This window comes from Pomacea canaliculata, linkage group LG8 (genome assembly GCF_003073045.1).
Source record: "Pomacea canaliculata isolate SZHN2017 linkage group LG8, ASM307304v1, whole genome shotgun sequence".
NCBI lineage: Eukaryota > Metazoa > Mollusca > Gastropoda > Architaenioglossa > Ampullariidae > Pomacea > Pomacea canaliculata.
Window position 1 is genome coordinate 22,147,819 of NC_037597.1, and position 144,179 is coordinate 22,291,997.

At 44.1% G+C, this 144,179-nt stretch overlaps 3 protein-coding genes and 1 long non-coding RNA gene across 7 annotated transcripts; 2 read left to right on the forward strand and 2 right to left on the reverse strand.

Annotated features, from left to right (window-relative positions):
- Positions 1–33,330: 33,330 nt before the first annotated feature.
- LOC112570484 lies at positions 33,331–38,482 on the reverse strand. 4 transcript variants are annotated; one of them, XM_025248917.1, is made up of 5 exons: positions 38,243–38,453; positions 36,388–37,159; positions 35,929–36,071; positions 35,517–35,622; positions 33,331–35,270 (listed from the first exon to the last, which is right to left on the reverse strand). In XM_025248917.1, the coding sequence occupies exons 2-5, from the start codon at positions 36,436–36,438 to the stop codon at positions 35,130–35,132; spliced, it is 441 nt and encodes a 146-aa protein (XP_025104702.1). In that variant the 5' UTR covers positions 36,439–37,159; positions 38,243–38,453; the 3' UTR covers positions 33,331–35,129. The 4 variants fall into 4 exon arrangements, 2 of the variants coding, with proteins under 2 accessions (XP_025104702.1, XP_025104703.1); XR_003100632.1 differs by lacking the exon at positions 35,517–35,622 and having other exon boundaries at positions 38,243–38,441; XR_003100633.1 differs by lacking the exon at positions 35,517–35,622 and having other exon boundaries at positions 38,324–38,413.
- Positions 38,483–39,628: 1,146 nt separating this feature from the next.
- Positions 39,629–79,747, forward strand: LOC112570485. The gene is made up of 6 exons (XR_003100634.1): positions 39,629–39,709; positions 42,509–42,696; positions 43,280–44,165; positions 72,249–72,344; positions 74,817–74,893; positions 78,251–79,747. It is a non-coding gene; the product is annotated as an uncharacterized LOC112570485 (long non-coding RNA).
- LOC112570480 (fos-related antigen 1-like) lies at positions 56,824–66,816 on the reverse strand. Its single transcript, XM_025248913.1, is given in 5 exon segments — positions 56,824–61,967; positions 61,969–62,367; positions 62,613–62,720; positions 64,694–65,053; positions 66,536–66,816. Coding segments are annotated over 5 exon segments (1,044 nt in total). The 5' UTR covers positions 66,632–66,816; the 3' UTR covers positions 56,824–61,886.
- A 15,226-nt stretch (positions 79,748–94,973) lies between the features above and the next one.
- Positions 94,974–133,901, forward strand: LOC112570481 (calmodulin-beta-like). The gene is given in 6 exon segments (XM_025248914.1): positions 94,974–95,467; positions 113,256–113,286; positions 126,504–126,647; positions 127,318–127,490; positions 127,492–127,558; positions 128,088–133,901. Coding segments are annotated over 6 exon segments (492 nt in total). The 5' UTR covers positions 94,974–95,449; the 3' UTR covers positions 128,147–133,901.
- The last annotated feature ends 10,278 nt before the right edge of the window (positions 133,902–144,179 follow it).

The window sequence follows — 144,179 nt, forward strand, 5'->3', positions numbered from 1 at the left end:
AGAGGAGACGGTCATCACCGTCACAAAAGCGGGCCCTGAGGCAAGTGGAGGCTCTAACACCTCTGACGATCAGATCGGGGACAGTCCGCTGGTATTGTTCGCCATGCTAATTGCAGGCTGTGTTGAAGCCTGAGCGAAGAAAGCAGCCGGACAGTACATCGGTACATCGAGTGTGGTCTCCCTGCCCCCTCCCCCATAATGCGACGCCTTTTCTTTGGCGGTTTTCGTTTGACCAACTTAAAACATCCCCCACCCACTCGCTGTCACCCTAAAATTATCTGCTATCGCTTACAACCATAGGGGCCGCACTGGCCATCGGGAACACAGAAAGCCAGTAACGAATTAGTTGCATACCAATACCCCAGTCTTGCCGATCAGACAGGAACCCTTACACTTTGTAAAAAGCTAGCGAAGCACGAGGACTTCCATCTTACTAGACACCAACGGTTTAGTGCGAATTGACGGCTTTGACTTCACCTAAGTAAGGCAAAGACTCTGAGTCCCTATATTGGTAGTTTTCTTTAGAGACAGAGAGACTGGTATTATTGCTATCTACGACTCAGGGGGAAGTGCATAAGTAACATTTCTAAAACTACACAAGGGCACTCTTTTATCATCAACGACTGTGGCTGGTACTCAACATAAGTTATCTGTGTTATACTGTTTGGTTTGTATATAATTATATGTGTCCGTGTTTTGGTAGATGGCCACAGAACGTGTCGCATCGCATCGCTGGTTCAGCACCGTCGGGTAGCGGAGCGATGAAGGGGTGGCCCTGAGGCCATTCCCACCCTAGTTTCGTCCCCTGGCCACGGTGGTCTGGCCAGTTTATGGCTCTTAATTATAGGGTAGCCTTGCGTCCCTTCCTCTCTGGTCTCTTTGATTCTCTTTGGGGTGGATGGGGCTATTTTCCCAGGTTGTGCGGACACCAAGTTCAGGTATAGGGCTGTGTCTCTTTGTAACGTGGATTATCTCGCGGACGCTGGTCCCTGTGGGTAGGGAAAGGTTCTGGAGGTTTCTCGAAGCCTATAGAAACCTGCCACACAGGCATATGTGGACTGGGAAGACGGCGGGGCGGAAGAGGAGTTTTTGCGGTGGTGGAGAGACCTGTGCCCGTCTCTGGGAGTAGTCGGGGGTTTGCCACGTGCTGTGTGTACTGTCGCTGGAACTGGCGTGGTGTCTAGAAGAGGGTTCCAGCAACCAGCGTATTTTCCCCGCGTTTGTTGTGAGATAGAACAAAGCGTGTCACGAGCCGTTGGGTGAGTAGGCTTAATTAATCTTTACCTTTGTTTTTCCACGCAGTTTTTCTTCCTTAAAACAAACAAAAACATACCTGAGAAGTTCCATGACACAAACGCGCTTGAATAACTGTCTCATTATGCATGTATTTAAAGAGAGGGTTGATCTGCTTAATCTGTACGAGATTGCAATGGAGTTCATTAATAGAAATCACCGAAGACGCAGTTTTTTTGGACACTGACTTGCCAACCTTGATTAATATGATTTATATGATTATAACGTTTATCACATTTCTTGTGAATGCGTTAGCCGGGGAGTCATTCTTTAATTTGTTTTTTCTTATTTAATGCTGCTTTGCTTTTAACAATAAAGCAGCGTGTTGTGATGCTACCACTGTGTACGTGCGTGCGTGCAGTACCCCCCCCCCCATCCTTTTTTACATAAATGTGCGAGTGCGAACGCCGTTCACTGTCAGCAGGGAGTTTGCCCCCCCAACGCCGAACATCTTCCTACGCCACTGTGTTTACTTTCTTCCATTCTGTTTGTATTTCTGCCCTCTGGATTGCGCTCGTGTGTGTGAGTGTGCACGCGTGCGTGCGTGTATCTGTGCAGAAGCGTACTTACGCACGTGCGGTGTGAACACAAACAGTCATGCGCACATACACACCGGCCTCAAAGGGAGGCAACTGTTCACTCACCATCACGCCATTACCTGATGCCACCCTCAAGGTCGCAGTGCGAAGGAAACACATTTTGCGTAGTTCGACTGCCGGTTGAGCAGGCAGGTAAAGCCAGGTAAACCCAGGTGTTTGCGAGAAATTTCTCCCCTACGGTCCGTAGTAAACTTCATATAACTGTCCGCTAAACTTGTTGTACCACGTGATGAGCCCCGCCACGAACACAGTCGTAGCTCAGGTCACTCTACACAAACCCCACCAATACCAGGAATTTATATGAAAATATTTTTTATTTCGCATTTATTATATCTTTCTATGCAGGAGAGTCGCAACAATGGACTTGGGTATGCTGTAAATATCTTTCCAAGAAAACTAGTGGGTGGCACCACAGATGTGTACGGGTGGACGGCTGTCTGTCTGCCGAGACCAGCGCTTAGCCTCTTGGAAAGTTCTCCGCTGTTAGTCTCGGCGAACCTATTCAATGAAAGTGACTGAACCGGAAGTTTTGTATACACCAGCCTCGTTATAGTAGTTAACTGGGAAAAAAATCATCTGCAAGCAGTCTAGTCATACAAATTGGTGGTTGTACGAGGGTGAAGGGCAGCCATGGATCAGTGACCTTCCCTCTCTACCGCTGCCGAAAGAACACGCTCGCACCAATCAATCAATCAACAAACCAGTTAATCAATCAATCAAAATGTTCAGTTCAATTTGGAGATCAAGGCTTGCAATCTATGTAAATAAAGAATTAACAAGTTAGTTTTGCTCGTTTTGTCTTGGCAGCCATCGCCAGCCTTTCGTTGGACTCTGTGGGCAGAGATGCGGTGAGCAGCATTGTCCTCAAACAAACAAACCACTGCACCACTCACTTTCGTACACGATGTGCAGCATACAACAGGACGGAATGGTGGGAGGCTTTGGTCACACCACACGACAGGATGGAGCTGTAGAAACTGTTGGTCTATAGATGCTGAAAGACCAGAAGCACCGCAGCACGCACGATCATCATCAATCACCAATCATCATCATCATTTAGCCTCCAGCAGTAACTCCGATGCTGTGCTCAGCATCTATCCCAACTCTCTTTTTTTCCTTCTTCGTGTTTCAGCTTTCTTTTCTCAGGTCTAAATTAATAAGGATATTATTAACTTTCAATATATGTTTTAATTGCAGAACATAACAAATATTCTGCCAAGTCTCTGATTTAACTGAAGAAGACAAGCAGCGAGTGTAGTGTGGTGAATACAGATCCTTGTTGACACTACATGGAGGAAAACGAAAGTCGTGAACAAGGTTTTTTGAGACACACCCACCCACACATAACTCACCGACTTTATTGAAATCGACAGGAAGGAAGACACAGTAACCAGTAACACGAGGCCATGTTTCCCTCAGTGACGTACTAGGACGTAACAGTCGTACTCCATCCAACGTCACGTTATGATACGTCGATTAACTGACCTCTAAAGGTCAAATTTAAAGGTGTCCTAGAGGAAAAGATTTCGCTTTTAAAAACCCCTGTGACTGGGGTGGACGGTGGACGAATACTACTTCCCCAGATATGAGGGAACAACCCTCCTTCCTGTCCTCGAGGTAGAAGCTTCAAAGCAGACATTAGAACATCATAAAGGTGATAGCCACGGGCAGGGCCTGACGGAAGTGTTCTTTGGTTCGTTTTTGTTTGTAGTTTTTATATATATATAACTCATTCTGCGTATGGTCAAAAAAATATTCAATCAAACTTGTAGAGTAAACCCAGTCCTGTCATTGGCGACATGGTAGATCTTTAACTTCTACGCGTACACTAGCAAGAGGAAAAACTGACTTGCTGTCTACCCACAATTCTACAGCAGGGTGCTGAATGTTGTCCGATGTCACTGTGACCTCCACAGCTTTGCTCATCTAACCCTGCCTTCTGGTGCATTTAATGTTGACAGGAGTCTCGCCTTTAACAAGTGGAGAAGACCTCCAGATAAGGATTGTGTTGATGCCACTGTCACCCTCCACACCAGCTGCGTCCTGGTTTTTGCACTGAGATTATGATAGCCACACAGCCTCCATCCTGAGCATCCACAGCTGTTCCCAGCCATCAAGAGACAGGTCACCGATGAGGTGGTACACATTGAAGAAGTGGTCAACCTGAAGTAACGGCGGTTCACATTCAGCTTCAACTTGTTAGCCCAAAGTCGTGAATCTGATTATTTAGGGTTTGTTGGGCCATGGTTTGAAGCACCTTGGCACAGGGATGAAGTGGACTTGGCATGGACCAAATTTATCTAGAGGGCAGTCCTGGACTCCTTGTGGGGCTAAAGGCTAAACTGACTATTCAAGCTCTAGGAGTTTTAGACCCCTATCGTTGGTTTTAGACCCCTATCGTTGGTTTCACCTATGTAAAGATTTACCTACTGTTACCACCCTTCTTTGGCAGATCTTTGGGTCACCAATTACAATGAAATACCTTTATAATGAAGAAAGTGAAGAGGGAATAATTGTTGTGGTGCATTACCACGGGACTCTCTCTCTCTCCGCCCCCCCCCCCAACCCCCACACACACGCCCCTTACACACCGACACACACATATAAACACACAGACACACACAAACGCACTTTGCAACATTCTTTTTTATTTATGATTGAAAGGACCAGATAAATAGTCACACCTTGTTTGTTAAACAGTGAGAGCGACTCATGCAACTGGCAGAACTTTGTCACCAAGTCCTTGTCCTGTAAAGTAAGACTGTCTTGGTGCGCATTGAATCCTGACATATTTCAACACCAGCAAAAGTCAGTAGAAGCCCTGACAATATCACCATCATGCTAACATTCTGTCAAGATTGATGTAAAAACATTTTCCTTTGTACACGAGTGGCTGTGTGGTGAGTACAGCCAGCGCCACATCCTCTCGCCATGTGACTTCACAATGTTTCGAACTGCAACGACTGCAAACTTTTCCTCTTTCCTCGTCCTCTGACCTTTAATGTAAAAAAAAAAAGCAATAATAAATCGGTCGCCTATCTTTGCTGCTTCATTTTCTGATGCGTCAGGCAACGACAGGTCACGTGGTGTACCGTCTTGGGTTTAAAGGTCTACCCGAGACTGAGGAAAAAAACCCAGAACTTTCTTAATAATCTAAGGTTGGTGGGAGGAGAAGGAATGAAACACAAAAATCCACCCCCACCGAAAAAAAAAGTGCAGCGACGAGAAATATCAAGTTTGATTCCAAGTTTTAACAGAAATAAAGAAAGATAAGAAAGATAAGAAAGATAAGAAAGAAAAGTGTAAATTCCCAGCAGTGGTCCTCGCAGTTTGAAAATGTAGTTCAAGTAAGATTTCTGATCAGCAGGAACTTTAACTATTGAAGCACAAGAAGAACCAGGTGCCCTCGTTCAATCGCAGCTGTTAGGATAGCGAGGAGGAGGGGGGAGGCAAGGGACATAATAAGCCGAATTCCGCCATCAATATCAAGGGATGAGGCCAAAAATTGTGCTTACATTCACCTTATCTGACAGTAATAGTAGTGTTGACACACTTAATATCTCGCTATTGATCGCCATCATGGCTCGCCCAGTGCAGGGGCGTTAATAAGAAAAGGCCAAAGGGAGGAAACACGTGCTGTGCTTGTTTTACTGAGAAGCCATTGATGACAAGTAGAGCTTGGTCTTGCCGATGGTTGTCTCCTCTTCAGCTTGTTTGTGTGTGTGCGTTTGCAGATGTGTGTGTGAGAGAGAGAGTGTGTGAATGGTTGTAAGTGCTTTAGTTAAAAACTAACAGCTGGCTGCACGATTGATTTATTGATTAATTGATTACCTGATTGATTGATTGATTGGCGGGGAAACAGAAAGGTCGATAAGAGCAAGACAGTAGGTGTGCAACTGAGGAAATGAACCCTCCGCTGTCGTACGAACCATAAAACTTTTTTCCAGTTCTGCATTGCTTCGATTTCAACAATACATAATTTTTCGCACGTGACAAAGTGGTCTTACTGCGCATGCGTCTGAAGTATCGGAGACAGAGGTCAAGTGAAGGGCAGATCAGAGTCAGGTTTGTGGAGCAAAGGTCATTACCCTTGACACCCTGCTTACCACCCAGTTGATGAAATACCCGGAAGTCATTTCGTCAGACGGGTGGCGCTGGGTAATGTGCGCTCTGTCACCGGCTCGTGCAATCCTCAGTTGGATGACGTGTCGTCAGCAGAGCGTCATACGTCACGCCCTCTAACTGTGACAGGGTCGGTCGCTTTCGTCAGCCAGCAGACAGGAAGACTGTTCTCGTGAGGATGGACGGGGCTGATGGGACCATTGGTGTTCTTACATTTCTCGTCTTGTGTGTTCGTGTGTGTGTCCAAATAAAGTCACAAAACACTTTTAAAAATACACGTGACTGTAAAGCTATTTCTAAACAGGTAATATATCACCTGGCCTTTACACCTACTCGAGTATATAATATCATATTATGATAATGTGATGTCGGCCAGGCGGATCGAACTCCCTGTGTAACTGTATATCGCGACATCGATTCTGTGTCAGTGTAGCAACATCGTCACGAGCTTTAGCAGACGACTGTCAGTCACTGTAGCACTGCCATGATAAACCTTTTACACAGAACAGTGTCACCGAGAGTGTAGCTGAGGATATATATATACACATCATGACAATCCACTCGTTAAATTAATTATCTTATTATCTAGCTGGCAGGTTAACTAATGTCACGGTCCACCTATTATGATCAATGAATCAGGATGTTGTTACAGTCTACCATACAGTGTCACTAAGTTAGGCTGTAACAGTGTAACACCTTGACAGGTAAGTAAACATACTGTTGCAATCTTCCTGTGACGTCACCATCACTGACAGTGTCTGGTTAAATTTCTTCCTCGATGTTGTCTGGAACTTGCACAAGCCGTAAGCCACACCACAGCTCCCCTGCTGACCCCTGCAAAGATTTTATCTTGACCTTTCCCTTACTGAAAGACCTAGAATGTTCTTCGGAAATGTTCCAGCAAAATGACGCCCTCGCTAATTTTATCTACAGTCTCCGACTTGCGTCAGCTGTCCAAGTTAGGTGACCTTTGCACTATGGTCCCAGCCTGTTCGCGGAGAATTCGAAATGCACGGAATTCATTTCATCAGCCAGTGTCGTGCTGGGCAAGGTAATGACTGTGTGACTGTAAAAAGCTTGTTTCCCTTTCACCTTCTTGCACTTCTACTCTCCACAGAAGTAGCCGTCGGCAGCCATTATGGCCACAAGAAGTCGTACAGTTATTCATGTCTGTAAGTAGTTCCACCAGTCCCCAAACACTCGTGGGTACATAAGCAAACAATTCCAGAAGGATAATTCCAGAACCTTTCATGGTGAAACTGAAAAGAAACTGGAGGTCCATCCAAACATGCGAGTGGCCACACATCGAGAAGGTTCTCGAGAAAATCTGGTCCACATTTCACACATTTTTTTCTCTCAAACAAAAATAAAAAGTATTAACATTCCTGACCCGGGATGCAGCCAGTCGGATTCTTCACATCAAGTTATAATTATAGCCGAGATCTGCACATTATCCCTTGTCATTACCACCTACCCACCACCACCTCCTCAGAATACAATGTTATCAGCCCGCCAGCAGTTGGACATGTTGACATACAGTGACATGTTGGAAATGTATTATATATTGTGAAATGGTGTACATCGCCATCTCTAAAGTAAAAAGAAGATAATAAAAAAATACAGTTATGAACGTGGATTAAATGATTGCATGAGAGAGACTGACAGACAGTCGTAGATGATCACGTGGTGTTACAAGCACGACGGAGTCTGGTGAGCTCGTGGCTTCATTCAGTGGATGGCGAGGGCGCGGAGCCAGAGGTTGTGGCTGTGTAATGATGGCTATATCTAGCCCACAATTAGTGTCAACATTCCTCTCTCGTCTGCTAAAGCCAGGTGGTTTGTGGCACTGACTTTTCTCGTTGTTGACTTAAAATGTCCAGAGCCTGGATTGCCCAGACAGGAACTGGCTTCTGGCTGATTAATGGGCGTCAAGAGCAATTTACGATTATAAAATTGAATATTTTGTTCGAAAACAGCAAAAGTTGTACTGGTCTTATTTAATTGAAGATATATATATTGTAGTTAATCAGTGTGTGTGTTTACTTTCGTCCATCTTTCGTGCAATCTCGTGTGTGTGGTGTAGGAACCAGGGGGCAAGGGGAGGTCAGCAGCCCCCTCAAAAAAAAAACTGAAAAGGAAAGAATGTGAATGTTGTTCACTGGTTTATACATTTGACAATGATATAATGACGGGAGGGTATGTTGCAAGGAGGGAGGAGGAGAAGCACTTGAATCTGCTCATCGTCGGAGGAGGAAACCGATGACTGGGAATCACCTCCCTTTATGTCCTGGTGTTAAGTTTTTAACAGTCGATATTGCTCGTCCCACTTCATGCTCTCGCACTCCAGCAAAGAATTAAAAAAATAAAACAAAGGAAAAAAAAATCCTTTATAAATTCTGGCCGCTGTGAGATAAAGGCCTCAACGCCACCAGATGGCGCGGGTCGATTCTCTCTTTGTGTGACATGGACCTTGGGGTACTTAAAATGGCGGTTGAGATATCGAACTGTTACGAAACCAGGGCAAGCAAGCAAGCACACACACACATGTGCACACCGACAATCAAAGCAACTAGATAGATAAACCTTGAATGTTGACGGTTGAATGATGATACTTTTGGGTTGTGGGCCGGGTAGTGGAGTGGGTTAAAAAAAACCAAACCCTCTCGACAAAGCAGAACACCATTAAAAAAAAAGTGTTTATCAGGGGCTGTAGTAGGGAAGCGAGACTAAGTTCTTACTCCAGGGTTAAATCGGGAACTCACAGATATGTCTCTTGTTTTCGGAATTACAATACGACCCCTTAGGGCGTCTTTGCCACCCGCTTTATAACTACCGACACAAGACTTTGTCCTCGTGTTACCTCAGGGCAACAACTTTACCCTCGCTTCATAACTACGGCCTCAGGTGTTGATGTACACTCGGATCTTCCATACCTGAGGACTTGTCTATGTGAGGATGCGCTGTACAAATCTTTCATTATCACCTACCCACCATTATTATTATATATTACCGCAGAGTAAGATAGCGAGAGAGAGAGAGGGGGGGATGGGGAACAGGGTGTGGTGGGCACCTCTGTCCTTGAAACCAACTGTCAGATTAGAGAGGGGATTAGATGCTAATTAGTTGTCTGTCACAACAAGCTCCTTGCACAGCCACTGCCATCGGAGCCGACAGGCGAGCGAAACACTCAGCGGCCTTGACATGTCACGAGCGGCATCTTGAATAAACAGCCGACACAGGGAGGAGAGAGAGGGGGAGGCAGGGAATGGGGAATGTCACAGCCGGTGACGCACAGAGTTCGAACGACGACGGATTACGTCGTCACGTGATGTGAAAGGAAGCTTCGCGAGGGTACTGTGCAGACACGCGCTCACAGACACGGTCGAGTGGAATCTTGTGTAACACTGCACCCGGGGTGTGCGCCACGTAATACTGGAGCTGTTGCATCATCGGGGTGGGTGGGTGAGGTAACGACCACGACCCAGGGCTTTATCGAGCTTTCAACTGAGCCTGCACACAGCCAATCAAAAGTTATCTACAGCTATCAACTCATTTTGCGCCCCTATGCTCCTCGAGGAATAACAAGGAATAAAATATCAACACATTTATCTATATTTATCTATTATCACATTCACCATTCACGATAATATCTACCGTGGTTAGTCATTCCATAAAATACCCACGGCATGTTACCTGTTGATATATAAATTGAGTAGTTTGGAAACTCCTCGTTTCTGAGAAATTGTCAGCTTTTCTCGCAAACTCTATCTTTGTGAGGGACTGATGGTGTGAGATAAATAACATGAGTTATGTAGGTGTATGACAGCGACTTCGGGACTGCTACATCATCATCGTCGTTGTCGTCGTCGTCATACTCATTATTATCACCACCAGCGGCAGCATCAGCAGCCCTTTTAACTTGCCCCTCATTTGGATGGCCAGAAGACCTGCCCCATCGCCACATCTCGCGAGTTTCTCCCACACCGTGGTCTCTGCTGAACGAACATCCAGTCACGCTGTTACTAACGATGACGTCACGGTCACGTGTCGCCTGTAAAGTACATCAGTGCTATCGTCGTTATCGTTGTTCTCCGTGTACATGTGGCTTTACAAAGACTATGGTCGCCCTCACACCCAGGGTAGCTCTAGTCTGGATTTGTGACATTTCAACACCTGCACACAGTGTGGATGGAGGGAAGCAGAATCCTTGTCATCATCTTCCCTGCTGACCTGACCGTGACCTGTGCGAGCTGCCGTGACGATGTGATCGTGGCTGCCGATGGCGTGTGCCAGGTGTTTGCTTGGTGTCACGTGCCAACCCTGGTGCCACGTCACCTGCTGTGCCCCACACATATTTTTGTGTGTGTGTTTGCCGGTCGCGCCTTTGTCCCTCAGTGCTGAGCCTCCAGCAACCCTCCTGCCTGTGTCGTCAGCATTAACTGCACAGGTCACCCGTGGGTGGCAGGGTCAGCCACTTTCATCAGCCATCTAAATATTTAATTATTTTTTTACGCTTCTTCGTTCTTTCAGCGTAGTAAGTATCGCACACCACGAAATATTTACTCATCTGAGCCACAGAACTGATTTTAAAAGCCTCTCTGAGTCTTCTTGGCCAAGTGCTTGAGAACACTGACGGACTTGTCCATTCTGGTTAAGGAAGGTTGTTTATTTTAATTAGTTTTTCATTACAACACAAGCAATATTACATCCATTTATTTCTCCCCTCCAATATCTCCCCCTCCACACACGTGACATAAGCAGTTTTCGGTGCCCGTACAGCCAAAGCCAAGGAGCTCTGCCGAGTGACTTCGTTTTTAAGAGACTTGCTTCATCAGAATGAAGACTTGCTCTACTGAGGAAGAAAACTTCCAAGGAGGGCGATGGAAGGGGCAGAGTGTTCACCCTTGCCTTGTAGTCTATAAAAGACATGGATTAGCTTCTTTTACTTAGCATGCTTTCGTCTCCATGACGACCTCAAACACAATAGAATTTTTTTTTTTCCATTGAACAAGACGTTAAGGAAAAGCAACGTAAGGGTACGAGAGTCTCGTGTGATGCGAGAAACGACGAGAAAGTTAATGTAGTAGTTGAATGGAGGCTTTCTTACGATAGTAATAATGTGGTATTGTCGCTATATTCCCTCACCCCACACCACCACCACATCACCACCACCACGACAACAACAACACCGACATCTTTGTCGTCGCCACTCTCCCCTCGGTGAGCCGCCATGCTGTCTGTGTGTCCTGTAACCAGCTCAGTGACAGCTGCTAAACAATGGCGACATGTCATCTGCCACACTACATTGACTTGCCATTTAGCAGACGATCATGGTGGCTTCAGACCTGCGTCTGCTGTATAACCGTCTGTTTACATGCTTGGCTGTACATCCATCGGCCTGTCTGTCGTTTTTTTTTTCTGTCTGCAAGGGCTTAAGTGAATTTGAAATTATTTGCCATGCATGCAGCCAGATGTGCATGTTTTCTTGCTACTTGTCCTTCCTGTGTCATAATGACTTCTGATATAATTACATTTTGTAGGAAGAAGGGCTTTGGTCGTTTGAGTTATTACTCCTGAATGTGAGCATTGCATTATGGGATAGATATGGCACAGCGGGTTAACAAGAGAGTGCAGCCATTGTGTATCTGCCTTTGGTTGTGCAAGTGATGCTTTGATTAGAAACTCTGTCTGAGAAAATTGTTTGAACCACTCAGTGATGCATTGAGAGACCGATCGGTTTTTAAGCAGTTAACACTCGTGTTACTTCTTATTTTTATTTATTTAATTTATTTTTAAGTATATACCGTTTAGTCATCTTGAGGTTTAATGAGTACAAGCCGTGGTTTGGACCACATAGTGAAACTAGCTCGCCTTTGCTTCTCCTAACTATATTTTTGTCTTATCTCTTCCCCCACACCCCCATCCTTTGCCAGGCTCTCGACAGTAGAGTGAGTGATGTGTCCGAGTACCATTCACCTTTGACCCAGGACAAAGCTGAAGACAAAAGTAAGTTGTTTGGGTTTAAGGCAACACTCTGTTCCAATAGTTTATTTTTTAAATAGACGATGTTCTGTTCGGACGATTGTTTTTCCTTCGAGTCGTACAGCTCTCAAGATGGAGAGGAAGAGTGCTCATGGGAAGTACAAGTGGTTGGCCGGTAATGGACGGTTTGGCGGCCAACTCTTTGAGGGAAAATGCTTCCATCTGTTGGTGATTTGTTTTTCCTTTGTGCCCCGTCTGGAGACTGGACATGTGTTTTATACCGAGTCAGCAGTAGAGGCTGTTTGGTGAGGAACTCAGTCGGATGCCAGTCGCACGACAGCTGCAGCGTGCAAACAGCAAACAGTTATCGTGCGTGACATGACACAACATCCTCGCTGTGACTCACAAAGCTGTCAAGTCTCTGGTGGACAATGAAGCAGCATGTTGCTAGGTGTCTGTGGAAATTATGTACATGGCAACAAGGGAGGTGGGGAGCGGAGGCTGAAACTATTCAAGATCGACCCTGACGGCGAGCTTTTACCGTGTCTCCCTCCGCCCTCCACCTCCCCGACTTCAGGTACTGGTGGTCTGTCCCAAGGCATGATGATGATGATGATGATGATGAGGATGAGGATAATGATCTATTTAATGATTATGGTAATAGCGCCAAAATCCCGAGCAGTGCACCCTAGACGGTTCGATTTCCGTTCGACGCAGCAAACGTTTCTCCAGTTCCCCCAACTGTAGAGTGGGTACCTGATTCTCTACAAGGATGGGAGAGACAAAGCAGGGAAGTAGAGAAGATGGGCACCACTCTCACACAAATCTTGCTCGGAGATAAGAGATCACTCTAACAACTCATTGTATGCGGATGTCCTGTGATGACACGAATCTCCAACATCAACATTAATCTGAAACAGTCTTTCTTTGTCTATCATCATTCTTCATTCAGTCTATTCCGGCTTTTCTCGCCCACACAGACCATACTCTACATACTTTACTCACCCACACAGACCATACTCTACACACTTTTCTCACCCACACAGGCCATACTCTACACCCAGACCACGCCAACCCCTGTCAGACAATATATTCATAAGACAACAATGAGTTAAAATGCAAGCTGGGTTCTTGGACTTCCATATTAATAAAAGATTACAGTTCAAATTACCTTTTGAAAATTCCTCTTGAAGTCAGGTGAGTCGGTCACCATGGTTCCATTCGACTAACAAAGAGGGTTTTGATGAAAACATAAGCAAAGCAAAGAATGAAACATTCATCTTTCAATGGATTCGCCATAATGTTTTATTCACACACACACAGAGTACAACCGCCCTCGTGGCAGCTGCACACGCCCAGCACTTACAAAAATGTGAGTAGAACAACAGGAAAAGCAACTGCCGACCTTCACCGTGAAGTGAGTGAAGATTGTAGAGACTAGTGTGTGGTGGGGCCAGTCCCTGTGGGGCTGGTGCTGTGCCCTGTAACAAGGCACCAGTTAGACACTTTTGTTCTTTGCTCATCTGTTGTCCAGATGTTCTTGGGTTGTTTTTTTTTCTAATGCGGTAAAACCATGGTGAATGCGGTTCGTCTCCTGCTGAAGTTTGATTTGACAGAAGTTACAATGAGTAACTTTTAAGGTTTGTTTTAAAAATTCTCGTTTGACAGATGAACTCGTTTTCACCTCAATAAACATTGTATGTACTTGTGTGTGGGTATGTGGGGGGCGGTGGTGGTGGGGTGGTAGGCGGATATTTTTGAAGATGTTTGCAGGTGAGACGAAGTTCGTTTCTGTGGTTACCGTGTTACAGTTTTCCGAGAAACAGGCGGGAATTCATGGTTGACTAATCTTACAACACAAAAGATACAAACCTCGTTACAAACGTGACATGGATACCAAGCCAACAGGATACAACACAAGGTATGGCATGCTAGGAATCACGTGTCTGTGTGTCTGTGTGTGTGCTCGCCGGTAGGTGTGCGCCTTTATCTACAGACATATCATTCGTTTCCATGAAAGTGTGGTTGTACTTATTCTTGTGGCTGACCTCTGACTTTGAGTGCGGGGTCAGCAGTGCAGTAAGATTAGTCCGCGTTCCGTCGAGGCGTTGATGACCTGAGGACTACATTGGCTACGTGAGCTTCAGTGCGTCTTCATGGATACCTGAACAGGTGTGCACTCTTTCACCTGAGCAGCCGACAGTGCAAACCCTGGTGACGTGGTACTATTTAACATCAAGAGTGGCATCCCCTTGAGCAGGGAAAAGCGAAGCTGGATCATGTTCCCCAACAAGTTGCGACTTCTGAAAACTCCCATCCTACCATCGCATCGAAAGCTTTGAATTAAGCAAACAAACGTTCGCTCCACCCGCCACTCGGCCACCCTGGTGCGGAAACAATCCCACGAGTCATTCTCGTGACTATCGGTAGTCGCCCTTTGTTTTGTTTGTCCACAGCATCCAGCAGCGCCAGGGTGGCGCTAGTGTCAGCAGCATGTCATGTGCTGCTCATAAAACAGTAACTGCCCTGACCCCTCCAGCTTTTGTTGTGACTGAGTCACAAATCTGTTGTCAGTCCGCAGTTTTCGCTTTGTTTTGTTTCCTGTTTTGTTGATGTTACCTCCCGCAGGGGAGACAAGCATCCCGGCGCGTGATTTTATAAATATTCGTGCGAGCACGATGGGAGTTTGGTTCTGCCAGTCGCTGGAGCAGACCGTTGGGCACTCGTGAAATGAAGGGTGGGAACCGGCTTCCGACACACATAGCCACAGAGTTACGTCAGCACTGGTATTTGACAGTTAAAACAGTTAAAACAAGACCTTTGCCCCCCATTGTTACTAATCTTATCAGGACCTGCAACTGGGTTGTCAACAACACGAAGGTTTGCATCACACTTGCCCCACAATGACCACGAACTTGTTACTGATGGTGGAGAGACGAGAGTGGGGACTGAAGAGGAAGGAGGGGGAGATGTTGAGGGATGTAGAGAAAATTCAAACGTCGTCAACAACAGTAAGAGGAACGAGGCTGGTAAGGAGTGAGTGGTGTTCACTTAAAGATAACATCAATGACACGGAGCTCAACCGCCCAGGGCCGTGTCCGCATATCAGGGCAACGTGCAGAATGACACATGAACACACATACACACACGCATACACATGCACACTCACACATGCAAACACATACACAGGCACACACACACACTCACGCACGTGCTCAGTTGTCATAATGTGCTGTGGTCTCATTGCCCTTTTGCTCTCATCCTCCCCCCACAACTACCCCATCTACTCTGTAGGTCTAGGGAAACCGGAATAAATATCTAACCTCTTCTTCACTCCTTCGTTCTATTTTCTTGTTAAAAACAAGCAAGTCCAAAGTCTTCTACCCTGAGCTTCATTCCGCTTGCATTCGTCCGTGACCTTCCCACCCCTTCCCCTAACCACCAGCTAACCCCTAACCCCTTCCCCTAACCACACATACACAGCTCCCGTCAAACGGGCACGAAGGACCTGTGCCATGCACTACATGAAATCATTAATCCTTGTTTTTTTTTTTTTTTAAAGTTGATGTCTGCTGTCAGTAACTAGAATATCACTTTATGTAAAACATCAGCATAACTCATAAAATAGCATAAAACATCAACAAGGATATCCGCGAACTTGTATTACTGGACTGCTCGCAGACGATTTTTTTCCAGTTAACTACTATAACGAGGCTGGTGTATACACAGCTTCCGGTTTAGTCACATTCATCGTTTAGGTTCGCAGAGACTAACAACGGAAACCTTAGAGGCTAACGGTTGGTCTCGGCGGACAGACAGCAGTCCACCTACACACATCTGTGGGGCTCTCCATCCTCATCCTCTACACGGACACGCCTACTCTCTCTGTCATGTACATATGTACTTATTTAAGCGCCACCCTTAGCATTGTCTATTGTACCAGAGACCTGTACTACAATACAACCCCCAACAGCTACACCAGCGACTACACTACAATCACAACCACACCGAGCATCGCTAGCCTCGCTTGTCTGATGCAGTCGGCCGTGTGCTTATCGTGGGGTCAGCTCGGTGCACTTACAGCGTGGGCGAGTTGGCATCTCTCAAGGCGGTAGTTGAAGTGTGGGCTTGTCTGCAATGCATGGTCACATGTCTCTCACGTGCTAAAGGACTCATTAACTTCAAGGGGTCAAAAGGTCACGTCAGCACTCAACAGATTAAAGAGGATGCATTATTGGACTCGTAGTACGAGTGCAGTGCGCGCGTTCTGGAAGTCCGCATCCACTGGTCCACGAGGAGAGAGCCCTCGTCTGAATGCCTGCAGACACGTAGCCTATAGAGTGTTGAAAAACACAGAATGCTCTATACTCTATAGAGTGTATGGACCTGTAGAGTACTCTATACAGTGTTGGACCGCACAGAATGCCTGAGAGTGAACACATAACCACACACGGGTATATATATATAAAGACAGACAGAGGCAGAAAGAAAGAGAGAAAGACTGAGAGTTTACACCCATTTAACTATAATTATTCTTTTTAAACGACCACGACCACCTGACACAAAAATCTCCATCTCTCCTCGCATGTGCACACCCACACCCGCACGGGATGTTAGGTCAGGAGGTTAAAGAATTCTGGTAAAGCTCCTGTAGAGACAGGTAAGGCGGACTCTGTGACAAAGGAAGGACCGTTATCATCTTCCTCCGAGCAGAGTACACCCTCCTAATTCAGTGCTTCGGCAGCTTAGTCTACACTTCAAAGAGAGCTCACACCGATAACAGATGTGGAGACAGGGAGTGGTGAAGCCAGAGACAGACGAGCCTGAGAATGAAGCACAGAGAAGCCGGAGAGAGAGAGCGGAGGAAGAAGAAAGCTGAATGTTTCGCCACGTCACTGGGTTCAGTTACCTGCACGCAGTCCCCTGTGAACCGCGCCACAGAAACAGTCAACCTCGCCGTGGCACCAGACTTGTGTCGTTAAACGGAAACCTATATTTTGTTGCTGACTGACATTTCAGGGGCGAAAACATCGCTGGCTTGCCAGACATCATCGCTTTTGTGTCACAACTTTTTTTTAAGGGGGTGAGGATGGGGAGCAGTGTGCACATGAGTGTAGTTCACCTGTTTAGGAGACACACGGAGCACCGGGTGCAAAACTCAACGGCGTACACATCTGATAAGTGATAACACACATACACTCTCTCACAAACACACACGCACACTGTCTCTCACCTACACGCATACACACTCGCTCACATACTTTCACTCTCACACACTCTCTCTCGTCACACGCACTCTTTACGTGTTTTTTATTTCTATTTTGAATTACAATTCAAAAGCTGCTGGTGGAAACCTCCACGTATGTGCTTTGTGATTAACCCCCACCAGCCTAGATTAATGCAAGGGTTGTTTAGCCTGGTAGCCGTGGAGACGGCGAACTGTAAGTGGTTCAACGTGTCTACCCCACAGCATGCCTCTACCTCCTGGCCTCAAGCACCCATCGCTCATGGCGAGTATTGTAGGGGCAAACCTTGACAGCCTTGTAGTGATTCTGTCTAGCGAACAAGGCTACAGTGCTTTCCTACATCAGCATTCTAAAAAATAAAATGTCTCAGACATGGCAGTTGCGAAATATGTGTCTGATGACACCAGCAGCGCCACCTGAACTGACGACGTCAGCACTGAAGGTAAGTCTGTTCACATCACCTGTGTATCTACGACTGATCTCTAACTGTTCACTTCAGTTCAGGCAGCAGATTCCGTTGAATGCTGTTTTCAGATATCATCTCAGGTGTCACGAGTATCCTTTAGTCCTGATTGTGTTGCCAGGAGGAGGGGAAGCCAGAGACGGCGATAACAATACAGAGAAGACAGAAGAATAGACGAACAGAAAGTGGGAAATGACCAGACATGATGTAACAGATTTCAAACATGAATCATTATTTATTTATTATTTAAGTACAGTTCTGAAAGGAGACTACATATTCTTCACAAAAAAAAAATGTTGCTATGACATCAGCGACAGAACAATTTAGAGAGGAAAAAGACAAACATAAATTATAATTTATGAGACAATTAATAGTTAGACTTCGGTCTTTTTCACTTCACGCTACCCAAACTTCCCCTCCCTAACTCCCCCTAACCCCAATCCCCGGTCATTCTTGGTCCATTCGGTTTCTTTCCTCCCTCCTTCGTCGTGCGCTATTTTTAACTGGTTTCCCCATTGCGACAGGATGAGTCACCGTCTATTTCTGGCCGCGGCGCAGCGCGCATGTCCGCGCAGCGAGGTCAGCGAGTGTGGAGCGTGGAGCAGACGACCGATCGCACAGTCAGCAGATCTACCGGCCACCCGGCCAGTGCCAACCAGTCGATCAGCGCGGCGCTGATTTTTTTTTTCTTCTTTTATTTCTTTTGCCAGAGATCAATCACAGCAGGCACCGGCCCTCGCCGCCGAGGGAACTGAACTACGAGCCGAGTCGACCCCAGAGGTCGCGTGACGCAATCACGGGGACTGTCATGGCGGACGCTGGCTCGCCAAAGCCAAGAAGCCGAACATCGTTGTGCAAGGCGAGAAAAAATGATTGACTGGGTAAGGTAAGCAAGGGTGTGTGTACGAGGATTTCGAAGGCTTCGAGTTGAATGAGTTACCGGCGGCTGAGCTGGAGTGTGTCACGTGAACGCTGGCGGTTAGAATGCACCCGGCCTGTGCAGCTGCAACGTCACGATGTTGATCGCCCAACCTTGACCTATAAACTGATACGAGTTGCATTGTCGGTGTGTGTGTGTGAAGGTGTCTACGTAATGTGCAGTGCTCACCTGCACGGGTAAGAATGATTCCTTTGCGGTAGCTGTGAGGTGGGGAGGAAGAGGGTGGTAAGACACGTCATTCGGGTGGATCGAAGATGAAGGTAGCTCGTAGCTCGGTGTGCTGGCAGTAGAGGTTGTGGTGCTGTTCTCACAGCTTTCTTGTTCGATGATGCCAGCAGACAATGAGGCCGGTACTTGCTTTCCTGCATCACGCACGCGCGTGCACCACACACACACACAGAGACACGTACATCACGTGCAGCGGATATGTATAGTTTATTAACTTATTTACTGTGATGTTATATGAAAGCTTTACCTTTCGGTGAGTGCAAACTCTGGAAAAATCTTTGTTGGCAGCTCTGTTTAAAAAACAAACAAAAACAAACTCCGTAACAGTCGTAAATCTTTCCTTTGTCGTCAGGTTCTCTGTATACCAGACAGCTGCTGGGTGGGTGTTTGAAGGGGGTATGGGTGGTGAGCGTTGTCGCAATGATTCACAGCCGATCGTAATTATCACTCGACTACAGAGCATAGGGAGGAAGGAAGGGGTGGCTATGGTGGATTGATGCTCGCACAAACAAAAACTGAGATGTCGTATAAGTCTGTCCATTACAGTAAATCGTTCTGACAGAAATGTGATCGACCTTTACAGCATCTCTCGCCGTCTTCATCATTGTCATCAGGCTATCTTGACCGTCTCCTGAGTTATTATAAGGCCAAGGAGCCTGCTGATGATGTGCTCGAGCGTACAGCTGCAGCTCTGACGAGGGCGTCGATAAGACCAAGACAGCTGCAAGCCTCATTGTCACACGCACTAGCCTGTCATCTCACATTGTGTCATCTTGTCTGCCAGTCACCTCGCACACGACCTGTCTGTCTGTCGTCTGACACTGTCCGACATTAAGGTTTTCATCGCTTGAAAACAATGGCACCAGGAATATTTGCCCCTCGTGCAATGGGCGTTGACATGTTTAGGTCACATACAACTTATTTTTGGTTAATTTTGTAAACTTATGTGACGACGAGCAAGACATGCAGTGTTTGTACTGCTGACATTACAGAAGCTAAAACTTCACAGCTTTCTAACACCAGACAACTAGCAACACCGTTGTCGTCGTTTTGTCGAACAAAGTGTGTCTACCCGGCCATTTTTGTGACCCAGTTACGCCTGCGGAGGAAGACGATTTGAACGAGGAAAAGAGGAAACAGTCTCGGGAGCTGTAGAACATGGCCTTGTCTGTAGATAGAAGGAAGGGTGGAGAGAACTGATCGAATAATCGTGCAGTTTCTTGATGAAGAACTGTTCACATGCAAGGAAAGTTGGAATGCAATCATTTTATGGGGTAGAGGGTCTTGGTACCTTGCTTATGTGAACACAAGACTGTGAGAAGGAGAGATATTGGGGAGGTGAGCTGTGTAACTAAGATGGTGAAGTAGAAATGCTGCTGTCAAGATGATTTAAGATAAAAACAACAGGTCCTGTAATCAGGGCTTGATGAATTGTCAAGGCGATGTGTGGTCAAAGTTCAGCACGCGCGGCGCACGGGAACACTGTTTGTCAGGTCACGTGCAGCATTTCCTTTACTTCTTGTTCCGGGGTGGTAGTGCCGTAGTGGTGGTCTTTTCCGAATTTGGGTGCAGATGGAGAATACAGTCCTTCTTCCATCCAGCAAATGATTTCAGAAAGCTGTGATCACTGTGTTCATTTTTCCCTCCAAATTGTCTTTAATGCGGTGACTGTTGTTGACTGCAAGCTTCCCCTCATTTCCTCTCTTCGCCCTACTCTCATTTTCCTTCACTCCATCACTTCCTCTTATCTCACCCACTCGCGCACACGTGCACCCACATTCACACTACAGATGACAGATTCACACATGCACTACACCCACATGTATGCACAACACATTATACACGTTTGCATACTCACATTCACACTCAGTAAAACAACAAATACAAACATACACCACACACATACATTATACATATTTACACACTTCACCCACATTTACACAAATACACTACACACATTCATTATACATATTTACACACTAGACCCACATTTGCACAAATACACTACACACACATGTGACATGTACTCACATTTACACACCACGCCTACATTAATGTAAACTTACACATACATATTCACACACACACGTCCCACATTTTATAGGCGCACTGCACCCATATTATATTAATTATCTACTCATTATACACTCCCCACACACACACAGCGGGTTACTATGGTGGGCGAGGTTATGCACCCAGGGGAGATAAGGCTGTGACAGGGGGAAAGCCCGGGGTGAGACGTGCCGCGGTGACCTCGCCACGCAGCAGCTGCATGGGTCCGCGTGCGCCGCGAGCGTCGCGCTGCCTCGCGTTACAGCATTTCTGGAAAACGCTGCACGACACGCAGTCGCTCACCTCAACGGCTCTCGGGCTTCCCAGGCAAGCAAGCTACCTAGTCATCTGACAGCCTAGTCTCGCAATTTCTGAGAGAGAGTGAGTGCGGTGTGTGTGTGACAGCACGCCGTGTGAGTGTGAGTGAGAAAGAAAGAATGAGTGTGTGAGTGAGAGAAAGACTGAGTGAGAGAGAATTTAGTGTCGTATGCGAGATGAGCTGCACTTAACCCCATAATAACACATAATGACTGCAATGTTGAGTGATATGATTTATTTCAGTAGTATTCCTATTAAACTCAATTCCTGAGAATCACGTGAACATCTGCACGTGGAGTTACGTCAGCTGGGAAGTACCGGATGCAGGTGGCGCTACATGCGGTGTTGACTAATTCCTGTTTGCCGTCTGCTTGTGTTAGTGAGTGAAAGACAGAGAGAGGAAGAGGAAGAGAAAAAAAAATGTGCATGTGTGTGGCTGTGTGTTTTATGGCTTATTACATATACATGAGTATATACACATATGTATGTCGGGTACAGCGCGTGTAACCTCTGCAGTGATAAAATCAGAAGCGGTTGGTTCAGATCTTGTCTTTCGTACTTTTTACTACACGTGACATGTTCACACAAGACTGAGGGTAGGCGAGTTCACCCTGGGAAGTCCGTTTCTTTTTCCCTTTTTGACTCTCCTGGAACATAACTGTCCCCTGTCGAAAACTACCCGTCACTAGTCGAACAACCTTTCTTGTCTCACCAGACACCTGGCTAACAACTTTCTGTTTGAACTTGTGAGTGTGAAAACACGCAGTCATGCTCAGAGTTCACCAACAGCCAATCAATCAATCAGTTGGCGGAAACACTTCTTTGTCTGTTCGATGTTTTCTCAGACTATATGTAAACTTTTGGACTCCCACAAGTGTCTGATTCATGTTGTTTTTTAAATTCAAACCGCGGCCAGCAAACACAAAGACCAGGAAGACATCTCGCCCACCACCGGACAACCCACGCCGCCATTAACCTCGCCAGAAACCTCGCCACAACATCAAAAGACGATCCGTTAACGTTCAGACTTCGTGTGGGCGGCCTGACTCGATCAGCCTTCCTGTCTCTCACCTGGGCCAGTTCGATTCATTGGCTGAGCAGGTGGCGTGAGACAAAAAAAAAAAAAAGTCGTCCGCATGTCACGTGACAAGCTGATCTTGTTCTTGTCGGGTTTGGAGCTGCTGACACGGGAAAGAATCCGGTCAGCGCCGGGAGACTTCATGACATTCCTGCGGCGGTCTCTCTCTCTCTTTGTTCTATTGAATCGCCGATTAATATAATTTCTCTTGCACATTCATGACATAATAATGGCGATGATACAGCGACGCACAATTTAATTTCGAGAAGCAAACTTTCATCGACTTTATCAGAAATCCCGCTTAAACCTGATTCGAACACTAGAAGCAGTGTCGAAAATAGTCTTCTGCAGTGTCACGCGTAACATTCAGCTCATATGCAAGTCATAAGAGCTGAGTAATAAGAGGTTAAAGGTCACAGGCATCCACGCCAGGCTTGAGGCGTACGTGAGTGTCTGAGGCGAGATGTGATGCGAGGTCGAGTGTAGAAGACCTTACACTCGAGTGTAAACAACTCTAAGGTCACTATTCTCGAAAGCTTTATCCCAGATCCTCGACTGAAAAATCCTCGTTTGCCGGTCTCTCGTCGAGCTCAGGGGCGGGTCGACCTTCACACTCCACGAGTTCATCGGTCACGTCCATCACCCACTCGCTTCCGCAGTGACGTGGCTCAGAAATCGGAAATTTCCCTAGAGGCCTTTCTGTCTTCCTCTTTTCTTTGTAGCAGAAGCAGCAGAAGAAAGAAGCAGGTTTTCTTGGGTTTGCAGCAGAAGTGAAAGCGATGGGGGGAGGAACAAGATAATCAAGGAATGGTTGATGACGTGTCTCGAACCCTGACGAGGTGCTGTCGTGAATAGCGGTCGTGGCTGTTCCATACCTGTTGGATTTACACTTTAAGCATCATTCATAACGGACATAAGTACTTGATTTTCTGAGGGTGTCAGTGTGTGTGTGTGGAATGGAGTTTTATGCCCAACCAGCAGCTAAGACAATAATATCATGGCGACACAGCCAGCCCTGTAAAAGACCAGCGTGCCCGAGACGAGATCCGAACCTAAGCGACAGCTTCGGAAGAAAACCTCCAACCCACAAAAAAGCTAGAGTGTATAGGGACACAAAAACTTTTATCTGTTTTTTTTTTTTCGTTCCACCTACACATGTAAATCTGCTTTACTTTTCCTTTTTTTTTCTATTTGCCTTGTCATACTTCACTCGATCACAAACACTCCAAGAGGATAAGAACTCTGTCGTCGTAAATCGAGAAACCGAGGCCACCGAGAGTCTTGCTATTTCGAATCATGTTCGTTCACCGCCAGAGTAAACACTTGTGTGTTCTGGGGTATATTAAGATCCCCTCGAGAAGAGGGCACGGAGGGTCATTGAGTAACTGCACTCCTGCAGACATCCTTGAACTGTTCTGCTGACGAAACGAGCTGCGTGCATCATGAGGGTCACGAAGGTCACCATCGTACACGACCTTGATAGTAATGTTTTCTTTTAAAGAGAAATATGATATTTCGTAACTTTCCAAGCACCAACGACTCCATCATTTTTTGATGACGTCACAGATACTGGTCACATCGTCTGCCCTCGTGTAGCATTTCTCGTGTAAGAGTAGTTTTAATCGCGTGTCATCCAGACTACAAAGATCGGGTCAAATCTTGCCTTCAGTTCACGGCATTTCCTTCAAGAGGTTAGGGCTTGATGAATTGATGAAATGTCTTACCAGTTCATCGTGCTAAGCTGCTGAATCAGCGTTAAACACAACCACGCCAACGAAGGGCGAAGGAGAATTTTGATTGGCCGTCAGATTTCAAACACAATGACGTGTTCAGTGACGTGTCACTGTCTAGAGTCCAAATCATCACAAGAGTTCCTCTTACAAATTCATGCGAAATCGGAAGTATAAACCGGATGAGAACCTTGCCAAGAGTTTCTGGACTAAAATGATGACGAGGTCTGATACACTCGCACTACTTCCGGTTGCAAATCCTCAGTCGATGGCGCATAATGCATCTTGGTCTTCCACCATCAGCAATCACATCAGTGAGAGACAACAGTCTCATCAGAGACTTTGTTTTCTTCCAAAAGGTTATCATCAACACAGATACAGGTACACGTCTCAAAGACCACACCCCCCAAAAAAAATGAAGCAAACAAAAAACACAAATGCAAACAAATGTTTTATTTATAACTTAGAACGGTAAACTACACCATTATGTTTTTAAAAAAATTCTTGTAGTAATAAAGTTAAACTGGAGATCGGGTCATCACAGTGCACGGGACACGATCACCTCCGTCGGTGGCTTTGAAGGTAAGTAATGCACAGGTGATACTCCAAACGGGACATAAATAAGGTGTAGTGTGACTGATTGCCTGTTGTGGTCGTCAGTCGTTAAAGTGTTTACCCTTTACCACACAGCTGATGCAAACTCCACTCAGCAAGGCTCGGGAATTCCGGGGACACCTACGTGCCGTGTGGCAAGCCCCTGACCGAGCTTTTAGCCCAGTTGTTAGTCATGGCAGGTGACTGCTGATTATAAATACTTTCCTGTGTGGGACGTGGCTATGGTGATGGTGTTGTAGTGTCAACATTTGGATTATTTTATTTTTAATATTGTTTATTTTGATGTTTTCTGCCCCCTTCCCATCTCTTTATTCCTGGGATACTTTTACCAAACCACAGCTTTTACAGATGAAGTGTTTCTAGCAGCATCTTAAAATATCACAACATCAATTTTAATTTTGTTTTTGAAGGTAGAAAGTCTTTCACCTGACTAGAGAATTAAAAATTTAGCTGAATTTCTCTATTTCTAGAATAGAATCACGGAGTCGGAAATTTGAGGGAAAGACCAAATAGAATAGACGATGTTTGAGGATGGACAGACCGTGTAGTACATTCATCCTCTTGAAGTCAGTGAAGGCAAAACATGTTAAAAATAGTTCGCAGAAAGCGGAAACACAACAGTGTGTTGTGAACTGGATCACAGACATGAGATGGCGACCTAAATATAAACTGCAGGACAACAACAGCTGTGTCTGTAATTACACACAGAGACAAACAACACACTCACACACACACCAACATCAATAACACCGAGCTTCAACATCCCATACTAAGCAATCCTCTTTAATGTTGTTGTTATCCAATTTTGGAACTCATAAAACAAACACAACATCTGTGGAAAAACCGTTTCAAGTCCTGCACCTTGGTGTACCCACCCTAACTGTGGGACGGGTAGTTGTGTATGTGTAGTTGTCTTGAGTGCCTCTCACACCCCATTTTCTTCAACATTTGGTACACCTGTTACTGAGGATATGTCTTCTTTATTTTCCTGCTTATTTATTATTCGCTATTTTTATGTTCACACCATAATATCCTCCGTATTTTTAGCAATTCTTTTGTTGCTTTATCTTTTTTTCCGCTTGACAAGCGATACCTGTGTTTTCACAGTACAAAGACACCCGACCTCTGTACAGGTACTGGCAGCATGGCTTATCAGCACACCTGTTGCTGCACTGCTGCCTTTGTTCTTTCTTTGTTTCTCCTGCACCTTTCTGTCTCTCTCTGTGCCATACTACACCGCCATCAAGTGTGTCATACATTTTATTGTTTCCTGTCCTGGCAAGAAACGACCCGCCCGAGTTTACAGAATCACTCCTCTCTCTCTCGCTCTTGTGTGGTTTATCGTGTCAAATGTTCCGGACCCACCTGTGACCTTGACCCGAGGTAGCCCCCGGGTGTCAGGGTGGAATGTAGAGCCCTCGAGCTTTGCCGTGTTACGCGATCTCATTGGACGGTTGCCGCCTTTGTCCGACGTGTAGTAGATATTTACCGTACACTCTGCAATAAACAAGTCTTCTGTTAGTATTTTTTTTCCTCTCTTGATCTCTGTTATTTTTGTGTAGATTCGTCGGCTAATTGTCGAATCGAACATTTTTAATACTTAGGCCATCGACCCCTAACAGGAGGTCTACATCAAAATATTGTTGTAACTGTGACTTACTACATATCGATATGATTTTTATTTTTATTTTATGATATTGATAATTTTATCTGTATTTTGATAGTTTCATTTTGTTATTTATCGATTTCATTTTTATCAAAGAAAAATAACTGACTTCCGAGAAGCAAAATACTTTGTAATTAAATATTTACATGGCATTGTAATATTCGGAAGACCAACTGTTAATACAGTAAATGCTTTTAAATAAATCTTTCTGCATTTCATCTTTTCTTTTTTTCAACTGCTACTTTTGTTTGTTTATATTGTTTTGTTTGGTGTATGTGTTAATAAAGTCAGTATGACGTGTGCAGAAGACTATTCTTGCCAAGACAGACAGACAGACAGACAGACAGACAGACAGACAGACAGACAGACAGACAGACAGACAGACAGACAGACAGACAGACAGACAGACAGACAGACAGACTATAAGTTACATCAGAAATAAAAAGCACTCAGATAAATTAATGCTTGTAAATAATGTTATGAAACTTAGAGCACTAGGTACTGTTTGTATCAAGCTCCCTTCTGAAATTTATTTTCACTTGACAGTCAAGCTTACAATTGAGTTACTGAAGACCCACTGTGTCTACCAGGGTTAAAAATAATCAAAAATACATATTTCCAACAAATACAAAATAAAAAGATCAGTGTGAACATTCATTGACAACCCATAGCCTGTCGTTTGCTAGCGTTTATGAAGAAGAAAAAAAACAAGACACAAGAAACAGTTCAGAGATAACAGGCACACAGGGGAAAACATAATGATGGAGGTCACATTGCTGGTCTGCGATTTACTTGACAACACAAAAGTTCTTCTTCGCTTGTATGTAATTATCTCCCCTGAATCAAGGCCGCTAGGGTCGCTGTGCGCAGTGTCATCGCTGTTGACATGGAGACCGCGTTATGTCCTGTCTTGTGGTATTCAGTGTCTGTGATGGAGGTCTGGGGATGGAAACGACCACCGGCTCCCCGCCGCGCGGACAGTTTAGCGACATCCCGTAGGAAGGGGAATTGATTCAACAGAAAAATTACCACGTGACCAGTAATCAAAGTCAACGTGCTAGCAGAAAACAAGATGCTATTGTGATTAATGAGTAGAATTCATAGAATGCACAGCTAGAGACCGGAACACGACAATTCGTTCATTTTCTCCGTCATATTTTCCATTTCCTGTCCTTCCTTTCCTGTCTTCATCTCCACAGTAGGCGGGGAAAGTCCCGGACATGCATGTACACGAGTTGTCTCCCCGATTCCCCATCACCTCCATGTAGGCGACACAAATGTCCCGGATGCTGTGGGTGCTGCATTGCACGATGTACGGTAAAGCAGGTTGCAAGGCAAACCTGCAAGGTATCAATTGGGGAGGAGGGGAACGAGGGTTTGGGAGAGGTGGTGGTGGTGGTGGGGTGCGGTAGGAGGGCCGAAGGAAGGGGAATGGTGTCAGTGTTCACGTGCGAGGTGCGTGGGCGCTTGCACGGCCCTCGTGCTGATGTGTAGCCTCCGTGTTGTTGACCTTGAGTGCAGCGAGTTTCTACGTCGCCACCAGCTGATGGCTGCCGGGCCCGTAACTCAACCACCCGCCGCCATCACGTGGCTGACGTCAGCTGTGACCAGCGTCAGCGCCTTGCAGCAAATGTCACGCGCGTCCCTCACAGACTATAGACATCTATACCTACATACTCGGTCAGTCCTCGTCATCATCAGTGCTAATTTCAAGTCTCCCTAAAAATCATTTTATTTTGGGTCAATTAACCTCATTTTCCGTTATCGAGGATCAGTTCAGATTAAGGGATTAAACGGATGTAGACGAGAAAAAAATGTGATTGAACAATTGATTGATTGAAACGAAGAAAAAACACTTGCCTGTGGGGCAGTTAGTCACCTCCATCTGTCTTCATGAACCTGCGGGCTGACAACAGATTGTCTTTAAAGGCAGAAAATAGGTCGACAGGAGGCTGTGCTATAAAAAAACACAATTAAACTACTGTAAACACAAACAATTATTAACACGTTCACAAGTAAACACATAGTGCAGATTGAAGTTTTCACAAGTAAACATAACAGCACAGACTTACACTATGTATGTATATGAAGGGCAGGTGGCAGCAGATGTAGGTTATCTGTTTTTTTAAAGGAAGGAAAGACAAAGGAAGGAACACTTGAAGTGCAGTGAGTGGCCGACAGGGGGACCTGCAGGGAGGGGCGAGGCACCATGCTGGCAGCAAACTCGCGGTTGCAGTCGTACAGTACTGTAACGGGTACCCAGCATCCTTGTACCCGGTGTGCACAGTCACGATACTGACGTCAGCAGCATTCACACCACAGCTGCAGTGTAGGTAACGGCGAGCGCATGCAGCGCGCGTGCACGCTCACACACACACAATACACACTAGCAGACAGAGGAAAGACTGGGCATGGAGTCAGTGAAGGTACACTGGTGTACACCATCGTATGCACGTGCACATACTTGCAGCTGGTGCATGCGGCTCTGTGTGGCGCCTCTGTCCTGTTTTTATTTTTTTTTCAGTGCTGCATACACTGGGCCGGTCGGCGAGGTATTAAAAACGCCCCAGCATGGCTTCCAAAGGATGCAACCTGTGTGAGTCGATTCTCCCTTCCACTCTATCGCGAATTTTGTCTGTACTCACACGAATAAAGGGAAGGAGGGTATGGGGCAAGGAGAGAGAGAGATCATGTATATGAATGGCAAGGAAACGGCTGTCAGAAGTGATGGAGAGAAGGTGTGTAGAGGGCGATGAGGGTCTATCATGCGAGTCTAGAATCAGACGGGTTTTTTTTTTTTAACAGCAAGAGCTGAGCTCATTTCACTGTAAACATCTGACAAGTACTGAAGATGGAGTGTTGTTATTGTTATTGACTCATTGATGCCGACATTAATAGTCACGTGGGCAGTATTACAACAATAATGAACGTGTGATTTATATGGCGCATACCACACTCGTGAAGGAGCATGCTCTCAGCGCATGACAAGTAAAAAAATATGGAAAGAATACAAACAACAGAAGGAGAAACAACTATGAAAACAAGTAATAAAGACAAACATAGAAGACACAAAAATGAATTAGGGAACAAACAATAAGAATGGCTAATGTCAGAATGTCAGAAAGACGAGCAGGTGGACTAGTCAAGTGACTATAATCACAGCTATTAAAAACTATGTTGATTGGAGTAAGGAATAAAAACATACAAATCGTCAAATATTAATTTAGATTACCCATACACCAAAAGAACAATTTTCCGCAAACTATTTTCCAAAAAAAAAAAATATAATAATAATAATATTAAAAAGAAAGAAAGAAAGTAACGGAATCAATTTAGTTTCATCGCTTGAACCTTCTCCTCAAACCCTGTAATGAAACATCCTCCACGGTACAAAACTAACGATACCGTAACTGCACTCACCCAAAATAACCTCCAGGTGTAAACACACCTGTCACCTGTCATACAAGGCTGCTATACCTGAGTGACCACTGACCAGGTACACCATCACACTGGGGGTAAGAAGCGCATCTTTCATTCACCACCCGTATCAATTACACATCCCAGTTCTTCTCTGCTCCCCCATCCACCCCGAACATTATGTCTTGTCTCTTATTTCACCATTCGCTTCAAATCCTGTCTTGATGATCGTTTAGATTGTTTATAAGTGGTTCAGGAAGTTTGGCCAAAAGGAAACTCCACTTCCTGCTGTATGAGGCTCATTTTCACAACTATTTTGCTGATGTAAACAGTATTGAGTTTCAGGCTTTTCGGGTAAAAAAAAATGTACAAAACAGGCCACAAAAAAAGGTCTTGCCATGAACTGCAAAACATTTCCTCTTTCGGGCAAAGTTCGTAGCCAAACAGGCGGCAGTGGTTGACCGCTCCACGGATCCAGTTGGTTACAGACTTTGGGTCCCCCACTCTCACTGTCCCTCCCCACCCACTGATACCCTCTCCATCAAGATATACCCTCTCCATCAAGAGCTACCCTCTCTATCAAGAGATAAGAGGTCTGTCCAAGTGGTTTATGTTTGCACAACTGCCTTTCAGTAAATGTGCGACTGTCGCAATTAATTTACGAGCTGTTTGTTCCATAAGGATTTATCGGCTTTTTCGACTACATTGTCGATTTATTTATTCAGTGGTCGGCCGAAAAAAAAAAATCTGGTTCTGGCTTTTCAGTGGACAGATTGTCAAAGTTCCAAAACAAACGAGACTAAAGAGCTTAGTTTTATTATCTCTTTTTGCACTGGTCGGGGCTGTTGTATTGCCGGTTGTTTTTCTGCTCCAAGCTGTTGCCCAAGGCAAATGTGGTTCCCTCAGACACCTGCAACATATTCTCCTGTTGCTGCACGAGATGTACACAGGTTTCTGTTGTTAGACAATACCAACACCTACTACTTTGTTTTGTGACCATCCCGGACTGTGTGGCACGAGCGCGCGCGCACGCACACTAACACACACGTGGCGGGCATCATACTCACAAGAGTATTACTCACACACACAATTGTCACAGTCCTCATTTTTATAACCGAGAATGTTCTTAAATCCCTATGAAAAAAAATTCTGAGAAGATGCTGCAAATTGTCATTGTCTCTGTGTAGCAGCACAAGGGTTAACTTTACATTCACCTTACAGCCACCAGGCCAAAGGACCTTTACCTTCACCGGGTGAAACTCGTTTAATTCCAACAGGGCCACACTTCGCAAAATTTAAGGAGGAAAAGAGCTCGTAAAATGGAAAGCACAACGCATGCGCAGCAATAAAAATGGAAAATAAGTTTGCTTGCACCCAGCATCAAGAACGGAGTTGGAATATATTTCTCTATTTTATTTATTTTTTCGATTAGACAGCTGAACTCTCTGGAAAGTATATTATAATTAATTAATTTTGACTGTTGCCACCAAATTGATACAAAAAGGATTTTAGCAAAGTTGTAATATGGGTCTTAGACTTTCACTTTGGAATTTTTTCTAGTCTTGACACATTTTACAAACACTCGCAAGGAGGTGAGGGAGTGAGAAGAGTGAAGCATAAATAAACATGTTGTGTCCAGTGTCTGAGACCTGTGCGAGTCTTTATCAGAGTGAGAGTAAGGTGTGAGATACATGTACATATGTATTTATAAAATTATAATAACCACACACACATGAGAAAGCGATGCTCCACAAATTCGAAATGTCAAGGGAAGCAATCCAAATTTCTGAATCGAAGACAGCAGCAGTTGTCTTCGCACAAACAGATTTGTGTCCCAGGCGCTGATCATCAGCAATGCTGTTGGCGAGACAGTTTGTTTCGGTCGAGAGTAGGCAGGGGTGGGAGGGGGGAGGGATGGGGCTGAGGAGGAGGAGGAGGAGGAGGGTGCTGCGCTTTCTTTAACAAATTTAAGCTGTGTCTTTTAGGTATGATACCAGCCACATTTTTTAAATAAACTTTATAGGCACCGACAGAAATAATTATTCTTGTACGAAAAACATCGATTCCTTGAAGAATACACACACAACTAACAGTCAACACTCTCATCCACACATTTATTTTTACAAAAACTGCTCTTTCTCTCTCACTTTCTCAGCAGACGACATTTATTGTCATTTAACAACTCTTTCTTTCCCGTGCACTTAAAAACCGGGCTAGTGATAAGGTTCGTGACAAAGACGACGAGAGGAGAACAAAGAGTTTTTGTTTTCTTCTTGCAGTTTGAATCCGCGGCGTTCATCTTTGTCACACAAGCTGAGTTGCCTCTGTCAGATGCCAGAAGTAGGTTTGGCACTGCCAGCGACATGGTCTGCTGGGTCGGTAAGCCTCTTGCATGCGAACTGCACTCTGCTCTGACCATTTTGAACCAAACCAATTCAAGAAAGACACATTACCTGTTGATATGGTATGCAGTTGCATTCGTCTTTCATGTATTCAGCTTTCCTCCAAAGGACGTTATAGCAAAAGGAGCACGTGAGCAGTGAACGGAAACGAAAAGTGACTGAAGGACTATTCTACCTTTTACTCTGTTCACATGTGTAGAAATGCTGATGCCGTGTATAACTGGTCACAGAGATAGATATTTGGGTCTGAGCGTTCAGATCACTAGTTTATTTCCCCTTTTTCTCTGACCATTTCCCCACCAGGCGCCCAGCCCACAACGCTGCCATGTCCACAAAATAAATAGTTTCTTCCCCAATAAGATTTATAGCGAGGGGCGAAAACTGTGAAATTATTTTACTGGTGTCGACACAGAAAACTGCTTGTTGATTATACGGTGGTGTCTTAGCAGTCGAACTTCTCCGACCAATATTTTCGAGAAAATTGTGTTTGGGCGCTCGACTACTTCTCGACACTCGACGATCGTGGTAAACCTTGTGTGGGACTCATCCCCTACCCATGATGATTCTGGGTGAAACAAAGGGGAAAATTTTACGAGCTAATTTCAAGCAGTAAAAACCTGTCCTGGGGCTGTATGATCTCGTGGGTTTTTCCTTACATGTAGATAGATATTTATATATCGTACGCTCATCATCACACCAACAAACTTTCTAGTGCTGAATGCTACACGAACCCTGAGCACAATAAACTTTTTGTTTTGCGACCGTTGTTAGCATTATTATTCTGTGTTTATTTTTTGTCAAGCGCTATGAGCTAGCCTTTGATGGTGGGATAAAAAGTTATTGTTATTATTAAAATAACCGGAGGCAAGCCCATCATATGTTTTAAAAATTCCATACTATAAAGGACTGAGGTGGTTAGCTATTGGTGCGTGTCGGAATTTACATTATATTTATGGTAGTAGGGTCGATTTAACACTGTACTTTTCTTTTATTAACATACCATTTTCATTGCAAATTTTCCAAACTGGGGTAAAGCTGCTGTGAGAGAGAAAGAGAGAGGTGAGAGAGCGGTTGAGCGCTGTGTTCACTTCAAATCTCTCGAAAATTCTCTTCTTTCATGCATATATATAATGAAACAAGCCTTCACACTAACTCACAGATGTCTAACAGGCACAAATCTTCAACTATCATACAATTGTATTTTATAATCACACACAAATTCACAACACTGTATAGTCCAGCATTTTCTATGTCTGCTTCCAGTAAAAACACAAATAATGTCATGTAGAACCCTTTATGTAACTCGAGTACAAAAAAAAAAACAACCCACCTTTCTTATCAATAACAATCAGTAACAATATTTGCACAATACAGTCTGTTTTGTTTTTTTTTTTTGTTATTTTTTTGTCACAGTACAAGTAAATAAGTAGACGCTTCAAAGCTATTATCTCCCTTTGTCCAGTCAACTTGTTTCCTGTTTCGTGCTGTCGTCTACGAGGCTAATATTTCTGTTTCATAATATCAACAAGTAAACAACGCGGCAGGCTCTTTTTCTCTTCATGTGTATGCTCGGCACAGCGATTTCCTCATCAGTGACAGAACAGCCATGGGAACAACAAAATTTCACGTAAACAAGAAACAAAACAAATATTTTTGGAAAGTTCAAGTGAAAGTGGGGAACCCTGTCTCCACGACAAAAGGTCGCAAACAGTGCTTCACCCAGGTCCACAAACCATCTTTCAAGCCTGAGTGTTTCTTCTGGTTAGTCAGTTTAGTGATGATGACACTTTCAAAACACACAGCATGTAATATTAGTCTTTCCACAAAAGGTTTTCAAAACACACCATTAACACATGTCCGACCCTGCACACGAAATGTTAGATGTACCTAACAGCGACGGGTATTTTGGGTGTAGACCTGAATTTGGGTACCTACATATATTCTGGTTATCTCACTGCTGTATACATGCCTGCCAGCAATGGGAAAGATTTGACTCACTCACCTTATATTTTGGTAGAAGCCTTAATGTTTGCTGAACCGAGTAGAATGATTCTGATATAATGGGTAGTAATGGTATGATTTTGATTGATTGTTGACCTGAGGATCTCGACATAAAAAGCAATAAAAAATTACTGATAAGCTCTGCTTGATGTCAGCTGACCAGTTGTCTTTGAGCAAGGGGAGAGGTGGGGAGAGTCGGTGCCGAGAGTTCAGAATGCTGAGAGCAGTTATCATCTCCATACCAGCCACCAACAACCTCTTCCACAAACTATTCTTCATTTTTTCTTTGCTGCAGTAAACACTAACCAACAAGGGGCAACATAACCACATTTGTACAGTTCTCGATGTGCATACAAGCTTCAAAGTCTTGAATTGTCACGCACGCACACACACGTCTGTTAAAGAAATGAAGAATCGTGATTAAAAATAGTTTGTGTTGATAACAAGCCACCTAGCCGAGTAAACAAACTAAAAAATGTTTTAAGATGGCTCAAGAGTTCAAAAGTCATTCAGTATTCGGCCTTACTTGGAAGCCACCCCATCATCTCATACTATCGCACTTTCTCGCTTTTTTCCCCGAGACAGTCCGTACACCGGGTCCACAACCGATCGTGGCTGTTCACTAAGGCACTCTTTAAAACATTGCATTTAAGTCGAGTGCTTCTCAGTCTCCATAAAATTGTTTTTTGTCACTCGGGTTTCAACAAATATTTGTACTTTTGCCAGCAGATGGTTTGTCACAGCCTTCTAGGCCCCCAGAACCTGTGGACAAAGTCCTGCCATCAACACCAGCCTTGCTGTCAACTGTCAGACCTCGGGAACTTCTCATTCCCAACATCAACAACAACTCCTTCTGTAAACAACTCAATCGTCTTCTGCGAGTAGTCTTGCTAAATAAACTGCACCAGACAAGGTTGATGCCGGCGCGTGCCGAGTCCTCACGTGACCTAAAGACATGGTTGGTGGTCAAGGGGAGGTCAGTGTGGCGAGGTCTTGCGCAGCTTGGGGCAGACCATCCCGTGCACCTGGATGATGTCCTCCAGCGTTTCGCACTCATCCTGCAGTCTCCTCACCTCCTCCTTCAGCCGGTCCTGCTTCTCCTCCAGCCTGGACACATCCTGCCAGGAACGAGAGAATGGGTCAAATAATTATTTAAAATTATCGACAGAGGAATGTAAAGACGGTTTACAGTGACCTGACCTATGGCCAGGACAAAGAATACACTCTATAAAGGTCTTGGTTTCTAGAACTTTAACAGCCAATCCATTCGTTTCAAAGCATTACAATACTTTTCTTTCAGGAAGTTTTACAACGTGGAGTAGCAAAACATATCTTGGAAAGAAATAAAAATGTCTCAGTCATACCTTGTGCACACCACGCCCACGAGTCTCCACAAGCCACACAGACCAACAACTACAGCCACACTCACAACTCATTGACAGGACCAAGGTAGATGTCATATAAAGGGAACTGCAGGAGGAACCAAAATATCAAGACTATTAAATGTCAGTTTATCGGGATCACAAACAGCAAACAAGAGATGTCGAGGGTTAGGATGTTGGACATGCGAGGTCTAGTGTTCAATCGTCTTTGGAAGTTTAAAAAAATGTTGTTAGGGAGGACGGCGAGCTTATGACGATGAAGATGGTAAAAAGTGATGTTAGTTATGATTGTTTGATGACTATAACTACCATTCTGGTTACTAAGAATGACTACATACGGGTATCAAACAGTTAAACACAAAGACAATACACAAAACCAGAAAGCAACTCCTACCTTTTGCAGGGCCTCTGCTCTGTCCCGCTTCTTGGTGCGACACTTCTGGGCGGCCAGCGGTTCTTCTCTCGCTTCTCGAGGATGAGTTTCTGCTGGTCACCGGCATCGTCATCATCATCATCAACAGCATCCTCATCGTCCAGCTGAGCGAGAAACAGTTACAGTTGGTGAGACTCGCACAACATTGAAAAACGAGTCATCTACAGTCGATGTCACACACAGGAAGACAGCAAAGACTTACAGGAGTAAAAGAACTTGGAGGAATTTTCTGGGTGATGGTTCTATCTTTGAATACCCGTGAAAGGTTTTCGTTCTGTAGGGAATACTAGCCGTTGTGGACTGGGGTTGCGGTAGGATTCCGTTAACACACTGATACCACCCACAGCTGTCCTGTCTATACCGACTATGCTATGCTAACATACCTACAGCTAGCTAAGGTACTGTAACCAGGCAACATACCGACTGAGCTAGAGAGGACGCTGATGATGACAGCAGCGACAGCCTCGACATGTCGCCGTCGTTGAGCCTGCCCACGATGTCAACCGTCTCGACGTTGATGTTGACGTCCCGGCGACTTCTTGACCCCCGTCTAGTGACCCCAACGGCTCAAAGGTCGCAGCACTTAAATCAAAATTCCAGAGCGAGCTGGGAAAATGTCCGGCGCCCATCACCTCCGTGTCGTCCAGTAACACACGTGGTGTCTCCTCCTCGAGCCCCGAGGGCGCTAACGTCAAAGCAGACACGGAAGCTTCTTCAGCCTCGGACATGGCAGGAACCAGAAGAGAAAAATCCATGGAGATATTTTCCCCCGAGGCAAAGTTTTGGACGGAGTCGAACGTGGCATTGTCGGACGCCAGGAGCGTGTGCAGGCCACCGTGACTGCTGCAGTCGTAGCGCGCGGCGGGCTGGCCGGGAGGGAAATGCTGACCACTACTCACGCTGGACGAGGATGGAACCGATGCTTGATCCCCCGAGGACACAAACTCTCCCGATGATGTCAGCTCGATGACGCTCTCCACCCAAGACTCCACCCCGTCTTGAACGTCGCCATCAACGTACAGGCCTTGGTTCAAGTCCAGAGATTCGACATCCAAGGGGTCGCAGAGGTCAAGGCCGAGGCGTGGGGCGTAGTGAGAGGAACTCTCGGGTACCTGCTGCTGCTGCTGCCAGCCATCGCCGTCCGACGCCATGAGGAGGGAGAGAATGTGCAAAGCCGCCGACCCTTTCATATCTGCAAGTAAGGTTCTCAAGTGTTTGAACTCTGTCGTCTGTTAAGAATCTGTCGTTAAATTCACGATGCAGGCTCGTCACAAGTCCGATAATGGCGTCTAACGGACATTTATCATGTGGATGTTTTACAAGGGGTTAAAACACATAAACATTTTTTACTATGGCTTCGTTATTTGTTTCCCTTTTAAAAACTAACGACCAGGAAGCCTTGACAAGGCCCCGCCTAAGAAGCATACACAGACATGATGGGAATGAATACATGGGATGGGCTTTACACGGGAACTACAGGCACGCGGCTTGTAGAACGGTCAAGGCCAAAGCTGGAAGTCAAAGGTCTATTGACATAATTCTGGCACGCGGCTAAGGTCAGTCACCCGTAACTGTGAGTCTTTGACAATGAAAATGAAAAAATTGCTGTCTTGGCCTTCAAAGGAATCAGAAAGTCGGCTGAGAAGGAATACTTCACTTCCGAGCTTTACATTTTTATACTAATATAGAATATATATTATATATCCTAATATACAAAAGAATATAGCATATATGTGTGACGATTCAGCATGAAGTGGGAGACACTCCTCGGTAGAATAAATACCGTAAACATTTATTTAAACAGTAACAGGCTAGTTATAGTCGTGTTAAATATTAAATTTATTATTCTAAATTTTACATTTATGAAACTTTAAATTAGCTTGATTTATAAGTATATGCAGCAAACACACACTATACATACAGCACACACATACACTAACGTACCAACCACACACACACATACAAACACATTGACATATACACCACAGACAGACACACATGGCAGTGCCGCGTGGAGGGCAAAAGGTACACTATCCTATACTGTGAAGAGGGTGTTTACAGGTTGTTTACATGCATACATGCGTGTGTATATCTATCTCATACATGTGTGTGACAGAGAGAACACACTTTTACAAGAGTAATCACCTGGTACCGTGAAAATTATGTACTGACAACACATACCAGAGCGAACCACACAACAGAGCGAACCACACAACTACACTATCATCGACAGAGAGGGCTACCCCAGTACAACTCAGTCTGCTGAGCCACTTACCTGATAGGTAAGGTGGTAATCTTGGAACATGACAACACAGTCTTAGTCCTGGAGTGTGGTCAGTGACACTTGGCCGCTCACCTGTCAATGAAGTCTCTCGTTGACAACTGTTCTCTGTCACCAGTCGACTGTCGTGTAGAGGAACGCGCTGGACGCGTGGTGTTGGTATTTATACTCGGCGGGGCAACACGCGGCTAAATTTAGAAATCGACTCATCACGTGATAAGCCGGCATACTATGACGTCACAATCTAGGTCGTGGATTCTCGTACGATGGAAGACAGAAAGTGAAAAACAGTAAAATTCTTATGGGAGATGTTGATGGTAAGTGGAAGTAAATTCAATGCAAGCGGTGTATGACATACACGAGTGTCACATCGAGGGTGTCAGTCAGTGTACACAGTGTATACAGTGGAGTGAGTCAGCCCACGTGGTCATGGCTCATGACATCACTAGGGACGCCGGCAAACAGTGCAATAAATAGTGTCAAGGTGAAGGCCAAATCGCGGTTAGCGCTTCGAAACTTCTTTCAAGAAAAGTTTCATTGATTTTGTCATCGTTTTGTTATTCAAGATGTGATATCGACCTCCCTTTGTTTGAAGTTTGAAAGAGATGAAGCAAATAGTTCCTAATATTTATGTGAGAAGAGACATTCGCACTTCAATCGACAGGTGGCAGCAGACCTGGGGTCGCGCAAACGACCTTGATCTTTACCAGGTCAGTGTTGTCGTCTGCTCGTTCAGTCGCTCGAGGAGTTGAGTGGCTCGGGAACAGTTAAAAAACTGATGGTACTTGACGCAGCTGATGACTAACACAGGAGATAGGTACATGTTCACTTTACTCAACGGCCTAACTGTTGTAAAACCACCAAATGGAAGCCACTGAATGAAAAAAAAAATGACAGCCCATACGTGGCGTGGTGTTTCGAATGGTCGACAGAGAAGCTGCAAAAAAAAAAAACCGTAAGAAGATTAATCTAAAAATTAATAATCACATCATCGCAACAGACAGCACGTGACCGCAGGACATCCAAAGACAGATTTTGAATGTTGACTTCTGGCCAGGTAAAGGTAAATCATAGTACTTATGTGTGTGTGTATAGTTACATCTGAAGAAATTATACATTCCTCTTGTACTGGATAAATTTTTATATCTTAGTTTAAACGGAAAATATTAATAATAAAGAAATACAAAGACTTTGAAAAGTAATTAGAAATGGAATGTCTTGGACTGTCAACGTGTTGCTTGCTCCACTCTGTCAGTACAATAGTTGTCAACATCCAATCATAACTAAAAAGTAAACAAGAGAGACAGAGACCAGATATGAGGAGTTGTAATCGTTTCCCAACATGAGTCATTGTGGTCACACCAACCATGTACCTATACAACCTTCACCCTGCAGATTGCCGGGTACAACACGGCCATGACGCAAACATCCGACGGTTCAACAGGAAATGTGACCGGACAGGTGAGATGAAACACCTGGTGAGGTGAGAAACATGTCGGTAGATGAGAAACAGCTAGTTAGGATGTCCTAGCTTGCTGTGCCATGCCAATCTGCGCTCAGTTTGACTGGACCTGGCTCTTACAGGTCCAACCACAGTGTTCATTCATTCATGTCTTCATTTATTTTATTTTTTTTTTGTGCTCCGTAAAAATTGCTTTGATTAGTTGATTTACAGCAAAAGAAAAAAAATCACACATCGAAAAAAGCCACAACTTGTTTAAACATGAGTAAAATAATATATATAAAGAGTTCAATATATATATATATAAACATTAACCTTGATTATTATATGCACACAGATATATTTGGAATGTAGTAATGGTCTTCCTTGATATCCTTATACCTCCGTTCCTTATTTACACAGTTGCGTCGGATTTTCATTCACTTGAACTCATGCTTGAGGTAAGGGATAGGAAGGAGATCGCAAAGACAGGAAATAAAGAAAGGCATGGGGGTAGTCACTGCTTTAACAGCCTTGTTAATCGAAAACAATCTTCAAATATGTGACAATGTTTTGCAGGTTAGGTGATCAGTCACGTGACACAGCTGCCACAGATGCTCGTTCATGTATCTTACAAAGAAGACATCACTCACTCGTTTCACTATGCCAGACTGCACCGAGCGATTGCATCTTATTCAGACTTTGGCAGAAACCTTGAACGCCCCTTTTTCTGGGGTTGGGGGAGGATTGTTCCCTCATCCGGTTCACAGTGAGCTTGTCTGTGGTCGCCCGAGCACAGACAGCACGCGCCACAGATACCTGGGGATGAGTGGCTGGTGTGCGTCAGTGTTGCGAAACTCACGTGAGGTGCGCGTGCAAGGTGTTTACATCCGCTCGTCACGCAAGGGGACAACAGTCTGCAGGTGTACTTTCTTACTAAAACGCAGGTGCGGCGGTCAAACACCTGTCAGAATCTTTTGTGTTCCGAGAAGGTATTGCGGAGGTCTCTGACCTCCCTTCACCCAGAACTTAACATGGGAGGCATGTGAGTGGAATAATAATATAAAGTAATATGTGAACTAGAAAGAAAAAGGATGGGTGGAGACGAAGGTGTGGAGAGTGGGTAAAATCGGTCCAAATGTCATCTCGCCCGGGAGTCTGTCCTCTTGCTTGAGTCATACCGGGTGTTGGGTGGGAGAAGGGATGAGTAGGGGGTGAGGCAAAATGACAACAGGCAGGGCCGCCGAAAGTCACCTCGGCCCCCTGTGCAGACGATCTTTTATTAATCATTAACTATAATTATTTATAATACCACTGGCAATATCTACGCTTCGTTTATAAACTTAAAATAGCAAATGTTAGAAAAAGTGTAGATACCTAGGATGTATAACACTGCACGAGATGAAAACAAGCTTTGTACATGTGATTTGTCAGTAAATGATGAAAAATGATACAATACAATACAAAATTTACATTCATCATCCTAATGAATGTGTGATGTCACAGTCATCACAGATGTGGGTAGCTATTGGAGGTAGCAGGAACTCTAGTAGTGGTCAAGCGTTGTTTGAAGTCTAGCTTTATTTCTTTTTTCGTGATGCCGTTTCTTTTCGTCTTTATTTATAAGAAAAAAAATACCCAACAAAAAATTACAAACAAAAGCCGGGACCCCTCCTCAGCCACAGTCCGGTGCACCACCCCTTCCATGACAACAGGAAACATATTCGTGTACCCTCCACGACTCTAAGTGTTTTGGCGGCCAGGACTCGACTAGTAGTCGATTCGACCACATCAGTTTCCATCTCACTTCTCTGCAATTCCTTCTCTCGCCATAGTAGGCTAAGCTAGATAGGATCTGGCATAGCCATAAGATAAGATTCACTTCCAAGTACAAGCTGTACAAATCCCCTGTAGCACCGATACTGTTCTGTGGATGTGACACGTGGACTCTGCTCGTTGAGACGGAAAGGAGAATCCAGGCATTCGAGAACAGGTGCCTGAGAAGGCTGCTCCTGATCTCATACAAAGAACATAGAACCAATGTTCGTAAGAAACACGCTTGCCACACTTATAGGACACCACGAACCTCTCAGGCGACGTTAGCTGATCCTCTTTGGTCATGTGACCAAGCACCACACCCTGTCGAAGACTATCCTTCAAGGCACCTTGGAGGGTAGTCGACACCGCGGTGGCCACAAGAAGAACTGGTTTACGAACACTAAAGACTGAAATGGTCGTCATGTACAGGACCTGCTGACTATCGCCCACAATAATCAAGAGTGGGGGGACCTGTCACCGTGTCCCTCCATGTGCTCCCCTTTCCCTCAACGACTGGTGCCGGTCAATGGACGACTGACTGCTTTTCCCCTCTTTACGACTTTAGATATCTCGAATTGAATTTCACTTGCCTATGTTATGTGAATTCTTAAAAATTGTACTGTGTTTATGTTTGAAAGCAAGTTCTTTAGATGAGTGAGTAGCCTGAAGAGTAGTCCGCTGCTGGTATGACTGGGTGTGAACCTCAGTTCAAAACAACCTCGACACGTCAGACTCGCGACACGTGTGCATGACCTGTGACCGTGCTGATAAATATAGACTTATGACAATCTCTTGACCTATTTCATGACCGTCCTGTACACTTTCACCCTCAGCAAGGACACAAATTTAAGTTCATTCATCAGAAAGATATTTACTTATTTATTTGTTCTCAGGTGAAAACTATTTGACAATTTGCTTTCGGGATACACAAAATGTTGGAGCATCTCTGTTTGAAACTCGTGGCTTGTTGTTTATTTAATGTAAATTTGTCACACATGCAGGTATCTATAGACTGCCTGAACAGCAGACATTGCTTACATCTGTGATATGAAAACAGACAACATGAGGCCACAGGTGACGTCAAGAGACAAGAACCGTTATCAGCAGCCGTTATGTCATCTCAAGGGAAGTAGAACACCATACTTCACATGCCACACTCGATCTTGACCTCGATCGGGAAGGCACACAGGTGTGACAGGTTTTAAATGCTTTTTTTTAATGTTGAGCTCATTAGGACAGTACATTATGTGTCATCAGTCTGCTGCACCAAACCTTCAACGCACAGCCTCAAACAATAACATTTGTGTCTCGGGTACTATAGTTTGGGTTAACAAACTTTAGTGTCAGATTCTAGTGATTCTTGGAACTTTTTTTTTCAAGATGTCTATAGCGTGAAAGTTGAAAGTTGTTAACAGCAAAGCTTTCCACAACTACATGCGAATACCCTAGTTATTTTGAACGTCCTAACGAGGAAATGGAAGACGAAATAGCTGGTCTGCCCATCCTATGCAAATCTTGTCCTCATGTATGCGAAATGTGTGCAAAGTTATGGCTGTAAAATGTCTACATATAATTTGTTCCACGTTCCAGACCACTTATCTTCCCTCATTCACTGCGCCCTCGCCATTCATGTGCAGTGCTACTGAAGCAGGGTGTCAATGTTTACAGAAAACAGCTTTGGCTCGGGTGTGTGTTTGATTTACTGTGACCGTGTGTCAGACTGAAGCCACGTGTAGATGATGTCATATGGGGTGATGTGCCCATGTCCACAGACGATGAGACGAGTGAAGCAATAACGGTGACTCAGGCCCCGCCACACACGTGCGGATCACTCACACCCGCTTTCCATACACCGCGCGCGGCCAGAGTGAACGAGTGCACGCTTACTCCAGGGGATTCCCCTTCCTTCATTCCGCAGTCACTTCAGGCCCTCGCCTGGCGGTTGTACCCAGTTACCTGCGCCGAGCTGTCGCAACTCTCAGGTGAGGATCATCGGCATCGTTTACACGAGATAAGTCGCTTTGTGACACGTGACAACTCCTCACTTTCCTTCTTCATTCGGTTTTGTTTGTTTATATATTGTTTGTTTTGTATGGGTGGATGAGAGGAGAAACCGAACAGTCTACATTCCATCTCTCCCCTACTCAAAAGGTATCTAGGTATCAACATTTTGCAATAATTAAAAAACATACAGAGGGTTTGGACTTTTTTGATTGCATAAGAATATAGAGTGTTTTGCATGTTAAATTATAAAATTTAACTCTAAGCAGGGCTGGTTTCACATACACAAAATGACAAAATGAAATGTATTGAAACTGAACACGTGACCTCAAGTAACTTTCATCACTGGATGTACAAACTCCCTTTTCTTTCCAACAGCCAGTGAGAAAAACAGATTCTAATGCCTGCGTGACGACTGAACAAGGCAAGGAACATTTTCCCCCAGCCGCTCATTTCTTACTGAGCCAGCAGTGTGCTTGCAGCAACTATAAGGATGTGGAGGGATTATTTCAGGGACTTCTTGTGACTATCACTGCTTATGTGATCTCATCATAATGAAAGACACAGTACAGACAGAAATGTCATCCATCTGCACGGACACACAGTAAACACACCGCACAATGAAGCACTTGTTTTCGAGAGATCTGCATGCTGAAGGTAAGTGTAGTTTTAAAAATTATTATTATTATTATTTCAATTCCTTGCATACTTGCATGTGTTGGCTGGTTTATTTCTGGTTGATAGTTCCTGTCATTTCTTCCTGTTGATATACATCTATCTGCTTTCGAAACTGCTCCTGTACCGTTTAACTCCATTTATTATCATCATCACCATAAATATCTTTCTTGGCTTATGTTACCGCAGCTTTGTACGAAGGTCCATACCCAGCTCCATCGGAGTTTAGACACTCGAAAATACGCTCGCGCCACACAGCTTAGGCAGACACATTTAGAAAAATATAAGTTTGTTGAGATGAAGGCCTTTTGCTTAGATTGGTATCCTACGGCAACACACTATCAGCGTTTAGTTTTCTTATATTCAAGCACACACAGGGAAGGGAAGGGTTGGGTTCGAACATATGAAGGCGGCTTGCAGCATTCGTTCACTGCTTTCTATGACCTAAGCGCTGTTTCAGCTTCCCTGACATGGATAAAGAGCGAGTTGACTCAAAGAGAAGTTTTGAGCCTGACAAATTATATGACACTTTCACATTTGTCTGTTCTTGCCGAAGTACTTGTCTCAGATAGCGGGTAGCAGAAACAAAGCAAACCGCGATTTAACCTGATTATTTGGGTGAATGACTCGGTCTGCCTGTGCCTGGCTCTTCCGCCATTGACTGTTGTCGGCTGCTACTATTGCAGCCACCTTTCTGGGAAGAGGAGTGGCAGAGCGTTTTCATTCATTTCAGCTGTAGATGTCCAGTTGAGCAAACTATTAATCAGCACAACCATAAGCATAATTTAGTAATTTTAAGGGATTTAAATAATAAATTTAAAACAGCAGACTCCTCTTAATGCTAGGAAAGTTATGTTTTCCCTTCTTGTGTGTGTGTGTGTGTGAGAGAGCTGGTCTTACAATTAAATTATTATCGTAGTTGTTGCTTTATATATATATGATCTGGCAAAAACATCAGGGTGATTAAAGGCAGCAGGCAAAATGTCACTCTGCACGTTTCCCTGTTTCTGCAAGGATTCGTTCCTGTAATACAAAATATCTATTGTTTGACACCTTTTATTAATTTGTGGATATTTATTAACATGCATCTTGCAACCGTGCTAATTTTCAAACTTATATGGTTCTCTCTGTCATCTCTTATTTTGGCATCAATTCCGACTGTGCATAAAACTCAAGACCATAACCAGAACTATAAAGAAAGCAGAAGGTATGGTAGACATTTGCAAGGGGAATAAATCTGTTCAGTGAGCAATGGTGAGTCAGATTTTCTACCAGCAGGGGCTGCTAAGTGGAATGTTTAATAATACCACTGAAACCAGTTTCAATAAGAGCTTTACTACAACAGTGGATTGCCAGTCAAAATGGTTTCAGTTAAGACTTATACATAAAGTATTACCCACCAACAGGTTTGTGGTTCTAAGGAAGATTATTAAATCTGCAAAAATGTTTATAGGTCTCATTAAGGAAGGGACAATCATCTTACTGCTTCCTCAGTAAAAAAAATATTCTCAGAGTACAAGAAGGATTTTTGTGTGAATCGTGATATAACTTTGCATACTGTTGTATTTAGACGGACATATTGACCACACCTTATCTGCTTACAGAAGCATGGGACGTAATTTGTGGCTTTGTGCAGCTTCTTACCGTACATAGGATTTACCTCCCTTGAAGTAAAGCGCGGCACAGCTTCAGTGATGTCCTTAAATTTTTGTTTTTGTTTTTGTTTTTCTCGCTCTTCCATTTTGTTGCCTCTTTGTCTCTTTAAAAAATGCAAGCCCACATACACCACAAAAAATATATAAAACAGGCACAAACACAAACATAATTTCATTTGAATAATTTATTTTAGCTCGTAATTTATTGTACTAAAGACTAGAAATGTGCAGTGAGTTAAGGCATTTCTTATTGTTATATTGCTTGAACTGAATAAGAATAGAGACCTTTGATATTTTCAAGTAATCTGGCTTAAGGCTAATTCTGGGAATAATTTGTTGATGCTGGCTTTCTCTTTCTCACTCTCCTTTGCATGTGTGTGCATTTCTGAGTGAGACAGAGATATTGTTAAGCCAATTGTTTTTGTCAGAGTGCATTGGGCTGCATTACTGCTTGCAGGGACATGCACTAGAGAAATTCTTTCATTGTTGTTATTGTTTTTATGATTTCTTACATTTTTATTTTATATCCATTGATAGCAAGTCTTTGCTTTAATTTTCTTGAGAAGTATGTCATCCCCCTTTAAAACACTCAGTTTCTCCCAGTTCATTCTGAAATATTCATTATATATAACAATCATTTTATTAGTCCAGGTTGTGTTGTTGTTTGTTTGACTTATACCCTTTTGATGTATTGCTACTTTCTCTCACGGTAATAGCCTTATAGATGCTGGCATAGCATAAAACTCGAACAACCAAACCTAACCTAATAATATGTCATAAATCTTTCTTGGCAGTCAGTTTTCTGATATGCAAAGGAAAAAAAAACCTTTTAATTAACTTTTTAGCTATTGATAAATAATTTTATGAGACTTGTGAAGTGCACTGATTCCATGAAAGCAGTTCAAAGTGCAGTAGACTGAGTAGAGTGATTGAAAATCATTTTAAAGAGATGAGCATTTAATAGCCACTTTGAGCCACATCGTTTAATTTTAGTCAGTTCCTCTGTGATACTACTCAGTAATATTTTTTTAAGTGTAAAATTTTTAATGTTTAGGATCTACTACATATTTTTGTGAAACTGCTACATATTTCTGTAAAAGGATTTGTTATATGTAAGCAGCATTATTAGGCATCACGCTGCATTGCTGTTGGCATTGTGGTAATCTTTGATCTGGTAATGGAAATACAATTAATTTTTTTTTCCTTTCACCATACCTTATTTTCCCGTCAGTGGCGATAACTCGTGTATGCTTTATCTAGTTTACTTGAGCAAAGGTACTTTCCCTTTGAACGCGGGCGTAATCTTCGACCGCAGTTCGAGTGTGCGTCGTACTCGTGCACTTGTTTCAAGGCAACAGGTGATCGGCCTACGGGGGAACCTGCTCTATCTTACCTCAAGAGACCTAAGGCAGATTGTGTGGCCACTCAAAGTTTCCCAAGTATTGAAGACATGGAATACAAATAGAAGTGGGGTGGAGTATTGAAGGGGGGTGTGTGAGAGAGAGAAAACTGATCGTGACGGTTAAACCTTTTTTCGTAATTCCTTGACAGATAATGCTGATATAAGAAAAGGTATACTTTTAAAAGTTTTCTTCTTCATTAAGCAGATACAGTCTCGTTAAATTTGAAGAATATTTTACTACTCACCAGACAGAATCGAAGTGCTTAGTAAAAAGAAGTGACTTCGTGAATACTCCCACACCCGTGCGCTCACGCAGTCACGTACGCATGCAGCAAAAATGATTTGTCACAATTTAAAAGCATTCAAACATTTGTCTTACTGCTTCTTGAAGGAAATACGTTTAACAACAGATTTGTATTCACGTGGTTACATATCAGTATCTATCAAAGTGCATTTATCAAATCAACGCCACAGACACTTATTTGAAAGAAAATCTTGGCCTAAGGGATTGAACAATTTAATGGCTATAAAAGTTTGTAATTAATAAAACTTTCACTGATCAGAACGTTATCAGCAGTCACATCTCGTATTAATTTTTCAGCTGGGCTTAGACATATCTTGGGGCCGTCTCCCAGCAGTACCTGAAATAAATTATTCATGAAGACAGTTTTGTAGGGGACGTCAGTGGAGTAGGAAGATGTTCGATTTTTTTTTTTTTTTTTTTTTGGAGGGGGGGCGCAAACTCCAACCTGACAGTGAACAGCGTTCATATTCTTTCCTCCTCAGTATCTTTATTGAGGGGGAGGCTGCCCCTCCCCCTTGCCTCCCTGGTTCCTACGCCACTGGACGTGGGGTGGAAATGTATGTGACCGCCACACCAACGGCAACACAAAAATTAAATCACTGCACAGAAAGTACTGGCTTGTAGACTTGTACAAAGTTTAGCAGCTAGACCAAGATGTGGTTAGCACTCTCTAACTTTTCTTTTATTACATTTACACGGTTTAGTACGGAGCAACGGTTGATAAAGTAAGCATACTCTCGTTTTAAACATGCAACTCATAGGACATTGACAGCACGGACATGGACTGGACATTGCCTACAACATGATTGGACAGAGAATAGTGGGACATGAAGGGGCATGGAGTGCAGCAAGACGAGCAGCAGACAACGTGTACAAACAAAGTAACTGTGGAAGTGTTGTGGGTACTGGCGGTAAAGGGCCGGATATCCTTCAGCTATCTCCCGCTGACAGTGAGCCATTCACACAGCCACCTTGACCCTTGTCGTCTCCGGCATTCGTTGTCGTGAGACCAAAGATGATGATTTGTTACCGTGTCCTGCAAGTAATTTAAACTAGTTTTAGAAGAAGCTTAGTAGGGAACATGTACCATACCAATCATTTGTATAAGAACATGGAATCTTAATCATTCAAGATGACGACTTGTGCTCCTTTTCTACAACACCCCCGAGCACCTTTACGCGATCTGCTGTTGTTTGGTGGGATACAGAAGTTAGTTCTGAGCAACCGTTAAAATGTGATGTACACCACAGCGTGTCTGCGACTTCTGGCCATTCCATTCAAACCGCTTTAACTTCCATTTTTTTTCGAGTTGTAGCAGGATAAATAAAGGCCCCCCTCCCAACCTGCACTGCTGGGTAGGAGGTTACATCTCCAACATGTCAGTCCTATCCAGAGACTATAAATGTTATTTAAAGTCTCTGTCATATCGCGTCACCTTTCTTACACGAATTCCGAGACTTGGCGAGTTTCGTCAAAACGCCGGGACAGCAGCTGTAACCTGGAAGTCTGAGTATACCGTATGTGCATTTGTGATGATAATAGGTGCAGAACAGTTGCTCCCTCCCGCAAATATTATTTTTTTGACTTTGATCACAGAAGCAAGATCCAGTTGTCTGTATTGCCTTCTTCCTTTTTATTCTTTCCTCCCTTCTCTGAGCGCTTATTATTTAAAAAAAAACGGTCCATCCTAAAAGCGAGCTATCAGTAACATGACATGTGTTGTTATTTTAACATTGGTGTGGAAGACAAAACAAGTGCCGTGTGTACTTTAGTACATTGCCAGTTACTAAAATCAGGACCCTTCTGTTGCTGGAAACGAGGCTGGGAGTGTGTGTGTGTGTGGGGTTGTTTGTTTGTACTTGACGCCGTGCCAGCAACTAAGACGAGTTGGGAAGTGGGGGAGGGCGAAGGGCAGGCTCAAACAGTAGTCAACAATAGCGCTGACAGGTAGTAAGTCAGTGTGCACGTGTTAACGGATGTATACCTCCATCCCCTGTGTTGTCAGATTAGGTTCACTGAGAGTGCACATAGCTGTGGTCGACGCGGAACCATCGCCGCAGTCGCCGTCGCGTGTGGTGATGGTGGTGGTTGTGAAGGGGTGTGGAGGCATGCCCGCTGTCGACGACAGCTGTTGATGGTGGGGCAAGGTAGCAGCTTGTGAGAGAATCACACCACCGAGGAGATCAGTCACCTCGTCGGACAGACGGCTGCAGCTTTTGCTGCTCTCTTCGTCTGCACGTGCGATGTTGCCGGTCATGTGACTTGAGTCAGTCTACTTCTGTTTGATTGTGGAGGCAAGGAGCTGTGTGTGGATGTTTATGTGTGTATCTATATTTATGGCCCGTGAGTCTGTCACAGTGTCTGTATTAATGTTTGGCCCTGATTGATTGTACCTCCATGTGGTTCATGGGTGTGCATGCTGTCAGAGAAAGTTGACCGTTAGACTAGTCTACAGGACTTCAGGCCTAACTCGTCTGACGAAAGTTCTAGTTCTAATTATCTGTTCCTCCTGTATAATTCAGTGCTTGTACACAACATAATGCTTACGACTGCTATATTTAGCCTTTAACAGAACAGTCAAACTATAAATCAGAAAAAGCTACCACGAGACTTACAACTTCAGCAGCGTAAACACACTACAACATCAGGACAACACAGTACAGAAAGGGGACTAATACGACAGACACTATTTACTGACACAAATCGAGACAGAGAGAGAGACGGGTGCGTGTGTGTGTGTGGGGGGGGGGGGGTACACGAAGTTAGTAAAATCCCGAAAAAGTTTTGTGTGGGAGCACATGAACACACAGTGGTCATTCTTTCTCTCTCTCTCACACACACAGAGCGAGCGCGCACACATACAATGAAAGCTATGAAACTATATTTAGTAAGTGATTTCAGTACAAAACTTCTCGGACTAGAAGCCTTGTCAACAACAGCGGAAAGCGGGTCACGAGCCAGTAAGGCGGTCGCTGACAGTCCTGTGTGAACTTCTGTTCTAACCCTCAGACTGAACGCTCGGTCTTCAGTGAGAAAACCTAGTGTGAACCTACTGAGGTAGTTGACACTGGTGGTGGTGGGGACTTCAACGACGACTGCCACGCAAGCACGCCCAGAGAGAGAGAAGAAGGATGTGACTACAGTGAAGCATAACTGTCTACTCACTCACAGTTCAAAGTACATGTTTACAGCTTTCTAATTAGGAAAATGAACTTGACTACCTGGTGAAATACCTGTATTCACCAATGCATGCAATCACGCATGCGAGATCCTGGCCCAGGTGCTGAACACACCGTGTACTCTCATCACCCAGGTATGCGCACATGCTTTTGACATGTGACCAAATAAATGAAGCACGAGCTGCCTAATTGCACAAATTGCCTCAGCGCACGATAAAATCACTTCTACACTAATAAAATTTTAACAGTGCGGATCCTTATTTGTGTGTCTATGGTACTGCAGTGTTCTGAAATTACAGCACAGGACTGTGAACCCAACAGCAGGCTGGTGATTCTCGCTCGATGGATGTGCATTGATACGAAAAATGCTGGTTGATCACCTGTTTGACTTTATTAAAACTCTAGACGACAATAAAAATAAAAATAGAAGTCAGTAGTTGGCTTTTACTGAAAATGTTTTCGCTACAGGTGACTAAAGATGTTCACAGGGTGGCGCTGGAGAAGACTTGTGGTCACTAGTTGTTACTGGACACCCGGACATGACACAAAGCTGGCGCTGGGTGGACTGGCACAAAGTAAAGGAAAATAGTGCGCCTCAGAATCAGTAACGGACATTTCTCGCAGTAACTGATTGACTGTCAATCAGAGCGATGCACCTGACAGGTAGAAATTTCTTGAAGCGTTTCACACAAAAGGACATTTGCGCACGAAGTTGACTACAGTAAACAACAATATCCGGTCCTACACGAGCTACTGAGCTACATTCACGACCCGTGCTAAAGTACAAGTCGTTTACAGATAACAGTCTGAGTTGAAAGTTCATCTTTCCAGTATCTTCAGCAACAACGAGAACACTGACCTCAGGGCAGAGGTCATGCTAGGAGCATGCGCAGTCGAAATAATGTGATGCACCTGAAATCGGATGAGAATAGAGCAAGTACGTGCCTTAGGTGATAAGACAAGGTTGCGAGGTACCTGCTGATGTCAAAAATCTCTCTCTGTCTCACACGCGCGCACACGCACACAGTAGCTGGTTAATGTTCTCGTGTCTTTCATCAACTGACATTTGTACAGGTGTTGCTTTTCATGTGTCGAAAGCACCTGCCAGCACAGGTCAGCCACACGCACAAGTGTTTTCTATGGCAGGATAAGTGCTGACAGAAAATAGTCTGACATTTCTTTATGGTCACGTGATAGGGGGGACCACACTGCTGCTCACTCGTTTGTTTTCTCTGCTGCAGGCTGTCACTGAACGCACGCGCAGTTCTTCATGCACACGAACACAAACAATGCACAACAAACAATCACAGTGGTAAAGAAAAATAAGAATATTGGCACATTGACAACAATAACCCGGGAACTGATCACAAGGCCAGACCCAGTTGACCGAGGCGCTTGACAAGTTCTAGATCGACCAACAGCCCGATGTTCACTGTTCACACCAGCCCCGTGTTTGCGTATCTTTATTTCGTACATGCGAGTTAGAGATGTTTTCATGTTTTCTGAACCGCTTTTTGGCTGATTTAGCCTGACCGACAAGCAGCATCAGCTGCTGGTAGTCTTGCTGCTGCTCTCTGTCAAGAAGGTAAAGGTACCTCCCTTAGTGACAGGTGTGAGTGGCTCACTGTGGCTTGGGTACGAGAAGCAGAACTCAGCCCTCTACTTTTTCCTTTTCTGATCCTCTGACAAATGAGGTATTGGTCACGGGTAGGTGCCACATGGTATGTAAGAGGTCAAGCTGAAAGTGAAGAAAAGCGGGCACACAAAGACATCACAGAGCGAGGGAAGAAAAGAAGATGAAGGGAGGTCAGGAGCTTTAGAATGACAAGTTATACAATGCCACTTTTCATAAAGTTTAATAGAACTGCACACACATGTTAATTGTGCTCACTACGACCACTTTCAGTATACAGTAGAGATGAGAATCTTGCATCAGCCTAGCACACGAGTGCACTTGCTAAACGGTTTATCAGGAACACCAAGCGGTTTTTACAGTTCCAGTCCATTAAAAAGCAGGTTCATAACTGGCCATACAACCGCCATTCAATGTTTGCACGTGTAGGATTTTCTCCAGGTGTGTCTGCCACAACTTTCTTCATTCATCTCGGCTTACAGGATCGTTCGCCCTGAAGCAAAGACTTCATTACCTGGTGCACCTGCTGATGAAAAGATGACAACTTCCTGAATATTCACAATTGCAACAGTTGCCATTCGCACTGCTTCGAACCCCATCGTTAATCCTATAGGGAAAAAATGGTTCCATATTATAATATTGCTAGAGGGCTGTGTTTCTAGGTGAAAGCTGAGGTGTTTGGTGGGGTAGGCTTAACGTGCAGGCCTCCACTTGTCTGACATGTAGCCACTGGTGTGCTGCTCAGCTCTCGGTGGTCGCCAAACGACGAGAATTTAAAGTACAACAGTTCTTTGTTTGAGTTTATGTTTGTCGGTTTGGCTGTTGTCACGTGTGTACACACAGGCACGCGCACAATACACAGAGAGAAAATCCCGCTCTCTCTCTCTTGTCTTTTCTCCTTTTTTATGTTGCATTCTCATTTAAAGCTCGACATTCGTCGCCCATGAGTCATGTGTACAATACATGTGCTGGCGCTGATATCCGTGTTTAAGCAATTCACCCGCCTTCTTGGGTTATAACTGGCAAATCACCCAGTCAGACATTACAACTCGTATTACAGACATTACAGTCGTAGTAATCTTTCACTGATCACCACTCAGTTGTGAGGAGTCCGTGGCTGTGTATTGTGATTAGTAAAGAAGGAACAGGACGAAGACCGACATGGCTCCACCCGTGATGCTCGCTGAATAAGGGTGAGCTGGTTGTATATGAGTCTATCGCAAGGGCGTTTTGTATTTTCGACTCCCTAGGGACTGTGCCTTCCAAAGTAATAATAAAAATATTAATAAATTTTAGCTAAACCATTGAAAGCACTGAAGCACTGACCTACAGCAAAGGTGGATGTGTCGAACTTGGGTGTCCTGGACACATTACTACTGATCGGAAATAATATTCTCCAACCCACCCGTACAATGGTCTAGTTGCCGCAGTTCGGTGTCGAGCAAACGAACTCGGCTTTTCTCTCTGTATCTTCTTCTTCCTCCCTTCCTTTCCCATCTCTCTCTCTTAACGAGATCTTTATTGAATAGGGACGGTTCCAAAACGGTTGATTTGTTCTGGAAAACACGTCAGTTGATAATAATTAAAGGCAGCGCCTCAAGGGATTTCTACTAAGTCGTCGTGATGATGATTACAATCAAAACAAAGAGCTCAGTCATCTAACCTGTGTCTCCTCACTGACAAAACATCCTTCTGAAGCCCCTGTGATGGAGGAAAAGAGAGGTTCGATACATTGCGACAGTCAAGTGAGGTTGTTCTTAGTTAATTAAGAACGAATCGACGATGTTCAGACCTGGAAGGATCGCCCAGTTAGGGATTCACCCATGTACTGCCCCAGACAGTCAAAGTCACTGGTCGTCCCGACTCCACGCCCTCACAGATGTCAGTGGGTTGGGTTTCTGAGTCGGTGAGTGAATGAGTCACAGTTTCCTTTGAAAGAAACAATCCAACAAGGAGGGCATATTGTTGTATGTCACTATCGTTTTCTCGCAAGAGATGGTTAGTGTCCGAGCATCAACTCCTTTTCATCCTCAGATTCTACTCAGTTTCCTGAACTAAGTAATATTTTATGATATTTTAAGAGGAACAAGGGTCGAATGGTAGAAGGGAGACTAAGCCTTTACACTCAATAGGCAGCACACTGGAGCTGTATGTGTATATAGTGTATATATATGTGTATAGGTCGCCTCATTCAGCAAGAAACTGAGTGTCGAGTGCACACCACAGACACACTCACATGTGGGTGAATAGGACTGTTGAACACTGCCGGCAGTGGGTGTCGTCCTCGGTCTCTGTTGAGGTTTTGCAACCGAGATGTAAATAGCTTCCTTCACTCCTTCCTCCCTCTCTGGAACTACCAAGATGGTGACGTCACCCGGGGAGAAGACATGTCTGTTGTTTTGTAAACATTCCCCTCACTAGCGAGGACCCGCCTCCATGTTCTTTTAGTCTTAGTTTTATTTCTGTCTCATACAAAGTCATGGCGCTCGATGTCATCGAGGGTACCTGACTTGTCCACTCATAAAACCTCCTTGAACTACGACCTTTTGGACGTGACCCGTCATGACGACCTTGTCGTTCATTGCCAGAAAAATCTCCTCAGAGCTCAGTGGTTACTACAATGACCCCTGCTTGTCTTTCTGTCCTTACCACCCCACCAACGACCACCTTACCCAGGACATAGGCTGAAGCACATGCTGAGTCGGCTTGCTTATACCTTTTCGTGTGTTAAACATAAAAAACAATTCTCCTTTCATGCTGTCAACCTTTCTGTGGTTGCTGGACGACGAGAATCCAAGGAGCAGTGTAGACTTAAGTGATGTACTCTTGTCTTAGTTCTTGAAAAACAAGGTGAACTGTCGGCAAGGCCTGATCGCTGTCACGTGGCTGTATGTTCACAATGGCAGTGAGGCAGGATAAGCACATATCACAATGAACAGAATACCTTCTGGTGTGTCATAGCTTGTGCCAGGCCTCCTAGGAGGCAGTTAGATGTAATTAGGGGTATGAGGGCAACCCACCTGCTGTTACTTATTGTCATTATGTATTTATACATAACGCGATAATCCAATGTCATTATCTTCATTTATTTTTGTCAGTGTGAGTTAAGATTTTCGTGTTTCAAAGAGTTTATTGTCAGTTTTCTCCACAGATTTTGGGATTTTGTCTAGAAAAGCACAAACTTTGAATACATTGTCTTTCTAAACATAAGTCAAGCATAGGCCCGCCGTCCACACAGACAGACAGACACACTTTTGTTCTTTTTTCTGAGGCTTTTATGTCCGCTTTTATGTACAATGAAAGAGTTGTGGGAGGCCAGTGAATAGACTGTGACTAGGCGACAGAAGTGGACATTTTACATTGACGACTTGGTGTCATTTACTGGCGATTGTCAGAAGGACTGAGTGTGTAGCTGGAGTGTGTGGTTCCGGCCATTGACGCCCTGCGAGTGTGGGCGACATGACAGTGACGTCAGTGCCGCGTGCCCTCCGCCCTCTGCTGCGGTTGGCTGTATGTGCCTCTCTGTCGACACGGACGACACCTCAATGTACTTTTAACTGTTTATTAACAGAGTAGGTATTGATGAACACACCACAGTTGTTCCAATCTTTGGCTATCTCACTGCGTCCTTCTTTCTCTCCCACAAGACCTTTCTCTTGCCCTCGGCCCCACTTTTCCTTACCATCCCCCATACTCGGTTTCATCTAATCGAATTCCATTATTTTTCTTCTTTTTTAAATACTGATTTCTCTTCTTAATGTGAAAGAACTTTGACAGGATTTGTTCAAATATCGTATAAACTACACAGTGTCCACCAAGTGAGACTTCTCTCTCTTTTCTTCCAGCGATCATTAAGCTCACCTGAGGTCAAAGCCCTCGGTCCTGTGTGTGTTTGTGCACGAGCACTAGCCTTCATTCATGCCTCTCCTAGTTGTACATTCTAGTAGGAGTCATTACATATTACCATCAGACACTTTTCTTCCACCGAGCTTTATTTTCCATTTCGTCCTCAAGATAGAATAAAGTGGATAGAGAGATAGGAGTGTCTGGTAGTACTTTACATTAAACTTGCACTTTTCATCTCCATTCACCCATAAACTGATGTTGTTGTGAGAAGTTTGTCACCACAGCCGCTCGTCCCCTTCACGCACTATTTCTCGCGGCAGGTTACAGTCGCACGCAGTCCTACTCTCATGCCCTTTATTCTAGTTGTACAATGTTTTGCTGGAAATATTGAGATGAGGTGTGCAAAGAGCTGACAGGTACATTAGTGGGTGGAGGTCAAGGAGTAACTGAATGATGCAACAACTATAAACCTCAGGCCAAAATATATAAAATTTTTATGAACCTTGGCTTAAACCTTTAGCAAACTGACATTCTCAGTTCATTCGTCACCTGCTGCTCTTCTTGCTTCACCTCTTTCACTGACACGCTCACATATATACACATATACTAGAAAACAATTTCTAAGCTGCGTGAATATTTATTGTGATGAGCATCAGATACAAAAAATGAAAATGATGATAACAACAGCAACGCTTGTTTCAGTAAACCAGCAAATTATGACTATTGTAAAAATATACTTCAAAAGCTGAAATATACAGTGGAAGATGTAGAGTGTCCTACTCCGACTCAAGAGCACCAGTGAAGGCAAGAATCATCAACACATTTCAATGACATTCCAGCTACACATGAATAACACACTAGTCAGAACACAGACACACAGACATTCGAGCCAGAAATTAGTTTCTAGCAGACTTCATTTCTGCATTTGAAACATTAAAATAGATGGTACCAGAACTAAAACAGCTTAGGACTTGACCGTTTAAGCTACAACCTGCTTTCAAATCTGTTGTACGAGCTACTGTAAAAAAAATAAATAAGTAAATAAAATAAAAATACGGGTAGCTGTGAACGTTCAGACAGACGGGTGGAGTGTGGGTGGATTGTGCAAAGAGTGAAGAGACTAGTATACTACTCATAAACTCTTGGTTGTGCCTCTGGCTGCTAAAGACAAGTCTTTCTCTTGCAGTTTAACCCCAGAGACCAGTTGCACAACACATTTCTAAATTTAGGATTCAATACAGTTAGGTAGTCACTTTCATAGAAACACAATCTTTTTTTTTTTTTTTATTATTTGAATAAAACCGCTTTTCGGAATTTCGGTCTATTTAGCATATTTATTGAAAGCACTTATGCAATGCATTTAAATGGTTCAGGAGAGACTTTTAAAAGAAAATGTTTCTAAATTACTGCTCAAGAACAGTTTGTACTTTTAGAAACACATTTATGCAACCAGCCCCCTGGGGCTTACATTTCTAGGCAAGTGTATGGTCAACAAAAGCCATTTCTCGCAGATAAGCCTGTGAAAAGTCAACGAGGAAAGCTTCTGAGATAAGATGGCAGTGTGCGGTTGACAACAGACAGACAAACAGCAGAACAAGTTGTCGTACGGATATTAACAGAAACCGATAACTACACGGTTTACAACAAAAGATTCGAGAACTTTTACCAGCAAACATGACTGACTACAGGCCAACACATGTCACTGCCATTATTGCATTATCTGCAGGTCATCAATCTTCCCTCCCAACCACCCAAAAAAGTTAAAATTAAAAAAAATATCAGTTCTGTGTCAGAAAGTTCACCTAACACCCAGACATGTAACCAAACAAACAAAAGGTCTACAAAATTAGAATTAATAACTGTGTTTCTATACATAATGTATAACATATAACGATACAGATATATATATATACAAGCAGAACTGAGTATTTATTGTTCCCCAGTCAGTTGCACGAGCCCATCGTAGTAAGCGCTTTCGTCGTAAAGATTATTCACAGCAGTTCCCCCTAAGTGCAAAGATAATGGAAAATAGCAAACAAACAACACAAAAGTATGAACACTTACAATACAATGTTCACTTTCATCAGATCTGTTACACATATTCCACCCCACATAACTGTCAATACTGACCCTAACATTATTGCCAAGAATCCAGATGCTCTTGATGATCATCTGACAGAACCTGAATGAACGCAGCGAGGGTGATATGGGGTGGAACCTTTTGGACTGCAATGGAATGCCCTTTTAAACTCAGAAACAAACCAGATCGACATCTTATCCAATAATTAATTGTATTACAGAAGAATACCGTAATTCATGTCACATGATCTGAAACTTTTGCCAGTCCACCAGCACAACCTCGAGCGTAAAATGCAATTCTCATTGCATGAAGATTAACCAATTTTTTTCTGCAGCAATGATGCACTTTTAATTTTATTTTAGATATTTTCTAGCAAATTTCCTCTCATATTTATTTAAAATACACCTATTTACATTGGTGGATACCTAATCGAACTTCACCATTCTATTGCACCTGACCTACTGTACCTACTTCTTTCCTGTACTTGTCTTTCAACATATAAATAAATAAAGCATAGGGCGTTTAGTGAACATCTGTGAACATTTCCATAATTTATTCATGCAAAAACATTTCCTAGGAATGGCGAAAAATACTAACAGACGGATATGCTTTCTCAGTTGTCTTCCTGAGTATTGCAGAGATGGCGCACACAATTATCATCGCAAAGTGAATCATGAGAGTACAGTCATCAACATCGCATACCCTCATCACTGACCAAAAAAACAGAAATACACCCCATAATACTCCTTCGTCAGTAGCATGGATACCGTGATGGAACCAACACAATGCAAACAACGACACATAGATACATTTTCGTAACAGCACGCAGGCTGCGCGCGCACAATATACAGGCATGTATGTCTTACTAGCTCTGTTGTCAAGTTTCAGAGTCGGCAGTGACTTCAGTAAAAAATAAATGCATCAAAGTGGTTCGCCTGGTTCAGCTCTTGATTTCTCTTCAGACCACGTGACGGTAAAGTGTCAACATTCTCGTACATTGCGCTCAGGTATACGTTCTGTAAAAATAGTATTTGTTGGACAGAGAAACGTCAAAGGCTTTTTCAATGTCTCGGGTAGTACCTGGACTGATAAGGCTCTTCATGGTGCAGTTCGTAAAAAAGAGATAAGAAAATGTTTGAGGACAATAAGCATAAAAAGGTAAATGCGCAAGCACACAAAGCCAAAATGTCATTTTGTTTCAGTTAACATCCATGAGCATATCAAATACTTTGTAAACAGTTATGCTGACCATTTGCTCATTAAAATAATTATACAGCACTACGTCACCAATAAGTTACTATTTGCGGTCTTTAAACTGCAATACTTGTAGGCAAAGATTGTATCCTTCACGCGGTATTCTCCAGCCTCTTGTAATTGTGTAAACCATTTTTTTTATGCGGAAGATATTTTGTTAACTATTTTTGTAAAAAATCTCCATGAAACATCAGCATAACAACAGCGGTTAACTTCACTGTATTGCAAATGTTGTCAGCAATTTGCCAGAATACTGGAAGGCAGGATTCTCAGAATATCCCATTCACACATGGTAGAACGGAGGTGCAAAGCATAAGGGTACCGCAGGGTTATTTCTAATCCATGCATTCAGACTCTGAATGCCAATGTGATTCCCTCAACAAGCACAAGCTGGTACAAAATGGCAGAGCTTGACAACAAGTCGAAAAAATTTCAGCAGCTGGATGGGGGACAGGGATTGTTTCGAGCCTAATCCCGTTTTGTAGTCACTTTATGCTTTAAAGAAAATCAGAGGTCAGGTCACAGAAAAAATATATCTCTCCCCTTTTAAATACAGTGTTTAATATAAAAACGCATAGATATGAAAGTATATGAAATATACTTGAAAATGTTTAACTTATCAGTGGAAATAAAAAATAGCTATTACTCCTTTTAGGCAACTGCCGGCAGACATACAGCTATCCAGTATGTGGATATAACATGAAGACCACAAAACACATAACATTGACAAGATTTCTATAGCAGCATTTCGAAAATTCGTATACAAAACCGTGTGCATCATCATCAGCTATTGCAATATAAATAGTTCAGGAAGAAGTACAGTCAGAAAGAACAAAGCCACAATTCCTTTCACGTTTTATTATGAAGAAAATTTGGAAGCAGTATTTTTGTAATAAAAATGTATAATAAATAGCAATGCAGAAAATGGTACAAAAATGTAGATGAAAGTATTCCAAAGAGTTTGTAAACTTCTGCTCGCTTGGAAGCAGTGGTTCGGATACAAGGCAGTTAACATGCGATCCCGTTAGACCATTCTTTCAAATATATTGTTGGATGTTTTACAAAAATGTTCTCAGTTTTGCAGACATGGCGCCGGTGTATTTCCACCAATACCGATGTAAAATTGCTGTTAACACAGTTGGAGAAAGACGGTTCGCCTTAGGCAGCCAATGAAATTTAGAGGAGGGCATCCACACATGCATAAATTAGCTCCACGCCTGATTAGTGTTGTTACGGGGTTTAGAGACAATTTTATTCTCCTTTGACCCCTACCCTTTTAATTAAATTAAAAAAAAATTATTTGTGCCCAATAACAACGGCCGTTAACTCCCGACTGAAGTCTGGATGTCACTCGGATTTACCTTTATCAGTCACCGGTCGTCAAGGGAATCAGTCAGGTGTGCACTGAAGACACCTGCGCACTCATGAACAGCTGTCAAAGCTGCGAGCATCCCACCAAAGGTATATAGGTCTCTAATCTACTTGTTTACCAATCTTTCAGTGACCATATCCACTTTCAAAAAACAAATTTTGCTCTCGGCTGTTTTGCTGTTATTTTTATTTTCTTATCCGGTCAAATCTTAGCCGGAATACGTGCTACTGTTGTTGTTATTTTTCTTTAACCACAGTAGTTTTAACACTAATTTACAATAATTTACAATGTTTACCAAATATTTATATCAAAAGACCGACGAATTTAAATTCAGTTTTAATGAATAGACACGGCCATTATTTCGATTAATTTACGATTGGTTCCTGGGTGTCACAGGAGCAAAATACAAAGTGTTGTGTGAAGGGCGCTTGGAGAAAAAAAATATTGTAGTTGAAACATGAATGAGTCTATGATCCACTTGTTGTCTCGTCGCTTGCATAAACAAAAGGCCTGGATGTGCCATTGTTTGTGTGTCCTCAGGAAGAAGCAGCAGAACATGGCACAGTCGTTATTGTCAGTCTCAGAGTCTGATTATCAAATGCGAATCGGTGTTCATGACAACACAGTTCTGGAAGGCTCTCTGTCTCCCCCACCCCCAAGACTTTACAAAAATTCGTGCGTTAGGCAACCAAGACACAAGCAAGCAAAACAAATTATGAGAAACCTCCTATCTGGCTTGCTTAGTGTATCTGGCGAGGCTGATCTAGATATGGCGAGGGTCGTGTAGGGCGCACGTGCATGTCAGCTTGAAGGAAAGGTCTTGCTGTTGACTTGACCAGTGAGGAAACGAGTGCTGCTTCATGTCCAGCGAGGGACGCATTTCTGATCTTATCGAATGTAAGTCACTGTTGTCACAATATTTAACGGACATCGTTTCCAGTGTGTTCTTCATGCACCGTGCGGTCCTGGCGAGCACAGTCAGAGGGAGATGAGTGTCGGCGACCCCACGGCCTCCGTGCCGCTCTCACTTTCGCTGCGGTGCACCTGGCTAGCGCACGAGACGCCGGGGTCCGGAGGTCAGCGGGGTCAGGCCCGTGGAGCCGTCCACCAAGCTGTCAAGACTGGAGTAAGTGAACAGTCCGGAGGACGGGGTGGATATGGGCACCCCGGTGGCGCAGGAGACCACAACCGGCAGTTCTCCATTCCGCGGCCGGTCCAAGGGGAGGCTGGTGGGGCGGGAGCTGCAGACGGACGGGACGGAGGAGGACGAGGTAGTCACGGGGGCGTTGTTGCTGCTGTCCGGCGGCTCGCGCTTGATCTTGAACACACCGGCGTTGGGGTCAACCTTGCAGATGGGCACGTGCGCTTGTAGGAGGAACTCCAGCTGGTCCTTCTGCTGCTGCAGCACCTGAATCTCGTGTTCCAGGTCGCTGCGCTCGGCCTCCAGCTTTTCCGTTTCCTGCAGCAACATCACAATAAATGTTTTGTTGTATTAAAACAAATAAAACCTTACAGTCTGGCTTCTAACTGTACCTTGTATTCAAAATTCAACCAATCATCAGCCAGTCCAAGGTAGACATGGTGATGGAGCTAATCTCGAAAAGTCTTGAGATATGAAATCAATTAAGAGTGAGAGGTAAGATGTAATGAAGAAGGCAGCTGGGAAGTTATGTAGGAGAGTGAGAGAAGGGGGATGGTACTGACCTCGACAAGCATGTTGGTGTGGTCCACCCTCCGCTGGCGACACTTGGCTGCTGCCAGCTTGTTTCTCTCTCGTCTCACTCGTCGCCTTTCTTCTTCTTCCGGGGACAACTGCAACCATAAGACAAAACAATGGCGGTTAGCTTGATGTCTTCGGTTCGCTACTAGTGTTCGACTTGCCCATCCTCCTTGGAGGATCCGGCTTCTACCTTTAATGGTCCGTCTTCTATCTTTAATTCATCCTTTCTCCAACCCACATTACTTGTGCTTGTGGAGGATACAGTTGGCATTCAGTTTATCCGACCAACTGAACACACTTATGTCGAAGTATAACCGTTTCCTGCGTCTAAAAACAGTTTCGACCAACGGCCCGAGTTAATAAAAGCGCACTACACACAGCATAAACTACATTTAGTGAAGCCAGGGATCATGATGGGTGTGTGGGTGGCAGGGAGCAGGGCTGGAGCAGCAGGATGGTGGTGCCTCGATGTCGAAAACAAACTCGGGTGACGCAGAAAAATAATGACAGTTGGCGCGCCATGCACCACCGTGTCCACCACACCTACAGGGGGCAGCACTGATCACTTCATCCAGCAAAATGTCACGCAGCTTGTTTGTGACCCGTAGTCGGACCCATATCGAGGCTGCCCGTCCCCGCCGGGGACATTTTGGGATGAGAGGGGGGAGCTGCCGGCCGAGGGGGGGCGAGGGGTACCGAGGGCGACGGGACGTGGCACCAGGCGGACCCCGGAGGCTTGTTACTTGGCGCTCGCGCCTGCTCTATAATTGGAACACCCGACCATGTCAAAGGGACAAGGGAAGAGAGGGGAGGGGTGAGGACAGGGTGGTGTGGGGTGGGGGAGCCACAGGTCTGGCCTGCGCGTCGCTTCGATTTTAATAACGGAAGGGTGGGGACACGTGATTCTACTTGGGTCAGATTCATTAGGTGGCTGTTGCTGCTGAGTTGGGGTGGGGGTATGAGTGGGTAGGGGGGAAGCTTGTGTCCCACCAGTACAGCTACTGAGGGTGGGTGGGGTAGGGAATTAGTGTTGGTCAGTGTCAACAGTGTCTAGACCTTCAACAATAACCTGTCCAAGGCATCTGACAATGTGCTATTAGGTCCATGATCATGTCTGACTCAAGACAGCTCCTAGATGTCGGGTGGTCAGAGTGAGCGAGAAACTTAACTGTAAAAGTGAACTATTTCTGTTGTATTAAAGAAATGATGGGCAGGGAGCAGGTAAAATTAATGTGCACAGACAGGTTTGGGGTGCAAGGATGTCTGCTGTAATGTGTGACGATCTTCCAGACTACAAAAACTGCATACCTTCGTGAAGTAAATCATAAAACTGCTTTCTTCATTGAAATTAAACTCCACAAAACCATTAAATAAATGATAATGGAATGAAATGTTTGGTACTAGACAATGTTCAGTCTTCATCTTGCAATTCACAAAACATGTCTGACTGAACTTTACAACCTATAACAAGTTATTGTAATTTCTCCTATTTTGAAAAAAAAAACAACCCGTGTTATCTGTGTGATGCTGAAAGACATTACATAAACCTCTAGGCAAATTGTAATTGCCATAAACAGGGAAAGAGAGGCAGGGAAAATGCCCTCTACCAAAACTATAATAGCCTGAATATACTACAGATACACACCATGCAGTAATAAGTTTAACAAGTTAGCAACGTGTGGCAAAACTTCGGTATCATAGGGAGACACCATAAAAAAATGTATAATCAGGAAAAATTCTCTCAGCAGTCAGGTTCATCAGCGCAGAAAAATGTTACTGTGATTTCAAATGTATTTACTGCTCAAAGTAAAAGTTGTTCACCTCTGTTCTGCCACAACATATTTATTTGTAGTAAAGGTTGGCATAGTATAATTATTTGTAGTAAAAGTAACTTTAAAAAATATCTTTCTTTAAAGCCAAGATCTGGTTGAGATTCATCATCTGTTATGTACTGAAATGTCTTCTTTACACCTCAATAAATGAGGATCAAATCCATATTAAAACTGCACACCATATATTACACATAAAAATGAATTTTGAAGTTGAGAAAAATTTGTTTAGTTACCTTTTCATTGCGGTTTCTGCGCGTGTACTTTCTCTGTGGAGCTGAGGACTGGCTCCCATTACTGCCCAAGGAGCCAAGAATTCCACTGTCGGACCTCCCTCGTTTAATCACAGGTTCCCACTCAGGATCCGACTCAAAAGAATCCTGTGATTGCTCACGACTTGAGGGATCTATGACCGGTGGCACAAAACCACTCTGAGTGTGCGGTTCACAACCTCCTGGTCCCGCAGACCCTCCAACTGGCACAGATTGAAGTTCAATGAATGTTTGCTCCAGGTTGGCAAGGCTAGTTGGAGTGAGTGTTGGGGTTGTTCCTGTACCCGAACTCATTGATGTCAAGAAGTTGGGCATAGGGTACTGCTGACAGATAAAATAAAAAATTATTACAATGATGTTCAAATGTTATGTCATAAAATTGAAAACTGACATTGTAGCTAGTAAAAAATATATTATATCATTAAATAACAAGACTGTGAAATCAATGTCACATTTTATTTTTGTCTTAGGTTGGTGACTAATACTGGAAACAAATTGAGTTTTGTATCTGCACTGACCGGTGGATACTGCTGGGCATACTGAGGGGTGTAATACTCCGGGTACATGTTGTACTGATGATGGTAGGTGTAATCCATCATATTCCCACCCCTTCCGTATTGATGGTGACCCACATGCATGGGTGAACGATTTTGATGTACACAAACCACACTTAAATCCAAAGCAGAAATCCTGCAGCCGTTAAACAGCAAATAGTACTGAAGATACTGGCGGACAGAATCCTCCTCCTAAGCTGTATCTTCACTCAAGAAGGCACTTTAAACTTTGGTTCCACCAATGAACACCTGCTACAACAACAGCAACGCAGTAGCTTCTCGTCTGAGAGCATGTCTAAGAACTGACCAGCAGTGCCCACATTTCTGAAGTTCACCAAGAAACTGATTATTTCAGAAAACTTATGTCGGTTTGGTTGTATATCCCGAGCAACTTCTTTTGGCGGCTAAGAAAATCTTAATTTCGTTATGTGATTAGAAAATTATCATGGAGAGAAACAATGCAATCCCGTGATGCGGTCATGTGCAAATCATCCGACCCACTCAACACTAGTAACACTTGTTAGCAACTGCCATCAACACGCGGGGCCTATCTGTGTTGTAACACGCCGAAGCATCGAGCGCAAGTCCCTCGTTTTGTTTGGCGTTGGCGCACGCGAGATGCGTGTGTCGTGTGTGTGACAATCCACTGCCTATATGTAGTAAGTATAACATCCCCCATGGCCAAATGTGGAAGGGCGAGGACATTTCGGGCGCCGACAAAAAGTTGACCCCACGGTGCTCCACGCGCTTAGCTGTGTGTGTCACCAACAGCCAATCAAACTGCCGCATGCCTTCGTCTCGGGCTTCGTAATGGAGGCGGTTTTGCATAGAGCTAAAACCGACCAACCGACCCGACCGCCTCGGCATTGAGGTCGTAGCGGAAATAATGTTGATACGGTGGTGGTGGTAGGGGGGGACGATGATGGTGGTGGGGTGTATGAAGTGTGTGTTCCCCCCTCTCTCCTAGCCCATCTAAAGGAATGGTGATTAGAGTATGGGGCTTAATTTTGGTGCTATTGCCCTGTTGAGCCCTTTCCCATACCGGCAAACTTTCCACGAGCGCCCCGGGTCAAAGGACAGCTCGATCCTAACCCAGCAGAGTGCATGTACACAGTTGTCTTCACAACCTCCTCGATTACATTCTCGGTTATTTGGCGTTATGCTTTCATTAAAAATATATACAATGCTTAACCTTAACTCTAGAGGATGAGACGAAACTATTTTCAAAGTGAGAAAGAAGTTTGAGACTTACCGAGGGAGTGATCGGCTCGCCTCCGCTGGACATGCTGGATAAGATGTCTGCCACGTATTTCGACTCGGCGTACGAAGTCTCCTGGCTGGGAAACATTCTACAGTTGCTGTCGCTGAGTGTGCTCCCTTGTGTGAGGCGCGCGCTGGCGTGTAAAACCAAAGTCTGTCTTCGTCTGGCACTGTCTGCTCACAACTAGCGGTTGGGTGGCACCGTCCTTGGAATTTCAGGAGAATCTCTCTATGAGTCACCGTTCGGAGTGAGGGAATACCTCCTTTACTATGGTACATATACAGTGTGAGTCAGGGTGAGTCAGGCTCCTATTTTTAGCACCATTACCTCATCACACCGCTGGGCCGACAATCACGTGATTATTGATCGCGCCATAAAAGGCATTTCCCCTGACGTCATGCATATGCTTAGCATGATTTTCATTGAGGCGAGCGAGGTTGGCCCCGATTTTTGGCAGTGTTCCACTACGAAACTATTGCGACTATACGCATGCACAGAATTGTTTTTCCCTCTGCGTGTGTGAAGCAGCTGTACACGTGTGTACAATCACGATGTCTCGCAAGACATAGGTTAACAGCTCGCACGAGAAGTTGCTCGCAACGTGGGCGGATCTTGAGGCCCCATCAAGGTTGCCAAACAAAATGAGCCCATGTAACAGACCTATGTATATTTTTTTCTAATTATAGCATTAAACTTTTATTTAGCTTTTAGGCTGTTCGTTTTCTCGTACATTCGAAACAAAAAGTTGAAGAAGGATAAAAGTTGTGCAGAGATCGAACTTTGCTGTAAAGTTTAGTCGTAGTTCTTTGGGTTCGAGGTGAAAGCAAAAGTAGCATGCCACGAGCCCTCGATAGTATCAACATACCTGTGCCGGGTATAGGTATATAAACAATATATGTATCTATACATCAACGCCGCAGTTAATACATTTATTACAAATAGTTGCATACAGGATATGCTTACATTTACATCTCAGTTTGAGTGCATCCGGTCCATGCAAGAAAGTTGAAAGCAGTTCTATCGTGGCTATCAGCTCGATCGAGTTTATGATGTTTGTAAAGTAAAATGGCGATTTGGTTGGCGAGTGTTGCTACAATATTATCAGGCGATCAAAATAACAGCGACTTGATGAAGACATGGCAGCACATTTAATATACTGGGGGTAAGTATTGGAAAAGTCGCCTTTGTCTCGTGTTCCCTCGTTTCCCACTCCACAATTCGAATTGATTCCAATAAAAATCAAAGTAAGCCTTACTGAAAACATTCATCCATAACCCAACGACTTCCGCGACACAGTGCACAACTCGGGATGAAACATTTTCTTCCTTTCCTGTAAGAACACAGGCTTGAGTTCTCGATGTTCCGAAGCGCGCGCAGAACTGACCGCGCGTGACTCGTGGTCTACTTCTCAGGCAAACTGGGGAAAGTGGTCCGGTCAATGTGTACACGAGTCTCCTGGGCAAGGATCGAACCAAAGATATTGAGGTACGAAATATGGCAAGTCCACACCTATATGGCTGTGTGCAGCAATTGGTCACGTGGTGGAGGGCGAAACAGGAAGGAGAGGAGTTTTGCTCTGTGTGTGTGTGTTGGAGAGAACTCGCAAAATGAATACTCAAGGATGATTCTGGAGATGCTCAGGCCAAACCGATTTACTACGAAGGAACTTAATTCTCATACAGATTAGCTGCACGAGCTACACCACTGTAAACAACAAGAGAAGAAGGAAGTAGCTATACATGTAGAACATATACACAGAAGTAAGGTGAGAGTACCACACGTGACCGCCTGCCGTTAGACAGATGAAGGAGAAGCAGAGCGAAGACCTGTAGACGAGCAGGTTTGACCATGAGCAGGTCAATAAACCACACAGCCAGCCACAGGGTTTCTAACTGACAGTATTGTTTAGGTACAGAGGGACAAACACAACACACTTAAAAACATCACCTTTACTTATTTTCTTTTCGCACAAAGTTTAATGGAACTGCTGCTCGAATTATTTGGTTAACAGTGAAAATACGCTAATAACAGGAATTTATTGTTTTTCTCTTTCTTCCTCAGTAAGGTCCGTCCAGTCCACCCAGTCAGCTGAGAGATTGTCGCAGCAGACAAGGTTCGCAAGTCATTTTATTTTCTTCGTAGCTATACTTGTTCGGCGATGTCTCGGGACCAGTGACCAAACCTCAATACTCATCCCACTGTCCAGTGATCGTAGAGATCACCGATCCCCACATGCCAGGGTTGGCTTGGTCTTCCCCCTTACTGCCCTCGCCCCACCTCGACAGTGCAATACCTTAATATAGATTCATTGTAACGGCGACTGCTGACAAGCTTTACACGTGTTGTGGGAAGGAGCCTAAACCAGACGACCTTTCTCCCGTTAAGGTTGAAGGGTCAAACCATTTCAACAAAAGGTGCATGCGAATTGCTGTGACTAAAACCAATCAGGAAATATGCCAGACGTGGCAGTTATGAGAAGGGTTTCGGGAGATGGGGTTTGGTCTCCACGAGGACTTCTAGCCTTGTACATCATGGGCAGGGCTTGACCTGCACAAGTTGACCTTAATGGAGGAAAGGGCATTCCCATGGTCAAACCTGAAACTGTGGCGCAGTGGGTCTTGACCGGTACAGAAAATATTAATAACTGGATTCATGTCTAGACCCTTGATACAGACAGGTTCTTGCACAGGTCTCTCTGTCTTTGGGGGTCTCTGCGACTGTACACCCCTTGTCTGTCTCTCGTTGTGAGTGTGCGTGCGTGCGCGCGCGAATATTTCAAACTGGACTCGTGTCCTCACTTCAGTCTCTATAGAGAAATATTTATAAATGTTTCATCACCCTGTCTCGAGTCCTGTCTAAATTTAACAATCTGGCAATCGTGTCCGAGTTTTTACCTCCACCCTCAGCTGCATGTCACGTGGTTTGACACAATTAGTCGGCGTTTGGCACGTGACCAAAGGCATCGTGGCTGTCGACTCCACCCTTCCCGTCCACCCCCGCGGGTGTGTGCGTCAAGATCACGTGATAGTGAACAATTGCAAGATGCTTTACAACACGGTCATGTACGACCAAGACAAAAAAAATGTTTTTAATGTAGTCGCACACAAAACATGTCCGCTAAAGAAAAATAAAAGTCGTTTCCCATCATGCTGCACTGGGTCCTGTGGTATTTACCTGTATTCAATGATTTTGACACACCTAACCACTTTGACTGGCCTCCTTTCTCATGCAAATTCACTGAAGCCAAAAACAAAGCATGGCTGTTCTCAATCAAATGTCTGAAATCCCTGGTATTCCCTCCTCCACTTAGGTCGACCTTTGTTTCTGAGCGCCGTTCATAGCTTTAACAGAAGTTATGTAAAAATAGAATCTGAACAAATGAAAGCCAAGTGTTACATTAGCATAAACACAAGCAGGAGAAGGGCTCGAGAGACTAGCCAACCACTGACATTTACATAATTATAGTGCTTGAGCACATTAGAAATCAAAGTGGCGACGACCTGTGATTTGTTTTTCAAAGTATTGTGTCTAAACCCTCGACAACGGTCAATGTACTACGCTTCGGCGTCTGCATAGTGAAATCAAACATGTACGTCTTTCTTTGTGGTTTTTTCCCTTTCTCATCTTTACTTAATTTTTATTAAGTTTAGTGTATATATCTGAGAGATTTCTTACGAGGCAGGTTTAGTGAAAGTAGTAAATAAATGATTACGGTTAGCACTCAGAATCACGCAAGGTGTAGTACTCACCACGACTCAGAGCATCTGTCATCTGTCATCTCTGGAGTTACTTGCATCTGAGCATAGTGAGGGGCTGGCATTGCTTTGTAAGATGCTGTACTAGTTAATAAAGCAAATACACTCCCGCGCGAGCACGCACTCAAACACACTCTTTCATATCTCTCTTCCCTTGTCTTTCTCTCTCTCACCACCACCACCACTCGCCCCTCCCAACACTCACACAGAAATCTTACACGACAGAGCTGTTAACCTGTTAACTTTTTAAGGGGAAATGTAAATGAAAGGGTGTAAAGTAAAACTGATGATCATCTCTCTCTCTAATTCACACCATCAAGTTTTCTACATGGTCACGTGGTTTCAAGCTATCATTCTTATTTCACACTACAAATTATTTATTTTTCAGATATTTCAAATTCGCATGGATGTTTCTTGAATAAGAATATTGTCTACTGGTTTGTAGGCTATTGTTATAATATCATTATTGTCAGATCGTGTATGTATTTATTGTCTATGTCAGCGGTTCTCAACCTTTTACATGTGGCGACCCCCCTGACGAACACCGGTACGTCCGCGACCCCCTTAGCCAGCTAGGTCGGTGGAAGAGCGGGGGGGGGGGTGGTGGTGGTGGTGGGGAGCCTTAGCTAACCTCGAACGCCGCGTCGAGGAAATCAACAACGGAAGAACAAATGTTCGTATCTGCAAGAAGTATAACTGTTAATGAAATTTTACTAAAGCAAATTCTGTGGTGCTAATAAATATTATTTTATTGGACACTCACTTTGATTAATGAGAAGGTTGAGCCTGCTTGCTGTTGCATAGAGAAGCGAACCTGGGTGCGATGTTCGTACCCACTGCTATTCGCAGCTCAGCCTCTGCGTCCACACGATTTCTGTATTTCGACTTCAGTGCTGCCAATGCTGACAATCCTTGCTCACACATATACGAAGTTGAAAATGGCAGAAGAACTTTCATTTCTTTCTCGGAAAGGAGAGGATATTCACCGTTGACGCTAATCCAGAATGTTGGCACTGGTGTTGTTTGGAAGACCATTTTCAGGGATTGGTCACTCGAAAGGTCGATGAGCTGCTCTTCTTCTTGCGTGGACAACCCGCTTGTGCTAGGATCAGCCAGAAATGGATTACGAATCCAATCGTATTTAGTCACATCAATTTCAGCGAAGTAATGCTGAAACCTTTCTTGCAGTCCGTTTAGATGGGCAATAATTACATTCTTCACCTGATCAAGATTCAAGTTAACGTCAGCCTTGCACTTACACAAGCACGGAAACATATCAAAAATATTTTCTTGGCGTATCTTTTGCGTCCACAACGAAATGTTTCGGACGAAAGCATTCATCTTGTCAGTTGTTTGTAATATGGTGGTGTCCTTCCCTTGTCTGGTCATGGCCTTCTGTCAGGGACCTATAGAGTACTAGGACTGAGCACGTGCGAATGAAAGGGTGTGAATGATGGACGTTTCCTGAATGCGTGCCTTTTAGATGTTTAAAAAAAGAGAGAGAGGTGTGACTGGAGAGGGAGAGGGGAGTCAGCGATGAGAGATTGGAGAAGAGAGAGGGCAAAAGGTGAGAGGAGGGAGATTGGAGGCTTAATTGTTGAGAGGGGGATTGTGTTTTGAGTTTTGGAAGTGAGAAGTCACTGCATGCCGAGACAGTGTACTTGATTAGGAAGAAGAGATTTGGAGTTTGATCGCCCTCACCACTCGGTTACACAATGTAAACTAATTTCACTAATACCAGTATAAGAAACTTTTTTAAAAAATGACCACCTTCGCGACCCCCTTGTAGGCACGTCGCGACCCCCCAGGGGGTCGCGCCCCACAGGTTGAGAACCGCTGGTCTATGTATTTATTATTTATTTGTCCCTGTCAGTCACTCTCCCTTTGACACTGGCCGATGGCCAAATCAGTAAAGTTTGTTCGTTCTGTTTCCTTCTCTCACTTATAAGGAGAAGCAAGCAGGCGGACACACTAAACTCCTCTCACCCAGTGACAAGATGGCGGAGGGAGTGTCCCTGCCGATGTGTGTGTGAATTCCAGGGGAGGTAAGTGGCTGCGATTGTGAGTTACTGCTGGATAATGTTGGCAGTTACCTTCTCCTTGCCTTTGATCCCGGCCATTGTTCTTGTAGCTTCATTGTTTATTCTTCTTGTAGCTTCATTATCTTTACTTTTTGCAGCTTTGCTCTCTGTTTTTGTGGTTTTATGTGCGCGTGCTGGCAGCTAACGGACGAGTCGCCGCCTTTATCAGCGGCTGTCAACGGTTCATTGCCCACGCGCACGAGCTTATGGCTCATGCTCACAAATTCCAGTCAGGAACTTTCTGAGATTTAAGCACAGGTATGAATCAAATACAAATGTGAAGCAGTGTCTGCAAAGATTAGACCAACTCGGGTGATGGCGACAAATAATGATGATAAATAAATATTGATACATGAAAAATGTGGCGAAGGATGGATGGGGTGAGAAAGAGGAGTGACGTGTCGGATGGTCCTTCCATCTCTCTCACAGCTTTTCTTGTGGAAACTGAATATGTGGTGATTATCTGTGATGTGCATGTGTTTCAGGGTACATACTCTCATTTACATGTGTTTCAGGACACACAGGCTATCAAAGGGAGCAGGGGTAGGGGAGTTGGTTCGTGTCGCGTTTTAGCAGGTAGATCGGGTGGCGATATAAAACATTGCCCGAAAGGTCAGTTAACCCCAGGTATTCAGGCAGGAACGTGGGATGGGAGATAAATGAGACTATTAATCGAGGGGCGTGTAGCACTGGCTAAGATTTTGAGGGAATAGGATTCGCATTCCGCGCATCTCACAGTGTGGTTAGTTAGTGGGTGGTTAGGCAGGTGACAGCTTTGCAACTTACAGGCGGACGCAGATCAAAGGAGCAGGTGCTCCAGCAGGGCAAATAAATTAATTTCAGGTAAGGAAGGGATTCCAGAGGTTTGGCGACTGTGATTGTCTCGTGCTAGCGGCGATGCGTGACTGGTTGTATTTATGTAGACAGGTGAGCGATGAGCGTGGTGGTGCGAGTGATTGACCAATCGTGTGCCAGCTAAACTGGCAATTTAGCATTGTGATGGACCCAGAATCGCTGCCTCACCACCAATTTATCAAGTGTCAAGTTCGCTATCACCAGTCAGCCACCACTGGACAAGAGAGGGTGTATAGAGACTTGCCAAAAGGTATGCAGCCCAGTCTAGTCAGGGTGTCAAGAAAAGTAACCTTTAACCCCGCAAAACGTCTTTCTACTCGTCAGCGCTCGTTCCTACTCCCTACAAAGCACGTTTCGTGTTTTGGTGCAAGGGAGATCTCTTCCAGACAAGGAAGATCAACGGTCAGTAGACCACTGTCTCTTCTGCTCCGTGCAGCAGGGACAATTGTGTACCATAAACAAAGGGCATTTCTATTTAGCAAGGGATAATTGTTTTCAGACAACGAAGGACTTGTGTAACATTCCACCAAGGGCCATTGTAGACCTCGCAGGAAAGACAATTCAGTATGGAGCGTGCGAATGTGCACGTGAGCGAGTGTGGAATATGATGTGTGGTAGTTGATGATCTGTTGACTCACTAGACATCTCGTTTAGTGGTAGGAAGATAGAATTAACAGGACACCCTAGATAATTAGCCAGGATATGAATTCACATCCATTCTCTCATTTATTGTTGATGTTAGTGATTTGTGTGAGCTCTCAATAATTTTTAAAATCAATGTTTACTTGTTTTACCTGAATTGCGTCGTGTTTATTTCTTGTCCATCACAAGCATCTAATTCCCCTTAAGTTTGTGATTTACGCTCATTTACATGTCATCTAGGGTTCATTAGGTTCATAGGTTCATTAGCAAACCATCCACCACCCACGTCCTAACTCCTTCCTCCTCCACACATCCTCCCTTGCTCACTTCATTATCGCACATCTCTGTCTCTCTGAGAACACGAGGTCACATCGTGGTAATATATTAAATGTACTGTAGCGTACAGAGCAACTCCGGAAGCCGACCTACTGACTTCCGGTTAAGGGAAATGGGGAAAGTGGCAAATGGCCATCCTTCCGGAAAGTGTCTGTAGGGACGATTATTGCTGACTGTCTGTGAGCTGATGACACTTGACAGATAAACGCAATCCTCCTCTCCATGGTGGCAATAGAATGAAAGAACTCTCGCCCCTCCCCTTCCTCTCTCTCTCACGCAAAATGTTCCCGCTCCCCTCGTTGTCTTCTCGGCTAAAGGCACATAAAACTATAAGATATACACTTTTATTACACGTACAAACAGGTGCACAAACTGTACATATTATACTCACTCACTAACCACATCCTTTTTTTTATTGTAATGATTTCTTCGTTAGTAATTATGTGAAGCCAGAATATCTTGAAAATTTTACTCAGACATTTGGTTTGAAAGGTTTTTCAGTTTCTGCCTGAGTTTTGTTGATGTCTCCCAGCACTCACTTCCATAGTCCAAGACCAAAAGGACATTGTTTCTGAAGATGATTAATTTTGTATTCCTCCACAGAGCTTTGGTTTGCTTTGATTTGATGAGTTCTTCACATCCTCCTCTGTACCTCCATCTGTTGTTACTAGATTGCCAAGGTATGTAAATTTTTTTTTTACTTTCACTACTTCTTTGTTATCAATTGTGATGGGTTTTGTTGACCTGGCATTATCTCTATTATTGTTTGTTTTGCTTGTGTTTACTCTGAGCGAAGTTTTGATATAATTTCTTATCAGACATGATGGAAGTAATAATAATTATTCTCTGGGTCAAGTAGAGTTAGTGAAAACAGTCTGGTGTAATAGTCCGAGAGACAGAGAGGAGTGGCAGGACACACTCGGAGGGGGGTTCATTGGTTCATTGTTCATCACAGTCCTATTCATCCTTCTCATGGCAAGATACTGCGTCACACAGTGGAGGCGCGTGCTACTTCGAGAAGGCTCGTAGCATCCTTCTGGATAAACAACAAACCTTTTCTTTCTTCTGAAACTGGTAAACATAAACTTGCGGTCACGAACAACTCTCCAGTCGGCTCAAACAAACAAAGGGAGATATATTTGAAGCTAACGGCATTCAGTGACCCTTGTTGGAGGTGTTGGAGAAGGAAGGGACACTTTCTTGATGTCTACATTAATATACAATACACTTGATCCGACCCCTTGACCTCAAGATTATCCTCAGAGATAACGTTGCTGCGTCGTTTAAGGCCCTCGACTGACACAAACAAAAGGTAAACGAACTTGTGTCGATCAGAGGTTACCTCTCTTCCTCGGCTGCTGCAGATCGATGCTCCACGTGTGTGGCTAAAAATAGCGCGGTGAGCTGGGCGGCTATATTGTTGCGCGATGCACGTGAAACGCACGTGCTGCCGCTGGGCGAGTGATGCCATCTATTTTGGGGAGGGGGAGGGGCGCGCGCGGCTCCTCACGCGGTAACCACGCGATCCGCCAGGCTCCGCCAAGTGCAGGTTGAACCCGAGTAACCCAGTGATCCAGCCAGCGGCCGGCAACACACTCACAGGCTGACTGACCCTCCCAACCCCCCTCCACCCTGCCAGCCACCCCTTACCTCCATCAGAACTGACTCACAGCTGTCTCCTTACCCACTTCCAGGTCAGGAATTTCCACAACAGTCGGTGGCGTCAGGCGTTGAGGGGGCCGAGTAGGTCACTGATGTTGGGATTGATGAAATATCGTGCATCATTGCTAAAACGATGATGATGACGACATCGACGATAAAGGTTAACGATTCACCATGACTAGCTTTTCTTAGGAATCGTCTTGACCGCAGTTTCTCAGGAGCCAAGAAATGTCTTCCCTACATCCTGCCTACCCTGGGTGTCATTGTCATTGCACTTCCACCCTTTACCTTCAGGGCAGGTGTCCAGCTAAGGTGAGGATGTTGCAAACCCCGATAAAGTGAATATGTGACGACAGGTTTCTGTATGTGTGAGAGAGAGAAGAAGAATTTAGCTGTTATTGACAGTTGTAGTCGCCATCGATGTTACTGTTGTTCACACTCTGCTGTTGTAGACATTGTCTGACGGCCGAGAAAGTTCTAGAATCTAGACTGACTCACACCCTCGCCAGCTCGAGTCATGCGCAGTTTCTGTGTCGGCGATGAAAAGGCGGTGGTTCATTAAATAAACAAAAACAAACACAGGACAGCACAGAGACAATCAGGGGAGACAAGAGATGAAATTTACACCCGACTTGCAGTATATTAGATATACAAGTGTGAAAACAACATCAAAACATTATCAGAAAACTGCGCGTATTCACACTTAAGGGAGTTAAGAAACTTTCGAATGTCTGTTATAACTAGTAATTGAGATGGATGTGTGGGTGAGAGAGACAGAGACTTGACCACTTTCATATCCTTGACCCACAGGGGTCACTGGGAGGCAGGGTCAAGTATACAAACAACGTGAAGCAGCACGTGGCGTAAATAACAAACATTATTTGGTGAATATAACATGGAATGACCATCAGGTACAAACAGTCGTATACTGAGTGAGTGAACAAGTTCACCTGCGTACATCCCATGATCACACCTGGCAGACAGCACTGTGACCCTGACCATATGACTTAGATGGAGGTCGATCAGCATCACCTTAGACTTTGACTCACTCCGCATTTATTTCCTCCTCCGACCACTTAAGCTCGTGTTATTTATATCTGGTTTTCCCCAACCGTCTTTTGTTTACGAGTGTTCATGTGTCTGTTGAGTGACCTCCCTGTCAGTGCTTCCCGAGTGGGTGTCGCTGCACGACTGTGAAATCGTTGCCGGCCTTGAATAAGTACAAACTGTATCCGTGATGTAGAGAACAGACATGCATCCCTTACAAAGAAATCGATTTATATTTTCCTCCTACTACACTTGAAGCTCTTGACACAGCGCAACCCTGTCCACCTTTTTTCTCAGTGAAAATATAATTTCCTCTCCAACACCTCCTCGTGAAATTACCAAAAAATAAATAAAAATAATAAATAATAAAAAAAAAAGCAAAAACAAAGACCTTTGAAACGCCATTAAATTTAGTTGCAGGTGCATGAGCAACTCATGCCAATCCGGAGCATGACAGGAGCGAAGGAAAGGGTTTGGGGGCGAGGAGGTATACAGCAGGTAGTTTTTACCTGAGACGATGAGCAGGTAATCGTGTAATGTTCTGCGCCAGTCTGTCTACATGCTGCTACTGATTTCCACATCCCTTGTCGACCTCTGGGGCTTAGCATGGCATCCCACAGGGGCACAGGTTCAAATATCCACAGAGCAATACAGAGGCAAGACAGGGGTGAGCCGGGGCTAGGCGGGTAAATGTTCGTTACAGCAGACATAATTTCACTCAGGAGGCACTTCTTATGTACTTAAAAAAACTTTCTTTTAAAGACAAAGTGTTAATAAAAGGTCATGGGTCACACAGCTTTGTGCTCGTAGGGCAGTAAGGGGTGGGTGGTGCAGTGTATATGGGTAGCATTGCCTCGCTGTTTACTTTCCCTAATAAATCCGTTGGCCTCACTCTTCTGTGAGTGGAGGTAGTTTTTCTAGTCACAGACGGTCTGCTCCGAGTCACTGGACCCTCACTGACCCTCAGGCTACTGAGTCTCTAGTGACATCACCTCGGTCTGTTGCTCATGAAGGCTGTTTATGTGTTGGTAAAAATAAAAAGTTTCTTTGACACTTTGCTAGCGAGCGCGTGTATGAGTGTGCATGTGTGCGTACTTGCGTGTGTGTCTGTGAGTGTGTGTGTGAGAGAGAGAGAGAGCGAGCTTGGGGTGTGAATAATGTCCGAGACTAATGAGGGTACACGGGTGCCAGCTTGCCTCATGCTATGACTGATGCTGCCTTAGTCACTGGTCTGAACTGAAAAGTCTGGTTCCAGACCCACCTGAGTGAGTGTTTGCCGGAATGATGATAATGTCACGTGGACATTTTTTTTCTTTTTTGTTTGTTAGTGACTCTGCTTCGGAGGATGATATGTTTTTCCCGCTATAGACGATGACATCATCGGCAGATCTGCGCATGCGCTGCAGGTAAAACCTCGATGAGTTTCTATCAAAAGAAAATGAAGGTACCTGCCCTGCCACTCGTGAGTCACTGCCTCGTTCTACGACAGTCATCCTGGCGCGCGGCAAGATCAAAGGGAATAGAAGAGTTGTGTTCTCTTTGATTTCTAATGCTGAAGGCTTTTGAGGAGCAGACATTTTTTTTTTTTTTTTGCCGCGGAGCGACAACGGATCCATGGCACACGCTTGCTGGACGAAGGTAACGACCATAGTACGATAGATAACTCTCAACTCCACTGATTTTCAGACAGGAAGACCCAGTGGACTCATCATCATCATCATCATCATCATCATCAGCCGACTGGGACGAGCCTGGCAGTGTCTTAGCGAGTTGTACACACCACCAATGTTGGGGTACCCTGTTCACTACTCATACTTCGCGCAGTTTAGTCTCGGGTGGGTTCTGCGACTTTCATGGTAGTTCGTAGTGAAGCATTGCCACAGCCAGTCTAATGAATGAACATCAGTGACTACTCCCGCCACCTTTCTACTCTCGCACAATCCTCAACATGCACAGTGAGTGGAGCAAGGAAGTGGCTTATCTGCCAAAACCAGGAGCTGGTCCCCGAAATAACTTCAACCGCGGTTCCAGTCGACTGATTTCTCGGTGCTGGAGAGGGAGATAGCAGCTTCAGTGCCAAGGGTTAGGTTTCGACCCTGAGCCACATTACTTATGAAACAGAAGTAGTGTAGCTGACTGCTCGATGTTAACAATAGAAGTATTGTAGCTGACTGCTAGGTGTTAGCCATGTAACAGAAGTATTGTAGCTGACTGCTAGGTGTTAGCCATGCAGCTAGCGCCTGACAGCGACTCGTGGCTGCCAGCCTCGGTGGGAATTCCCGAGGTCAAGCGACAGCAACAGCATCACAAGAAATCCTCTCCCGCCGATATTGATCTGTTGTGACGAGCTGCACACCCCCATGTGACCGCTAGAGGGAGCTGGCCGGTGTGCGGCGGAAGTTACGCTAGCGAAAGCCAGACATCTTGACAACCTTTGACCTCCAGCCCCTGTTTCTGACCACGTGACAGTAGGATGAAGATGACAGGCGCTCTATGTCAACCTCTTATTATAATTTATAATTAGCTTCTTGGAAATTGTTTATATTTATCTTCTTGGAAATTATTTAATTATTTATGCTAATAAATATTGTCGTAAAGAAAACGCCACAAGTGTGTGTGTGTGAGCTAGAAAAAATAAAACGAGTCAGTGAGAAGACTATACAATGTGTGTGCACGCGCGCGTGTGTGTGTGCACGCGCTGTACACGTGTATGAATGTCGCCGTGTTTCTGTTTGCTTGCAAATCAGCTTACTGCCCTGTCTACACTTGTGTTTCGCTAGAAGATTGATAAGCTAACTTAAAAAGTTGTGGCTGAAGCTGTTTCCATAAACCCAGAGTTGTCGCACTCGGACGGTTGAGGCCAGACATTAATGAAGCACGAGCCGACAGGCTGCACACCCAGCGCGTGGAGGGGCTGAGGGCGACTCACCCCACAAAACTGCCGGGTTGAACATTATTCTCTTGACATGAGAATGTCATTAGTTTTTAATGGCCTGGAGGCTGAACATTATGCGTCATGATAACGATGGTGTCACTAGACAAGTATTTGTCCACCGGGGTCACAGTTAGAATAGGGTCAAAGGTTATTAGACGGGTTAGACAAAATACCAGACAGAAACTGAAGGATTTAGTGAGAAAGAAGAGAGCTATAAACCGTTTGTGAAAGTAAGATGTGCAGTAATGTTAACCCCATAAAATCTGTAGGAAGAAATTAATGCTTCTTGGTGGTGATTTTCTAACAGCCGGAACTGATTCATGAAATGTTAGGCAAACGCATGTGTAGCTAGCAGACAGATTAACGGAAAAAAACTAAACGTATATATGAATAGCTTCTTAATAAACAGTTTTCTCCTCTGATGACATGCATGAACCTATGATTGTCTTCCTTATTCTAACGGAGTTTTTTCCATAATTGAAGACCTGCACCCTTAATCTCCAAGCCGGTGGCGCAGCGGTTTGCGCCTGTCACCAAGACAGTGAGGGTTGGATGTTCTGAGTTCAGATCTCGTCTCGGGCACGCTGTTCTTTTCTGCATGAGGCATCTGTTTACAGGGCTGGCTGCCTTGCCGTGATGTAGTCTTCGTTACTTGCTCGGCGTAAAACACCAATTCCCTCTACCACCCACCACAACCCGGTTATCTTTTGATAATGAGATTTTTAACCTTCTCATTTCATTCTCTCCATTTTCTTTCTTTCACCCATTCCCGTTGTCTGCCTTGCCTTTCTCGGGTTGTTTTCCTCTCCCCCTCCCTGCCTATGCCGCACTAAAACAGCCTTATAACCCACCTTATGGCGACCCTCACATGTCCGCCCTTTTGATCGTCTGAAAATAAGTGTTGAGCTGTAGTTCAGCTTTCCTCAAGGCTTCGACCTCCGACCTCAAGATACTGACTCGAAATAACTCGGCGATGAAGCCATCAGGTGCACGACAACGTCAACCGCGGGACAGGTGACGTCCGGCTGTAGGTCGTCCGTGACGCGCGCAACACCGGAGTCAGCAGCAGTGCCCGAGGGTGCACCGAGTGCCGGTGGGCACAGCTCTGACATTACAGGAAGGTCAGGAAAAAAGGCATCCAGTGCGGCTCAGTCGGAGGAAAGTGAGGAGTTGGGGTGTAAGAAGAAATCACGAGGAAGGGTCAGGGAGTAAATAATTATTTATGGTAATAGAAACAGCAGGTTGATACAAGTCTGGGGGTTAATGGAACTTTCTTGGATGTTAGGCTGTTCTTCTTGGATTACAGTTTAGTGGAATATTTTGTGGGAAGTTCTGTACTCGAACATTGTGTTCAACACACTAACAACAAATATTTATGCGATGACTCAACCATCTTACATTCTTTGCTCCGTTATCGTCTCCGTAACAAATGTGATCAAACTACACCCTCGATGACCGTGACGATGTAGATCGTGATGTTAGAGGGCAAGGGTTAGTTTTGTTTTAAGTCTATGTAACTGATCGACTGATTGGTCGTGACTGCAAGGTTGCATGACCTGTCTTGTGTCCTGTTCGTGAGTGTTACTCTTCCGTGACGACTGTACACGCAGGCTAAATCGAGGGTTAAAACAAAACAAGAGCAGACGTCGCCGAAAGTCGCGAGTCACGTGATGTGTTGGGAGCTCGCCAGCCCAGATGCGTGACCGGATTTACAGAATTTAGAACAGTTCATCATTTCCCCTGTCGTGACTGAGGTTCGGAAGTGACTATCCTCCAGTTGTAGCTCGTACCACTCGCTGTGTGGAGGCGGAGGTAGTCACCAACAACATGTACCAACACCGAGCACTCGTTGGTGACTGTTGACTTGTGCACTGGCGGTGTGCGTGCGTGTGAGTGTGTGAAAGAAAGAGTGAATGGAATGGGAAGGTGATTATATAGGATGAAAAATGCGTAGTTTCTAAAATTCGTTTGTGAATGAAGATACTATTGGCTTGTGCCCGTTTCTTCCATTCAGTATTCTTCCCAACGAACACTCGTTGGTGTGTTAGTGATGATGGTTGTATGTACAGTTGTTAGAGTTTGCTCGATTTTCTTCTTGTCTCCCAGTTCTTTCTCTTGTTCATCCTTTCTTGCAGTTCTCCTTTTGTCTTTAATCTTCAAAGCCTGCCTATCACTCTTGGTTTTCCTTCCTCGTCTTCACATTTTCCTTCTGTGCTGCAGGTCACCTCGGGTCAACTTTCTCGCTGAGCTGTCAACAAAACAAAAACACAAAGACACTGCGCGGTTTTTTTTTAAAGCTGGTGTGTGTGTTAGAGGAACTGAGGACATATACTACAGCAAGAGAGAGAAAAAAAACCCAGCATGCTCGAAATCTGAACCGAGGGCACCGGATCCTAACTGTGATGTACTAGCGAAAGGCGGGCAGCACGCGCTTTGGGTGACAAAGGAAAGGGTTTTCTCTCACTTGTAGGTGTAGCAGCCTGGTAGGTATAGTCGCGGCTATCACATTCACAACCTCCATTCTTGGGGCGTGAGTCACGGTGTTTTTTACTTGCCGGGTTTGATAAGCTCGTGCATTAATGTCGTCTGCTGTGGTAAGCCTGGTGAAGAGACCTGCCGGACATCGGTCGTTACTCTCGTTAGCTTGCGGCAGTTGTTTTTTTTTTTTTGAGGGGGAGGAGAGGGGCAGGGGACAAGTGTGCAAAGGGTTTATGTGGACATGAGGCATGCATCAAAGACTGATGTGCACTCACCTCATCGCCACGTCTTCGTGTAGCCGCGAGATAATTGTATGTATTGTGTGTTTGTGTGTGTGTTCACAGTGGTGAGAGGATTAGGATGGGAGAGGAGGTCCCAATCTCGCTAAGAACCCCGAAGAAGACTTACTTTCTCTAATCTCATCTAAAATCAGGGAAAACAAGTCAGATTTATGGCCAATGATCTTTTTCTTCAGAATGTTTTTGTTTTTTTCTCTTTAACGGATTTTTATTTTTTTTGTGGGTATATACAGCATCATTACTTGTAGCACACGCGTGATAATATTCTCATCTTGGGGAACTAGATTTCCGATGTTTTTTTTCTTTTGCGGCTGATGTTGTGAGGGCGCAGATATTAATGCGCGACAAATCGAGGCTGTCTTAATTGTGTTCTTGCCGAGTTCTTGTTATCAGGAGGGCAGACCGGACACCACGTGCTGGACAGAAATAAGACTTCGATCTCTCTTACCTCGTCTGCTGGGAATTCGTTATAAACCAACTTATAAACACAGTAAACACTAGAGCGAGAGAGTGGGAAGGTAAGGGGGAGAAAAGGAAAGGTGGGATTTAGGACATGGCGGGGCTGGGGAAAGATGGGGGTTGGAGCAGACGTGTCAGCTGTGCGCGCGAGAGAGAAAAAGTAAAAAAAAAAAGAAGAACCACGTAGAAAGAATACCTGTTATTGAATTTCTGTATTGTACATCAGAAGACAAAACTATAGACATCACTGCTTGCATTTTTAGCGACACTTGCTACACTACCCTGCTTGCCTGAACGGAATGCAGGTAAGTACGGCTTGGGGGGTCTAAGACGCCGTTGAAAAAAAAAAAGGTAAACAGTTCTAACTGTCCTGTAGACGTACCATAGACATATTGTAGACTCAAAATTTCATCCTCAGAGACCGCTCGTCCTTGCAGCAACTGCGTGATTTTCACGACTCAGCGAGTTGGACTGCACGTGCTGGCAACTCCAGTCACGTGACCTTATTCACGACACGTGGACACATTAAACTGTGCACAGTGATGTCGGTCACAATGAGGAATGTGTTAGGGTGGGTCACAGTGAACAGTGTACACACTAGAGTCGTTCACAGTCAACCGTGCTCATTAGGGCCAGCCCCCGGAGAAAAGTGCACGGAGAGAGAGAAGTGGGTGAGGGTGAGTGGTTACCGTTTACGGGGATGGAAGCATTGACGAGAAAGGTGCCAATCGAGAAAGCGGTTCTCTCCCTTGTGTCGCAGGCCGAGGTGTCTCCGAGACGGCTGACATCAAAGGGTACCCACCAGGGAGACAGGTCTTCAAACACATAATTAGTCACAGGCAGCGGGTGCTGGAGGGACTTCGCTAGTAAAGACAACGCGAAGCACACCCACGGTATGGGTATGCATGAAAGAAACCGTTGTCAACAATTTTTTCAGAAGATATTCTCCGGTCTTCACTGGACGACCCCTGTTCATCCCTACTGTACACATAACCGTTTATCATTTTAATTACAGATACTGAACGGAACTTATTCATCTGTTAACACATGCGTTAGTGCGTTCTTATTTTTATGTAAGGGTGCATCTACCCGTTGGTCAAGAAGAGATAATGAGGATAATTACAGTATACAGCTCCTGCATCGTCGCTCTCTCCGAGCTGGGAACGACTTACGGAATATTAAAAACAAACGAGCCAGAGATAGAAGTGCACATGCACTCCCGCGTGCGCGCGCAATTTGGACTCTCGAGGGGGTGTGGGTACGTGGATGTTTTCACGTACGTGTACCGGTGGAAGGTGGGTAGGGGGAGCGGAGTAAGGGGGTGTTGGAACGAGCGCACAGCCCGCCCTTCACTTGTCGTCCCTGAAACTAAGTTATCAGGTCGACCCCAGACCTGTCAACGTGCCTGGTGAGTGAGTCACCGGGCAAGGACAAGGATTTATCACCCCTTGATTGGCCGGTCCGCTAGCGGAATCTGTTTGATCATTGAACTGAAAGTAAGCGAGTGGCCACCCAGAGGTGGGTCAGTGCACGGTCCTGTCCACGGCTTCTGGATCATGTCGCTAGTCTCCCCTGGGGAGGAGGGGGTTAAAGGGAAGCAACCTACGCCGGAAGTTCAGACACCACTCAGTTCGATCTCGGTCATATCTCCTCTAGTTGACCTAACTGTTGACTGGCTACTTGGAAAGACAGAAAGGTAAATAGTTTACAAAAGAAGCTGGCCCCTTAGACAAGTGCGGTGTCTAACACATCAGTCCTTATAAGGGCCAAAGATTAAAGAATTACATTTTCAAAAAAATGTTTCTCATTTAACAGATATGTGAAGAACAGTGATGATAAACGGTTTTTATTTTGTAAACTTAGTGCAGCTGTGTCAGAGAGAGTGTCACAGAAGTCACACAGATAGGGTTGATGGGAGAAGGAATGCGACATACATTAACAGGTGAGTGAGAGAGAGACATACATTAACAGGTGAGAGAGAGAGACATACATTAACAGGTGAGATAGAAAAAGAGGGGAAATGGATTAACATTTTAGAGAGAGGGGGGAAAGACATGCATTAACAGACGAGAAAGCGAAAAACAAAAAAATGCTCTTTAGGGAGACTTTTAAACAGTAGACATGTCGTTGTTTCTCTCTCCCTCAATAAATTTGGACATTTGACCTTTTAAGAAAATTTAAATAAACATATCTTTGGGCGTGATGTGATCTTCATTTCATCACATGTCAGGCAGGACATCCTTAACTTTGTGTCTGTTGCAAGTCCGAGCTTCTGGGACTGAGAGGTTGTGTGACAGGAGAGCGCGGGACCTCAGTGGTCCGTTGTGCATGGGAGTGAACTCCGTCAAAGAAACTTTCAAACAAACACAAGCTAGTACATTCCCCTTGATACAAGGCCGACATCTGTGAGGTGAATAAGAGAGTGAAGATGATTTCCCTCAAAGTTGATGGCGATTTTGTTCAGGAGTGGTGATGATTGTCTGCAATCTGTTCAAACCCAGTCGTTTGAGAGTAGAAGCCTCGTGCTGTGTGTACAAGCGCCAGGTGTTGTCTCACCTGTCTGCTCCACACCGCACCTTTCTGCTGACTGACACTTAATATTCTGAGCAGTCTATGTGAGAAAGTGACGACTGGAAAGAAACTGCAAGTAACCATCCCAGTAGGTGTCAAACATGATACTGAGAAGAAAGAACAAAAGAAAATACATTTATCATTATCTCCTTGGTAACGATTTCCTCTGTAACATGAACTAATGATATTTTTTGCTGTTAAAAGGAAAATTAAAACTATTTGTTGAACTGAGGTACTAAAGTAGGGCTAAGAACCCCATCTTAGTGTTTCCCTGGCTATTATAGCGGTCTGATTAACGGTCGTGGTGATGAGAGGGACGTGAACTTTGACACCTGTCTGTAGACAAACTGATCTCCACAAAACAAGAGCTGGAACAGGAGACAGGTGTGAAAAGATAAAAACACTGCAAATATTCACAAGGAAAACGCAGTCATTGTTGTGAGGTAAGAAAATAAAATAGAAAGAAGGAACCAAATTAAAGGAATAAACAAAACAAAAAAAAACAACAGAAAATAAATCAGGAATTGAAACGCTAGACAGAAAGCGGAAGCTTCAAACATTTTCTTCCATTTATTTTCTGTTGTAGCCTAAAAGTCCCAAAGTATATAATAAGCACAACCAAGCACGAGCAGACGACGTTTGTCCATGGGCTAACTGCATGCCGGACCTGAGTCCAGACCACAAACCTCCCGGGGGGACTCGTTCGGTGTAGAGGGTCAAGTTACCGGACCGCGGATACAGAGATTGACATCAGAGATACAAGTCTGTGGAGGTGTACGAGCGAATAATCAGGGAGCTCCTTCACCCCTCTCTACAATTACCATTACCACTACCCCCATTACTGTTACTTCACTTACCATTACTGCTATTATCATCATTACAATTATCATTACTAACATTAACCTGACTAAAATAGTGTAATAAACTATCATTACTGTTACATGACTACTATTTCCTTGACTTCTGCCGCTGCTGTGTGTTTCCGGGCGTGCGACTAAGACTGAGATTATTCTTGTTGTTGTTGTGATATTGCTGGCGAAGAGTAATACCAGAAGTAAACGAAGAGCTTTTCCCTGCACATTGTTAGTAAACATATCATCGTAGACAACAGTTATTGTCAGACGCCGCACAACGAAAACGACCCTCGTGAGGCCTCGCCGAGGGTGGATGTCTGTGAGAGATGGGAAGGTTGTATTGTGCTGACTGTCCACCAAATGATGTAGTACAAAAGAAGATCTGTAAAATGATATCTGCGATTGTCTCCCCTTGTATAGCGAGCTCTCCTCACTGGGAGGCGAGCGAGCCAAGGGCAGATAATCAATACTGCTAGGCTCGGCAAGGGAAATTATTCAGCGCCGCTGTTTGGAGCCGGAAGGTCCCCGGTGACCGAAATGTTGATCCATTTTACTATCTGCCTCGCCAAGTGAGTCCTGCAACACTTCCAAAATGTAGATTAAAAGCTGGGTGCAGATGGCCGGGATCCCCCCTTGGGAGCAGCTAGCATTTCCTCCCTTGTCTTGGCTCTGCTGCCATGCAGACACACTTGAGAATGTCAACACGATGGAGGTAGAAGGTCCACTTGTATTCCCTTACTCCCATCCAGGACCATCTCCTTATCGCTGGGGATGGGGAAGTGGGGCAAGTTTTTGTCTTTTGCAGGTTGGATTTTTTCCCCCAAAATTATCCAGAAACACTCTCATGTCAAAGCTGGGTGACCGGATCTATGGCTTGCCTGCCGACCCACCATCTCCCATCCATCCGAGCATGGCCACTTCTGAGAACCTACATGATGATGAGATCCTGGACACCAGACATGAAAAAAAATTGACGGGGGGGGGGGTGGGGGAGGGGCGCTGGTGGAGATCGCTCGTGAAACGTTGGATTCGAACTCTGTTAGTGTCAGCGCGTGCTGGCTGGACCTGTCTGCTGGCGGTGACCTGCGACCCCGCAGTGTTACAGGTGAAGTATGATGCTGTCTCACGGCGCCGAGAGGTGTCTGACCGTTCTGCTCGCTGGCACTCAATATTCTGCTGGCCCTCCTTTAACTACTTTCCCCCAGCACCACCACCGCCGATCTCACCTCAATGGTGTTGTTTCGGAAAAACTGTTCTCGAACTAGCAGACTCCTCTCGGGTTCTATCTTCCATCTCTCACACACCATTAGCTAGCAATGCTGGTAGAAGGAAGTTCGCGGTCGGTACACTGTCACCCATGCGTGTCCTCCGCGTGTCATTATGACAGTTAACCGTCATGCAGTGCCCCACACCCCACACCCCATGTGTACCCTGCAACACAGACATCACACAGCAAAATAATGTAATATCATCAGGTACACAACAAGATATTCAGTCAGTCAGGCATACAGTGTAATATAAACAGCAAATCAAACACATGAATACACAGCACGCGATGAATCATTCAACACACACTCACACACTCACCTTCAATCAAAACACACAGGTGTCGCTCTCATTCATAATGCAGTGCCAGCTCCCTCCTCACCCGCACGGGATAAAAGGACTCGCATCAGTGAGTGATAAGAGGACTGACACTTTTCTGTCTGTCTGTCTGTCTGTCTGTCCGTCTGTCTCCCCTCCCCACCTCTCTCGTTCATGAACTTCCTGCAGATGTAATTTGTACATACCATGCTTTCCAGTTTGTGTTTTAATATATTTCGTCCTTCTCATTTTATGTTATGCATTTCATTATTTTAGCAGTCAAGTATACTTGTCTGTTCCTTTTGTCTTCTTCTCTCCCCCTCTTAAACAAACGATTGTTATTTCCGTTGTGAGAGTCGCTTTATTGTTCCCCTCGTTAGCTCATGACACTTGATGTGGGGCTAGCTGCACGATGTTTCTTAAACTTAAAAGTGTTCTAAAGGAGCAAATATGGAAACATTTTCAAATCACTTCTATGTTAGGTAGATCCGTTACACAAGCACATTCGAAAAGTTGTGTTGACAAGACTAAAAGTCTGTGAGGAACAGTTTTATTCAAAACAATTTCGGTTAGAAAAAGTACCGGTGTAAGTTGTGTATCTGTAAAGCCGATTTCCAAAAAAAAAGTTTTAAAGTCTGAACGTTTAAATTAGAAATCCGTTGTGCAGCTGGCATCTGGCCTCAGGTCAACTAAAGGCCTGGCGATCAATGGGAAGACTTAAAAACAAAAACAAAATGAAGACAACATGCTCTGTGCTGTGGCCATATCATGGTCAGCTGAAAAAATATGCTTCACGAAAAGCAGAGAAAATTGTAGAGGAAACTGGAGAGGACGCAGAAATGATGAAATCACAATCCAAAAGATCCGGGAAGATGAGTAGCATTCAAAGCTTTCAAGTCTGTAAATGAGGTCTATAAATAGTCCCTAACGGCCGGTTGATTGTCTGTAATAGGGAGGACAATGCTCGCTCACAGCACAAACACTCATGTCCATCAAAGACAGACCCTCCCGTGAGTACAGTGGGCCTGAACACCTCTCATCACCTACGGACGATGGTCAGTACGATTGTAGTCGAGCTCAATATTTCCTCGGTGAAGTCGTCATCTGTCGGAACATAGAAGCTCAAGGCTTTGCCTCCGTGTTGGTGGTGATGCTGGTGTCAACAAACCCACTTCTCTGCCCATCGTATCAGTTATCAGAAGTATATTCCTTGTTACACGGTTTTCCTTACCACTGAAGTATCCTAATCTTTGCAGGAAGCTGAAAAATATGACAAAGATGACAAAAGAAGTCCGGGCCCAGATGATTTAACTGTCAAGTTTTTACAATGATTTTTTATGGGACTTTGGAACTTTTCTTGTTTGGTCAAATAATGAAAAGTTTGGACAAAGGTCCGTTATATGTCTCCTACATCATTACTGGCCTTCCTGCACACCAGCAATCAAAGCAGCTCGCTGGAGGACAATTTCTTTGTGGAATGTAGTCTGGAAGATTGTATCAGCAGGCATTGCTAAACGACTTTGTGAACTACCTTTGGTGATTGATGAGTGTCAACGGCAATGTAGGATGAGTTATGATGGACTTTATTATGTCAACAATATCCATGGACTATTGCTTACTGTAGATTTTGAGAAAGCATTCCTTTCTGTGTCCTGGTCATTTATTGAAATCTCTGAACATTGAAGACGAGGATCAAGTTATGATAGATCGTCCTATATATGATGATTTACGAGACAAGTATTAAATAAATATTGTATACACTCCCTCACTCCTGTCTTTCCTGCTGCAGACCACTCGTTCTTTGTGAATGTACATTTAATATTCATTGATGTTGAGAGCAAAAGAATAAATGTAAACAAAAATGTCAACGGTCGCGACTGTCATAGTTATATAGTTCTTACGATTCTGATTGTTGTGTAAAAAATGTTGTTGATGTGTGTGATTGTTGTACTTGATCTTCACGTATAAAGGTCAGAGGTCACACGTTGATAAAGTTCATGCTCTCTCTCTCTAACTCTCTCACACACTTTTTTCTGGCTGCATGATGATGGCAACAAACATTTTTCCGTTAATACCTGCATGATGTTGTCATTGCTGCTTGTGCTGTTTACAGAGAACATTTCTTGTCCGCTGTATGTCAGAAATAGTTTATTGACTGACATCACTGGCAGTGTTGTGGGTCTGACATATTTGTAGCTTCTGTATCTATGGTGACAGCAGGTCTGACATGGTATTGAGCTGTTACTTGTGTCATTATTTCCTAATATAACGAGGTCTGTCTCACTGAAGAATAGCTCTTGACACTCTAGCCTTGTGTCCTGGGGCCCTCAGCCACCGCCAAGCAACGAGGCTAAACATTGTGATATCATCTGTAGAGCTTGTGTTTAGTATTATGGTCTCATCATTGCTTCCAGCGCGTCTTCTCGGCATTCCTGGGTTGTATGATGATGATGATGATTGATGATTGATGTTATTATTGATGATGATGATTGATGATTGATGGATGGATGATGATGATGACAGCTTTTAATTTCAGGGCTGCACTCAGGAATGTGAGAGATGTCACACGTGATTTGCTACATTAAGAAAAAGTCCAGAAGACAAGCAGAGAGGAGAAGGAGAGACAGACGGAAGGGACGGTGACGATGACCTCAGGTTAGTCGCTGTTTCGCGATGTTTTCTTTATTTCCGCTTTGTTGGTAAATAGTTTGTGTCTCTCTTAGAAAGTGCATTTCTACAGACCGACTTTCGCACCTCTGTTAGTCCTGGCTGTGTCTTCCAGACGAGCCATTCCTGACCTCATGAACTTTTTCAGAGGGAAAGAAGACCCGACGATCAGGACGACGACGACGACGACGACGACGACGATGATAATACACTGTACTCATTTTTTGACGGTCAGGTGACCTGACTGTGTCTAGAATAACTCACATTGTTTGGTGTTTCTCTTTTTAGTTACAGGATCGATGTTATTGATTTTGTTTTTTTCTCCAGCTTCACTCTCGCTACTAATAGCAGTTTGTTTGATTTTTCTCCTGCGTGGTTGTCGATTTTTTTCACTCTGTCTTTTCCACCACGACACAACTCCCAATCTCCTTCCTCTCCCTTCCTCTCCCTCTCACACACATATCTTTTATTTCCCTTTTGGGGTTCATTTATGTTTTCGTTTTCTTTGTTATTGGACGGATGGGAGCCAATATTATCAGGCTGAAGCAATATTATGTTAAAGGACGATCACTGACAGCTGTCGGCCATTGTTTTTCTGGCTCAATTGCTCGACATGCATTCTTTTGAGCAAGTCATGAGAAACGACTCACATTTAAAAAAAAAATAAAAAAAAAATAATCTAGATTTACACGACTAAATAAATACATAATAAATATTAGTACTGTTTGTTTATCCTTCTCTTCTTCGTATTTTGTCCATGTCTCAAGCGCTAAGAGCACGCGCTATAGAAATCACGCGGTTTATTATTATTATTATTATTATTATTATTATTATTATTATTATTATTATTAAAAAAACAGACACGTGCGTGGGCCTGAGTAAAAGGAACATCGAACCATTGTCAAGGAATCATGATGTTGCTCCTATCGATGAGAACGGGATTTTTTTATTTTTGTCTCGTTAATCGCGCTTTGTGGTCAAATTGTGCGGAGTGTTCCACAAATGGTTGACAAGACATTGAATGATACAGAGGTAAAGGTTCCAATCCAGCCATTTCTTGCAGAAACTACACTAATGGATCGACAAACCTCGAGTGTAGAGTGTTTACACGTTTTTCTTTCACGCGCGAGTGCGTCCTGGAGGCATGTCTCGTCATTCAGTTGTCTCCCTTTTGTAATCACTTACCTGCGGGTTTTGTTTGTCTGATCCTGTTGTTACCTTTGTTTGGTAGCCAGTCGAACTGCTTGCCTGGGACGGATCGTTTGCCCCTCCCTACCCCCTCATACTTGTAGCTGCGGTTGTGTAAATGTTCATAACCGTATCTGTTTCACGGAATCACTGCTGATTGTAAGGTCAGTGACCCCAGTGACAGTTGAAGCGATAGAAAATACAATCATCTTAAGGGGTTGGGGGTTATGGGATGTTCGTATAGCCAGGGTACCCATCCACTATCCACATCCTGATTTTTCTGTTTGTACATCTGATTTTAATACTTTAAAACAACCTGAACTGATGAGACAAGGAGCGACCGCTAATCGCAGGTAGTGTGGTATCTCAACAAATCTGTCATCGTGAAGGATAGACGATATTTTTACTTGTTCTCAGCAGTAGTTATTGTCATCGACATAATACTAGTACAAGAAACAATAATCGTAACCATAACCAAAGTCCTTGTAGTAGTAGAAGCATCAGCAGCAGTCACTTCCCTCGGCAAACGAGGGATAACTCTGTCCTCTATCCGCGTTTAGTCCAACCAGACAGTCGGATGGAGGATCTCTCTTACAGCGCATACGTGTTTACTTGTAAAATTGTTTTCGTGCCCCGACACCAGTTTGCTAGAGTCCTGCCATAAAACAATTTCCAGGTGGCAGCAAATTCGCCTGGTCGCCACCAGCGGCGCAGAATGTCTGCAACTTCCACAAATTACTGGACACCTGGGACAAGTTTGAGCACATGCCTGCAACCAGGGGTCAATATTTACTCAACGGTTAGCTGCAATTGCGGTTATAGCGGCCATCCTGCCACAAGCACCAGCTCCTGGAGGCAGGGGGGTGTCGGCGCTGTCAGGCCACTAAAGTGGTCTCCCCTATCGTGCCCGAGCCCATTACCAGATGCAGGACTGGTTTCGGATGTTGTGCTCGCAATTCCCGACACAGCATGCAGCTCTTCATGAGCAGACGACATGCAAAAGTGAATTGCAGCTTTTAATTCAGTTTCAAACCCTCGCATTTCAACAGTTAAATACTGTCTGTGTCCTCCTTCTCTCAACCCTCCCTGCTTCTGTTATCCAACAGCAAATCCCTCCCCAGGGAATGCGACTTTATTCAAACGATGACAGGTTAACATGTCAGTCGGCTTCCACAGTAATTGCTTGCTTCCTACACACCAATAAACACTTTTGTAGAAACGGTATTAAAAAATTATCATATTTGAATAAAGGCGATGAACATTCACACAGCTCAACCATTATACTTGCTAAAATCCGCCGGAAATATGTTGATGTGGCCATTAATTAAACTGACGATAAGAATAATATACACTAGAGAACAATAAAGAGCAAGCAACACATTTTTTTTATTAAAAGGTGTATAAAATTAATTTTTGTATAATTAGCTGTTTATTCGTAGATTTTACAACGACCAGGTGTCTATTTGCATAACGAGACAAAAATAGACTAACATGCAACTAATAATTATTTTATGAAGTCGTCAACATTCATTAGCCACATGTGCAAGAGATGAAATACTTCTTCACTGATTAAAAAATCAAGAAATTAAAAAAAAATACTTATTCATTTTAATCCGACACCTACCTGTCTATCCCATCTCGGATAGATCATAACGAAAAAAAAAGAAGAAAGAAAACGCCAACGGTTTGTGCGCTGCGTCACCTGACTCCACCTGTATTGTGACGTCACATGATAGAGCCGTTGGTGGATGAATGGCGGGGGAGGGGGAGAGCAAGGGGGTGTTAACCGACAGGCTGTGAAGTTTTCTCTCGTGGGTGTCTGTCAGTCCGAGGTGACCGCTCCGATGAAATATTAATGAATGTGGAGGCTGTGACAAGTCGACGTGTTTGTCGGGATCAGCCAAGCGATGATATCGTCTGCTGTCGTCGTGAGAGGTGGTTAGAGTGGGTGGAGTGGGAGATGTCGGGTGGAGGGGACTACAGCGCCTGAGAGATAGCGAGTGGTTCCTGAACGCACCACAGCGAGGGTGATAGGCGAGAAAGAAATGAAAAGGATGCAAGATGTTCACACATACACTTATATATATATAAGAATAGAGATTTATCCATCTACCGGTTTTCTAACTTTAATCTTTAGCTACCCAGTTTCCTCAATCAGGAAAACATGCGTGGGGCGTTGTTGTTGCATTAGAACTCTACATAGTATGTTCGTGTGTGTGTGTGTGTGTGCACGTGTATGTGTTTTTATGTGCTTGTGAGCGTGTGTCCTGAAATGCTGTCTGCCAAGTTATTCGTGTTGGGTGTGTCTGTTGGTGACACACCTGAAGTCCTTGTCGTGTGACAACACCTCCGGTAACGAGAGCTCAGAACACTGTCGTCCATAACTCGAAGGCGAACCGGTTCAATACCAACGTAGCGCAGCGAAATTTTCCCAGTCGGTCTAGCCATTGGGAATTGATACCTGACTCCATAAAGAGGAAAGGTAAATCAGTGAGAGAGAGAGAAGAGAGGAGCACTTCACTCACACAAAAACTACAACCGAGACAAGCGAGGTCTCTAACACCTCTCTCGCGAACCGATCTGAAAAAAGTTTACCTCTCCACTGCACGTGTCGACAGATGCTAGTCTACCCCTACATACCCGCGGCGCCAACGTCTACCCAACACACATCCTCCCACCCCTATACCCTTCCATCCGTCGACAGACTCGCTGTCAGCTGCTGAACATCTACCTGCAACTGCTAGCGTCAGCCTGCAACACGTCATCGTCGGTCGACTGTAACAACACCGACTACCTAACATGTCACAGCATGTCACTGGTCCATCCAGCAGACCGTCCATCCCAAAAGGTCGTCGTCCTTCATGTCGTCGTCGTCGTCGTCGTGGTGAAGTTCGGGGGACTGCTACTCGTCCACGCGCGGGGCAGACGCGAGGCATGGCGCGCACATATCCATCCACCCATCCATCCATCCACCTCCATCCGCTGCTACCACCGCGCCGCACGCGCAGGAAGGAGGTGCTGCACGGCAGTGTGCGCGTCAGCCGCGTTCAAACTGCGGAGCTCGGGGCGTTGTGCGCGTGGTGGTGGTGGTGGTGTGCAAGCCGGTATTGAGCGCTTCATCGACTCCAGGGAGGGGGAGGACCACGCAAAACAAACTGGGTTTTGAGTAAACGAAATTTGATGATTGTTTACCGAGTGCTGCAGGTTGGGGGCACGCCGCTGTGGCCGAGCACCTTTCTCTCGTGTCACCGATAACTTGTCAGTCAACAGCCAACCAATCAGGTAGTAAGTAGCAACATCGCGGCAAACCATCGATCAACAAAACCCTTCTTCTTCCCCCACACAACCACCAGCCTCCTCCATCCCCCATCAGCGGGAGATCAAGCGGAGCCGTTTGCCGATTATCGTCGGGACTGTATCGTCCGCTTCATTGGACTGTGCCAGCGTTTGCTTGCCTGCACTGAGCGCACCCTCTCTACCTGAGGCTCAAGTATGTCCCGTGGAAAACTTGTAAGTAGTTCTTGGTTCAGTTTGAATGTACAAGCCTCCACTTTCATTTTTTTTAAACTTCTCTCTCTCTCATAACAAGGTGTGGTAGCATGATCGAGTCAGCCATGCATGAAGAAAACACGCGGAGTATGCCGACATGGCGAGAACTTTCCCAGGCGCCGTGTGCTCAGTGTGTTTGGGTCACAAGTGTGTTTGCGAATGAAAGCAAGCTAGGATTCTATGTGTGGGGAACATCAGCTCTAGTCACCTTTCTTTCTCTTATATCCTTTTCTCTTTTTGTCTTTCACATATCTATCTTTGTATTTTTTTTTTCTTTCACCCTCGCTCATCTTTCTTTCGAAATATTTGTAGTTATACCTTACTTATGAAGTAGTCATATTTTGTTAAGAAATTCTTAAACATTTCTAAAATAAGAAATAGGATTTATATTTTTTGGGGGGTGGGAGAAGTGACATTTACCTGTTAAGCTGCGATCACGATACAGGTAGGAACTGTGATCACTAGTCTCTCCTCCGACATGAAGATGTAACTTGTTAATGCCGAGCTCTTGCCGAGTGCTGCTGTCCTGTCAACGTGTTTTAACGGCATCCCAGTAACTGTAGCTCGTACTCACACAGGGTCTTACTTGCAAACCTTAGAGTAATCTTGGTCTGGCCCCTGGTGCACAGGAAGTAGTGGAAGTATTTACAGCTAACCCAGGGCCGACACTAGAGGAATGAGTTCATGTACCGACTAGCACTGGTGTGAGTGGTCCACCAGTCTACAACACCCTGTAACTGTTCTGGGCCACAGGAAGGTTACGATCACGGGAACTGCTGTAATGGTATTTAATAACCACACTTACTTGAAATAGGTCTGAAATAATTACTGTGGAGGTCTGTAATGGCTGCTGCAAAGGTCGTACACTGTAAAATCTGCTGTAAAGCACTTATAGCTGCTGTAAACATCATCAAACAACCGTAAAACCTTATACCAACTGCTGTAAATATAATAACTACAATGAAAATGATAACAATGACAATGATCAGCTTTATTTGTCCCAGTGGGCAATGTGAACATGGGAAGGCACTCTACCGCACTTGTCTGAACTTCACATGACAGTTATGCCGTAAATTCAAATCATAACTGATGTCAACGTCTGTAATAACGGCTGTTAATTGTGTAATAAATAATGTATAAACATATATGATACATGTGTATCGACACTCGTAAAGGTTTGTAGCAGTGTGAACTTCTCGTCAGAGAGGCCTCATCTGCATGGAGGAGCTGACCGTCACGTGACTACCAGGGAGGGTAATGCATTACCGTGTGTAACGGTCTATTTTACTGTTACTGCGGGCTGTAGTCACTCGCATGAGGACGGCAAACATTTACTTGGGCCTCCAGCCATCATCTATCATCCTGCCTGCGCGCTCGCTGTCCGGAGGAGAGCTCTTCAGGGGCGACAATTTGCATCTCTGTCCGGACACCACACTAGGGGCCCGGATTACGGGGACTGTTTTCGTGTACGATCCTTGGTTTTATTTTTTTTCTGGAAAAACAAAAATGGTTGAGATGATGGCGTAGGCGGATAAGCGAGGCTTCCTGCTGTGCTTCCGTCCAAAGTTTATTCTCCTGTCATAAAAACATTTTCCTTTCAGCACAGCGCTCTTGTTTTTTGAAAGTTTGAAGCGGTTTTTAGGCCTCGCTGACAGCCGCAGGCATGATGGGAAGTAAGTACATCGCTGAAGTAAGTGTTGGTGTCAGTCTGACCACATAGAGCTACCCCTGTGTTGTCGTTGAGGTCTCGCAGAAACTGGAGCAGGACTTCCGCTCGCCCTGTGTTGCCGAAGCCATCAAATAAACACTTGTTTTCACAGAGAGGAGCTTGTGAGAGTTGACCTGCAGGCTGGGGTCGTGTCCCCTGCCACTACATCATCGATTGTGTTTTGACCAGCTTCCCTGCTCAGTCCATTCCTGCTGCAACAAGAGAGAGAGAAATATGTTTCACCTCTTAAAAAATTATTTGTGTCTATAAAGCTCTTCATTATGTTTCCTCTCTAAGTGATTTTCTGTTTGACGCGCTGTACAAAATGTTTCAAGTTTGCTGTGTGATGGTGGGCTACCACCCGCTAGGGGCGTTGTTCCCGGAAGGTTGTTTTCTCTTGATTTCTAGATTGTTCACGTTGCTGTGAGGATGTGAGCCTGCTACTTAGTTATTGTTGCTGTTGATGGTGATGTTGTGGAAGAGGTCGCTTGAGGCAGGGAGCGTGACGTGAACGTCTCTCACAAAGTAGTAACGGTAATGAACGACTCGTCACTGCTGTCACACAGAACTGGCTGGACGGCTGGCTGGACACATTTACAGAACACTGCACATCGCTGGTCGTCTGTATCGCTCATTTCCTCTTCTCGTCGTCAATTCGCTTCAGCATGTCCGGCCATAGGTCAAAATGTCGGAGGTCGCGAACTGACCTCGATGTGTGCCTGAAGAGTATAAAGCAGGTGATGTTCTCAGCACTATACATCTAATTACATGTGTGGATGTATGAGTTTTTTTTTTTAACTTGGATAAAAAGCTTTTTAGACACACCTCCGGCTGTTGATAACCTTGAAAAATCTTGTTCCGTCAGGCGCGCGAGGTTGTTGTTTGGCTGACAGGTTGTTTGTTTTCTTTTTCCCCCGTTTCTATGCTGCTGTGTGGCTGTTGAGCCTCTCGGAGAAGTATAAGCTTTGGAGCAGACTTGTTGAATGTTGTGCACCAGCACTGACTCCCTATCCCCTCCCCATCTGTGTGTGTGTATGTCTGTGTGTCTGTGTGTGTCTGTGTGTCTATGTGTGTGTCTGTGTGTCTGTATGTGCGCCAATCATGTACACACACCACACACCTTTCTGTGCACCACCCCGGGTTCCCCAGTGAGCTTGATGCTTGGCGAGGACTCTCTAGCACAACTCTGATATAAAGCATACCACGACCTGCCAGAGAGACTGACAAGAAGAAACGGCTGCTTGATAAACAACCCTAATGACTCAACACCCGTCTACTCTCGAGAGGAACTTGTTTTGACGGTTTTGAGGGGAGAAAAGTGGAGTGTGCACACAGTCACACCCTCGTTCACAGTATGATACAGTATTATCAGGCTGAACTCCTGTGAGCACTTTGTTTTGAAAACATTTAAAAGCTACTTCAGTTCATTGAGGCCTCACCCCGCAGTCGTGAGTGATGTCCATTTTGCTGCGGAGAAACTTTTCGACCTTCTTTCACTTGCTGACCCTGGCTGTTTGTGAACGAATAAATGAAAATTTGTTTGGAACAGGAGGGGAAACCGTCTGCTGCAGGACTAAATGCATGTGAGTGCACACACACACCACGAAAGAAGCAGAACTCAGACAGGTGTGTGAAGCTATCACAGCATGCGGTAAACAGATAAGTCAAGGTGCGCAAACATCTCATGGAGCAACTTCCGAAACATGTTTGTGTAATTCATCCAGTTCCCGTCCACACAAACGGAAGCAAAGACAAACACATCCAGTTTCCGCTTTTCATGCTTTCTTTCGTTTATACATCTACCCTTACTTTAAACTTTTCTTTATTCCTCTCACAGTCTTTATTGATTTGTCGTGTCCTCTTATTTTTATTTACATCTGTTCCGTGGCATCATCTGCGCCTCCTTGCTGGATGAGAGTTGCTTAGGCTGAATTACAGGAGCCTGCATTTTGTTATGAGATGAGAGTGAGTGAGATTCACTCTGCGTTGCATGAGTACCTAACCGTCATTTCATACATACACATGTTCCTGTAGCTCATGGACCATGTGTCGCCCCCCGGGGAGAGGTTGATACCTGGCCTGTCTATATATCGTGTATGTCACTCAGTATTGCTCAGTATCATTGAAGTATCAGCTCTAGCGCCTGTCTGCAATACGGACTGGCTGTCCTCGGTTCAGATCTCGTCTCAGGCACGCTACTCTTTCTCTGCATGTGGCACTTATTATACAGGGTTGGCTGCTTCCTTTTCTCTCTCCATTTACTTGATTTTTCTTTCCGTTTCCTGTTTTGAGATTCCGTTAGTCGTTTAGCCGTAGTTTCTGCTTCCGTGGAAGAACTAATCATAATGGCTGCCTCTAGTGGTATTCTAGTCTACCAAAGCTGCTTTTTGTCATCAGTCCAGGAGTAAACTATAAAGACGACTATAAGTTTTATTTCACCGGTGTGATTACTTTCTGGCGAACATCTCTGCGTGTAATTCGATCATTCTGCCTTGATCTCCCTCCATTCAAACTGACCTTTCATTGAAATCTTCATCCTCTCCTCCCTTTCCTTCCAGCTCTTACATTTCCGTGTGGACTTGCTTATCTCTGTGCTTCTATCGGGTGGAGGCTGGGTTGGCACGTGGATCGTCTGCTACCCGCACTCCACACTCACCTTTGTCAGGTTCTTGTTGCGTCATGATGTAACGGCAGTTTTTTTCATCGATCTCTGCATCGTGCTTATCATTTGCGTCAGACGGTGCAGTCATGACTACAGTGGCAGTTAGCAGCAAGTAGTTCTGAGCACTGCGACAGTCTTTTTTCTTCTGAAAATAACTCTCGAAACGAGTTTGCGTCTATTTTTTTTTTCCTACCATCGAATGTTAAAAAAAGTCATCATCATGCAAGTATGATGTCTGAAAATATTCCAGAATGTATGCGCATGCGCAGATCGTCGACTTGGCGTGTCCGCGGGCGTGTGTTCCTACTCCGACAGACTTTAACGAAGACAGGTTTAGTTCCAGACTAATTTTATGTGTATGTGTGTGTTTGTGTAAACAGGGATATGTGAGTGCACGTGTGTGTGTACAGTAATGTGCGAGCGTGTTACGCTGGAGAGGCCACCCATGAGTATGTAGGTGTGAGCCACAATGTACCCACATTTACCAGAAGCAGGATGGAGGGTGGCGGTGCCAAGTCACACCGGTGAAGCCCGGGTGGGTTGGGGAGGAGGAAACGGTCGTCAAGTCAACTGCGGTCGGTGATGAAGAAAAGGATTGTGAGCGGACAACTCAAAGGCAGGGGCAGACCACACAACTTCCGCTCCTTTGATGTTCCCTTGCCACGGATCAATGATGATGGGATATTTTCATGGCTCAGTCAGTTCTCAGCGCTGGAAACCTGGTGTCTGGGTGAGATCTGAAGACGACTGCACGGGGCGACAGTACCGCTTCTGACAGAAGGAAGAGACTGATAACAAAGGATAGAAATGAAGAGAAGTACACTGAAAACATTTGGAGGAAATGAAACAGAAATATGAGAGAGAAGAAGAAGAAAAGTGATATTAAACGCTAAACCTATAAAATATAACCTGAATGTTTTAAAAAAGGTAACGAACATAACAACAACAACAACAACAACAACAACAACACGGCGGTTGAGTGAGGGGGGATCTCTTTCCAGTTTCTTGTTTTCTCCACCAAAGCTGAATCTCTTGGCCACAACGGTCTTCGAGCTGGGAGACTTTCTGCATCTTTTGGACCACATGTGTTGGTGACAGAGATAATCATTCCTAATCTTCTTTCAATCTCACAGCTATAACCTTTGTGGCGGGTCACCACATCTGCTACCCAACCCCCTTCCTCACGCCGACTCCCTCCCGTCCCGGACAAAGGGTTGGACAAGGTCAAAGTTCGTGTCGTACTTTGCCCATCCTTCCTGGATGCAGTTGGTCCAAGAACATCAGCGACAAACGTCGATTCCAGCTTCGTTCCAAGGGAAAAATCCAGGTTCGACCATGATCGCGAAATAGGTTTTAGGATGTGGAGCGAACCTAAGTGTGCCTGAGCCAGATCCCGACTGGGAACCTCCGTGTCCCTTGACAACCCCGCTCCCCTGATGCGATGAACACATTTCACCTGGCTACTGTATTTTGGATTCCTCGTGAAGCGAACCAGGCACAAGTGGTTTATTGTGTGAATCAATCAACCTGCGACTCACTCCATTAATTTTCCGTTACTCAGCCTGCTGAGACAAGCAGACGTCAACCCCAACCCCACGACCTTCCCTCCACCACCACTGGAAACAACGGCCTCGACCTGCATCACCTCGAGGGTCGCGCTGGCTCGGTGTGCATCGGCTGACAACGCGATAACGCGAGAGATGATGAATGATGAACGAGGTTATCTCGCGCAATGAGGTGGCCACCCGACTCGGGGGACCCATCAGAAAGCCGGGGGTAGGAGGAGGATAGTCGTGAGTACCTGCCTCCATCATTTGCCCAGATACCATATGGTGGATGCGCGTGCGCACACCGAGTCACGTGTTCCGGAGGCTGGTTGATAGAAGCACTCAGAGCCAACAGGACTTTGTTGACATCGGAACATGGCGCCACTACTGCATTGTTAATACAAATGTCTGGCATTGGTGCAGACTTATTCATGTGTCCTATCAGAGCTTTAGTACTACAAGGCGCCAGTACAGTTTATCCACACACATCAAATATCTATTTGTGAGAGAGAGACGGGGGAATGAATGCATAATGTGAACGGTTTGTCATGACCGACTTTTCAAACCGCCAGCAGGAAAATAGGTTTGCAGGACAGGTTGTGATCACAGTTTTAACATTTATTTCACTCCAGCCTGAAACAAAGTAGTGTCCACCCACAGAAAAAAAATTGAAAGATTTTCTGAAAGGAGCTCGACTGGAGGTTTTGTAACAGTTTGTAACATGCTTGCTGTACACTTCATCACACTTTGAGTAACCTTCACATACAAATATCCACACACAACTGGCGGATGGTCGATTTGGTTGATTTAGCCATCGAGCAGGCAGCGCCCTCCCGCTCCCTATCACACATGGTGTGGAGGAGACAACAATATGACTGTCCTGGCTGATCAATACATGTCATCCACCCCACCCTACCCACTGCACCCACCCCACACACAGATTACTTGTCCACGAGAAGGTCGCATTTGCACAATAATGGATAAGCGAAATGCATTGTTTTTTGATACGATGTGCAAAAGCAAGTGTAAAAAACACAATAAATTAAAAACATCACAGAATTCCGACTCCGGCAAAAGTGTCAAACGAGTGTTTATGGCCCTCGACCTTTTATTTCTAGTGTTGGCGCTTCACGGCCTGTTCCTGTGGACGTTTATATTTACTGCGGGGCTGTGATCACAAGCAGAAAGTTTTGTATTTAGTGCAGGCAATAAATATTAGGGACTTATTAGTCTTACTCTAAGTTCTTGATTACAATGGACAGTGCAGAGGTCGCTGTGGTCAGACAAGAGACAAACGGTGACTGCACAACAACTAAGGGACGTAAGCACGCCATGACCTTCCGTCTTATCGTCGATGAAGCATCTACTTGCTGAAAGATGTAGAAGTGGGGTAGGTGTGGTTCATCACAGTCCACGGAGTAACGAGCTAACTTAATGTGGGGCAACTTCTTGGCAAGAATCACTCACTCTTCTTGTCTGGTGTGACCCTCGCCCTGTCTCACCCACACTTTTATTTTAAAATCTTTGACGATTCGCTGCCCCCACACTTTGTGTTTGCGTGGGTGCCTCCATGCGTGTTTCATATTTTACCTCCATTCTTCCTACCAGTATGATTTTTTTGTTTCGTTGTGTCCTTTTGTTTCCTCTTCCTCCTCTCGGGGATGGTCATAAAACGTTTGTGCGTCACGTGACATGTACGGCGGCATTCATGAAAGGCCGGTGCAGTCTGTAACCATCGATCCCTGTCTACCCCACCCTACCAACATCTACCCTTCCAGGCAGGAGCTGGCGCGTGGACCATTCCTCCCATGGCGCCAAGGGACGACTACCAGCTCTTACCAGACTTCACGTCCCTCGCTGATGTCCCCTGGGAGCGAACTCTTGCGTGTCAGAGGCAGCTGAGCGCACAGGCATGGCGCCATTCGAGGGCTTTTGTCGCGCTGGATGTCCAGGACATGATGTTGCTTACTTTTCTGTTGTTCTGAAACTATTCATGTTGTTATTTTGTATACATGTATATGTAGTATATGTGTGTGTGTTCGCGCGTGAGAGAGAGGTTACTCTCAGCTCATATTATTAAAATAGAATAATTAATCAAGTAGTTATTAATTGGTTGGTGGTTTGATTAATTTTTTTACTAGTTCAGTAGATTGGTTGGTTGTCACTCCACCAGTCACTGAAGCGACAGAAAGAAATAGAAAGGACGAGAGCAGATACGAATTCTCTGAACATAGAGTGAAGTTAAAAGAATTGAAAACCATCTGGAATGAAGGGTAGGTTTACTCGCCACCCAAGCCCCGATTGACACGTCATCGTTTCCCTGAGCAGCTCGCACAGGTTAATGGGTTAATAACCAGCACAGCTTGCGGGTGGGACAAACACCCGGCGCCTCACGAGCGTCATTCACCGAGGGGCGTGCCGGGCTTCGTCAAAAGGCAGCATGTTGCTCGTTAGTAAAATAGACCCCTAATCAAGTATACACCGCGTTTAGTGCCTTGATGAATCGCACAGCAAGGTAAATGAGTTAATCTAAAGCACACAGTGCCATTTAAACAATTCAAAGCCTAGCTCATTCGTTGGCAGCATGTTGAGAGGAGGTGAGCTGCCAGCATGCGCAACAGGATTCTTCCAGAAAACGTTTCTTTCACATCGAGTCCTGGCCCCTCCTACACTCAGAGTTCATTCTGCCAATCATTGATTTGTACACTTTAGGTCGAAATCAGCTGTGACTGAATTAATATTTATTATTTTAATATTTGGCTTACTTGTGTTGTGACCTAAGGTGATTGTTCCCGTGCTTTTGTCAAAGAACGAAGTAATGACACCTCTCGGAGATTCCAAAAGTAATAAGTAGTAAGATCTTTTCGAGAGACAAATTCATTCATCTTCTTTGTACAATGTGTTTGGTTTGCTTATCATGCTGAACTTATGATATTCAAACGCTCACAAACAGACAAGCGTGCGCACACTCAAGCAAACACACGAGCTCCAGTGGTGTAAACGTTTTCATGTAACAAATAATGAAAAAAGTGCAGTAATTATCATTATTTGTAAACAACCTGAATACAGATGCCAGCTTCAAGATGGACTCATTTGGTCGAGTAAGTGGAGAGTCATTGCGAATACGAGTATACAGAGTCATTGCGAGTACGCGCATGCGTAGCTGGTCTGTATGAGCGATGGCGGTCAGAGTTGAAAACTTTGTATCGACAAACACTTTATTATTCAAAATTCCTCATCAAGCCCAACTCACTGGATTGTAAATCAATAGCGAAATAACACAGATTCCTGCGATGCCAGTAATGAAAGGCTTTCTGACCCATTATTCCCCTCTCCACCCTAACGGTTCTCATCAATAGCACAACACAAGCCTCGCTTTTGTCAAACGCCTCTTTGGAGCTCGGTACAAGACCCTAGAAAAACTGGAAAAGTGTGTATGTCTGTGTGTGGGGGTGTTCGTTTTTTTCGTGTGACACTTTTTTCTGACAAAATTAAATCTAGTGCATCCTCACCTTCCGATTTCAACTACATGAGACAAATTTCAGTTAATTGGCTACGGTATGGTAAACTAGTTCCAAACAAAGCTGTGTGTGAGTGTGAATCAATAAAATAGTCATTATAAACTGTCATTGTCATTAGTGTGTCTGTCCGACTCTCTCTCTCTCTTTTGAAGCAATGTCGTGATGAAGATGTAAAGACCATGGATGCCACAGCGAGACAGGACTCAAGCAGTTTCCCGAGGGATGTAGTTGGCGAGAGTGGTGGTGACGTGCGGATCACGTGCAAACAAAACAAACAAGTCCAGTGTTGACAGGACAGTCTCAGTCTCGCACTCCTCGTGGAACAACAGTTTGCGAGTGCGCATGCGCGTGGCCGTGCGTGGCGTGCGGACTGACGGCGGGATGCAGATGGCGGTCTCACTGCGGGTATTAATGGTCCGCAGCTGCCAGCCGCCTGCAAGTCCCCAGGCCATCGCATGAGGAGACACTGGATGGTCAATTAGGCCGTAATCACCAGCCTCGTTCTCCACAGCCAGCGATAAACAACGAGAATAAAAGTACAAGCTGGAAGGTGCTTGACTGAGGACCTGCAGGAGTCACAGACCAACGGCTACAGACACAAAGAAGAGAGGGAGAGATAAAATTAAAAAGAACTTTTCCGGTTATTGAGTATCTAGAAAAGTTTAGATGCTTTGTCAAGCTTTAAATCCAATGACGGCTTGGAAATAATTTCGTTGGGCAGTAAGAAACCAAGCTGAGATTAACTGTACACCTGAAGTAATAAGGTAATATAAAGGTCGCCCCCTAACCTTTCCAGGTCGTAGGAGAACGAGGTTCTTGTGACCTCATTTTCCAGGGGTCAGCTTTACGTGAGGGTGGTGTCCATCTCCACTATGGAGTCAGGTACCCATTACCTCCATTTGGGTAGACTGGGGAAAGTTTGCTGCGCTAATCGGGTATCGAACCCGCGCGCTTGATAGTTCGGACACCAGTGCTCTAAACACTCGGCTACCCGCTTCCTCACTTGTTAATGAGAACGACGAAAGAGAAGATTCAGCAGGCCCTAGAGGACTCACCTGTGGCAGTGGATAAGGGAAGGAGAAGTGTTTAGGAGGAATAATGCGTGCACTATGACTAACATCTCTGGTATGGCGGTCAGAACCTCTCTGTCCAGGCAGCAGGAGGAAAGAGGAGGAACAGACAACCAAACGAGCACTAAAAACCTGTTAGCTGATTGTACAATTAAAGAACTCGTTTAAGTCGGCTGTTCACCTTAATCAAACTACACGGGAGCAGAGCAAATGAGCAATTTCAGATCTTCGTTTGAGAGCTCCTACCCCATTCCACCAGTCCCCACCCCACCCACCCGTACCCGTTACTCTCTCTCTCCTCTCAGCGACCGCCTGCCAGCGCACATGCATGACCTTTCCTTATTCTGCAACTCCAAAGTTTTCAACGGCAAGCAGAAAAAAGCTATTTCCAGTAGAATAAAGCATTTTTACATTTCCCAGGAAGACAAAAGAGCGGAAAAGGAAAGATAGGATAGAGAGGAACACAGGACTGACTGTCACGATCTTACCTCCTTTTCAGCAGACGAATGTCATTTTGTTGATGTTTTTGTATGTTTTGAACTGAGTTTTGTGGTTGTTTTTCTATATTTTGGATTGAGTTTTGTTGTTTTGTTTGTTTTGGATTGAGTTTTGATTTTTCTTCTAAAGTAACGAGGAAGATAGAGGACATCTGGGAGGAGGGTTTCTTATAGAACAGGGATGGGCACAGATCCCGCTGATGTCTTTGGACCGGCTCGTCTGCCAAAACATGAAGTGCATTTTTTTTCATTCAGCCTTAGTTAATCTGATTGAAATTTAATTTCTCAAGTACAACAGGGTTAGAAATCGTCTGAAATGTCTAATGTAGTCGCTAACGACTGTCTTCAAGGAAAAGGTTGGTTTTAAAGTTTTATTGTGTATGGTGGGTAATCTTTTCGTCCGAGTACCTGCATCCTGTCATCTGTTTGTCTAATCCATCCATTCATGCCCGCCTCCCATCCTCATCTCCTTCTCCTACATACGAGCGTTCACACACACACACACACACGGACGCGCAACAACTCCTAGTGATGTGTTTTCTTTCCTCTAATCTGTTTCGCCCGTCGAAAATCTGGAAAACAACGAGAAAACATCGGGTGAGCAGTGCAGCTAGCCTGCTGTATGTCGTGGTAATGCCTGCCAGCAATCTTTATTGTTTCTGACGTCAGCCATGAAAACGGCCAGGGTTCCATCCCCACCTCACCCCGCCACCTGCTCACCACAACAAATATTTTTACAGAATTGTGTTTCGGTGAAATGCGACCTCAGGGCCCTAATGTCGGCCCCGACCTGCTTCCTTGCGGACCTCGTGATGCCGGGCTGCCATTCCGTGATTTCCCTCGGCGCCGGAAGTTAGAAGTTTCTTCCTGTCTCCGACATATTACCGCGACACTGAGTGGGCGCGCAGACCGGATGTGACGTCAAGTAGCAGAACCAGGACAGCAGAGCATTCAGATGGACTGCGTGGTTTGACGGAAGTAAAATGAAGGTTGAACTCTGATGAACATTTGTAACCGTCAACCCCTTGGCTAATCTGTGTGGTCTATCCTTAGGGAGGTCTGGTTTTAGTTTTACTGGTTTTGACGCAAACGACAACGACGGATACGACGAAAAATGGCTACCCCCAGCAGCAACTGGCAATTCATTTCATGATGATGATAAATGATGATGATGACGATGAGGAAATATTGACTAATTTCCGCTGCACAACACACACGTACGCACACAGGCTTTTTTGAGACAAAGTTTTAAATGTTCGTTGATCGCCGCATCACGTCACGTGCTGCTCGGAGATGCGTTACGTCACATTCAGTGGGCAGCTGGAAGTTTTAACGGAAAATTAATGGGTTTGACCTTTCTTAGCACCAGTTAAATGTCGGTGCTGCAAGGCTTGGATTTCGCTAATTTGAGAAGTGTTTTTAGTCAGAGTGATGTGAAATGAACTTTGGCCTGTCACTTACTGTGTGGATGGACAGGCCAACGCTCTGGAACTGGCGTTACCTCGTGGGTAAGGGTACGTCACGGAACACACCAATGTGTGAAATAGGTAGCTGGACAGACAGAAACAGAAAAAAAACAGTCTACCCTTTTACAAAGATGTAAACTATTTTTTTCTTGTCTTTTTTTATGATTTAGTTGTTCATTATCTCCTCACTCTGTACACTGCTTCAATGTGTGTTCCTCCTTCTTTCTCGCACGTTGATATCTTCCTTATTCTCGAATATCTCATTTAACTTGTGCTTTCAAATTTACAAACTGAAGCTATGAACTTCTGTGAAAGTAACAAGAAAAAATATATTTTCTGCTCCACGAGGTCAGGAAATGTCTGTTAAAGAGCTCGTGCTGTGGGAAACCCGATTTCTTTCATTTTCTTATTTTCTTTTCTTTAATTTTTTTTCAAGAAATGCAACATTTTATATATTTTTCATATTTTTATTTATGTATGAAATGACTTGAAAAGCTGGGTGCAACATCTCTCTACACACAGCTTTTCTTCTTGTGGAGGAGAGAGATAATTACTGCTTCACTTTTTTCTAGCTCTGAATGATTATCGTTCGGGGAAATAACTCTTTATATATCTGCCATAAGCTGTGATATTTACAATATCATGTAGGGTGTGTTCTCTTGTTATATATTCCCCTTAGTAGTCAGGGTTGGAACAGTTCAATATTTCGAGGAGAGGGAAAAGATTCATTCGTGCACACATACACCCCTTCCCCTCACCCCCACTGATAGAGAGAAAGGAAAGAAAATGAAAAGTTACAAACCGTTAAGTTGATGACTTACTCGGAATCCATCATAAAGTGAGTGTAGAAAATACTTTATTTTGCTCAGTTTTCTACTGGAAATACCACAAGAAAAAAAATTTAACTTTAAAAGACATTTTTAAGTGACAATTTCAAAGAAAAAACCATGAAGAAGAGGGTCTGTAGGAGGAGAGCGAAGAAACATCTGCACATCAGTTTAGTAGATGACAGGGGAGACCACTTTCACGTCTACTTCCTCTTTTTGTAACGGACTTAGTTCTTTGATTGATTGCATGTCGGCACGCGCCCCTGTATCATATTTTCTCCGCGAGGGAGATTGCAGGCTGCTGGCAGCTGATGGTTGCAGCAGTTCCGGCGCTCCACCACCATGAGACCATCAACGACCTGACACGTCAGCTGCCTGGCCACTTGTGTCGTGAACATTATGCACCCCGTCCTCCACCTCCACCTGCTTCGTATCACAGAAAATGTCAGTCGGTGACATTTGTTCCGATTTGCCTCGGAGGTAACTGGTTCCATGGACTCGTTCCCTAATTCCTCTCTGTCTCTCTCTCACTCACACACGCACCAACACGTACAAAGACAAAACCCGATTTGTGTAGAAGATTTATTTTTAGTCAGAAGCTATAGGTAACATCGAGGTAAAATGAACATTATAAGATATATATATAATCTCCAGAGTAAAATACAGGAACCATGTTGTTATAGTCAACACGGGCGTTCCTGTAAACTGAAGTCATTCTTGTGTGACGAGTTGATTTGCACGGCGCTCAAGCGGAACAACAAGTTGCTTGAACTCTTCTTATGTTTTTTTGGTGAGCCCAAAGCGTTTGCTTTGAACGGGTGGCTTACATAAACAAAAATGATTGATTGAGCGATGTTGCTGACGACAAAGAAAGTGATGATAATGGTAATGATACGATCAGAAAGTGAGGTAGGACAGAAAAATGAAAAAAATAGTTTGTAAAGAAAATTTCTCTTGGTTAAAATTTAGTAAATAAAAGGAAGAAGAAACGAAAGAAGGAATGAGTTAAAAAGCTGCAGCCATAGAGTGAGGGGCGAGTTGAATGGTGTCACGAGAAAGTCAAGACAGGCTTCAGATGCCCGTGGTCAGTCAAGTGTGACTCAAACATACAGTAGCCTGTTGTGTTGGAACTACAGTCAGCAAGTAAGTCCAACTATAGACAGCAAGAAGAAGTCTTACTATAGACAGTGAGCAGTAGTCCGACTGTAGACAATGACAAGTATGTCTAGCTATAGACAACAAGAAGTAGTCTTACTACAGACAGTGAGGAGTAGTACAACTATAGACAATGAGTAGCACGTCCAGCTATAGACAGTGAGCAGTAGTCCGACTGTAGACACTGGGCGATGATAACATCCGCTGCTTTCACCATTTCTGGACACACCAGTCCTACAGAAAGCTAGACATACACACCATGCAGTCCTACAGACAGCTAGACATACACACCATGCAGTCCTACAGACAGCTTGCTGCACACACCATGCAGCCCAGACGAAATGCCGTGACCTATGGAGGGTCAGACTTACAGCACTTCTTTGGGAACAAAAAAAAAAAAAAGACGGGGAAGTATAGCAAAGGTTTCAAACCCGACAACTTTAGGTTTATTCTTTTATTTATTCAGTTATATCTCTTCCCCTCTTCTCCTCCTCCCATGGCCACCCCATAAGCTCCCCTTTTGCTCTTGTGATTTCCAAAAAACGGTTGTAGACTAAGTGTGTATGTGTTACCCCGCGCACCCACACACTTCTTTTCCTGCTGGCACTGTGCTGTACACAGCCATGGGGACACGTGGACAGATAGAGCCTCGCTTTGGGTCTAACTCTGGTTGTGGTAATGGCACCGCCTGGTGGCGCCAGCGTCGTGTCATTTCCTGGCACCACAGCGGTGACAACAGTTTCCACTCACCGCCAATTCCACACCCGCCCTCTACATGCAAGGTACCCGGGAGTGACAGCACCACTGGGTGTCGGGTGAGCGGGGAGGTGAGGGGGTGGTGGGGAGGTCAGGTCACATGGAGGGACCGCTTGGTCCTGGTGACACTACGTGTTGAAGTTGTCATCGCCGGCTTCCATCGTCAACAGTAAATGAGACGAAGGCGTCGTCACAGCTTGTGGGCCAGCCCCTCCTTTGTCAGCTGTCATCAAGACGAAATTAGTTCCAATTGTTGAGAAAATGTCAGTTCCAGGCACAGATACCTTGCAAAGAAAGCTCTGGAATGGAACATGTCAGTCTCCAGTCCAACATCCCCCAAAAAATTTAGCAGTGAATAATAATTAATACTGAGATGTCTTATAGATTGGATAATGAATTTTCAATTATATCCTAATGATTGAGTAATTAATAATGATCCGTGGGTATATGTTTGTGGTGATTCACAGAAAGTAGGTCTGGCGGCAGACAGAAGACATACATTCTCAACAGCTCTCTCCATGGCGCGGGTGTCGTCGAGATGGCAGGCTATTTTTAGAGACTTACGTCACAGAGTGGCAACGACGATCGTTTTCTTCCCGAGGACGAAATAACGAAGAAAAAAAAATTCCGACTGAAATTTGCAGGCAGCAAGGGATTTGAGAAGGTCGAGTTAAGTGAGTTGAAGCATGAACAGTATTTGTAGCTAATTAGACAGAATCGTTACAGACCTCGGTGACGGTTGATGAACAGATTGATGGAGGGGAGTAGGTAGAGATAGATGTACGAGGTCTCTCGGTTATGCACGCACGCACGCGCACACACACTATTCATCTCAAAGCAGTCTGTTAAACTATGGATGTTCTGACAACATTCGCAAGTACATCGCTGTACAGTAAGAATAAAATTATTATTTATCCGCCCATACCAACAGCTGTAGCATCTTATAGAATTCAACGACAAGGGAAGATGTCTTTTACAGATCTTCCTCCTGTTCAGCGGACACATATATATATATAGATAACAGTCGTTATCACCAGTCTGCGCGGTGTAATCACTTTTTTCTTGAGGGACAGGTAGATAACAGTCATGTTTGAAATGATGGAATGAAGGCAGGTCTTCCTGCGCATGCGCTGTGCACATGAAAGTGTAGTTCTAACCCAGCCACACCCTCGGGCAAATGTATTCCCACCTGACTGTAAACTGTTAGTGTAGTCAGTCTGCAGTCGTCTATTGATGAGGAGGCCAGGTAGGTGGGAGCCTGACTTTGGTAAGTAGGTCGAGGATGCTTCAGGTTCGACTTCCAGAGTTCGGTGCCTCGCGCTCCTGATCACCATGTGGGCTTGGAATAAACTTTAGGACACATGCATGCTTCGTTTCAGTGTGTTTGTGTGTGCGTATCTATTATTAAATCACGCTACTGAAATAGCTGCACACAAACAAATTTTATTATTATTATTCCTGATCTGATTATACTCTTCTAATACTCCCGCAATCGAAAAAAGCTTTATATTCCAGTGAAGGTATATGCTATAACTACTTTGATTAAAAAAAGACACTTCACACAAAAAGTATTGTTGAACATGCAAATCGGAGGAATGTAGCTCTTAAAAACTAACACCCTCCCCTTATTGTGTTCGCGATATCTTGCTACATACACCTCGTACATAAGTTTACAAAAATCGAAGAATAATCTAACATTGACCAGACTTGAAACATTACTTGGTTTCTTTGGAGGGAAAGTGCTTCTACCTTGAAGGGATTTCTCACTATGAGAGGAAAAGGGAGGGGAAAGAAAATCGTAGTTGAAGAAAACCTCCAAGAGTGTCCCAAGACGAGATCTGAACCCAGGGTTTCTTTCTGAAGTAGTGACAAACGAGTGTATTGGTCCACTACACTGTTGGCCACCCCTCAAACTTTGCAACGTGAATTAACTAATTACTGAAATAGGTTTTTTGTGGGGGAAGGTGACTGATGCAAACTTTCCTCGGCCAAAAATTAACGACAGGCAAATTTTGTTGCATTTTTTGTTGCCAGTCGGTTCTGATAGTAAAGGTGTTATAAGTAAATTAGTTGTCTGTAATAAGTTTTATTGATAAAAGTCATCTACCTTGCCTACATTCCGTAAGGCGTTTCGCAAGGTAAACGTCACCTGTATGTCACATTTCAGTTGCATAATTCCTCAGGTAAATATCGTCTCTGTTGACATATGTTTTGCCAGGTAAACGTTGCTTGTATCACACGTAACGACGTTTTGTCAGGTAAACGTCACCTCTGTTCCCTCCCGTCGGTAATAACAGTCGCCAGGTAAGCGTCACCTCTGCTGTCACGTGTCTATAATGCGTTGCGCCAGGTGAGCGTCACCTATTGCTTTTCTTTGCCTGATTCGGAGAGAAGTTTACGCAGAGCTTCGATTGTGCAAACACGGAGATGGCAGACAAGAAAATTGCGGGCCGTAAACACAATGTAATAGCTGTGTCATTAGGAATACACAATTTTTATTCTCACAGGAATTCACGACTTTTTTTTCTTTCTATTTTCAGACACACCAGCTGTCTGCTGATCGCATCGAAGGTAAGGCCAATTTATTCTATAAAACTTTTTTCTGATTATTTATTAATTTATTTATTGCCGTGCCTACTATGAACCTAACAATCATACCTGTCTTTTCGAGTGTATGTGTTGATGGTGGGTGGATGTGTGTGTGTGTGGAGGGGGAGAATTTTTACCTGTTTACCTGATTTCACATACATGAACTCCTTAGTCTGCGTCTTCTGAAGTTTGAACCATGCTCGAACATTATCATGCATTTGGACCAGCCTGGAGTCTCAATTCTAATTGAAAACCTGTCTTTCAAGTGCCTCTTGCGAAACGATGTAAAGTAGAAGACTAACTGGAGGTGCGGACATTTGTTGACATCAACTCTCCACAACTGAATCATTTATGAAACCTCCGGGATGTTAATCTAAGCTGCCTCTTCTGTCTCTCTTCACTGAAGGTCTGGCAGTTGTTGTTTGCTTTGGCAAAGAAAGTTCTCAGCTGGCTGCTAAAAGGGTTTTGAGTGGTCAGCATAGTAAAAAGCTGATCACACGACAGAGTGAGTGCGCTAGGACACTCCCACTTCGTGTAGCTGACAACAAAAACAAACAAACAAAAACGGATTTTTAAAGAAGAAGTTTATTACAAACATGAAGACCCGAGTTATTAATTTTTCCTCGACATGCAATGATTTTCCACCGACCTTCATTTCCTTTATTTTGACGGCAGTCCTCACTACGTGGTCATCGTCGTAAAGACGTATAAAGAACGTAGTTGCTTCCAGCCTCGTGACAAGGATAGCTGTGAGACACGCTTAGGAGATACGGTCCGACGTCGTTCTTTCATTTTCTTTTCTTTGTCTTCCTCTTTCTTTGTTTCATTTCATTTCCATGTCAAAGTAAATTAATGTAAACTATATAAAACGAGATGGACATGCTCTATGCAATGCTCTAAACTTTGAATGAAAAGGTAATATTATCTAAGGACAGAGAAAATTGGAGAGTTGTGGTGAGCTGTTGTCGCTGTCGTCATCAAACAGAAAATTTTTGTTTATTTTTAAGGTGATGCATGTTGCAATATGAAATTAAGAAATTTGTGTAAGGAGGTCAGATTCCACCTAGCAGTGAAAAATACCCGCAACAAGATCACAAAATGTTCATTATTTTGGATGCTTGTTCATTTTATGGTCTGTTTAAAAAAAATCTGATACATGATATGGTCCTTTCGTGATCGCCAACATTTAATGTAACCTAAATTTTAAATTGAAAAAAATATATTCTTTATTTCCGGGGTTTGGGTTTAGGGTTGTTTTTTTTTTTATTTTGTCTTCAGTAAACTGAAGCTTGTTTCTTAGATTTTTTTAAGGACCCTACGGTGCTTGAAGCTAGAAATCTTTCATCTAGAGATGCCATGTTACCATCCCGATCTAGCTATAGGGGTTTATTCCCAGCCTTCACACTTCCAATATTGACTACAAGGTAGGGGACCATATGCCCTTGTTAAGGTGAGGTTATAAAGAAAACATTTTTTTCTATCGTAAGGGAAAGTTGGTTTTATCGCAATCTCATCGAGGCCTGTGACATTTGACCTTTCACTGGGAAGTGAAGGTTCGAGCAGCTCCCTACCGACCTGATGTATCTCTCGCCCAGAGATTTCGATATTCGATAGGAAGCGAACATCCGAGCAGCCACGTTGCTCCTAACCCTTCGTACCCACCAGTGGGAAATATTTACAGCAGCTGTGTGCATGTCCCCGGACTATGACCACCTCTGGTCCAACAAACCAGCAAAACACAACCAGGTCTTATTCTATTATTCAGGGCATCATCATTCAGGCTACAGAGTCCACTTTGAACGATTTCTTTACTGTTTATTGAATTCTATTTTGCGTGTACAAGTCTGTCCATCTTCATCATTGCCACGAAGTAGTCTGCTTAACACATTCCAATGCTTTCAGAGTAGTTCGAGTTTTCTGTAAGACCGATGTTCCTGTCTGTTTCCTGTATTCATTGCATCGCATTTTAGAACTCAGACAGCAGCCCTCGCACCGTTGGCCTAACTTCCAAGTTCCTAAATCTTCGTCTTATTCCATTATTCAAAGTACCCATTACTCAGGCTGTCGAGCCTGATTTAAACACTCTAATTTCTTTAAAGTAAACTTTCCGGCTGCCCACAAGACTTTCTGAGAAAAGCACTATGGATGGAGAGACCGGGGGAAAAAACCGGAGGATGGGACGCAGACGAATGAGCTTCGAGAAGGACCTGCTCCCGCTTGGCACAGTGACCCTCGTCAGAAGGACCACCCGCCCACGTGACCCAGCTGTGAACTTGTAATCGACACAGCTGCAATATCCGTTATTGAGCTGGAATGATCGCGGCATTTTCTCTCCAATAGATCATCGGTGAAGGGGTTAAAGTGTACTCATTCCAAATACAGAGAGTTCAATATGGTTATTTTTCGTATCCAAATTTCGCAGCAAATTGACAACAACTAGTTGAGAGAACAATGTATGTCAGTAAACTTGTCAAAATGTAACTTTTGAAAAACGATCTGCTGGGATGGAGTAATTAAAACAGATCATTACGATGGCTATCACTATGTGTTGACAAGTGTGATTTTCTCCAGGCTGTGAATGTCAAAGAGAAGAAATGCAAGCAGCGCAGGTAAATGGCAGGAGTACCTACGACCTTTGCAGACAGTCAAATGCCACGTTATGTCATTAGTCTCGCATGAATGGTTTCACGAGATTCCTACTATCCTGTCTAATATTCAGCAAAATCACAACCAAGGAAACCTCCAAAGAGACCATGAAAGGCCACTACTTTCATCTCTTCTCTACTTATTCCATGGAGCGGAGGGCGGGGAGACGGTCCCTCGCTTCTGGAATACAACCCGCGGTGGATGTAGAGTGAAGACCGTTACGAGTGAACACGCCGAGCGTTGAATTGTTTATCACAAACATGGGTCTGAATGGGTTTAAGACCATCAGAACTGAGAAACTTTCTCAGGCAACACTAAAACAAGGTGTTTGCTCTACAGGACCTTGTGTCGCCTTCGTTGTCCGACGATTTGCATGTTTCCCACTGGCACTAGGGCGGGCTCTCTGTTTTCCTCTTCTCACTTGGTGTCTGGGACAGAATCAGTGTACATCACATCGTGTTCTTTAATAAATGAGCAAGATTTTTTTTTTTGGGGGGGGGGTGTTTTAGTTTATTTTTATTTATTTTTTTGTTTGTTTAGTTGGTTTTGGTTTTTGTTTTTTGCTTTGTTTTGTTTTGTTTTGGTTTTTTTTTCCGTGAAGCCCCGATCTTGTCCTTAGCACGATGCAGTTGCACACGGTATATTGGAAATATACAGAAAATGGTTGTAAAATTATGTGGTTTTTTTGGTTGTTTTTTTTTACCATCGCTTGTAAGTCTAGCTATAGATGGTCCAACACATACAACAACTCACTTGTGTTTAGCTAATCGTCGGTTATATTCATGCTAGGAGTGGCTACTCGATAGACATATATGACACAAAGTGCAATAATAATTGATTGTATATAATTTGTTTTGTACTGCATGCACGTGGTTCCAATACCAGTTATAATGGTAGACGTCAGTGACGTAACACATAGTACTCAGGGTACATATGTTTCAGTAAAGTGGATGGTACAGTGATGTAACATTATTAACACATTAATATTTATATATATTATATGTGCTTCATTTAATGGACACAGTTTTACATTGACACGTTGACATCAGCCAATGGGAGAATGGAGACTGTAGACTGACTATGCTTCTATCTCTGCGCGCGTGACGTCACGGGTTTTGGCCATTTTTTGAGCATGATGTTTGTAGGCGTGAACATGCAATGGGTGTGTTCGCCCAGCTTTGTGGAAACAACACATTGCATTGAGTTAAGAAATAAACACTTTGCATTCCCCAAGTTCATTAAATTCCCTATCGCTGTACGTCACCGTGTAACTGCGCATGTCAGGGAAACTCAACTTTTCAAACGCCAAGAGCGATAAACCGCAGCAAAGGCTGCCTTGTTATTGCTGATCTACAGAAAGAAAGAAGAAGAGAAAGAAAAAATGAAAAAAAATGAGCTGAAAGAATCTGCAAGCGGTTAACGAACGTCGGCTTAGGAACACCAGCAAGTTCCCTCCCTTTGTTTACGCTCTGCGCACTGATGAGATGATTTTACGATGCACTCACTTCTTTTGATGTCGCTTTCCTATCTTAAGGCCATGAAAGGCAGAGCTTGGCTTTGATCAGCTATGCTCAGGAGTGAAAGAAGATGGCGAGTAAAAAAAAAACAGAAGAAAAACAAGACGTAGCAGCGAGCGGCCATTCTCACCATACTCACCCTCACACATCAGGAACTGTTCAGGTGTTACTCGACAATGATGCCGAAGGTGGTTTTTCTTATTCGCACAACTTCGTATATATATATACACACACATGGATGAGCGACTATGAATCAGAAAGATGTGATAGGTAAAGGAAACTTTCTACAAACAACGGCGTTAACCTGAGTGGCACGTGACACTATCAGCTTGACCTGTCGACTGAGTTTAACCGATGGAGAAAGCTCTACTGTCCCCATCCCCCGGTTTATTAAATTTGTTTACTATAAAAACAGTTCATTACCGCACATACTTCATTCCCTACTTCCTATGTCGAGTCTCTCTTTCTCTCTCTTCTGTAGGTTGAGAGGGTGTATTCGTTATAGGTGGTTTGTGAATAAGATGTGTGATTGGGTATTGTACGGGGAGAGACTGGTTCGTACCACCTGAGTTTTAGTTTTGCTGGTCAATGGTCGTGAGAATATTGTATTGAATCTTAACGAATTTAATGGAGTATAAAGGGTTTAGTGTGTGTGTGATCCTAAATATAGTAAGACCAAAGAAATTGTCTTTGATTTCCGTTGGAATTTTCCACGAAGTCCCGTAAGTGTCATCCACGACAAGGAGGTGGAAATTGTCCCTATTTTAAATTCCTGGGCATCATCTTCCATAGAATCCTTCGCTGGGATTCCAGCACTCAAGCTGTCAAGAAGACTCACAAGAGCCTCTTCCTTCTCCGGAAGCTGGTCTTTCTCTGTCCCCCAGCCGATTTTTTTTTTTCAGTTCTTTTATAGATCACACAAAGAGAGAGAGAGTGCTGTCCTCCTCCTTTATCTGTTTTTACAACAGTTTATAAGTGAAGGACGACAGCAGCTTACATCCGGTTGTGTCCTCCTGCTCCAAAGTCAGTGGGAAAGCCTGGAGTGCTCTTCAGACTCTGGAAGTGTCTAGAATCCTTGGTGATGACAGGCATGTCCTGTGAGGGGAATGTTTCCACCTCCCGTCGGACCTCCGAGTCTGTGTCCCTGCAGGGAGGACAACAGACTGAGGTTGTCCTTTGTTGTTTCCACTTCTGAGTGTTACTGAGTGCGAATGAGCGCAGCTCATGAATGACTAAAGTCTGTTTGGTGGAAATTAATATGTTGTTTATGTTTTGTGCTTTCATATTGAGCTGCCTCGAATAGCCTATCTGAGATAAATAAAGTGTATCTTAAATACTGTGTTTTTGAAAAAAAAATATATATAGGGAAAGTTCTTGGCTACACGTGTTTACAGAAGGCTACTTGTTTATAACTGGATTATGTTTACAGAAGCTTGAAGACAATAGTTATTTTGACAGGTGGTCGCACCTTGCAGTAGCTATACTCTTGAAGCAATAAAGAATCTCTCTCCATCTCTTTCTAACACACACACACGTGCGCACGGGAAACGAGTGACGGATACGAACAGTTGCACAAAGACCGATTCACCAATCATTACTTTACATCTTTTTACACTTTCGAATCTTTTTCGTTCTTTTTCGCTCTCTCCTTCTTCCACTTCACCTCATTCTAACATTTTTTCCTTCCATTTCATGTCACATAATTTCACACTCGACTACATTTCTTTTCCTCCTCATTTTTCTTTCACCCTCTCTCTCTATCTCGCCATGACCTTTTCTACTGACCTCAGTCTACAAGACTCGACCTTTCTGCACTCAGTTCTGCCACTGTCTGTGTACTTCAGTGCTTCAAACAGCTTCACTGGAGACTGGTTATAACAGTGGACAACGTGAGTGGTTTTCACCGCCACTGGTCCAGTTCTTGTTTTGTTTGACAGATTTGAATTATAGTTTAAATTCGGGGTTGGGTCAGAAATAGGGAATTTCGTGTAAGCTTGTAGTTGAGACAGTCTGACTCAGAAGACCAAACGGGATTAAAAATTTAATCTGCAAGTGTGTCGGGGTGTCCGTGGATGCGAGCACCAGGTCAGGCACCCGAGGCAAGTGTGAAAACAATGGCCTGGGGACAACCTGGGATGACATCCTCATCGGTCGTGTCCTCCACTTCTCTTGGAAGTAAGTGGTCGCTTCTTGTGGCTGCTCTTTCCACCTGACCTTTCGGTGTGGACTGACCTCATCTTATCCAATAATCTCACCTTTCTTGTGTGTGTGGCCGGGGGCTTGTTTGCTGGACCTCCAGCTCGCCTTTAGTTCACCTCTACATTCACATCAACTGAAGAGACAGGAAGTTTGTGGCTACAGTGTACAATTCTACAGAATGTTGTAAACTCGTTTGGCAGAGTTATGATGAAGGAGAGACAAAAATGTCTTTCTATTCAACTTCTGTCTTTTTATCTTGACTGGTCTCCACAGAAAAGGAGAAAGGTAGAGAAAGAGAAAGAAAATAATGGGCTAGAAACTTAAACAACAAAAGAGTGATAAACACCACCGAGAAAAAGGTCAAGGCCAGTGTCTTACAATAATAATTTTTTCTTCCAACTAGTGTCATGTGATTCTTTTTCCATCAGCCATTTTCCCAATAACCTCTTCTTTCTTTTTTTTTTCTTTAAATTGGTTCTTTCCGCTGCATTCATCGCTCTATTCGAAAGAAAGAAAAACAAACGTTTCTTGTGATTTCCTTCGTTAATATCCTGAGCACAGCATCGGAACTGTTAGAACAATATTAAAGACAGGAAAAAAAATATTTGTGACTCACTTTATTTTGAAAGGGAAACGACAAAGTGAGGCACAGGGATGACACGGCTAGCAACAAGTTTCGTGCGAAGTAAGATTGTCTCTAAACCAGCTCCTGCTCATGGCTGCAGACGACAGATTGCCATGGTAACCAGAGGGCTCGGTGACAAAGAAATCATGTCGTGAGAACGCCCCTCCTTCCTCGTGGCGGGCGCGAGACTTGGCGAGCATCCTCTGGCGAGCCAATCGTCCTTCACATCGTTTGGATGTCAAGAGCTCGGGTGGCTGTGACTGTCAAGAAAACAAATATTTCAGTTTAATGAGAATATGTCGATGGAAATCCCAAGCCTTCCGTTTTAGCTTTTTAAAAACTGATTTAATCAAAATTCGGCATCACGTGACATAAAACATTTGTGTGTATGTGTGCGTGTGTGTGAAGAGAGGAAGGGAGGATGCCAGGGGTGTGAATGTGTTTGAAAGTAAGAAGTGTCAAGCGAATACTATTTGTTTTGTTGTGATTATAGTTTGGGTTAATTTTAAAAATGAAAACAATGGCAATACTCCATAGTTGATAGCCGCAATAAAAGAAGGACTAGCAGTGTTTTCAAAGCTTGGTCTACAGGATTCAATAAAGCATGAACGTCTTCTTGTTTTTTCTTCTTGTTGTTTCTTCTTCTTCTTTCTTTCTTCGTTTTTATTTTTTGTTGTTTTTTTTGTTTGTTTGTTTGTTTGTTTGTTGTTTGTTTGTTTGTCTTTTCTTGTTTCTTTCTTGTTTTTTCTTGTTTCTTGTTTCTTCTTCTTTCTTCTTTTTTCTTGTTTCTTTCGTTTCGTCTTTCTTTCTTTCTTCTTTCTTCTTCTTCTTTTTCGTGGTCTACACTCCGCCGTATAGTTGTTGAGGCAGGTACGTATGTACAACAATTCCCTAAACACAACGTTAACCATCTGGTAACATGGCTACCTTCATCTGTTCTAGTATTTCCGTCTATCTGTCTTGTATTTTCTTACGTCCCCTTGGTGGTCACGAATTTACCTACCTTGGCCAGAACACAGCATCTGAAACTACGAGTATTATTAATTTCTGCTTTGAAACATAGGTGCTATAGCTGTCAGTAATTATGGTAATAAGATTGTCAGTAACATTTCTCTTGACCCTGGAGTATAGCTGGAGTAGTGTAGCTGCTGGGTGGAGTCGCCGGCGTTAAGGGTCTGAAGCTTCTTGCAAGTCATCGCCTTGGAGTCATTACCTTGGAGTAAGGTTTGTTTGTCCCTGTCTCACAAGTCATCACCGTGGATCCAGGCTTGTCCGTCCACTCATGCAAGTCATCGCTTTGGAGTTGTCTGTCCCTTCCTGCAAGTCATCGCCTTAGAGCTCGACTTGTCTGTCCATTCTTGCAAGTCATTATTGCAGTTACACTAACCTCTGGCACTAAAGCATTGTGGGATTTGTTTTCTTGCTGACGGCCCTGTTGCAGCCGCCAGTCCTCTGTGCCACAAGCCACGTTTTTCACCTGAAGTCAAACGTCGATACACCTCATCTGCTTTGGAGGGGGCGCGCCGGGCGCTGTTCTCACTCACGCTCCATCAACAGCCGGGCAACTTCGTGCGTGCTCGCCTCCTCTCACCCGCAGTCTCTGTCGAGCGCTGTGTAAAAGCAGTTCATCCAAGAAGGAAGCAGCCATTCTCCATGTCACAATTCTGATTTTTTGTTGGTAAGGGACACGCGACAGTTATTAACACTGACATTGTATTTGATCTTGGGCGTTCCTGTCTTCCGACTGCAATCTTCTTGGACTTCGAAGGGAGTTAACTACGGGAGGCAGGTGGGTGTAACAGAAAGTTGTCAAGGACGATGTTTTCTTGAGGACGGGTTGGGTGGTGTCCGCCCCCACCGCCATGTCGTCATCAGTCATCACCGGGAGGCAGGCTGTAGAAGGAAGACTTTAAAAGGCAAGTGGGGGAGGAGGCGGTGAAGGAAGTGTTGACGACGTCGTTGTACTTGAGGACACATCAGGGGGCAGGTGTGCATATAGGTGACTGCAAGGCCACGTCGCCCTACCTGTGTCAAGGCCACGTGCTGTGTGTGTCAAGGTCGGTCTCGGCGTCCTGTGGCCACGTCATGATGTCCGAGAGTATGGAGGGTGTTGAGAGCGCCTCCGACATCTCTCAGTATAATGCACCTGGTAAAGTTCCACAACTTCTTGCCTTGATTGTCAGCCTGTCTTCTAGATGGGCACCCTGTACTGCCTCTTTCTTTCTCTTCTTTGTTTTCTTCTTCTCTCTTCTTCTTCACCACACTAACTCTCTTTCTCTCTCTCTGCGGCAACATTCCTCTTTTCCTCAAATTTCACGCTTTGTTCATTCTCTGTCTCTTCCCTTTCCCAGTGTGTGTATATGTGTGTATGAGCCCCCTTCTGTGTTTGTGAGTGAAATAGAGAACCTCTGCGTATATAATTATATATATGTGTTTGTGTGAGGGAAAGACAATGACATTGAGAGAAAGAGAGAGTAAAAGAAAACGATCCCTGTGTGTATATCTGCGTGTGTGTGTGTATGTGATAAAGAGCAAGCTCCTGCATGTGTGTACTTGCTTGTGTATGTTTTATATGTATGTGTGTGTAAGTGAGAAAATGAAAGAAAGCAAACTCCTGTGTGGGTGTGCGCTCGTGCGTGTATGTGATGTTTTCATACCTTTCTTTTTATCTGCTTGTCTTTCCGTCTGCCTGTGAACGGTTCTGCGTTTTATGCTTTAAGTATTTGGGAATCTTTCTGTCTGTATGACCAAACCATCGACATTTATGTGTTGTTTAGTCTTTATACCGAGTAGCTTACTCAGCTGATCGCTTTGTACATTTGTACCTTTGTACATTTCTACACTCGTACCTTTGTACATTTGTTAGAAGGTTTCATCCAGCAGCCGCACTTTCGGTACAGGAGGTGCATCTGAAGTTTGTCTTTAAGAAACACTAGAACAAACAACTGTGTCAGACCTTAAACTTCGAATGTTTCATGAAAGTTTTTTTGAGCGCCGCAGGTGCTTAAGCTGTGACTGACAGATCAAAGAAAGATCAAAGACACCAAGGTTATCACCGTCCATGGGGATCAGGTTGTTAGTGTCACTACCTGGCTGAGACTTTGATTGGTCAGGATATGTCAGAGCTGATATTTTCACTAGAGAGCACACACAAAAAGTGGCCTTTACTCGGAGATGTTTGGAATCTGGTGGCACCGACCTCTTTCATGAAGCCGTCAACGACATCCCCATGATTGCTGTTGGAAAGTTCCCAAACTTCTTACCTTGATTGTCAACCTGTCTTCTACACTGACAGCCCCATCTCCTTCCCCTGTCATGCCTTTGTTGTTGATGGCACGATTGACCATCAGGTGTCCGAAATCGTCTCTTTGTGGACAGACACCCTGGGGCTAGAAGTACGGATTCTTACCTGTCTTTTCGTCTTTACTTTATACTGTATAGTTAGCACTTCTGTTTAGCAAACTGCCCAGCCCCTGTCTTGCTCTGATAATTGTTAGGCTTTTATTATTATAGTCAAACCATGGACGTGTATAGGTGGACTGCTGTCTGCCGAGACCAACGCTTAGCCTCTTGCGAAGTTCTCCGCTGTTAGTCTCGGCGAGCCTAAACAATGAATGTGACTAAACCGGAAGCTTTGTAGTCTCCTGCCTCGTTTTAGCAGTTAACTGGAAAAAGTCGTCTGCCAGCAGTCCAGTAATACAAGTTCGTGGTCATACTTTTCTTATTAATGTTACACCTGGCTAAGCTTTCTGCCTATCTTTTATCTTTTCTTTCTTCTTACCTTTTATCTGTTTTGTCGTCTAACCCCTTACCTTGACTCAGTTCCCTCGCAATATGATTCTATTACATCAATACTCTAATCACTAACGTAGAGAAGGTCCTGTGTAGACTAACGGGGGCCTGTGGAGGGGGCAGGGATGGAGATGCAGTTGACGGTGTTTGTAGGCTCCCCAAACACGACACAGTGTGCGAGGCAGGTCCAGGCCTTGCTGCAGCCTCCAGCACAGCAAACTGTTTGTCTGCAGCAGCAGCAGCTGCAAGACTTTCGGCGTTTGACGACAATTTGGCTTCGTTGACCTTTTCCTTGGCTGATCATTAAACTGCATCGTCGACTTTTGCAGAGGCTGGCATGAGTCGCGACCCTTGCACACGTCGAAGGTCTGGCATTTAGTGATGGCAGTGAGTGAGGTGGCAGCAGGTGGCGAAGTGGACTGGGTGGAGGTGGGGTCGCGATTAGCTTCCTACGGAGGAATAAATAGAGAGGAAAAAAGGCTGTTTCGAGCAGGTTTGAGATTTACTTCCCATGACTTCTGCAAATATTTAGACTTATTCGACACAGAGTATCTCGTCCATCACCATGTGTCTCAAAGGTGGCGGTGTTTGCTTTAACAGAGTAGGCAGGTGAGAGTATAGAACATACACACGAAGGTGTCGGCAAATTCTTGCTGCGTTATTCTGTTGCGAAATGCTTGCTTCTGATTAAGATTATTTTATTTTACTCATTTCTGGGATGGACTAAATGAGGTACACAAAGAATCTTCTCCACCTTAGAAACAAACGGAAACGGATGTTAAAGTTACAAGCGGTTCCAGACAAACAGGTTCATTCAAGAGAACTCAAACAACGAACGTATGATGAAGATGAAAGCGATTCCAGACTAAAGTTTGAGACTACCATGAGGTAAAGGTCATGGGGGGATGATGGGCGACTTTGCCCGCATTGTCCAGCAAGAGGTTGGCCTTTCTTGGCGAGGACAATGAACTGCAGGCTTGCTGTCGGATGCCACACATCATTTCACGCCTTCTTGAGACTGTAGACAACAATGGCCGTCTCCTCCTCATCGCCATCACTGCAACGAGGGGCACGTAATCCGTTTAAAACGTGGGGTCATCCGCTTTTAGGGAACTTTCCTCCACATCGGAGGGTCCTTCAGGGTACTTCGTCTGTGGCAAGTCTGTCTGTGTGTCTCTTTCTTTCTTTCTTTCTTCTTTCTTTCTTTCTTTCTTTCTTTCTTTCTTTCTTTCTTTCTTTCTTTCTTTCTTTCTTTCTTTCAGGAAAGACATCAGAAGAGCACACATCTTAATGAATTCGGATTCTGGCCAACGAAAAATTTGCAAATATATTCAATTAGTTTGAGTATGTTTTAGTCAATTATGTGGGTTGTATCCACTCAGACCAATTGTATAATTTCGTGCTGTACTCACATGTGATTTCATCCACGTGCAGGGCCGCCGAGAGCCAGCCCGGGCCCCGGGACAGATGACCTCTCCGGGCCCCTTGTACTTGTAATCGTAAATTATTTTCCCCGAAATTGTATGCTACAGACTTGAAACTCAACTTCTGCATGTGTAATGCTTGGGTGTTCTTTCCTTAGACCTTTATTTAAAAGAAAAAGAAAAGGAGAAGAAGAAAAAAAATCCACTGACCAAGGCCGGGCCCCCTTGACAGCCGCGGGCCCGGGTACACTAGACCCCCCTGTCCCCCCCTCTCGTCAGGCCTGTCCACGTGACTCAATACACTTGACTCAACTGTCCTGAGTTCATCTGCTAGTTTGAATATGCCTCAGGCAAATATAATATTTTGTCTTATTCACTGAAACTTGTTTCCGTTCCTATGATACTTGCGGAAATTATGGAAATTTGTTAGTTTAAACACACGCAGAATCGTCTCTTTTGTTTTCTTTTATATTTTAATATTTTTTTCTTTTTGGTCACACGTGGAGTCTCTTTCCCCTGAGGCAAATCTCTGCGTGTGGAAAATGCATCTTCTCTTCTCACGAAATGTCAGGCCATGGCCACCAGAGTTTATTATGCTGCCAACTGATCAAGAGAAAGTGATATTTATACTTTTTTTAAAGTCTTATTTACCTCATCATTCAATCGTGCCACAATCGGATGTTGATGGCAGTTAACCACTCTGGGCCAATTGATGTCTTCACAGGCTTGTCAGCTGATGATGAAACAGTTAACCTTTCCCTGCTGCAACAGTTTAGTTCTACATCTCTGTCTATCATTGCTTTTAATTTCAGCAGCACATCCCGTCCTTGCGTCATCTTCTTTTTCTTTTCGTTACCTTCGTTCTTTCCTATCTTCTGCCCTTCAGTTCCTCTCTTACTTTGTTTTCTTCTTATGCATGAGAAACAGACCGCAAGAAGCTCAGTTTGTGGGTAGACTGGTATATAAAATGTGTTTGTGTGTGTTTACTACCCGCAGAGTTCCGGGAGGCGTTCTGCATGTTCGACAAGGATGGGGACGGTCGCATCACGGAGCAGGAGCTGGGCACGGTGCTGAGGTCGCTGGGTCAGGACCCGACAGACACAGAACTCAAAGACATGATCAACGACGTCGACACCGACGGTACGAGGGCGGAATTATTTTTCCCGCCGTGAATGGTGACCACACACACAAACAAAGAATCGAAAAAAAAAACCGCATTAAGTGAGGGGAAAAAAAAAGCAAAACAAAAAAGAAAAAAAGAAAACGTATAAAAATTGGAAAAAACACCTCAAGAATGAAGCTATTAACTTCTCTACATGATAATCCCCTCTCTTGCCACTGCACTACAGCAGCTTCACCAAAGCATCGAAAAAGTTTGGCTGTTCCTGCCTCTGTTTTCTTCCTTCTTTCTTCAAACGATTGGTTAAGATTTTCCCACATTATTACGTGGTAAGGAAAAGCGATTTCGCTTCCCCATCTCCACCATTTCATAATAATAACAAAAGTAATAACGATAGTAATTATTACAAAAGTAATGATAAAGGTGATAAAAGTAATTATGACAAAAGGAATTACGAAAGTAATCAGTCTAGTTGTTGCCGTCCATTTAAATTAATCTTCTACGACATCGCTCATCGACTCTCCTGTCTGACGTAGCTCACACGTCAAAACGAAAAGTGACGATGCATGAAAGTGACGTCGTCACAAATGACGTAGCCGTCCCTAAACAATCTATGACTTGCCATTGTCTCACCTGATAAACAAGCAAACAAACAAACTGTTGACTTGGCTCGTTCCTTTATAACTACAGGCAGCGGCACCATCGAGTTCAACGAGTTCCTGTTGATGATGTCACAAAAGTGCGAGAAGACGGAACTGGAGGAGATCGCGGACGCCTTCAAGATCTTCGACAAAAACGGCGACGGCTTCATCAACTCCGATGAGCTCCGACAGGTGATGGAGAGCCTCGGTGAGCGACTCACTGCCAAAGGAGCTGAACGACATGATGAGGGAAGCTGACGCTGACGGCGACGGGCTCATTAACTACCAAGGTGAGAGAAATCCTCCCTGGGGGGCGGGGACATGGGAGGAGGGCAGGGGTTAAAGGGCGGTATTGCTGTAGGACGACTGTAGTTCCTGTAATGGTCCTTCTTCCTTTGCTATCAGGGTTTCTTTTGTTTTATTGCTACACGCGTGTAATCATCGTTGTTGGCTTCATCATCACTTCCTTCCTTTTCATTAACCTATTCTTCCTTTGGTCGTTCATTGAAGACCAATGATGACAAAACTACTGTAGCTCCTATGACAGACCATTGTAGGAAATATTATAGGATGTTTTATCTGCACTTCGAGAGTATTAACCAGTTTTACACTGTTTTTGTTGCATATGAAATAAATATTGAGAAAAACGGTAAAAATTGGCCAGAAGGACCTTTTTTTTCTTTGAATTACCTTTACCTCGTTCCTTGTCGATGGCCTGGGCATCCCTAGAAATCCTAGATTAACCTCTGCAGTTATCATTATTAAAATCTGTATCGCAGCTTTGATATCGCATTTACTTTTTTTTTCTTTTTTTCCCAGAATTCCTAAACATGATGAGACCTAGTGATTCAGAAGCTCAAAGAAGAGAATTAAAGTAGTCCAGAATGAGCTGCAGCGCCCCCTGTCCACCGTGACAGCCTGTTACCGAGTGTTGAGACTGGGTGAAGAAACTTTGAACCTTTCAGTAAATAACCGGAATATATAATCCTGAAACCAGCTTTGAACATTTGTTGACCTTTTTTTAAACGTGATTTGACTCTTAGTGTCCGGGTCCAACATCTACTGAGTAGCCCGGGGATGGGGATGGGGATGGGGCGCGAACCATTGCGTGACATCATGTTTTAACTGCCGTCATCTGTCACGAATGAAGTCCTTTGCCCTGACATGACATGACAGCAGTGTCAAGAGGCTTGATGGGCGGAGGAAGGGTCATCGCTGATAAGGAACCTCCAAGTCTCTCGCAAAGGTCAAGACCTCATGACATCCAGCACTTTCGATTACGATCTGTTACTACCAAGATGGCGCCTTTGTTGACGCTGCTTTTCCTTTTCTTTTGACTTTTTTTTTAAAAAGTGTGCAACATGTTTTTACGATTTACTACGGTATCAAAGTTTGAAAACTACAGTTTATTATATCGTCCTTTTTGGATCGGTCTATAACCAGGTACGGTATTTCCGTCGATAGTTCTGCTCTCAGATCTTCTTACTATCCCCTCCCTCTCTCTTTCTTTCGTTCTCTTCCGCCATCTCTCTCAAACTGGTCGTGCATAAAGTTCGGTAGTAAATGTGGCCGGTTTTTATTCTGACTAAAAGCTCTGTTTGGGATTAGACTCGGTTGTCATTTGGGTTATTTGGGATTAATTTTAAGCGATGTATTGATTGAGTAATAAATAAACGTATAAGATTTTGATTTTTGCCCATTCCAATTGTGTATGCGCCGTACATTTATATTGTGTCTTGACCTTTACCCTGTGACAGTCTAACGCCCTCGGTGGTGTCCTGTGTGTTTTGCTGGCCTCACACTTGCTTCTCATGGCGACGGTTCCTGGATTTCAGTCTTGCTTTTAATGGCGAGATGTTTCTGTATTTCACTCTTGTCTTTAATGAGGTCACCTTTCAATACTTCACTCTTATTGTCGCCCCTTTCACAGGAATGTGACAGGACGGAGGGAACATCACATCACGTGTTACGTGCGTGAAGATGTGTAGAGTTGATTGGCGAGTATTTGGCTTTAGCTAACCTGCTCCCTCTCTAGTGCTGGCGAGTATTTGGTTTTAACTAACGACTTTCAGTGTGTAATGTTTCTTGCAGCTAGTGTCGTCCGTAGCTGTTTTACAAATAGTTATTATTGTTATCAAATTTCACCTTTATCTCATTATTTTTCTTTCTCTCACACCTCATGTATCCCTCACGACGCCTAATCTTCAACGGCAACCGTGCACACAAACGCACAAACACATAAACACATACACATAATACACACGGACACGCAAACAGACATATAACTCAGATCAAAAATGAGGGCCGATCAAAATGTTCTTGGCTGCTATTGGGAAGTAAGGCTATTGCTTCCAAACACCTCCACATTTCCGTTCTCCTAAACAAATAAATTCTAATCTTATTCGAATTTTCAAAATCGATTATTATACCACGTAGCTGACAGACGGACTCCTTCTTAGGTCCGTGCTACGAAATAGAATTCAGTTTTAATTAAATTTCTAATGTAAAGGCTTTGTTTCTCTTGCTGTACCTTCCCAAACGAATGAAATATTAATGTCAGGAAATTGTTTTATGAAGCCCCTGTTAGCCTGCAAGCATGACGATGCCTTAATACGTAAACACGATTCAATGCGGAGCAGCCAAGTTGCCATGGAAACGTTGTGTAAATGACCTTTTGATAGTAGGTCTGTAGGTGTCACGCAGAGACTAGCAGTAAGAAAACTCAGTCACGTGAACGCGCGTCACTTTAGTTCCTAGCAGGACGTGCACAGGTAGCTAGAGTTTGGTGTCCTGTAGGGGCAGATGTCAACAGTCTGACGTCACGTGGACGTAGCCGTTAGTTTGACATGACGCAGTTGTAGTTTGACAAGTAGGTATGTGGACAACCATGTTATGGAGGTTGTTTTCAGACTTATGTGGTGGTAGCTCTAGATTAGGACCTAGATAGCTATAGCTATTTAACCTTGTCGCTAGCTCAGTAACATTAACCCCACCAAAAATGCTGATAATAAAATAATATATTTACTATCTCCGGTCATGTAATCTTGCTATGATGATGGATTATTACGGCATAATGTTCATGTAATTCGCTGTTTATGTACAGATCATAAAACGGAAACCAGCAGCAAACAGGTTAATGATGCTGATGTAATCCTGCAAATGCGGTTATACCGTGCAAGGGAGGCAACTACACTCTCCTTATATTTCCTGAGCTACGTCCCTTGTCATTATTGACACGGCAACAAGCGTTTTTAGACTCTTCATCACCGAAAATATTTCCAAAGCACCACCTACATTTTTATCAATATCGAAAAATTGTCTTTTTAAAATTCTAGCCTGTTTTATAACGTTTCTTTTTCATCTGTTCGTTTCCTCTCTCTTGGTCTAACCCACATCTGGTGCCTTCTGTGCCATTTTATTATCCTCTTTGAAAGCTCAAGCTTGTTATTAAAACAGATGGAATGATCTTTACCCTATTTTTATCGTGCTTTATTGTATTGCATGTCGAAGAACCGACTGTTACGTGTGTGTCACGTGACTAGGAGGTGAACTTTGTGCTCGTGCGACAAGCTCATGCTCATGTTTCCTTGAATCTGATGATGACACCCATCTCCTCGGCGCCAGCTATCTAAAGATTTCATTCTTTTTTTCTGACCACGCGCGTGCCTCTCTGTCTGCGTATTCGAAATGCGTGTGTATGAGCTTCCCCTTCCCTTGTATACACGGTGATGCACGTGTCTTACAGTGATTACATTACCTGTCCCTGTCTTGTCCTCATCCTAACCTGCTCTTTGTAATGGTTCACGTTTGTCTGTATACGTGTATGGATCACACAGACATACAACTTATTGTATCCAATGCATCTGCAATCAGTTTTTCACTTTGTTCTTGTTTGTTTTCTCTATTCAGACCTCTTTACATCCAATTGGCTTGAAATCAACAGGTAAAGAAAAGAGAGGGCATAGTGAAAAGCAGTTATTGTTTGTTCTTGTCTTTCACGCAGTTCCAAAATTGTGTTTTCCCTCGAGAGGACTAGTGTACCCTGAGTATTGCAATACAGTAAGCGTGTGTTTATGCTTTTATTGCTTCCTACAGTGTTTATACTCGTTGATCATTATAGTTAGTAGAGCATTTAAATGTAATTTTATTGAATTAGATCGTTTTTTTACCATCATTGTTTGCTCTGTACAAAAATGTTACCTTTGAGCCCTATGTTTAAATGTTAGCATCATGTTAACATACCTGGGCTTAACCGTTTAAAGGATTATCAGTCTTCCTAACGCATTTTCATTCTGTTCTGCCTCCTCCTCTGCTGTGCAGTCTTTTCTGTTTTAAAAAAAAAAAGTCCTGCTCTACCACCAAAAATTTTCTCAAGAGTCTTAAACGCATAAGTAAGATATATTAATACAAATGCAAGCCTGTCCACGATTCTCCGAGTATATCCTCTTTAGAGTCTGTTCCTCCCCACTGCTCTGAAATGTCAGGTCGGGCAGGTCTCTAAGTTCGAATACAAGACTGTAAAGTTAGGAATGATGTCAGGACACTTCATGAGCAACTTATATCAATCAAAATTGACCTACGACCTTCCCGAAGAAATCGAGAGTATTCTTGAAAACTTTAGTGAGGAACGGGGCCAGAGGGCCGACTTGAAAAGCGGCAAATAATTGCCGCCTCACTCTTTTTAATATAGCTTGAAAATTGCCACAAGGTTTATTTACTCGATGGACACTTAGTCCAATACTTCTCAGTACTTTTTTCACTGTTTGTCCTTATAGTAAAGTCTTTGAAGACAAGAATGTTCTATTTACAACAGTCTTTTTCCATCCTGTGTTGAGGTTTGCTCTGTGTTGAGGAGGAACACGTGATGCCCCTGACCTGTTGCTGAATCCATTCCAAGATATTTTCTGAACACAGGTCTTCCTGTCCATCGCCTGACACTTTGTAGAATGCACTGTCATTGTTATCTTGCATTTGTGTCACCGCTGACACTGAATTTTTTCCACTTGAAAAAACAAAATCGGAAATTGTCTACGGTGCTGTGTGTACTTGGTGTTAACCAAAGATCAGCCATGAAAGGTCAGCCAGTCTCCAAGTTCTGAGACAGTAGTGTGGAGAAACTGTTTTACTGTATTTTAAAATTCTATTTTAGACTTTTTCTCGCAGCTCTAAAGGGTATAATTAAGTTTTCCTTTGTTTGAACATTTGTTTCGGAGGAAACTTGTTTTTTTATTTGCTAGTTATGTTTGCTGAGGAATGTTTCTACTGTTGTTTCCCTGTTAACTTTGTTTCTGTTAAAAGCAGATTTAAATATATATATACTAGCAGAGATCATAAAACCCCAGGATTAACATATATTCTTTATTAACTCGACTGACAGCTTTTGTTTATCAGACTTGTTTGTGGCATCTATCTCTCCCTCTTTTCTCTCCGGGGCGCGGTTCTGCGGCGTAACGGTTAGCGACTGTCACCGCCACAGAGAAAATTAATTGTCCTCGGTTCAGATCTCGTCTCGGGTACGCTGTTCTTTCTCTGCATGTGGCATCTGTTTACATACCCGGCTGCTTATTCGTGATATAGTCTTACTTGCTGGCTCGGGGTAAAACTCTAATGTTCCTCCCCGTTCTCTCTGGTTCTATCCTCTCGCCTCTCCCTCCCAACCTGATGATAAGACACAGGATCTAGTGAATCTCCGCGAATCCACCCAACCACCTCCATTCACCCCAACCACTCCCCACCCCTTCCCCGCGTGTTCCTGAATCAAAGACAGACGGCGGACAGATAATCGTTAGTGTGAGCCTATGGAGTGCATCGACATCCGCCAATTGTAACACACCCTGAAATCAATTCCCATACGCACATACCTTCCATTATTAGCTGTCTCCGCAATTTGAAGACCAAAGCAGAGCTTCTATGAGCCTGACATGACCGAGTTTTGTTTTTCTTTCCTCCCTCCTTCCCCAACTCCATCATTTTTCCTCTCATGGCTGTTGAAATCTGTTTTCTTCGGCACGTGGATAGAGATGAGAACTGTAGTCGCTGACTGGGTGAAAACCTGTGTCGAGAGCGTGACACAGTTTAAAATCGAGTGAAATAAGCGACAGTAAGAATGTCCTCCAAACCTTGCTACCACAGTCATTCCTTCTGGGCGCTTCTTCAGACATTCCCGTGAGCGTGATAAGTAACTGTAGAAGTAGTGACAGCACGGGAGCAAAAGCGTTGGCACGAAAGAACAGATAGAAACCTTTAGCACGATGCTGCGAACATTTTAAATGTCTATTAAGTTTGTTTTTTTTTCAAAAAAATCTGTTTGTGATGTGTAGAATCGTTTTGCTCTTATTGTCTACATTGAGACTTTGCTCCTGTTTTGGAAAAGCTTATTTTACTTACTCACTTTTTCAACTGAATTGCTACTAAAAGGCTGTTTTAACCTTTATATGTAATCGTGTCCTTCCATTTTTCTCGAAGGTTTCGCAACACTTTGCTCCCATGTTGCTGGCGTTTCCTGCAATGATTCCTTGATACGATCTTGAGTTCTGTTTCTCAACATTTGAATGTCCATGTTACATTTTTTCTTGTGAAGTTTTACTTCAGAATTCTCTGTGTATTTTTGCGATATTAAATTTTGATAAGTGACCGCAGGTGTGTCTTTCTGTGAGTGATGCTTAGTGGGTGTGCTGGAGTGTCTGTAATGTAGTCGTGGCCCTGACATTTCTACCGTTCACTCGACCTGTGGGGTGAGCTGACATCAGGCTAGACTGATGTTTGTATTGAATGTGTATATACCACTCAAGCCTTCTATTTATAAATGCCTGCAAGTATGTCAGCTTGAGTTTGTCAGTTGGTGAGTGTGTGCAGACGTGTATCTGCTGTGCGTGTGTGAGAGAGAAAAAGAATGTTAAGAGGGAGTGTGTGTATTATGTGCGTTTGTGTGTGAAAGAGTGAGGGAGTCAAAAAAAGTGCAAAAAATAAACACCGCCACATTTATATTTTTCTTCAGTCCCTAGACATAACAAAACTACCAGAAGGTGGTGAAGGAGGGAGATAAACACGTTGTCTTCTCTTTGTTTACCCATCCCCACCCCTGCGCGCGCACTACACACACAACGAGCCTTTACTTCCGCGAGCTATCAGTTGTCTCCATTGCATTGTTATATATGTGACTCCCTTATTTTTGCATTTTTCACAAGAAGACATGGTACACGTATATGGAGACACCCACAATGTGTTAAGGCTGAGGATAGAAATACGCTGTGGGGGGTCTTGAACCTCTTCCATCTGTTTCGTCCATACCCAACGGTCTGGGTTCGTTTCACAGCAAAGTACTCACAAGTCTTGCTGAGAGAAAAAAAAAACTTCGTGACTATAATGATCCGAGATGTTTAATTATTTTCTTGCGCATAGACTTTTGTCTCACACATAGAGATAACCGTGTGTAATTGTCGTTCTTGAGTTGTGGCAGCAGGCACAAAGAAAAGAGATTTACACGGCTGGGGTGAGGGGGAAAAAATTAAAAACATAAATGAAGTATTTTCATGACCCACGGCTACCTACAAAGTTTCATCAGACCGGTCCTGGCCCCACCCTCGCTCCACCAGCCGCTGAACTCGGGGTATCTTGCGTGAATTGCTTCCCTTGGCACTGCGGGGGCTCAGGCTGTTCTGCCGTGCGATCCTGCAGGTCGTTAGACGACACGCCACCGAACAGGAACCGCCCAGCGCTGCTGCTGCTGCTGCTGTGATGCTCTTGTGTGTCTGTGCTTTTACATGAGGAAAAAATTCCCGTTAGACGCACGTGCTTTTCTCGCGGCTCCTGCAGGCACGCAGACTGCTTGACAAGCTTGTAGACAACGCATGCCGGCGGGCCGTGTCGCTGACGGCGGACGAGAGAAGAGCCTGATCACCGACAGTAGCTAGGATGCTGGACAGATGGAGAGGACGATGAGGAGCACGTGTGAGTGAGATGTGTGATTGGCTTCATTACACACGTTGACAATGTGTTTGCTGACATGTGGGTTCACAACATTTATTTTCCTCTGAAACAAGAAATTACACGCACGCAAACGTCGCGCCGTAAACTCAAGCATGCACGCTCACGGTCAGTCTCTCTCGGTGTGACACAGAGAGACAGGGAGAGAGAGAGGGAGAAGATAACTACCTCCTATCATAACTGCTCATATTTCTATCATAAGAGCTTTTTTTAAATTTTCTACCCACCCACCAATCATGGCATGATTAAGACTAGGCAGTTGGCGGACATTATTGCTCGCTTATTTCTTCGAGGAAGTTCTGCAGCCATCGTATATCTTATATAAATTACTCATTGCAGGTTTGTATGTAATTTATTGCCCTGAAAGATTTTTCTACGATGATATAAACTTCAACGAGCAGTGCACTTGTATTTTGATATACAAACAGTATACATGTCTTCACTTGTCTCCTACAGCAGATTACCCGCCCCTCCTCCCCACAACGCCTTCTTTACATCATCCCTGACCTCACATATGGCCCTTGTATCAATAAATATATAGTATATATTACAATATTATTCAGTGTGTATGATGTATGTAATACACACTTCATTCTATGATGAATATACTTCTCTGCATTGCCCTGCAAATGTTCAGCAATGCAGTCCACTCTCTCACTATCATCATCTCCTTTATATTACACCGCAAAATTTTCCGTCTGCATTACAACTCCTCTCTCTCTCTGCTGCTTCTGCTGCTGCTGCTGCTGTGCTACTGACGCTTGTATTGATTACAGCCTGTGCTGCAGCAAGTGATGCGGAGCCCCGGTCAGATGACGCCATGCCGCAGTGAAGGAAATCAATTTCATTTGCAAATGGCGGTCTCCAAACGGTTTAGCATCCCCGCCGCAGCCCCGCCGCAGCCCCACAAGAACGAGTTGCACCGGTTTGCGGTGCCGGTCTGGACGTAAGCAGCGTTGTAGCGACGTTGCGGTAACCGTCTTCACGTTGTTATCACGTGCAGCACGAAATCAGCGGCCAGCAGCTACACGCGCTGCGTCCTGCGTTGCTGCAATACTCTTCCAGCTGTGTCAATTAATTGATAGAGATTGCTGCGGCCAGGCCGGAGTGACTGATGAGTGAATGAGCAAGCTGGCGGAAATTTAGGTTTGTCCCACTCCCTCCGCGTAACGCAAAATTCAACGGAAAATGGAACAGACGCCTTTTTCCGAGGGACGAATAAAGACTTTGCAGAAGGAGATGGAAGGTTGGTGTGTGGGGAGGGGGAGTGAGATGTCATCTTTTACTGCCTGTGTATGTCATCCTCGATGTCAACTTTGAGATGTTCTCGTTCAGCTCGTCTCATTTTCGGACTGAGGAGGATGTGACCAGAGAGAGAGAGAAAAAATAATAAAACGAGCTGGTGCTGGCTGACAAAGCTTTGTGAAGAGTAGGAAACCATGGCTCCATCTTTGATCCTGTACAGACAATGTCGTAAACTATCAAGATACTAATGTTGCTATTAGTTAAACCACTGTCGTCTCTCCCTACTACCTTTAGTCCCCTTGCCAGCAACATCCTACTCATTAATGCCGAAAAACAAATCCCTCCAACCACATACATCTCCCCTAATGATATACACTCTGTGGTACTCAACAGATGACAGACAATTACACAATTGGGGAAAGTACTCGAGAAGGGTGGACACCCTGCTGGCTTCTGATTTCTCCTTGAAACTGGGCACACAATGTGTTTTAATGGGCATCTTGAAGCAAAGCTGTTTTTTGTCGGGGTGTAGAATCCCCCCGTGACTTAACCCCCGTGGTGGTCCCCTTACACTGTTCTTATCTGTCTTGCTTTACATACCACACTTACCCGAGTTTGGTGCTTTCGTGATAAGAACCCATACAGGATGATATATAGCTCGGCTAGTAGTGTCTGGGAAATCTTAAAAAAATGTTTTCTTGGCGAGGAGTGAGGACGGTCGACAAAGCTCGAAGCTTGATAAAGACGATGTCATTCGTTCAGGAATCAAGCTCGTCTTTACCCCCGACCCCCAACTCTCCTGTCGTCCGACTATGTTTTCCCCAAAAGAAAATTTCCTTCTACTTGTATTTCCTTCATTGAAAAATTCATGAATATTTAGAACATTTTACATTTCTCCGAGAAAGGACCAAATAACAAACACATCCTCCATGAATCAAGCTGATTGATGCCAACACTCTTCTTCCGGGGACCAGCTGCATGTGTCCAATTTTAAATACTTTGAGGCCTTAAATCTGTTTAGAAAGTCAGTTATATAGAAATACGGTGTACAACATCATTTAAAATATTGTTTGAAATTATAAAAAAAAATTAAAGCTAGATTTTGTTCCCTTCAGCTTAATTTTTTGTAAGCGCTAGTGCAACGCATTTACTAAATTGCATAGGAACTATTTTTGAAAAAAAAAACTTTCATAAATTTTGTTCTTTAAACAATTTTTAAGTTTATAGAAAAACGTTTTGCAGCTAGTCTGAGTCCACCATCTTTTTTTCTCCTTTTCTCTTTCGCTCTATCTCTTTTTCTCTCTTCTGTTTGTTCTCTGTCTTACTTTCTATTTTCTGTCCCTTATTGCTTGTTGGTATGTCTCTGTCTATGTATGTCTTTCCTTATTTCTCTTCGTTACCTTCTGAAATAATGAACTACAGTCCAGACAGTAAATATGTCGGCATCGGACTTTCACAAAGCGTCCCTAGATGATTGACTGACCAAAGAAAAAATAAGGATGGAGATTAAGGTTCTGCATCCAAGCTAGCAACAACGAAGTCAGCTTCTAATTTTAGAACGAATTTCAGAACGTGTCAGACAACAACACATCCAGGAGAGACCGGAAGTGTGACAATGAGGACATCGCGCTACGACTCGCTGTGAGCCCACAGAGAGAGAGAAGGAGTGAAGGAGAGAGAAACATGCAATCACCCGGGGATCGATAAGTTTGGGTGGCAACAAAGATCGCTGTGAAAGGTTCAACCTGAACACCGAACGACTCTCTACAAGTCCAGTCTGCAGGGTTGTTGTTTGTGTGGAGAGTTCCAACCCCTGGATAGGTAAGTGTGAGCTGCACTCACTGACCCCGGGTGAGAAAGAAGTCACAATAGTGACCTTACATCTACCCTTTTCTCAGATATATGTAACGGGGTGTGTCTTCGCACGCCTTGGGTGGGGATGTTGACTGCAATATAATAAATATTAAAAAATTTAAAAAAAAAACAAGTGTGTATAACCAGTTGAAGCTTTGTCAGACATTGTGTTAGGGTGAGCTCAGCTCAGTTTACAATGCGATGTGTGCTCAAAGTTTATTTGACAAAGTGAAAACTATGGAAGTTATTGTAAACACCATGTTATTTAGTGGGGTGAGATGTTCTCTCTAACACCTAACAGACACACACACACACACACAAAATTTGTTTTGTGAATTTTGATAGAAATATTCCAAGTTGGAATAAAACAGACTTAAGCCACCTACCCCTATTATGTCTCTCTTTAAATATATTTAATATTGTAAATTTTAATATTAACATTTTAAGGGGAAGTTTGTATAAATGTATATAGTTTTAAAATAACATGAAGAAGTTGTTTACTCCAGACTAATTGTTGAGCTGACACTACATCAAACACAAAAGAAGTTGTGGACTAGTTCTGGGAACAGTTCATACTGATGGGGAAACACTTTTCCCTGAGTAGATTATGTACAGTCCAGTTTGTGATGTTAAACCAACGGACTTTGTGTGGTTCACTGTGTCTAAGGTCACTGTCAGTCACAACTTCCTCCTTGACAACACCCTCACCACGCCTCCCCTTTAATTCTTAGGATGACCTTTTGTAAATATTGATCATGTTCCTTTTTATATTTTCCCGTAAAATGCGCTTTTATTTTTTTTTCTGGGTTTCTTCTTATTTGCTCCTTTTAATTTATTCTTTCCTTTCAGTTCGTTTTCTTAATTTCAATTTGTACAATTCTAGTTTTCTTTCTTTGCTTTCAATTTTATTTGCCCTTCTTTCAAGTTAGATTTTTTATTATTTACTTTATTTCATTTCTCTTCTTTGTTTTCAGCTCCTTCTTTTATTGGTGTACCTGTATACCGCGGAGAATGTCTGTAATGGTCTGCTGAGTTTGATCTTTCGAATTCACATTTATTGCAACCCGCAAGTAGGTGCGTGGGTTTTGTCTGCTTAAAGTGCAACCGGAAGTTGTTTGACCACTTTGTCGAAAAATGCTCGATGGCCTTTGCTCGGGAACTTGTGTGTAAAATATCAGTCCCTTGCAGGTTGATCAACGCAGGTTTCTGTAATCTGGAATATTCCAAGAGCCTGTGGTTTGGATTTGACCTCAGGAAGTTGTCTTCATAGGAACTGCTGGCAGTCCGGTGGTCCAGTGGGTCTCTGATGTCGGGATTAGCAACCTTTCCTCAAAGATTTTTGCTGGTTGAAGATTGCAATAATCAAAGTGAATCAATGAAACTTTTCTTTTAGAAGAACGGGATCTTGCAGACAGAAAGATGACAGATGACAGTGTCCGACTGGAGAGACTGGCCGAGACTGACCAAAGCAGCACAACAGCCAAAAGGAGATTATGGGTAAATAAAGTCAGGAAAATCAAGACTACACCTTCTTCACAAACTGCAGACTGCGGTGATGTGTTGTAGAATCAAAGCAGTTATTGTTTTGAAGGGGTACACGCGCGGGTCCGAACGTTTCAGGAGAATAACTGGCGTGTTCCAGTTCTCTGGGTATTATTTCCGGTATCTCACGGCCCAAACAAAGGACAGTGCTTAAGGGGAGTGAGGGGTCAGTCCATCACCATCAGCCGTTTCCTGGCCAGGTGCTGATTGCAAGCCCACCTCTCAGAGCCACTGGCCAGAGCCGGAAATGACGTCTGTATATCATCGTGCGGCGGAAGTGTTGTTGTCTGCTCACCAAATCGGCTTCGTTGTGGCTAATCTTAAGGATGACCATAACCCACATCTCTTCCAGGAGGCAAACAATGGGAGTGTGCTATGTACTTCTGCGTGTTTACAACAGTCTTAATGGAGGAGGCTGCTGCCCACAAACGGAATGAGAGAAGGTTGGGAAAATAAGGACAAACAACTCTTAATTCTAAAAGTTTGTATTTCACGGAATGAAGCTGCAGACGCACTCACACACAGAAAAGACATTGTAGCTATAGAGATAAAGTTCCTAAAAGCTTTATTTCTTTTTTTATTATTCTGCATGTTGGCATGCTGTGGTTCTTGCTTCCAGAACTCCGGGAATCGTGTTTATGTGAAGCGGATCAGTGGCAATACATACAATAAATCCAGCATCATTAGCCGGTGCCACTGAGGTCTGGCACTAGGTCAAGAGCCCCGAACTGTCATGTGGTCATTAATTTCATTCAGCGATGACAGGAGTTGAGGGCGACACAGTGAATGACCCGCACTGACATGGAGACTGCGGCCATCAGTTTACCGAGGTCTGGAACCATTGCCGCACCCTCCAGATTAATTAATATGGCCTAAGAACCACCACAACATAGATACCACCCTCACCACTTTTTTGGTGCCACCTTCACCACCACTCTCCCCACTACTGCTGCCACCACCCTCACCGGGTAGATTGCTGTCATCACACTATCATTAACGATGACTGTGTTACCGTTGCACCTACAGCTGTCATTAGTCTCACACAAAAGTTTGTTGTTATTATCAGCAGCCGCCCTAGTAGTATATTGAGTTATTTCTTGGACTAGCACATTTAATGTGACCTAGAGTCTCACTTAGACACGACTTTCTAATTAAGCGTTACTATAGCAACGACACTCATTTGGAGACGTGAGATTCAAAAAGAAAAGACGACAATAACATATTTTTATCTTGTAAAGGAAACAATGTTATTATATCTTGTCCCTAGCTACACCCAGTCATTTTGAGCTCAGACTGCACTGTACAGTGAGCTGTGTTTTCCATGTGAACGCTCACACAAACTGAATTATTGCGCGGTTGGACTACTTGTTGTCTGGACTATCTTTTATTGACATGGCGCCCGTTGGATTGAGACAACACGAACACTAGTGGCGATCTTTCCCAGCACTACATGCTCCACTCTCGTTGCCTGCTCGCGGGATTCACGTCGCCCCCCACGGGACAACACGAGAACGCGATCAAGGGGAGATCATCGATCGCTCCGTGCAATTCTGCCGCCAAATTTAATATGCAAATGTCCTACACGGGGATTCTCCCGCGCGCGTGTGAGGCCCACTGTGGCAAATGGAATTTCTATGATTTAGTGGCGGGCGGCAACTGCTCCCCCCGCAGTGGACCATGTTTGCAAGGGAAAAAATCTGATTGGTATTTTTTTAATTTATTTTTTATTAAGGGGAGACTATTAGCAGAGCATTGAGAATGGATGGAGAGTAAGTTGGGTGGGGAGGGGAGGAAGGGGAGGCAGGAGTAGGAACGGGGAAGTAAGGAGGAGGGGCTTAGCCTGGGGCTGGGGAGTGGGGAAAGAAGGAAGGATGGAGGGAGGGAGTATTCTATCAGACTTGTAATCTGGCTTAATTGTTTTGACACTCGATAAGGGTTTGTCCGTGAGGCTTTGTGGGGCTGTGGTGTAGGTACACACGTACGTACGATGACTGTGGTCCTGTCGTCTGCTAGTGCTGAGTATAAGTATAATTATATATATACACACACATACAATGGGTCCGTGTGTTTGCCTGCGTGCGTGTAACGACAAACAAATCGAAATAATGGGATAGTCGACGTCACTGGGGTCATCTGTTGTTTGCTAACAGAGAGCTTGGAGTCTCAGCTTCTGTGCTTATAGGGATTGTTTGAGGAAAATAAAGGACAAATGACGACAACGAGGATGATAATAATGATGATCCTTTCATCGTCATTATCATCATTTGTGTTTTGTATGTATATACTTATTTATATACTGTATGTTTGTAGTATTGTGTCTAGTGTTTATATATATATATCGTGTTTAGACATATAAAGCGTTTGTTTTGTTGTTAGTTTTGTTATTCAAAACGTGGTAGCTCTGTGAATGAGAGAGCTGAGAGGTGAAAGAGTTAAGAACTTTTCCCTAAACCACTCCACTGAGGTCTGCTAGAAACGATGAGTAGGACTTCATCGTCGCCTCAGCATCATCTAACAGTCTACAAGTCTTCAAACTGCACTTCCCACAGTCCCTGCGCCCACACAGGTCTGCTAAAGACATAACCCTTGGCAATCAAAGAGAGTGAAAAGCCGTGTCTTCTCTGAAATAATGTTGATTCTACCGAGTAAATGAAAGAAAGTAAATGTCAAGTGCTCATATGAATTATTAGTTATTAATAATGAACTGGTCTTTTTCTCTTTCCCAATTTATTTGGAGAAATAGTTCCTCTTTCTTTCATGCCTTCCCCTCCCTCTTGTGTTGGTATCAGTGTTCTATGTCTGATTTCTTTTTCTTTTTCTTATCTCTTGTCTTCATAACCTAAATTATTTTTCCTGCTTTTCATCTTGTTCCTAAAAAATATATCTTTGTTGGAACCTTATTTGAACACGCATTGTTGAATAGGTAACCATTCTGACCAATGTCTATGTGACAGTATTTTGAAAAAAAAAACTTTTTGAACATATTTGAAAATCTTTTCAATTAATTAACTTTGATCATAGCGAATACGCCAATGAGTGAGCTTTATCAAAATGAACACTGAGGTTTGTATTCCTAGACAGTTGGTGTGAACCTGATCTCTACCTACCTGCTGACGTCAGAGGAAGGTGAGAGAGAGGAAGACTGAGTGACAGAGTGAAGCGCTCGCACTTGTCAAGTCTCCAGGTCACGTGCAGGATGTTCACACGCTGCAGCTCGATTATCTCCCTGTCGTTCAGCTGTTCATAATGGGTTGACATCTTAAAAGCACTCGTATCTCCATCCTCCCGACAGCCTTTTCCCTCCTCTTCCGCCCTTTGTAAATTTACATCAGTCACGTGATGTGCTAGGCCCCACACGATTCCAAAAAAGACACCTCTCTCTTTCTCTCTCTCTCTCTCACACATACATTATCTGTCTCGTCCCCACGTTCTCTTTTTCTCTCTCACTCACACATTGTCTAGTCTCTCATTTTCTCTCTTTCCACACACACACACACGCAATCACATGTGCGCACAGCCCTCCACACACGCACACTTACAAAGAGCTGAGTGTAAACTGCCCGGAGGTTCGCTATTTTCCTCATTTTGTTCTTTTCTTACATCACCGTTGTTGTTAATTTTTATCAACAATGTTGTGTCGGAATACAAGTGAACCTATATAGCTGCTATACATGTAAGAGTTAATTAAAATTACTGAGAAAAAAAATGGCGTGTTGAAGGTCGACGACACTGAAGTAGAGGGAAGTGAAAAGCATCATAGATAGGGTGACAACAAACAAACACATCAAGCTCAGCAGGGTAAAACATTTAGTGCTTCTAGAATGGCGACCAGCAAAGAGCCAGACACTCCCCCAGCCCCTCCCCGCTTGATGCAGGTCACGTGTTTGAACTGCCGGCTTGGTCCCGGGGTCGAGCGCGTGAGGGAACAAACCACACTGCCGCTGCTGCTGCTGCTGCGTGACTCGTCTGTGGAGTACGGCAATGAGAATGCAGCACATGCTGCCGCAGCAGACTCCCCCCTTCCTCATCAGCCTCACTGACGCAAGCTGCAGTAGCGGTTTAGCGCAGACGGGTCGGCAGAAATGGTTCTCTTCGTTATGTAAAGAGAGGCGGCGACGCAGACGCAAAGATGAGGATGGAGGGAAGGTTTTTTTTTTTTAAAAAAAAAAAATGAAGGGAGGCTTGGGGGGTAGGGGTCGAGACAGAGGGATAAGGAGGCTGAGGGGGAGTGGAGGGCCGCAGGCGGGCAGAAAGGAGAGCTGCCCTCGTCAATCATCTCTATTT

Excerpts from the sequence above, each read along its gene's own strand:
- LOC112570484 (XM_025248917.1), bottom strand. The coding sequence starts at position 36,438 with ATGTCGAGGCTGTCGCTGCTGTCATCATCAGCGTCCTCTCTAGCTCAG. Across the intron at positions 35,623-35,928 it reads GAGCAGAGGCCCTGCAAAAG|TTCCCTTTATATGACATCTA; the intron begins GTAGGAGTTGCT and ends TTCCTCCTGCAG. Across the intron at positions 35,271-35,516 it reads GTGGGCGTGGTGTGCACAAG|GATGTGTCCAGGCTGGAGGA; the intron begins GTATGACTGAGA and ends CGTTCCTGGCAG.